This window comes from Tiliqua scincoides, chromosome 6, assembly GCF_035046505.1.
Source record: "Tiliqua scincoides isolate rTilSci1 chromosome 6, rTilSci1.hap2, whole genome shotgun sequence".
Lineage (NCBI taxonomy): Eukaryota > Metazoa > Chordata > Lepidosauria > Squamata > Scincidae > Tiliqua > Tiliqua scincoides.
Genome location: NC_089826.1, coordinates 45,288,354 through 45,432,532, shown reverse-complemented (window position 1 = coordinate 45,432,532; position 144,179 = coordinate 45,288,354). Strand labels below are relative to the sequence as shown.

General features: G+C 43.0%; 2 protein-coding genes and 1 non-coding gene across 7 annotated transcripts; all 3 read right to left on the bottom strand.

Annotated features, from left to right (window-relative positions):
• Positions 1-18,612: 18,612 nt before the first annotated feature.
• TLR2 (toll like receptor 2) lies at positions 18,613-27,357 on the bottom strand. Its single transcript, XM_066632063.1, has 2 exons — positions 27,286-27,357; positions 18,613-21,160 (listed from the first exon to the last, which is right to left on the bottom strand). Exon 2 carries the CDS (start codon positions 21,152-21,154, stop codon positions 18,851-18,853), a length of 2,304 nt encoding a protein of 767 aa, XP_066488160.1. The 5' UTR covers positions 21,155-21,160; positions 27,286-27,357; the 3' UTR covers positions 18,613-18,850.
• An 8,633-nt stretch (positions 27,358-35,990) lies between these two features.
• Positions 35,991-122,396, bottom strand: TMEM131L (transmembrane 131 like). Of its 5 annotated transcripts, none has more exons than XM_066632587.1 (35): positions 122,273-122,396; positions 120,746-120,816; positions 109,483-109,526; positions 81,316-81,384; positions 76,574-76,697; positions 74,650-74,766; positions 71,741-71,851; positions 70,423-70,500; positions 68,749-68,902; positions 68,553-68,611; positions 67,253-67,361; positions 66,287-66,392; positions 62,364-62,517; positions 61,765-61,935; positions 61,539-61,608; positions 60,499-60,616; positions 59,461-59,599; positions 58,297-58,406; positions 57,892-57,964; positions 57,385-57,527; positions 55,624-55,766; positions 54,253-54,439; positions 50,964-51,149; positions 49,974-50,120; positions 48,717-49,333; positions 45,441-45,601; positions 44,182-44,306; positions 43,813-43,967; positions 42,541-42,726; positions 41,964-42,042; positions 41,028-41,113; positions 40,052-40,172; positions 39,832-39,920; positions 37,787-37,929; positions 35,991-36,405 (listed from the first exon to the last, which is right to left on the bottom strand). In XM_066632587.1, the coding sequence occupies exons 1-35, from the start codon at positions 122,394-122,396 to the stop codon at positions 36,127-36,129; spliced, it is 4,848 nt and encodes a 1,615-aa protein (XP_066488684.1). In that variant the 3' UTR covers positions 35,991-36,126. The 5 variants fall into 5 exon arrangements, with proteins under 5 accessions (XP_066488684.1, XP_066488686.1, XP_066488688.1 ...); XM_066632589.1 differs by having other exon boundaries at positions 41,028-41,110; XM_066632591.1 differs by having other exon boundaries at positions 45,447-45,601.
• On the bottom strand, positions 71,166-71,301 carry LOC136656470 (small nucleolar RNA SNORA66). Its single transcript, XR_010794711.1, has one exon. It is a non-coding gene; the product is annotated as a small nucleolar RNA SNORA66 (small nucleolar RNA).
• Positions 122,397-144,179: the final 21,783 nt, after the last annotated feature.

Sequence of the window (144,179 nt, the reverse complement as noted above, 5' to 3'; positions counted from 1 at the left end):
CAGACTTGAGAAGTTCTATGTTAGGCTTTTCAGCCTGGCTCAGAGCATAGGATCTGGCAGAGCAGGGCTCTGCCAGTCCTACCCCCCTCCTGCCCCAGTCTGTCTGCTCTCCCCTTCTCAGAACACCTCCCCCCGCCTCCAGTGTCCTCACTGCTAACCAGAGCTCTTACCATGCTCCAGGTGGCATTGGCTAGTGCTGACCTCAGCACCAACTGGCACTGGTGCTTTACGGCACATTTACAACACCCTGGAGATCAGTCCTGGCTCTAGGACAGTTAGGATTGGGTCTTTGGTTGATTTCAGTGGGCTTTAGCATGCTTATGTCTGTATTGGATCATGGCCATTCTGTTAGGTTTGAGCCGAAGTGTATCTAACATGAAGTTCCAAACCATCTATGTTTATACAGTATAGAGAAATTGCCACTATCGCATGTGCTGCTTATCCGGGAACTGCATCAGCAAAGGCATATTAACCATTTGCACACCAGTATTTTATACAGACCTGTCAATAGTGATAGTTTTAAACTGACTGAATGCACGTTTGAGGAGAGGTCTTTGTCGTGTGATTTTTGATACTTTTGCCATCACAAATTAAATCTTTCTTTAGCCTAACTGTAATATAACTTGTGGTTATTCTGAAAGTGTTGTAAAATATTGCTTTAACAAACTTGTAAATATTCCAGATAAACCTTATATTCTTGTACATAAAGTTGACATCCTAGTTTACCTTTTCTTCGTTATTTTTTTGTGGTCTTCAAAGGTGGCTGTGAGGAAGCAATAACTGTTTTGGAAACTGCTTTTGCCTCCATGGTTATCTAGCCATTTTTTGATCCAAAATCTTTGTTTATATTCCCTGCTGCCTTCCAAGTATTTGCATTTTAAATGTTTGTATCCTTGGGTACAGCTTTCAGGTCCAGCCTCTTTGGGTGCTCCATAGCTCTTCTGGTCTGCTGTGGTAAGTGTCACAGTGGCGTCAAAAAGAGCACCTCTGCTGTCTGTTTTGGGGCTGTTGGTGCAACCAGCTGTTGGCCCCACATGTTAGCAGCTTCTGAACACTTCACTGGAGCAGGTAAGATGGCAGAGGGGGCGGTTCAAGTACAGCAGTGAGAGTAGCAGGGTTGGTGTTTTGTGTGCGGGAAGGTGTGGATCGTGGTGGTGGCAGCACATCCAGGGATGCTATCCCTGTTTTCCCAGCCCAAAACACCTGCCTTTCCTTCCTACTTCTTCCTGGTCATCTGATCGCCCCACCACCACCACTGCATGTAGCGCATGCTCCAGCTGCATGGTGGAAGATGATGAAGGGAGTAGGATGGGCTCTTACTACAATACAGTTTGTCTCACTCCAATTAACCAATTTTTGCCAAGTCCACAAGTGTACACATTTGGTCCCTGTTGTGCATTTACAACGTTGGCCAGAAATGGCTTTAGATTTCTAAGGGACAAAAATCTGTAACAATCCAATTAGTCATACTGGGTACAGTCCTTCATTACTCTATAAAGTTGCTGGTGCCTGAGGTGGCATGCCAAATACTGCATGTACAACTCCCACATGTTGGTCCCCTTACCTGGCAGCATGCCAGCCTCCTGCTACACCTCTCTCACCTCCTGCTACACCTGGATTTAAAAAGGAAGAGGAGAACATGAGAGACTTCTATGATAAAGCGGGTTGAGAAATGATGCCCTGACAATCACCTTTTTTTTTAGTTTGTTTTAGATTTCCAGGATTTTTCAAATAAAGCCTTGAACATTCTTCTAGAGAATAAGAAAGAGCTGACAGACCATGTCAAGACTGACATGCATGTTCTTTTTTTGCACTTTCAGTGTAACATCTGAAACCACTTACCCCAATACACCTGCTGTGAGATGCCTGTGTTCAACATCCTCATGCAACAGAGATGTTCAACTCATTGCTTTAGGTATCACACACGAAACACTGATGAGTCACAGACTTTGTTTTTTCACTTAAAGTTCAAAGCTTTTGCACCCCGTAACCATTGTTCTCAATGTTGAGAATAACTTCAATCACCTCAATTTGCACTTGCTTCAGTTTAAAATAAAATTGGCAGATAGATCCATAGCAGGCACTAGCCCACTCACCCTTGCCTCAGGGGAGACCTAAAAAGGAACCAATATTTAAAAGATTTCCCTGTCTGGTTGCTTGGAAATAATTTATACTCCGAGCAAATGGCTCTTTTCACACTTGATTAATCTTGCTTCGAAGTGGGTGACCAAGACTTTCCACTTAATGAGGAGGGATCAGAGTATGTCAATCTGACAGGATACAGCAAGATGGTCTCCACATTATTTTGTCAAAATGAAGATGACAGAAGTCACACTGGATTCTAAGGGAACAATTTTCCCACGTAAATCAATCTTATAAAAAAAAAACAAATTTACACTACCTATCCTAAGTACCAACCCAAGGCTTTCTCATCCACGAGGTCAGTAACTTAGCTATGGCAGGGTGGGCACAGTAAGTATTGCAGGCACCACATGGTGATGTGTTAAGTTGTCCATTTGCCATCAGAGCCATTCTGGGCAGCAACATTGCCACTGCCCAGAATGACTCTGATGGTGAGTGGCAGGGACCACTTATGCAGCACATTGTGGTGCCTGTAATACTTACCACACCTCACCTCATGCTACTGCATGAGGTCAACTGAGGCAGATTGTAAATAGGTAGGGGGAATGCTTGCCTTCAACACCCCATCCATCTCCAGCACTCCTCTCCCTCTTGCAACCTTGATTCAAAGAGAGAGAGAGATGGAGCAGGTAGGTGAAGAGAGCGGTTGGAATAGGTTTAGCTCTGTTTAGTGAGAGCTAAACTCCTAGTGAGACAATTCAGACAAACTCACCACACACATCGCACACTTGAAGGAACCGGCAGGGAAGTGAGGGGAGGAGGAGGGACGTGCATGCCATGGCTATGCATGTCTTTAATCACAAATCCAATATGGTTCAAGTTATCTCAGTACCTTTCACTGTTTAACATGTAGCACTGATTGGTCCAGTATAAGGGGGTGCAGCTGACTGGTAGAATTTCTGCTTTGTATGCAGGTAGGCATGAATCCTCCACAACCCTGTCTTGCCAAATTCCTGTTCAAAGCTTTGCCTAAAGAACTTATGCCGAAAACCAATAAGTTCCCCCAGCTTAACCACAGCTAGATCTAGCAGACTGCACAAACTACCACTGTACCCCAGCACCAGCAGGAAGGAGACTAGTAGGTGGCTGGCTTGCCTGTAAGTCTGCAGGGTTTCTCCTTCAAGCAGCAGTCCTTTGGGGTACAGCAGAACCACCTCAGCTCTCCACCACTCAGCAGTCTCTGTTGGATTAGTCAGTGCACCAGTTTGTGGTTTGTCCTCCAGTCTGTCAGGGTGCCAGTTAGTTGTTTGTTTGTCAGTCCATGAATTAGGGTGCCAGAAAGTCAGTTTGCCAGAGAGTCAGTCTGACAAGTAGAGTCATGAGTCAACAAGCCAGTAGGTCAGTTTTGCCAAAAAGTCATTCCATTTTGCCAGCAAGTCTCCTTTCCCTGCTCCACTCTCACTCCAACTACAACCCACAAAACTCTCCCCCTTCTCCTTAGAAGAAGCTGGATAGTATCCCTGTCTGAAAACCTGGACAGCCACTGCCAGTCAGTGGACCATGGTGAGATAGACCAAGGATCTCATTCCATAGAGGTCGGCTTTCTATGTTAATTTTTTTAAGGGTTAAATATATGCATCCAATTTAAAAAAAAAAAATCAAAGAATTAGATAATCACAAATGTGTTGTCTAGAGACATGACCCCTGCTGTAAGACAGGATATCCTTCCTTAAAACATGCCATCCCCAGCAGACACCTATCCAATCCTTTTATTTGAAACCCCCCCTAAAGAAGATTCCACAAAACTGTAAGAAGTGCGACAGCCCAAAGGGTGGCGAGATCATGGGAGGTTTGCTAGTCTGTCAGAAGTGAGTGTACAGATAACAAAGCTTCACAAGGAGTGAATCAATGGGTGGTTCCACATCACGTGGGGGAAAGCATCAATGGGTTCTCAGCAAAGATAAAATACTATCACTTCTCCCCCCCCCCCCTTTATAAAGTTTGGGAATCCCTAGATTAAGATGTCCACTATCAGTTTGTTACAGAATACAACTATCAAACCAGATGCAAGAATGTTGCATTTGGCCACACAGCTCAATTACCTCAGAGCCATGTTGGCAGGCAGACATGGAGGCTGCTCTTGTGAAACCTCTAATTAATATCAAAACATTGCACTCAAGTCCCAAAATATAATAACCCTGCAACACAGTTAATCTGCATAACAGGATAAGTGCATTGTGCTCACCAGCAGTTTGTGAAATTACAGCCTGCTGTCTGCGCCTTAGATCCACTCTTTTAGCTAGTAAGCTTTTGAAGTCGGGGAGCAGCCAGATGTGTATGAACTCTTTCAAGTTTCAGTTTAGTTACGGGTAAAGAGTTAAACAATGTCCTCTCAATTAGATCTTCAAGTGGCCAGATTAACCATCATTTGTCCCTACACTAGGCCTGTGCACCCTGCTGGTTGCAACTGTCCAATGCCAAGTCATTTATTTCCCTGCTACTGCCTGCCAGGAGCTGCTCCATTCACTTCCCAGACAGCCTCCTTTCATGTGAGCCTTACAAGCACAACAGACCTCATTGTTGAATCTTTTTTCTATTTACACCACCATTTTTTTTTCTTATAAGGTTGTGAAAGGAAACAATGAAGGATGGAAAGTAATGGACTGCTAACACACAAGACCAGAAGTCATCAACTGCTGGCTCTTTGAAGTGACACAGATAACAACAACACACATAGGAAAAGATGAAATATAATTTGATGGTCTTCTGCCAGTTCCCTGTGGATGCATGTGTTCCTCCCCTCCCTGCCAAATCTTTATTGTCACAGTTCAATTTAGTGGCCACCTGTTACAACTGTAGGAATGAGTCGGGCAAGCAATATTTGTAAATAAAACCTGAACTACGGCCCAAGCCTAACAAGGGCCTGAGCCAGTGGAACACACATTCTACCAGCATGTGCTGTCATAAAAGCACCACAAAGATGATCAGGCCCAGGAAGGTGCGGGATTAGCAGTGTCAGTGCACGCTGTATCCAAATCCCCTTCCCAGGTCTGATCTGCCTGCATGGATCTTTGCAGGCTAGTGCTAGCAATACATCATTACAGCTCCCCCAACATGTAAACAACAGGGTTGCAAGACTGTGAGATGCCAATTACACTAGGGACAGTTGCAAGCATTTAGTGCAGGGCACCTGAAAATGCGGGGCCCGTACCATGTGCTATTGTTGCTATTAGGTAAATCCAGCACTGACAGGAAAGCTAATTTATTCATTTCATATATATTCACACAGAGATATACACGTGTGTGTGTAAACCAAAGCTCAAGAAAGACATGAAGCTCATATACGTATGTGTGTTTATATTCATATGAATAACATAAGAACATAAGAAGAGCCCTGCTGGATCAGGCCAAAGGACCATCTAGTCCAGCTTCCTGTATTTCACAGTGGCCCACCAAATGCTTCAGGGAGCACACACACAACAGACACAACCTGCGTCCTGGTGCCCTCCCCTGCATCTGGTAATCAGAAGCAGCCTGCCTCTAAAACCAAGAGCTTGCACATACCTACTATGACTTATAACCCGTTATGAACTTTTCCTCCAGAAATTTGTCCAATCTCCTCTTAAAGGTATGCAGGCAAGATGCCATCACTACTTCCTGTGGCAAAGGTTCCACAGACTAATTACACGCTGGGTAAAGAAATATTTTCTTCTGTCTGTCTTAACTCTCCCAACACTCAACTTTTCAAAGCAAACACTGGACAACATCATGCTGTGCCTTTAATGACGCAAACAGAGCTTTGATTGTATTCTATGAATTATCCTTTTATTTCCATTTATCATGAATTATCCATTAATTTCCTGGAGTGTATTCTATGAATCATCCAGCAGGGTGCACTCCAAGAGCTAAAGTCTTACATACTGGTGAGAAAAGTGAAATGACTCAATTTATCTAAAGCAGAAATTATGGTAGTCTTAATAACAAATAATGGCAAAAATTAGCTTTAGTACTAGAAGCTGTGTTTTCTTTGTCAAAAGCAAACGATAACAACTATATAACTATATTCACACAAAAATTACTTTGTACTAACAATGTTCATTACAAAGCATACAAATGCACTTTCTGAATCTGGGCCTTAGCCAACCTTCGGTGCTAGATGAGGCAACTACATTTCTTGGAGGGTCTTCAAATACATGCAGGGGCAGCCCACTCGTGAGGCTGACTGAAATGGTTGTTTTGAGCAACAAGTTGGAAGAGGCAGCAAGCTCCCAGTGGGATGTTGTACACCCCCACGCCTTCCTCCCACTTTGCCCAGCTGCTCCTGAGGGTGCCCCATCCTCACTAGGTCTCCTTGGAGAGTGTGTGAGAGGAAGATGCTCTCACTGGGAACAGTTGTTTAAACATCTTCCAATAGTAGCGGCTAGGACCACATTCTACATTTTGCAAGGATATCAAAGTCTATGAAGACTGTGAAATGTTTTGTTGAAATCTAGGCATGCTAGATCCATGGCATTCCATGAGCTACTAGATTAGTCACTTTATAAAAGAGAAGAGAAAAGAAAAGGAGTTGAAATTATTCTGGCATGACTTGTTCCTGACAAACCCATGCTGGCTCCTAGAAATCACCCCATTATTTACTAAGTGCTCAAAGAATTGTATTTAACAACTGGTCAGCTTTATGTCAACAATGGAATAGATTATTCCGGTGTTGACATAAAGCTGACCAGTTGTTCGTTTCTTAGATCTGACTTTTTCCCTCTTTTAAAGATAGGCATGGCATTTGCTAGTCTCCAGTCCTCTCCAGAGACTGTTCTGGAGAACAGATAAAGTTCTTAGAAATTCTCAAAGATTAAAGACAGCAGCTCTCAAGTAACTAATGGCACAGTCCTGCTCTTTGCCAGCATGCACCAGTACAAAAGCCTCTGAACCAGTGCCAGCCATTGTAAAAGTGCTGTAAAGTGTTTTTTTACAACTTGCGGGTAAACAACGCCAATGGAAAGACCTGTGCCATCCTGCCAATGCGGTATCCCAACCTGTGGCTGCTGATGGAAGTAAGTGCTGTACTGAGTGGACCAGGGGCAGGAGGGCAGAATGGAGGTGGGGACAGGGCATTTGTGGGCAGCAGGAGAGTGGAATGGTGGTGGTGGGGAAATCAGGCCCAGGGGGGAGTGGGAGCAGCAGAAGTCCCTCCTGGACATGAAAACCCTACACAAGGCTGCTCGGATTTGCACCGGTAATTTAGCTGGGGCAGATCCAAGTAGTCCCACTGGGCTGGCTGCAGTGTTACTCGGGGTGAAGGGGAAATATCCCCTTACCCCAAGAAGATCTCCAGCCTGCTCCTTACCTGTGCTGGATACAATGTGGGCCAAGTGGCTTAGCTGCACCAGCGCAGATTAGGCTTGAGCTGTAAATCGGCTAAAATGGGAAAAAAAGTTACTTGTTCCAAACTTTTGCCTTTAACAGTAGCTTTCTCTGCAGCAAGTTTAACTTTCATGGCATAAAAAGTTAGTCATGACTAAATACCAGTGAAATCAATTACCCATACAATTGGGGCTAATTAATATCCCATGCATTGCAATGAGATTTATAGTTCAATCCTATGCATGTCTATTCTGAAGTAAGTTCAATTGAACTCAACTGGATCCTACATTTACCAAGCAAATGTGTAGGGTTGCATCCTTAGGAATCTTAACTTTCTTAGGATACAGCCTATTGGAGACAAGTGGCTTCACTGGTTAATACCTGAACTTCAAGCTGATGTTAGCATCGGTTAAAGGAGCAGGCACAAGTGAAAGCACTGCACTGGGTCTCAAATACAGCTGGCAACTCTGTTGGAGACACAGTGCAATGCTTTTAAATGTTCCTCCTCTGTAACTGCTACCTCTGTCTTCCGTAAGAGCAGAAATGCAAACCGAGCTCTGCTTGTATCTATTTGTGGACATCCTTTTCATGCTCCGCTTCACCAACATCATGGGGAAAAGAAGGTAGCCTAGTTTCACCAAGAGTAGCCTAGTTTCCCATGCTTGGTTGCTGTGCTTTTTTCCACTGCTTCTAAACGAAGTCAAAGTTGTCAGAGAACTGTAGAAAGCAATTAAGACCACTAAGCAATTACTATCTACTAATATATTTAACATCCCCTGTTATCAATGAGTCTTTGATTAACGTAACCAGTTGATACTTTTTGCATTAGGCAACATTCAGACATCCTGGATCGCACTCTTGCCCTAACACAAAGTGCTCAGTTCCCCATTGCACAAATCGGTTCACAAGCAGACAATACTGTTTTTGCAAATTGCTGCATTGGTTCATTAGAAGAACCTGAAAGTAGCAGCAAGGCAATAAAACCTACCATTTTTAGGACCAACTGAAATGGTTCTAATAAGCAAGCTTTCAAGTGCATCCAAGACTATCCTTTAGGCAGAACCAGGGCTGCTGCACCCGTGGGGCTGCTAGAGACAGTTATCTCAGGTGACATATCAGCAGAGGCCGCAATCACCGTTCACCTGCCTGCTTCCACTCTTCATTCTCCAGCACCCTTGCCAAACTCTCTTCTCCTTCATAGTTTCTCTTCTGCTTTTCTAAACTAGGGAGCAGAAGTGGGAAAGATGGCAGCCAGTATACCATGGAATAAGGGAGGCAGAATTGAGTGCTGCTTCTCATGTGTTGCAAGATCTTGGACCAGTTGTGGACTGAATGATAAGGCAAGAACAAAGGGGGGGGGGAGATGTTCCTGGAAATGGCTGTGATGATTGCCCTATTTCCCCTTATTTTTGGACACTTAAATCCCTTCCACTGAAGCTTCTGTGTTGACTCACCCAATCCAATGCATGCCTACTCAGATGCAAGTTCCATTACATTCAATAGGGCTTACACCCAGGTAAGTCTAGATAGGATTGCAGCCTCAATGTTTAAAAGCTGCTGAGACATCTTCCTGCCCTGTGATGAAACACCTTTATCAACCAGCCATGTGTGTTTGTGGATTTGAATCATTTCTCCTGTCTGGAGAAGCTAAGCATCCTGAAGATTGGCCTGTGCTTAATCTTCATCTTACAGACTTCACACTGTGGTTTGTTTTTTTTTACCATGCCCACTACATCTTTTTACCCTGCTTTTCTTTGTTTCACATCTAGCTGAAGAAGAATTCTGAGAAAAGTTTATTTACTACTTTTGTGCCATTTCAGTTGGTCTTCTTCAGCTCCCATTAACGAGTTACTAGGACAGACATCAGAAAATAAGAATGATGTTCCTGTCTAGTCTGTGCCCTAGTCCAGTTCTCACTATATGCATCTGCCCTATAATTTCAAATGATTTTGAATGAGCATAGCATTGCAAACATGGATGCGCAGCTAGATGACCATCCACACCTGCTTTCAGCTGCAGCTGCGAAAGGCACCTCCTCCACAAAGCTCTCTCTTACTGGTCTTTTTGCTTGTGTCCCATTGAACCAGCGATTTTCAACCTTTTCATTTCAGGGCAAGATACTAAAATCGTCAAGGCACACCACCAGCTTTTTGATAATTGAGGGCCCAAACCTTTCCAATTTTCCAGTGCGGGTGCAACTGTATCAATGGAGCATGCACTGCATCCTGTGGTGGAGGGGCAGTCACTGAGGTCTCCTCAAGGTATGGGAACCTGTGTTCCTTTACCTTGGGGCTGCATTGTGGCTGCACCTGTGCTGGAAAGTTGGAAAGGATTGGGCTCTGACAAGCCACACCATGCTGCTGGTGGTGAGCTAACATTCCCCAATGGCCCTAATAATAAATGATCCACCCCCAAATTCCAGAGGCACACCTGCAAACCATTCGCGGCACATGGCACACTGGTTGAAAATTGCTGCCGTTGAACCTACTGGCATTTTCATTTCTGGAATGAGATCTGGACTGCACATAGAGAAGAGGTATACTAATACAAAAGGAGAATCTCTTGACCATTTTCTCCTCTGATTTCATCAGTCCAGTGAACACTGTCGTCTGTTGTCTCTAAGGACTGATGCATATATTCTCCAACACAAAAGCACCATTATGCATGATAGGGCAGTGGAGCTACATGAGTCTCTCTTGTGACTATGCATAAATATAACTACACAATATCACCTATGACACAGGGACACTGGCTCAGGGTGACCACATGTCATAACCCCAAAAGAGGACAAGGCACCCCAAAATGTAGGGCATTCAAGAAAAATGTAGGACATGATAACATAACAGCTAAAAACACTCACGTACAGGTTGAGTCTTGTTATTCAAGGGTTCTGTTCCCAGAACTCATCTGGATGGCAAAAAATCACATTAAAGCAAATCCATTTAAAAAACAATGCCTAGGTGATTTAAAAACAGCCTTGCTGACCTTTGTGATGTAAGACAATCAGGCAGACTATCCGTCAATCAGTCTCCCTCCAGGTGCTTAGAAAGGCTTCACTCCGAGCCAGTGACTCCCCCTTCCCCAAGAGCTCAGCACTGGGGAAAAAATGCTTGTGAGTATCATTTTTTTACATTTATTTATTTATTGGATTTGTATTCCGCCTTTCTCCCCGAAGGGCACCCAAGGCGGCTAACATGCTCTGGGGGAAGAGAGGGGTCGCTTACCTTGGAGTGAAGCTGTTCTAAGTACCTGGAGAGAGAATGAATGATGGATTGTCCACAGGCTGGCCTGTCTCACATTAACAAGGTTATTGTTGAACGACTTTTTTCCTTTAATTTAAAGAGTCCTTCTCATTGCGTTGAGATAAAACTACGGGTGAAAAATCCGTGGATAATTAGGTTATACCTGTATATTGATTTAATGTGGTTAATTTAAACACTATATTGCTTATTATTAAATTTAAATCTATATTACATATAATTTATTATTTCCAAAAAGGCTATGCACTGACTGCAGGGGCCACTTATAGGGAAAAGTAGGACAAGAGGACAAAAATTCTTAAAAAGAGAATTTTAAGTTCTTTTCCAGGAAATGAGGTTAAAAAAGAGGACATCTGGTCACCCTGCACAGGCTCACATTTAAATCCCTGATCCACTTCAAAATACAGGTAGAAGGATCATGTGTGTATAATTACAGGCAAACCTCTGCATCAGATATTACATTGCATGTGCTGGGAGATTTTTTTTATGCATGTCCAAGGCCCTACCATATATTCAGTATTCCCGCTTTGAAGATGGGGGTTGGATCCAAAGATTCCCTTTCTCTTGAGGAAGTGTCCTTTGTCAGAGGTAAAATAAGACAACCTTGTCATAAAAGCAACTGGCTTAGCTGTCTCGGAAAAAAAAAAATGCATAAATTCATTGAGGATTGCTGGGTCAACAGCTATTGGCCATCATAGCTGATTGGAACCTCCAGGTTGAGAGGTTCCTCGGAATACAAGTTGACTGGAGGGCAAACCATGGAAGAGAACTGTTGCCTTCATGCCCTGTTTGTGAGCAGAGTAGCATCTGTTGGAAGAGGAAACAGGATGCTGCAGACCATCTGGTCCCTCTAATCTGGAGCATCAGGATTACAGGCATATTCCTGCATCAGATAAGAACATAAGAACAGCCCCACTGGATCAGGCCATAGGCCCATCTAGTCCAGCTTCCTGTATCTCACAGCGGCCCACCAAATGCCCCAGGGAGCACACCAGATAACAAGAGTCCTCATTCTGGTGCCCTCCCTTGCACCTGGCATTCTGACATAGCCCATCCATGTGTAGTGGGTTGTTATGGATCTTATTTTCTTGCGCTATTAGATATCCGAGTACCATAAACAAAGTAAAAAATAATCTAAACACTGGTTGACAAAGCTAACTACAAGCAAAACCATAAGGGCTGCTTTTATAAATTTATAAATTATGTCTTTTACTGTGTGTTTTTAATCTGCTGCTATGTATTTTATCTTGTTTTAATTGTTTTTAAGTGTTTTGTATTTTTAATACAGTCGGAATACAAATCTAATAAATAAAAATAAATAAATAAAACCTGAAACCACAGCATTCTGTTTGTGGTTTCTCTTTTTTCAGATGAAAAAGTTCATATCAATGTGATTCCTATGGTTGATTCACTGGGGACTATTCTCAATGTTGGAATGCTGGTTTTACAAGAATATTTAAAGTCAGTTTCATTGTTTTAAGTGGAGCTGTGCCAGCAAACATTTTGGCCCCAGGAGTTTAATATATAAGGATATGATTTCACTTATAGTTTACACCAGTCACCATTGTTGCCTCTTTGCTCCTGATTTATACTGATGTCAACCTCTACGTAATTGTCATCATTATTATGGTTTGCTACACAGGGCAACTTTTAAAGTATTAACTGGCATCTGGGGTGTATTGTGATCGCTTCTGTGTAAAACAGTCCGTGATGTATTTTAAAATGTAGTTTTTACACAGGATTGTAAATGCAATGCCAATCCTTGTTTAATTAACTTAGCACCGCAAAAGCAAAGATAGGCAGCTCAATAGTTTCAGACAACTTCCTACATTTTTCTAACAGCTGGTTCTCCTACAGATGTGAGCTGTACCTTTATTATGTACTCGCCACCATAATGGTTTATTGGATGGTATAAGGAATGTGATTAAAGTTGCATAGTAGAGCCCTTCTCTTAAAAGCAGGCAAAGGGAGACTGCAGGTGGGAGAGAAGCTGCAGTAATTTACTCACCAACACTTTCCAAAATTTGAGACATGGCCACAAACATTATTGAAGAGCTTTCTACATGCACAGGCATTTGAATGACTACTCCATTCGGAAAGCATGCAACTACTGGTGTTGGGGGCAAAAGGTAGGTTTCATATTTCCCATGCAGGTTGGTATGAATCTGTTTGCATTTTCAGCACATCTTTGGGACTTACATGACCTGTTCAGCCAAAATGAAGCATTTGAAAAATCTCGTTGTGATAGCTGCCCTGAGCTTCCTGGAGGAAGGGTGGGATAGAAATGTCCATAATAATCAGCATTAAATTTGCTTTAATGCTTCGGTCTATGCTTAATTAATGCTTCAGTCTAATGGGTTGCTAAGGCAGAGGGAAGCTGGGCTCCAGAAACAAGAAAAAAAAAGAGCAGCAGGTCCAGATTTCAAGGTACATGTCTATACACCTAGGCTGCAGCTGGTGGTTCTACTCAGTTTGTGGGGGATCAGGTAGCTCATTAATCCTGTTGTAGTGTTAACAAACCACTTCCCAGATGGGGCTTTGATTCCATAATCCTAAAAGAATTGTGATCAAGAAAAGAGTTAAGCTCAGGTTCATTTGAGGGAGGAAATATTGCAGAACAGCTCCAACATAAATACAGGTACCCAGAAATACAGATACATTCTTATTTAACTATATTGCTCAGCTGTGAGCAATTGTTTAGAATACTTTACAGATAAAATATTATCTTCTGCCTCCAGAAGTAAAAGGGCTAGAGCCTGACTTAAATAAATAAAAATAAATCAGTTGCTAGCTAGCTGAACATTCAGGCCTGAGAGTCATGCTCTGAGAGTGAGAATCTGATATTTCTGCTGCAGGTGCTAGTGATGTCACAAGACTGCCACCCTTGAAGAAAAGGGGTGGAAGAAATCAGCAGCTGGGCAGAGCCTAGCAGGAACCTCCAAACTGCCTGAGATCAACCTTTGTCATCTGAAAGAAAAGAAAAAAAAAAACAGAATGGTGGAGAAACAGGATAATTTTTGACAAGAGGAGATACCTACCTCCAGCACAAATTAAGCCTTCTTCAACCCATTACCTCTTCCCCAATGCCATCACTTCCTTGGGTAACTGAATGATGAATAAGGGTTACAGAAGGGCTTAGATCAAAATCCAAGCATACTTACTTAGGAGTAAGCCTCACTGAACTCAGTGGATGGTTACTTACTTATGAGTAAACCACTGACAGCCCATTCTTAACCCCTTATATGGGATAAAGCCCCAGCCTACACAATGGGGCTACTCGAATTTGTGCCAGGAAAATTACTAGGGCAAGTCTGAGAAGCCCTGTGTTGGACTTCCAGGTCCTGGGAGGGGGAATAGGATATGACATGCACTGCTACCACTCCTCCTCTTCCCCTCCTGGGCCCAATCCATTGTCAAGGCACACCATCCGTTTTTTGACAACTGACAAGGCACACGTTGCCAGCTGGGAGCTCACATCCCCCATGCCTCTGCTAATAAATGACCCTTCCCCAAGCACACCTGCAGACCGTTTGTGGCACACCAATGTGCCTTGGTACTGTGGTTGAAATTCACTGTTGTAGTTCTAGCTTAACTGGGTCAGATCAGCCTCTGCTAATGCCAGTTGAAAATGAATGACTCAGGTACATATCGATCTGATACATTTAATAAGAGCAACTCTTTGAAAAAACTAAATGCAGAGTTTTGTCAGTAAACATGCTTCAGTAAATACTTCACTCTGTGATAGATAGATAGATAGATAGATAGATAGATAGATAGATAGATAGATAGATAGATAGATAGATAGATAGATAGATAGATAGATAGATGGCATACATAACAAACACAAACACAACATAAGAAAGAGAACAACAGTAGTGAATACAAACCTATGAGATTGATTTGATTTGATTTGTAATATGCCTTTTTCCTTGGGGGGGGGGTACGCAAGGCGGCTAACAACATTAAAAAGTCATAAAGTACATTAAAACAACACTAAGAAAAAGGTAAAAAACAAACAGCAGCAATAAAATCAGCAGTAAAAACAGATTAAAAGCAGCCATCAAACATCAAAAGCTTGCTGGAATAAAAACATTGTTAGGCCTCGCAGGAAGGTTAACAATGAAGGAGCTGTTCTCAACTCAAAGGGGAGGGAATTCCACAATACAGGCACCACCATCAAGAAGGCCCTATTTCTGGCCGCCATCCCCTAACCTCTCTTGATGACAGCACAATCAACAGGGCCCCCTATGATGATTGAAGCGAGCAGGCTGGAATATATGGTAGAAGGCAGTCTCTCAAATACTCTGGTCCCAAGCTGTTTAGGGCTTTAAAAGTCAAAACCAGCATCTTGAATTGGGCCCAGAAACAAATGGGCAGCCAGTGCAGTCGCCAGAGCAGCAGTGTGACAGAGTCAAACCGTTGACCTCCAGCAACCACAGAGCCGATGCATTCTGCACTAGCTGCAACTTCCAGATTGTCTTCAAGGGCAGCCCCACGTAGAGCATGTTGCAATTGTCTAATCTTGATGTCACCAAGGCATGGACCACCGTGGCCAGCTCCGACTGAGGCAGGTATGGCTGCAGCTGGCGCACCAACTGAAGTTGGGCAAAGGCGCTCCTGGCCACAGCCGACACCTGGGCATCCAGGAGCAGCTGTGAGTCCAGGATAACCCCCAAGCTGCGAACCTGCTCTTTCAGGGGGAGTGCAACCCCATTCAGAGCAGGGCGATAGTCCAGCACCCGCATCCTGGATTTCTGCACCAGGAGGACCTCTGTCTTGTCCGGATTTAATTTCAGCTTGTTCACCCTCATCCAGATCCCTGCTGCCTCCAGGTAGCGCTCCAGGACAGAGACAACCACTCTGAAATCTGGTGGAAAGGAGAGATAGAGCTAAGTTTCATCAGCATACTGATGACACCCAACTCCAAATCCCCAGATGACTTCTCCCAGCGGTTTCATATAGATGTTAAATAACATGGAGGACAGAATAGAACCCTGCAGCACCCCACACTCTAAAGGCCAAGGTGCCGAACAGGAGTCCCCCAGGACCACCATCTGGGATCTGTCAGCCAAGAAGGAGCGGAACCACCACAAAACGGTGCCTCCAATCCCCAGCTCAGCCAACCATGCCAGAAAGATGCCATGGTTGATAGTGTCAAAAGCCACTGAAAGGTCCAAAAGGACCGGCATGGATGCACTCCCACCATCCAGCCCTCGGTGTAGGTCATCCACCAAGGCGACAAAAGCCATCTCCATTCCAAAGCCCGGCCTAAAGCCAGACTGAAAGGGATCCAGATAATCAGCTTCATCCAAGGCACTCTGGAGTTGAGACACCACCATCCGCTTGACCACTTTGCCCAGAAATGGGAGGTTTGATACTGGCCAATAATTGTCTAACATAGAAGGGTCCAGAGAGGGCTCTTTCAGGAGGCGGTGAACCACAGCCTGCTTTAAAGCCAGTGGCAACACCCCCTCCCTCAAGGATGAATTCACTACCCTCTCTGTCCACTTGGCCAGTCCTGCCTGGGCAGATCTAATCAGCCATGCTGGACACAGGTCAATCAGGCAAGCAGACAGCCTCACACTCCAAAGGATCCTGTCCACATCCTCAGGTTCCACAAGCTGAAAAGAATCCCACAACCCAGGACCAACAGATGCCATGGGGACATCACCAGACATTGCCAATGTGGATTCCAAGTCCTGGCAAATCCGAGCAATTTTATCCGCAAAGTGCCTAGCAAAGGTGTTACAGTGGATTTCCCTGTGGTCCTCCTGATCCACTAGTGGGGCCTGATGGAGGAGACCCCACACCACATGGAACAGTTCCGCTGGCCAGCTTTGTGTGGACGCAACAGTGGCAGAGAAGAAGGAACACTTTGCTACCACTATCCCCACAGTGTAGGCCCTGTAATGGGCACTAGCCTGTGTCCGGTTGGATCTGCCACGTGTCTTCCTCTACCGTCGCTCAAGACGCCTACCTTGCCGCTTCATCATTTGTAGCTCCTTGGTAAACCAAGGAGCCACTTTGATTCTGCTGGCTGGGAGGCGCTGCTCAGGAGCAATCTCATCCACAGCCCTGGCCATCTCCGTGTTCCAGAGATCAACCAGAGCCTCAGATGAGACTGTGGTCTTAGCAGTAGGAAAATTCCCCAGAGCCCTCAGGAAACCATTCAGATCCATCAGTCTCCAGGGGTGAACCATACAATAAGGTCCTCCGGCTCTGCGGAGACAGGAGGCCGCAACAAGTCTAAACCTTACCAGGAAGTGATCAGTCCATGACAACAGAATGATCTTGATCTCCTCCACATCCAGATCACCATCCCTGTGCCCAGATACAAACACCAGGTCTAACATGTGTCCAGCCTCATGGGTTGGGGTTGAGATCTTCTGTGACAGGCCTATGGTTGCCATGGTGGCCATGAAATCCTGAGCTGCACCTACCACTGGAGCCTTGGCGTGCACATTGAAGTCCCCCAACACCAATAGGTAGAGGGCCTTCAATGCAACGTCCGAGATCAACCCAGTCAGCTCAGGCAGGGAGACTGTTGGGCAGCAAGATGGACGGTACACCAACAAGGACATAAGGATACATAACTAAATAAATCAGGTATATTCGTCCCTTATAGAACTTAGTGGCCTAATATATAAAATATACTGGATAGTCTCTCTTGGGTCTACCTGCTACCATTAGCTACAGATAGACTACCAACCCTCTTGGTTATAGGACTGAAAACATCATTCAGTAGTTATGGCTTATCACCACCATGAAGAATTTTGAAGCCTTTTTCAACTCTAAAGGTGAGCAATCATTTAATATTAGCTTAATTTTTACCATATCTGAAAGACCCACTCTGTGAAACATGAGTGCAGTAGACAATGTGTGAACAGCCCACACAGAATAAAGAAACAGCATTCTGGCCATAATACCTTTCCTTCCGATATATACATGGAAAATTAAATGAGTGGGCTACGCACATGCTGAAATACTGAAGAGAACGGAGCAGCTCCTGCTTGTGCTGAATCTCTACACATGCACCAGAGCTTATGCATCTTCTGTGGGAGAGCCAGATCATGCGTGTTTAGTACTTTTATTTATTTATTTTTTAAAATAATACAGGGCCCAATCCTATCCAATTTTCCATTGCTGGTGCAGTTGCACCAGTGGGGTGTGTGCTGCATCCTGTGGTGGAGGGGCAGTCACTGGGGTCTTCTTGAGGTATGGGAATATTTGTTCCCTTACCATGGGGCTGCATTGTGGCTACACCAAAGCTGGAAAGTTGGATAGGGCTGGGCCCACAGTGTATTGCTCAATTCAACTGAGTAACAACATTTCAACAGAAGTTGTATATTGAACTGTGCAAGGCTGAAGGGTTGGCAACATTGGTTCCCCCCACTTCCTTGCTAGCAAAGACTCACATAGGTCTTTAACCCCCTCCTCCCCAGTGTGAACAGGAACAGAGACCCTGATAGCATGTTCTCCCTGCCTGCTCCTCAGCTGCTTATTCCCATCAGCCTGTTGCTTGGCTCACACACAATTGTGAACCACTGAGGTGGCGTTGCCAGGTAAGATGCATCCAAAACATGTGTTTTCTGAAACGGTGCCTGGAGATGTCACAGGATTATCAACCCTTGAAAACAACGAGAAAATATTATTCTGGGCCACAGCGTGGTGATAAAGGGGTAGAAGACAGCAACAGCCCCAACGTGGACCTATGCCACCATTTGGCCTGAGAAAAGGACAAGAGCTGGAGAATCAGAATATTTTTCTGGCAAACTGGAAATTCTAAACTAACAACAATCCTATGCAGGTCTACTCAGAAGTAAATCCCACTGGGTTTAATTGAGTTATTCCCTAGAAAGTTATGTATACGATTGCAACCTTAGGTGCAAAAGGAGAACACTTGGGCAAGAGTCTTTATTGCTGTTTACACTGACACACTTTGCATTGGCCGCGGCTTAGTTGCCTCGGCACTCAAGGAGGGGGGCTGCTTGGGCACAATGGTCATACTGGGGGGGGGGGGGTCAGGAGGAAGTCAGGGTGGGCCTGGACTGCCAGCTGTCTTTTTCTATTGTCTGCTTTTCATTATAGTGGACCACGGAGCTTTCCAAACTGGCGCTGTTGAAACGGTCAGATATCCTTCCTGCCTTCTAGGATTTCAATGCTGTCTTCAAATTAAACCAAAATATTTGCTGCAGGTCTTCATCTCGTGGCCATTCAAGGTAGGTTTTTGTATTCATCAGTTTCCTGAGCTTGCAAAACCTTTTGGGAATTGTTTTCTCCGGAAGGGGCTCCAGAAGGATCAAAATGGCAGCATCATTATTCTCATCAAAAAGCCGGAAGTGAGAGAAATCCAGTTCATACTTACACCATTCGCTCTGCACAAAGTGTTCTGACAGCACAAACAAAGTTTTGTAGCTCTTTTCCATGGAGTCGATGATGTTATCTACAATCCATTTGCCAGGCAAAAAATCCCTTTTGTGAAGGCAGAGTTTAAAAGGGGGGTTTGACAGCTCCAGCTCCTGCACCATTATGTTTTCTACCCATTCAGAGTCATGCTCGCTATATGAAACAAATGCATCATAGCAGATTTCTTTCTGATGGGCTCTTTGGGGCTTACGTTTTGCTCGAAGCCAGGCCCAAGTCATTTGCAGGTACCAGATGGTATGAAACTTGTAGCAAAGCATCACTCCTGCCAAGATGGTCCCTAAGATTAGAACACAAGTTAAGGACACAACCAAAGTCCTGTGACACTCAGTCACTGTTAACTGGGCAACTTTTACTTGCTCCCCTCGTACAGAAGATGGAGAGTCACAGATGTGGTACTCTGGCCAGCCAACCAGGACATCAGAAATTCCTTGATGAGACTGAATGAAAGACAGAAATGCACACGAGCAGGCGAAACTGTTGTTACGAACATCTAGCATCTCCAGTTGAACAAACTGTGCAAGCTGCTGCTCAGAAAACTCCATGACTTTGTTTTCTTGCATCTTCAGGACTCTAACGAAAGGTATAAGGACAGCATCTGGTAGGGTCTTTAAACTGTTGCTTGTGATGTAAAGCTCTTGGAGATGTGGCAGACTCAGCTGAAACTCTTTGATGTTATTGTTGCTAACATCCAGAACTTCAAGGCTTTGAGGGATGCAGGTCGTCAGTTCCTTTATTTTACACCCAGAGATATTTAAATATTTCAGATTTGCCGGCCACACACATGAGTCCGGCATGTGACCAAAGTTATTTTGGCTAATGTCCAGGTTAGCAAGATCTGCAATGTTAGCAATGCTTTGTGCGACTCTTTCAACGTGACTCAAAGAATTTTGACTAACATTTAAGGTTTCCAGCTTTGGCCAGGCTGAATCACACAATGAATAAGCCAAAGTTGAATCCTGCAACAAATTCACACTGAGATCAAGATATACTAGTGACCTAAAGTTTCGTGCAAGTCGGCAGGGGACCATATAAACCTGTGCGTTTTCAAGTGTAAGTCTGACAATATTCGTTACAAGTGGCATTGCATTAGAAAGATCGGAAAATGTATAAAACAAAGAATTGGTCAAATTTCTGACTGTTAATACTTTTAGGACTAGTGGATGGTCCTGCATACCATGCATAAACCCACGACCCTGAAATATGCAATCAACCACTTCTGTCTCATCCAGTTGGCTCATAATGTTTACAATGGCTGCCAAGTGAACAGTGGCATCATCTGAAAGTACAACATTTCTAAGGATAAGTTTTCGTGCAGACAGAGGCTTCAGTTGGCCAGGTAGAATGTCAAGGGTTTGTAGATTCCGCAATTCCAAACACATCACAGAATCTCTGACATCATTTATCATCAGAGATACACTAGCAGCCGAGCGGACATCAAAAATAATGTGGTTTATATGCTGAAATGAGTGTAGACTTCTGTCTTCATATTGTCTGAAGTCTCGTCCTTTAATCTCCAGTTGTTCGAGAACTGAAATTCCTTCCATGTCATGCTTCCGTATGGCAGAGAAATAATCACTTCCTAAGTGCAAAAATCTTAACTTTTGCAGACCAAGGAATAGAGGAGTGTCACCAAGTTCTGTGTAGTAGTTATCTTTTACATTTAAGTGTTGTAAAGAAGAAAGGTTCCTGAACCAAGAGGGTGACAAGTGAGTCAGATTGTTGTTGGATAAATCCAAACGTTCCAATTTTGCAAGGAAAAGAAAGGCATTTTTGTCAATTGCCTGAATTTGATTAGACTGGAGCAAAAGAGTCACAAGATTGACAGCAAACTTCAGATCCATTTCCCGGATTTGTTCAATCCTGTTGGAGGCCAGGTCTAGTCCTGTGATATCATCCGTTAGACCAGCAGGTATTGCGAGCAAAGCCATTGAAGAATAATTTCGAAATGGAGTTATCTTTGATGCAGAAAGACTCACAGCTGCAACAGCAGGGACAAGCCAAAAATTCCAGATTGGCTTTAGCATGATTATCTAAAAAATAACAACAAAGTTCAAAAGAAGCAGAAACATTACACACCTATAGCTTAAGATGCAAATGCTGTTTCTTAAAAAAAAAAATTAGCTGCATGAGTTTTACTAGCTAAACAATTATCACAGCATTAATATTATGAACAACTTTTGTGCAAAGTTCTTGAAATAGTTCTGCTGTTAGAGGTTTTCTCCATTGTTTTAGCGCATTTACCCCTAACAGACACACTAACAGGCTGCTTTGGGGGAACCCACTCTATCTTTGGAAAAGCTGCCTCCATGGGTACCACTTTCAACTGGATAGCACAGATGTGCAGGTACATCCAAAATCTTACATTCAGTATCTGAAAGCCAGTCCTCTATTTTGCACAAGCTGTACTACACACGCACAAGAAAATTGAAGTCGACATCAACACTTAGTACTTGAGCTTCACCACTGTGGACTATAGTGCACTCAGATATCAGGTATACTGTGCATGGGCTGATTTCAAAGGTCAGCTACCATCTCTGCTTATTTTGCTCTCCATCACTGGCATAGCTGGGGGGGGGTGGCACACTAAGTTTTGCAGGAGCCTCCCTGCAGCATGCAAGCAGCTCCACCCCCTCTCCTTGGGAGCCATTCGCCTCCCCCCCCCCGCCCACATTCGTCATCCCCCCACCCACATGGCTCCAAAGGGGAGGGGAGGAGCCGCTTGCACACTGCAGGGAGGCTCACTGCAAAACTTAGTGCACCCCCACCTATAGCTACGCCAGTGATCCCCATCATAGCAGGTGAAGCTGATCCTCTTACCAAATCATCTTCTGCATTTGCAGTGCTCTTCCCTCAACTAAAATTCAGATCTCATTCATTTTCACACTGAACATATGAAGCAGCCTCCTATTGAGTTAGCCCATTGGTTCATCTAGCTCAATACTGTCTCCAGTGGCGGTCCCTATTTGGTGCCCGACCATCTGCTGCTATGTGCATGGTCAAGCTGCCACTACATCCATTTTGTGGGCTTGTATCATGAAAAGAAAGAGTTGAAAGCAGAGAAGTGCATCTCCCTCTTCTCTCATCCACATTTCGTCTTCCACTCTCTCCCCTGTGAAACACACACTGATGGAGTGGATGTTCAAAGAGCAGCACAAGCAGAGGTGGTGGTGATGCAACAGCAGGGGCTGTGGAGGATGAACAGAAAGAAGGAAGGCATATGTGTGTGTGCCTAGAATGTGTATGCATAGTGGGCAGGTGGAAGGTGCATGATTGTATATGGATGGCAGGGTGTGTGGAAGGTTTGTGTGGATGGATGGAAGATGAGTGCATGTGTGCGAGATATCATTTTGTGCCTGGCCCAACCCTCTTCAGCAACCATTTTGCAGTGGTTCCCAAGATCCCTTTTCAGAATTCCTGTGGTGCCCTAAAGGCTTCACAGTGTTGGGGACCCCAGTCTACACTGACTGGCAGTGCAACCTTAGGGTTTTAAACAAGGAGTCTCTTCTACCCCTACCTAGAGATGTCAAGGATTGAACCTGGGACCTTCTGCACATATGGGCGTCTGAACTCAGCCCTCTAAACCCCAAGCCTGACAAACACAGGAGTAATATCTGAGCAATTTGGGATTAGCCGTGCCCTTTCAGTTTGTTTGGCTGCTGTCCAAATAACTCTCACTTGGCTGAACACTGTGGCAAATAGAAGGGAAATTCCCACTCCTTTGTTTTCTGCTGCTGCTTCCACTTTTGCTTGCCTGTCACCCAGGCCAAGTCCTTAATTTGTTTCAGATGCTTATGCTGGAAATGTCCCAGACACTTTTTATCTTGCAACCAAGTGTACAGCAATAGTTCCTTGAGATCAGGCTTTTCAAGTTGGCTATTATCAAGTAGCAACTGGGAAATAAACATTTTTTGGCAACTTCTAAGGACTTCCACACCAGTGCCCCATTAAAAAGCCTCATTACAGACTTGGGCTGAATAGGATGGGAAACACAGTACTGAGTATGTAATGGATATCGTGTTTATCTTTCAGTTGCGACTGTTGAGTGGACACAAGAGCTGATGGCTTACTCCAAGGACTGGCTAAAGCCTGGGACCTCAAACCATGGCACTGTGAAATAGTAGATGGTGTTGGGCTACAACTGTGAATGCTGACTGTTTTCTCATCAGCTGCTTCCTTATGCAGAGAGCTGGCCGGCACCTTAAGAAATCACAAGCAGAGATGTGAACAGTCCAGGAAGCTGCTTAGTGGGAAAGCTGCAAGGAGACTGAGAAGCATCATGGAGCTTGGTGTGACCTCAGGTAAACTCCACCCAAGAGGAGGGTGCCCAATGTTGAGAGTATCAGATGTGACAGTTCCCCTTCCTTCCTTAGTGTGTTCAGAGTGGGAGAAGACCAGAGGCAGTTAGGCAGTGTTTGTTTTCCCCGACACAGAGACACATAGAGGCTAGAACTGGAACCTAAAAGGGTCTAAGCTCAGAGCTGCTAGTCCCTGGAAATACAAGTGGCTGATGTTGCTTGCAGTAGTGTTCTGCCACTTACCCCCATCCTATGCTCAGTGTGTATGTTTGAAAGTAAAACAAAGATTACAAAGATGTCCTCAGATTCCTGTACTCTCTCTTCCAAAGGAAGCCAGAATCCTGGTAGTGCTACAGCCCCTGGAATGTCTCATTGCTTGCGGGACCGAAGCACAAGCATGTCTCAGTAGGACTAGGTTCCTCTCACCCCTAAAAGGGGAAAATAAGATGTCTGAGAAGGGGAAATACAGGGACTGAGAAGAGAAAATATAAAAGAATAGCAAATCGTGCAATTCAGTGAGCAAAGGAGAATGGGAATTGGCTTGGTGAGAGAGGGAGGATGATGGGAAGGGAAGGCGTACTCCTGCTTATAGGATCCTTCTGGCCCACACCTGTTCATATATATCTGGGGACTGTATACATACAACTACACATGGGATTGGCAAGGTCAAGCCACTGAAAACTTGAATACCTAGGCTCTGGAAGCTGCAGTAAATTTTGAAGGAGGGCTGCAATGAGTTCAAAAAAGTTTGAGAACTATTTTTAAAGGCAGATCATGCAGTAGGTCTGTTTGAAAGAAGGAAAATATATTGTCTGATCTTAAATATGGTAATGCAATAAATAAATCAATAAAATGTAAGAAATGAGAATACTCTACATTAAATAGGATTTCTCACTTTCTCAAATTTTCCATTAGCAAGTTGGAAAGGTATCAAGTGTTAGCAGTTCCATGGATTAACTGGGGCTCAAATTATGGGGGGGGGGGGAATAAAGGATTCCTTAATGGAAGGTAACGAACCTTGACTCTCCCCAGTATTAGCAAATCATGCCCCTCCCCTGCACCCTTTGAAAAGCAGTTGCCTAGAGGGGCAGCACAAAAGGCCCTGCAATTTAGCACGAAGTTTAACCTTCTGTCCTTCCAATACAAGCTCTGAAATAAACTGCAGGGATTGGAAGAGAGGGTTTAATTTCAACTACAGCCCATTTGGACTTAGCCTCATAACCCTTGTTAATGTCAGGTGGCAGCCTTGGAATATAGGATGTATGAATAAACAAAAGTGCTCCTGGGTATCTGTAGAGTATTTGTCGCTAACCACCAGACCACTATAAGCAGCCCCATCCACACAAACATGTTTAGAATTCTGGACAAAGGTGTCCAAGTTCGAGGCTGTAACAGATGAGGTAGAAACAGAGGAGTAACCGGGTTTTACTCAAAACTTTACATCTGGATTCTCTGAACATGTAGTATTCCGATCAGGCTACATGGCAAGCCAAACCTAGTCCTGATGTTTTCTGGGTGTCTGCTGCAGCATTATAAGGAATGCCTGGAGCCCAGAGAGACACACGCAGCCTAGAGCAGTGGTTCTCACACATTTAGCACCGGGACCCTTTTTTTACAATGAGAATCTGTCAGGACCCACCAGAAGTGATGTCATGACTGGAAGTGACATCATCAAGCAGGAACATTTTTAGCAATCCTAGGCTGCAACCCTACCCAGTAGTAAGTCCCACTTATTGTCATTGTTAAACGAATATACATAGTAGCTTGTTCAAAGTACAGGTCTGTAACATTTACCCCAATGCAGTCGCATACCATGCATCAAGTCTCACATATTAAAAATAAAATATTGAAATGAATGGGGACCCACCTGAAACTGGCTCATGACCCACCTAGAGGGTCCCGACCCATAGTTTGAGAAATACTGGCCTAGGGACAACCTGCTCTCCATGTGGTCAGAGCAGCCATAAGGTAAAAGGCGAAGCACTGCATCATTCTTTCTTTTGTGGCATGAGCACTATCACCCCTACAAATCAGGAGATGGTGTGAAGAGCATCCCTCTATCACAGTTTCAAGGCAGAGGCCTTCAAGTGTCCTGCACACTGGTTCTGATTCTGCATGTCTCCACACTGTTGGCAACCTTCAGTCTCGAAAGACTATGGTATCGCGCTCTGAATGGTGGTTCTGGAACAGCATCTAGTGTGGCTGAAAAGGCCGATTCAGGAGTGACAATGCCTTCCACACCGGGAGCAAGTGCAGTCTGTCCCTGGTCTGTCTCCCTGGCTATGGGCCTTCCTTCTTTGCCTCTTTGCCTCAGTCTGTTGGCCAAGTGTCTCTGCAAACTGGGAAAGGCCATGCTGCACAGCCTGCCTTCAAGCGGGCCGCTCAGAGGCCAGGGTTTCCCACTTGTTGAGGTCCACTCCTAAGGCCTTCAGATCCCTCTTGCAGATGTCCTTGTATCGCAGCTGTGGTCTACCTGTAGGGCGCTTTCCTTGCACGAGTTCTCCATAGAGGAGATCCTTTGGGATCCGGCCATCATCCATTCTCACGACATGACCGAGTCATAAGGGAAACATACAAGTTCAAGTAGCACATGTACTAGGAAATCTGTAGGGCCCAGTCAGGGCACATGGCAGGTTCCAAAACAGAATTAAGTAAAAGCACTATGCTAAGTCTTCCCATACGCACACTCTCCGGGTTCAGTGCTGCACTAGAAAAGAATTCAAGAGCTATTACTGGGGGAATGGGGTGGGTAATTTCAAGGTACGTACTGATGCATGCCAAGGAATGTAAACAAAGGTAGCAAACTCCACTTATGAGAAGATGTGCTACTGTTGGTGTACAGTTCCCCTGGGGAAGCTTCTGCCTTTCAACTTGGGATTGCTTCTTGTGCATGCCCCATTTTTGCCCCCAAATGCAGGAAGTATATCTGTGAGCAATTTCACAGGAAACACATTTGCCAGTAGTGCACAGTCAGCAGGAAAGTGGCAGAGGGAAGTCTTTAAAACAAAACTAAATGCACACTCTAGCCCAGTGATTTTCAACCTTTTTTATCTCACTGCACACTGACAAGGCACTAAAATGGTCAAAGCACACCACCAGGTTTTTGACAATTGACAAGGCACACCATGCTGCCAGTGGGGGCTCACATTTCCCATTGGCCCTATTAATAAATGACCTTCCCCCAAATTCCTGTGGCACACCTGGGGACCACTTGGGGCACACCAGTGTGCTACAGCACAGTGGTTGAAAATGGCTACTCTAGCCAATGCACTTTTTTGCACTCAGATCTCAAGCACAGGAAGGTAGGGGATGCCTTTGGACACATTAATAAAATGGCAGAGATCGAAAGTGGTGGTGTGCTGCTTGTGAAAACACAAGCAGATCCAAAAGAAACCCACAGTCCAATCTTAGGCATGTCTACCCAAAAGTTTCATTGGATCCAACGGGACTTGCTCCCAGAAAAATGTGGGACTGTAGCCTAACAGCACATTCCTAGCAGGGATGTGTGGTGGATGGGGAGACAGGTGAGGCAGAGCCTCCCCACCCTTCGAAAAGCACCACCGCCATGTGAGGTGAGGCAGAGCCTCCCCAGGGGAGTCCTTTGAAAAGCGCCGCTGCCCTGGGAGGCACCCATGCAGCCACAACCCACACGCGGGGGGAGGAGGGGGGAGTGCAGAGCCCGCGGCTTGTGGGTGCGTGGGCGCCTCACACAGCAGCGGTGCTTTTCAAAGGACTCCAGAGGGGAGGCTCTGCCTCACCTGCCTCCCCACCCACCGCACGTCCCCTGGACAGGGTTCCTCGAAGCCCCCTATGTAAGCGTGCGCAGGACTGCAGCCTGGCAGCGGAGCCAATATACCCACCGTCCGCCAGGGGTCCGGCTGCGGAGTCTCTCCAAGGGAACCCGATTGCCTGGCCAGTGCCGCTTTGGAAAGGCTGGGCGGCGAGCGAGGCTGCCGCGTCTCTTGTGTCTGCCACAGCAGTCGCGCGGCCGAGAAGCCCCAGTGGGAGGTGCCGGGCGGGTCCCCGCAGCTCCGCTCCGCTGTCGCTTCGCCAAACGGAAGGCGGACCGCCAGCGCGGGGAATCCCCTCGGAAAGACCAGCGCAGCCCGCCAGGTGAAGAGGAGGCGCGCAGCTGGACCAGGGCCGGCCTTCCACAGCCCATCCGAGGCATCTCAGCAGTAGGTCCCATCAGAGGTAATGGGGCTGACGCCCAGGAAAGTGTGGCCAGGACTGCAACCTTAGAGACCAGTCCCAGGCACGTCTACTCAGAAGTAAGTCCCATCAGAGTCAATGAGGCTTACTCCCGGGAAAGTGTGGCCAGGACTGCAACCTTAGAGACCAGTCCCAGGCACGTCTACTCAGAAGTAAGTCCCATCAGAGTCAATGAGGCTTACTCCCGGGAAAGTGTGGCCAGGACTGCAACCTTAGAGACCAGTCTCAGGCACGTCTACTCAGAAGTAAGTCCCATCAGAGTCAATGAGGCTTACTCCCGGGAAAGTGTGGCTAGGACTGCAACCTTAGAGACCAGTCTCAGGCACGTCTACTCAGAAGTAAATCCCATCAGAGTCAATGAGGCTTACTCCCGGGAAAGTGTGGCTAGGACTGCAACCTCACCACACTCCCAAGCTCAAGCCTATGCGTGTCTACTCAGAAGTAAGTCCCATCAGAGTCAATGGGGCTTACTCCCAGGAAAGTGTGGCTAGGACTGGGCTGCCAGTTCGCTTGCCTGCCTCCAGCCCGGCTTGTCATCTGTGGAAATGGGCATTTTGGATAGATTGCAGAGATGTCCTGTGGCTTCCCTTGACTTGCGTCATTTCTTTTTGTTGTATAGGTCAGGGATGCCTGGTGGGTGGAGAGGCAAGTGAGGCAGAGCCTCCCCACTGGAGTCCTTCAGAAAGCACTGCAGCCCTACGAGGCACCCAGGCACCCACAACCCATGCATTCTGCACTCCCTCCTTCCTCATAATGTGGGTGGGTTGTGGGTGCTGGGCACCTCACACAGCTGAAGTGCTTTTCAAAGAACTCCAATGGGGAGGCTCTGCCTCACCTACCTCCCCATTCACCACACATTCCACTTTTAAACAGAAAGATTTCCCAAGTGGCTTACATCGAAAAGAGCTTGTATTTAAAAAATAGTTCCCTGTCATCATCGTCTCCCCAAAAAGGTGGGGGTCTGTGTGTCAGCCCAATCCTATGCACATGTACTCAGAAATAAGTGCCATTGAGTTCAGTGAGGCTTACCAGTGGCGTCACCAAGGTTTGTATCATCCAGTGTGGGAGGCCAGTGCGTCACCCCCATGATGGGCCTCCTCCCATGCAGTGGGTGGGGCATTGCCCCGGGCAGTGGACAACCATTGCCCCAGCCCAACCATAAAGTTTATGGCTATTTTATTTATTTTATTTATTTATTTTTCACATTTTTGGACCGCCCTTCCTCCAAAGAGCTCAGGGCGGTGTATACAACTGCTCCCCTCCTTCTTGTCCTCACAACAACCCTGTGAGGTAGGTGAGGCTGAGAGAAAGTGACTGGCCCAAGGTCACCCAGGAAGCTTCATGGCTAAGGGGGGATTTGAACCCAGATCGTCCAGGTCTAAGGCCACCACCCAAACCACTACACCACCCTGGCTCTCTTTTGATAGAGCCACCCTGGCTATAACTTTTGATAGAATGGAGATATTTCAACATGGTTTATTTCATTGCACTCTGCATGAAATTACGCATCAAATGATGTATAGCATGATGGTATTATTCAAAAATACCAAGACTGAAAAATTTTTGACCAGTAGTGGTGTTACCAGTCTGTGCGCATCACCCAGTGTGGCTTGCACTCCCCGCAGCCCCCTAATGGCACCACTGAGGCTTACTCTGTACCGTGAAAAATGTGCATAGGATTGCAGTTATACGTACTTTGTCCAGGTTAGATTTCTGAAAGAAGCCTAATGGTGCATTAGGTGCATTTAACATTAACACCTCCCATGCGCCACACAAACCCGACTGACTCTTTTAAAGTGCTGCCTCTCATATTTAACATGGGGAGAGCAGCTCTCTCTACCAAGGTTTAGAATCCCATTCAACAGCTGTTTGCTAGTGTGAGTTGCCCCTTCCTTCTGCTCCCCTTAGTTAGTCCTTCCCCCCCCCCCGGGCCATCGCTGGGTGGCATCTCTTTCAGTTTGTCTGACTTTTTCTGTGTCCTTTTGTACCTCTCCAAAATTGGTCCAGCAGGACAATCATTCAAAAGTGATTCCACCCTCAAGTCAACGAAGATAGAACTGTGAGTTTACATCACTGGTGTTGGTTTCTGAGACAGTACTTGTTCTGGATTTATTATGCCAGAATACCTATCACATTTCATGCTTTTGCACTCTCATGAAAACCAGTCATTACGCAATGCAGAAAAATAGGGCAACACCAACCCAGCCCCAATCTCCCGTAATGCAGTTCTTTACATCTCCAGTCCTATATACCCTCAGAGAGAAATCGTGCAGAATTCAATGCAATTTGCTCTTGAGAAAGTGTGCATACAATTGCAGTCAATGTGCTTGCTCCCTTTCCTGTTGATGCACAGACTGGTTTTGATGTAAAGAATCAAAAGTCTAGCACAGCTTTTCCGGTCCAGCATTGGCAGTTTGCCAGATGAGATGTCACATTCATGTCATTAGCAAGGGGCTTAGAGAAGTATTGCAGAATGACTGGGCTGCAGAAGGTTCCCCTCAGTGGAAATGCAACTGAGGGAAGTTGGGGAATGCTGAGGCTTCACTCTGTCATGGTTTCTTCCCTGAATCATGCCCTTCTGTGCTGTTTTTAACAGGAAGGGGATTTTGCTGTTGGAAATATCATGTGGGGAGAGGTGATCCATGCTTAAGGCAAAGACCTAAAACTCTCCTCACAGATTTCTGCTCTTTATGCAGCCTGCCCCACCACTATTTAAAAAATAAACCACTCACCTAATCAGACCATGTTGTGTGCTTAGAAGCACATCAGACTAGGCCAGCATTTCCCAAACATACCCTGGTCACGATGCCCTTAATACCATGGGAGGACAAGGCGGATATTAACACCAAGATTGTATGACATCTTGTGAGCTTGCATGATATCTTGTGAGATCTCACTCTGTCTCATGTGATTTCATGCAATCTCAGTCCAGCCAAGATGGTGGCATCCAGGAAAGGTGTCACTGGAAGATAATAGATCAGAGTTTCTCAACCAGTGGTACTTGTACTGATGGTACTTGCGGGACCCCCTAGACCCCTGCTTAGCAGGCAGAGCTCCAGTGAGTGTTTTTCACATGCTCAAAAAAGCCCTGCCCTGAGCCCTGCCTGAGCCTCGGTGTGTGTTGTGGTGCATCTGGCCTCTCAATCTGGAAGTAATTGGCGATGACATCATCACCAGTTACTTCTGGTGATGCTTCCAATAGGTGGACAATGCCAAGTGGCATATTGGGGAACAAACGGTGAGAAACACTAATAGATAGTTTGGGCCCTTCCAGATAGAGTATTTATTCAGGTATTGTCACACTTGGTTCACTCTTTAGATGGGGTTCATATGATATCACCCATCCATTGTCCCACTGTATTTTCCCTGCACTTAAATGTTAAATGAATATAAGAAATCAGATTTTTTGAGAACAGTGGTTCAGCAGTAAAGCAACCACTGATGTGGACTATTGTCAGCAAAAACTGCCACATAACTTTTTGGAAGGCACATGCCCAGATTTACTGGATTACAACAGAAGCAGGAAGTATAAAAGAGGAAGAGTCTGTCTACCCTCAGCCTGACACCAACCATGCTATATCTACTGCATTGTGGAAGGAATACTGCAAGTCTTCATGTGACTGTAAGTGATAAAGTATTGACTGGCTGTTGCAATGAGGAGCATGCCCAAGAGTGAAACTGGCCTTGAAAGAGCCAGTTTGAAGACTGGTGTGACACTTGCTTCCTCATTTCCTCCACTACCCTGGAAATATTTGATCCCAGATCATTACATAGGAAGGCTGAGGACTAGATCTAGGTAATGTTGTCATGACAAGTAGGTCTAGGTTTCATCTAGAATGTCAGATTTATTCCTTGGGGCTAAATCATCTGTGATGTGACGACTTTGGCACAATGGACTGTGGATCAGATTGTGCATAAAATTATCAAAATGTGGCATTAAAGTTTGCTTTAAAGATTACTCAGCACCAACTACTTGCAAAACCAGTCCTCCAACTGTTCTCCAGTGAGGGTGTTAGCTTATAAGGATGACATTCTTTTCTTTTTACAGAATTAAAAATAAACATGAAAGCAAAACTTGGGTGATCCACATTTGCAAAAACTGTACATTTCCTCTAGCAATGACCAGTTCCTGGAGAAGTGACTGGCCTTGCCAGAATGTTTCGGGAGTGCTACATAATAACCCCATTTTGTAATTTAAAAGGTGCCAGGTGTGAATAAATGGAATCATTCTTCTTTTTGTACTTAGTGACTTTACAATTGTTTGGATGGAGGGGAGTTTTAGGGCCCAATCCTATTCAGTATTCCAGTGCTAGTGCTGCTATGCCTATGGGGTTTGCACTGCTTCCTGTGTTGAGGAGGCAATCACAGAGGCCTCCTCAAGGTATAGGATCATTTGTTCCCTTACCTTGAGGTTGCACTGTGGCTGCACTGGTGCTGGAAAGTTGAATTGCAACCTTAGAGTAACAACTCTATCCAATGAATCTCATCTTTCACAGGAACTGTACCTTCTCTGCCACCATTGTATCTTCTCAGTGGAACTTTTCTGAGTGGTCTTTTCTGGCCTGGTTCTCAAATGGATGGAAAGGAATCTTCAGTAGCTTGCTGTAACTTATTTGTAAGAGGCTTAGGATGACAAAGTTGCTCTCATCCACATTAACCCTGTTGCTACTAATTCTGCAGTTCCAGTTATAAATGTGTCCATTTCTTTGCATGACACAGGGTTGTAGATAAGATGCGCTTCTTGGAGTGCGGCCAGTCATTGGTGCACTTAGCCCTTGCCCTTCATGACTTATAACAGTGGCTGCCACCCTTTTTCACTTTTGTCCCCCTTGTTAGCCTATTTCCATAAATGGTACCTTTCATATTAGCAAAGTATTTATAATTAATATAGCTACTGTTATTTTGAATTTATATTCAAAAATATATTCAAAAAAATGTGAAAATATATGTTTTAACTGTAAATAAATGACCCAATAATGGAATTTAAAAAGCAATGGAATGATTTTTATAAAACAAATATTTTATACACAACAGATGTTCAGTGCGATCCTTGAACTCGTTTTGAAGCACATCGTTTTTTGAAATCAGATTCAACTTTTAAGTCTGGAAGACTTAAGACTTTACAGTCTTAAATCTGGAACTGCATTCAGCTTGCTTCAGTATTTTTTTTATGAAGGCATAAGAAAAGAAAGCCCTCTCCACCAGCTCTGTATCCTCTTTGTATAGCTGGCATGTCTTGTTTGTAAATGCCTCAAGAGTAAAGAAGTCATGTTTCTATCCCAAGCTTGCTCAATAGGTCCCATGGATTACAATGCACTTCCTTCAAAAATATACTGTGTAAATATTCCATTAGCCAATGACAGCAAGGATCAGATTGCTTTAAGACATTTCATGGTTGGGCCAGCAATTGTGGCTTGTGTTAGAGGTAAATGACAATAGGAGGAAAGATTTGGGGGGGGGGGTCCTTCCTGAGTCTGCTGCTGCCACCCCTCTGCAGCCTGCCATGCACACAAACCACATTAATCCACTTCTCATCCACTTATGGTGCTCTTCATGTGGCTCTCTCAAACCTGGAACTGCAGGTCTTATGGCTTTATTTACATGGAATACGCAAACATGGAGCTTCTTTATTTGCATGGTCCTTGTAAATAAAGAAAAGAATCTCTGTAGTTCCAGGCTTGAGAGGTTACCACAAGGAGCACTGTAAGGGGCCTTTTTTCCAAGTGCACTAGCAATGGGGTGGCAACATCCCAGGTTGCAGAATTTCTAGTGGGGCATGAAATGGGTTATAATCCATGGAGAGAAGAAAAACAACACCTTTGAGGCTAACCTGTTTATCTAAGAAGTATCTAAGAAGCAAACTTGAAAGTTAAGGGCTAAAACCCCTTAGAGGTAAGTGGTATTTGCACCATTTTCTCACTGATATTTAGAGGCCCAACCATGACACAGCTTGTCATGGTTGCAAAGTGATACCCTTAGATACATGGCAGACAGAGAAGTCCCCTACTCATTGTCCCTTTGATCAAGTCACAAGAGCAGCCAAGAGGAAGAAAGAAGCAAGTTGCCAAGGCACCAAATCACTTCTCCCTGCCTACATGGTGCTTTTTTGAAGCAAACGGGCAGGGGCAGACTATTTGGAACCTGCCCCCTTCACTTACAGAGGCAGCATCACATAGCTTCCTCAGTCTGTACCTCTTCTGCGTGCAATGAGCACAAGCAGGGGTGCTGGATTCTCAGTATCTCCTTTTCCCTGTTTGTTTCAAGCTGAAGAGAACAGGAAGTGCAGGAAAGGGAGGCATTAGGAAGGTCTTCATAAGTAAAGGGGGATGGGAAAAATGCCTTCTTGCCCTTCATGGGGAGGTTGTGCCCCCCAAGACAGCCATGGGGAAGGGACTCAGGTGGTGTGGGTCATGCACCACCTCTATCTCAGTGGATAATTCTCTTACCACAATAGTTAATAGATGAGCAGTGTTCACATCCACAGGTTAACATCTGCAAAGCCAACAGTGTGTGATGTTAAACATGTGAAATTGACAGTCATGTGCCATCTAACAGTGGCTCTTCTGGGTGTCAGGCAGACGTCTTTTCCAACACTGCTGAAAACTTTTTACTCATGTCTTAGCTCTGATAGATTCACAATCCTGGTTTCAAGAAACCACTATTTTTCCAAGTCTTTATCAGCATCCTACCACAGCATGACTTTGTGGTTGGAAAATTAATTTCTCTTCCTCCAACAACATACTGCTTTCTGGAAAGGGCTCCTATGATGAAAGACAATAGAGCTCTCAGAAATTGGCGGAAATGTGCCACATCTTTACTAAGCAGCCTCAAGTTTGCTTCTTGTAGCAACTCTGCTACAAACCTACTAGTAAATGGCTATGTAATACTAGCCAACACACAATTTGCTTCAGAAATGAAAATACCTAATCTTTAACTAATTTCAATGCGCTCAACACGAAAATGATAATGAAATCTGTTGAGGTCTCTAGTTTAGCAGAAACTAAATGCATTGTGTACATAAGTGGTGGGAAGGATGCAAACATTTACCAGTACAGGTCTGACCTTGTTATACATGGATTTTTTATACACAGATCTGACTCAACACAAATGGCCACTGCAAATGAGAAGGAATGTGCTGATTCCTGGAGAAGGGGAAAAATGCCTCCCTTTAAAACCACAGTTTTAAAAACTGCTTTTCTTACTGTTGTAGAGAGACAGTCACACAAGTGATTACAGGTATAACCTAATTATCCACAGATTTTTCTATCTCAATGCAATGAGAAGGGCCCTTTAAATTAAAGGAAAACAGTCCTTTAACAATAGGTTATTGCAAGAGAGAGCAGCCAGCTGACAATCCATCAATCATTTTCTTTCTAGGCACAGTAGGCAAGCAACCCCTCCCTTCCTCCTGTACACGTGAAAGAAAGATAATCACTTTGCTCTGGGTAAAGGAAGGGATCACTGTCAAGTGAAGCCTTTCTAAGCACCTGGAGACTGATTGATGGATTGTCTGCTTAATGACTCTATGTTACATTACAAAGGTCAGCAAGGCTGTTTTTATATCACCTAGCAAAAGGACTTTTTTTTTTAATGGATTTGCTTTATCGCAATTTTTGTCATCCACATGAGTTCTCGGAACAGAACCCTTGCAAATAACAAGACTCAACCTGTACATGTCTTTGGAACTACCTACTGCAGATCTCTCACAAACCATAGCCAATTTTGCATTTTCATTGTCATCTTCGTGTACAGCACCTCAAAATCTAAAAGAAATGACTTAATCTGGGGAGCATGACCTTTGTAAAAGATTATATATATATATATATATATATATATATATATATATATATATATATATATATATATAAAGCAAAAGCAAATCCTTTGAACAAGGGTTCAAATGATGGTCCACACAAACCCAAAATAATTTGTAATACATTTTCAACAAGTGATTACCACACCAAATCACTGGCACCCAAGAAATTCTACACACTCAGCACTCAGAGTCCTGTTTGAAAAAAAAAAGTAAATGAAAGGCACAGTGCTTTGATTCAGTAAGCCAATTCAAATGTTTGTAAAGGAGTTGCTTACCCATGCTTCTAATGCAGCACCTCAAGGGGCCTCACAGGTCTATCAGAGCCACCGAAGCCTGCACTGCCCAGATGCTGCTGCTTTCAAGAGGAAGTTTTCCTAATGAGGATTGCAGAGCCAAAAAGCTCTTGCTCATCTACCAGACACCTATAGTAATGTTCTCACCAAAGACTGCTTACCAGATGCCAGCTGCTTTTTAAAACCTTCACTTTCACCAACAACGGGATCTTGATTTTCAGAAAGTCAGAAGTCCAGACTTCAGTAAAAAAAAATGTTTATTTTCCATACAAAAGTGCCAAAATATCCACCAACATTGAAGTCTAGTTCAACCACCAGCTTATTCTAGTAATCAAAACTGAAAGCATCTTTATTTCACATTTTAAAAACCAAATTTGTTTTCACATGTTTCCACAATAGCCCGAGTCCCTTGAAAGAGGGAAGTTTGCATTCCGATTGGCTGCTGAAGTCCATATGTCCAAGTTCATATAGGCACGGAATGGGTTAAATCTCGGGTAGTATTCCTGTTTACATATAACAGCCTGGTTTTCAACCTGAGTTGAATGCTGAGTGGTGGCACTGACAGGACAGCAGCTTTCATAAACATCACTTTGAGGGGCCCAGATGGAACCAAACAGTCCGGACATGGGTGACAAACTTCTGGTACTTGAGAGGTAGGGCTGAAAGACAAAAGAAAACATGATGAAGAGTGTAGTGGAAGCAAACACATCCACACCAGTAGAAATAGCACACAAGTGGGGGAAAAAACAAGATCTGTCCACATTTGAACAATGATATCAACAAGCATCTTCCATTAACAAAATAAATCCATGTCTGTAATAAGCTGATTCAAGATTCTTCTGAATGACTGATATCCATTCATCTCTTTTGTAAATAATGAGTCATTACTTAAATGTTTTCCTGAAAGTAATTTGGATCAAATTTGATTACAGTGTTGCAGTATGTAATTGAGTACTAAATGAAACCCCATTATATTACTACACTAATTATGCATCTTGTTTACTTAATATAGTTATGTTTCTTTTCTTATAAAAACTAAATGAAAATGTTTCTTTTTAGTAAGAAACTTTAGTAAGTTACTTTTATTCTTTTCTTAAAAAGATAGAAACTCAAATACTGTTTGGAAAAGAAGCTTAGAAAAAAAAACACGAGAGACTGAAACAGAAAAGCAAATTAGAGACAAGCTGTTAACAGCCCTACTCAGACATTCTGAATTGCATACAAATGTCCATGCATTGAAGGTGCAAAAAAATCACTGGCAGGTCCCACCCTAACCTCATTCTAGTCAATGCAGACAAATGCTGTATGCACAGAGCAGCATGTCAACACATTGCAGAACATCTGAATAAGGTTAATGATAGCATTTAAATTAAAAAGAAAGTGTACCAATGTTGTCAATAAAGTGTACTTAAAATCTGATGCTGCACAGTGCTTATGTAACCAGTGATGAAACAGTCACTATATTTACAAATTAAATGGCAGGCATAAGCCAAAGGATCTTTGGGCCCCATGGGCATAAACACAGGATCCTGAGACTAAACTCATAGTAGTAGTCTATGTAGGAAGTTCATAGTAGTCCCAGATGCTGTACTAAGGGACTGAAGGGAAAGAGATTGAACACCACACATGTCATGAAGTCCAGTGCAGCTGCATATGGGCATCTGACAGATTAGTTTTGTACAAATTTTACTATCCTTCTGTGATCAGTATAAATAAATTTCTATTTATGCCTGGAGAAAGAGTTTAAAACGACCTTTTACCACAGTCCCAGAAAAAATACCTGCTGAATTATATAACTGATGCTCAAACACACACACACACACACACACACACACACACACAGGATAAACTCTTGATGCTGCATGCATCAAGACTGGCATGTGGATGAGAGACTTAAGTGGTCCTGGGTAGGTATTGAAAAATGTGATAGTATATAAGGGGCCCAGAAACAAACAGCAAAAACATGTAAGGAACAATCACAAATTAATATACAGTATCATATAATAACTTATTAATAAGTTAGCAGGTTGTGATACTCACTGTTGAATTGACATAACTGGTGGGCTCCCAAGTCGGAGGGAGGTTAGGTGGAGCGCTCCAAGTAGACTGACAGTTGTGATCAATGCAGGTGGGATTCTGAACTTCTGCAGTGCCTGGGAAGGCACTGTGGTAGTTCATATTTTCTACAGTTGAGGAGAAAAGAGGATTTCTGCATGAGAGTGACCCTTGATCCAAGGCTGAATACTCTTAAGCCAGTGGTTCTCAAGCTTCTCTTTCCAGGCTAACTGTAATTTTTTTCATGGTGCCCCTTGCTGTATTTCCCTAAAAATATCCTGTGGCGCCTTTAAATGCTGCAGCTCCTCTCTTGAGTGTGCTGTGGCACCCTGGGGTGCTGTGGTGCAGAGTTTAGGAACTGTGATCCTAAGCAATAATCAGAATTGCTAGATTATTGCTCTGGTTTATTCCATTAATTAGCGATTTTCAACCTTTTTCATTTCATGGCACACTGACAAGGCACTTAAATTGTCAAGGCACACCATTAGTTGTTTTTTTTTTACCATTGACAAGGCACTCTGCACTGACAGCAGGGGTTCGCATCCCCCAGTGGTCTTACTAACAAATGATCCTCCCCCAAACTCCCGCAGCATACTTCTAGACCAGAGGTTCTCAAACTTTGAGGGAGCTTTACTCCCTCAGTAAGTTCTTGCAGGGGAGAAGCTAGAGCAGCGACGCAATCCCCACGATCACGTTGCTAAGGGGGGGTGCTTGTGTCTTCCTTGGACAGATGTAGGGCTGCAGCAGGCTGCAGGAGGTGTGGGGAGCCCTCCGCAGCACTCCCCAAGGTTTGGAACTTTCACTGAAAGCGGGCGCAATGCAAAACGGAAGTGCTTTGCGCCCGCTTACAGGGAAAGTTCCAAGCCTCCGGGAGCGCTGCAGAGGGCTGCACAGGGCTCTCCACACCTCCTGCAGCCTGCTGCAGCCCTACATCTGTCCAAGTAAGAAACAAGCACCCCCCCTCACCCCCCTTATCGACACGATCCTTGGGATCGCATCGCTGCCTCCCCCCCTTTCCCCTGCCCCTTAAAGGGACAGGGTAAGCGTTAAACGAACTGGTGGGTCACGACCCACCAGTTTGAGAACCACTGCTCTAGACCACTCGAGGCACACCAGTGTGACATGGCAGAGTGGTTGTAAATGGCTGCCATTAATCTTTAAAAGTACATAGAACAGTATTTGCCTATAAGTCTTCCAGTCCTTGCCTATCCCTCTCTATTCATTCAATTTCTGATGGCAAACACCTTTGGAGTACAGACCTGTCTATATTGTCTGTGTAATACGGTTACATCTCAATGGCACAGTATAAACAACATTTGAAGTGATCAAGGATTGTGTTGTCTCAATTGTCAGTGCCCTCCAGAGAGGGTCATTGCTGCCAGGAAAAGCTACAACATGGCCCAAATTATGACAGGTTTTGAAACTTTACCAAAGGAATCTGAACTCTTCATTCAAAGGAATCTGAACTCTTCAGATATTGAACTGAAAAGTACTGGAAGCCGTCGTTTGATGGTTTTATTGCAATAAAAAGTGAACTATTTGTTAATAATGCATGCATTCATATTGCACTGTGGAGCCAAACCTCTCAACAGTTGTTGTGAGCGTTTTAAGTTGGACCCTATAATCTGTTGTTTCATCACTTCCTGCAGGATGGGGGTACTCAGGTTGCAATCCTATACACACTTCCTTGGAAGCAAGCCCCTCTGAACACAATGTGACTTACTTCTGAGGAGACATGCCTGTGATGGTTTGTGATGAAAGGGGCTGTGCTGAGTAAAGTTGTAGATAGACCCACAGGGACATAGACCCACAGGGCATATCATCCATCATCTGTCTGGGCCAGCGCAGACAGGAAGACTGGGTGGGTGGGGGAGAAGACTGCTAGGCTGCAAACAGTGAACAAAAGTTCCTGCCACTGTAAAAAATATATATATTTATCTCCGATGGAGATAGAAGGGGACTGTTTATTAGGCCCTTGTACAAGTATGCCCATTGCATAAAAATGGCTCATTGTTTGGTAAGAGACTTACCTTCTGGAAACGCACTGTACTCATTCACTTCTACTGGGCAGTACATGTTGGCAAACTGGCCATCACATGGTGCATTCCAATCAATGAAGCTATTACAAGACAAAGCAATACCAAGTTTTAGGAGTGTTGTAACAAGAAAAGTTAGGTTATAAAAAAAAAACATTTGCAAAGCTATAGCATGACACCAGTTCTAGCAAAATAAGTAAGAAAAAAAACTTGCCCGTTGTGCACAGAAGGGTTTTCCTGGACCATGCATGGTACGTTGTTCTCAAGGTTGTAGTTCACGCTGTTTGCCAGACATACAGGTGAAGGTGGCCACACATCTCCTGCTGGATAAAGACCTAGGAAGGCAAGTAAGATCTATAGCACAATCTTAGAAACCAGCAAGAATTAGCATTATAATGTAATGACAGTATATACTTGCTCTTAGAACAACAACATGGAGAGGCAAAAACATGCAACAAGTCAAAGGTGACTGTTACCATGTGCCATACCCTGTCTTAATTTGGTATAAAACTACTTACAAAAAAAAGAGATATCATTTTAACTTAAGACATAAGACCATGGTATACAATCTAAAATCAAGGGCCTCTCACATTTTCAGATGAAATGTGAGCAGGAAATTAACCCCAAAACTTGGGAGGAAATCTCATCTCAAAAAAAGAAAGAGCAACATTAGAAGGGTAAAACAATTAGTTCTGTGAAATTAATCAAAGTAGTATGGATCATTATCTAGGGATGTTTGGAAACATACAAATTAGATAATTTACTCAATTTGGATAAGATATAGGGCACAATCATTATCTAGGGATGTTTGGAAACATACAAATTAGATAATTTACTCAATTTGGATAAGATATAGGGCAAATCCTAACCTAACAGGTCTACTCAGAAGTAAGTCTTATTTTGTTCAATGGGGCTTACTCTCAGGAAAGTGTGGTTAGGATTGTAGCCATAGTCACTGAAACAATATTCAGCATAGACTGGGTAGTGAGTACATTAAGTGGAAAACATTACAAGGACAACTGACAATACAGTCTTTTGTCAACACCTCTGTATAATTCAGACACAACCTGTGCATAGCTATAGGTAATACAAGGTGGCTGGAAAAAGAACATAGTAAAAAATTGACCGATACCATGATATAGCATAAAGACTAATTCCAACAGCAATAGATATTATTTGGATTAACTGACCTTTATTTTTATCTGGTTCTGCAGTTATGTCAGTGAAACTGGGACACAGATTCTCTGGATATGGTGAAACACCTGTCACATCTCTACTAGAGACAAGTTAGAACACATTATCTTATATTCTGATCAAATATGGTTTTCCCAATTCAATTTCTTGCACACATGAAGAGGAGGGGAAAAATCTCTATTCATCTCAGTGGAGAGACCCAATTCACACATACAGAAATGCATAAACGAGCGGGTTCTATAAAGCTCCTTGTTTTGCAAGAGGAAAAATTTCCTTTGAATATCATTATCATCAGAAAGGCCACAATTATGCCAATTATGAGCACAAGCCTATCCCCTGCCCCACTGGACCTTAGCAAGCAGTGATGCCAAAGGAGGCTACCCAACATACTACAGGGGGGCATGCGGCCAGGATGCAAACTGGAGGTAAGTAAAATCATTTTACTTATCTCCATGCTTGCCTTTTGCACACATATGAAACTCCTCAGGCCTATGTGTTTCTTACAGAGTTGTATCTCAGTGGCATGGTAAACAAACAACATTTGAAGTGATCAAGGATTAAGTGGCAAGTCTCATTGCCAGTGTCCTCCAGGGAAGTTCAGCCAGGAACACCTACCACATGGTCCAAACCTTGACTACTTCCAAAAACCTGGTAAAATGCTCTGAAGTTATTTGTTGTAATTTTGTCCACCACCCTGAATTTGCTCCCACTTCATTTGCAAGTTAAATCTCCAGCTGATGGTCTTTTATTGTTTTACAGACAAGAAGGGTTAATAGCCTTTACTATGTCAGATGCAAGGAAGGGCATCAGGATGCAGGTCTCCTGTTATCTGGTGTGCTCCCTGGGGCATTTGGTGGGCTGCTGTGAGACACAGGAAGCTGGACTAGATGGCCCTATGGCCTGATCCAGTGGGGCTGTTCTTATGTTCTTACCTGGTGTTGCAGATGTTGTGAGAGAGATTTAAAGTGATGGGAGTTTCAGTTGGAAAATCACTGCAGGAAATATTTTCCCCTACACAAAACAATAAATGTGAATCAAACATTTTGATAATATTAAAGTTCACTAACCATTATGACTACATGGATTTACTAAGTAAAGAATACACCAGGACAGAAATTATGAACACTTCTAATATATTTTTCTAGAGATTATGGGAGTATAGAATGAGCGAGGATTAGACAAGCAGCATCCTGAATCAATGGATGACTAAGAATTAAGTTCGATCAATGAGTCTGAACTTTAAAATGAGTTTCTTTGATCTTCACTCCCTCTCCACCCCTCCCCTTATCTTTGGGGGTGTTCTTATTCAAGTATACTCAAATGCAGTAATACTACAATACATCAGGAGCCTTTACTGAAAAATATTCTGTAATAGCTGGCAGTTTAATTCTTGGAATTTCAAACTTTAAACCTTTCCATAAATAATTTACACATGCAAGCATAGGCAAGCTAGCTTTCCAGATAAAGCAGAAATACAGAACATACTAACATTATGTTTACAGTACTTACTAGCAGAAAGGAAGTGCCTGCTGGGAATTGGTGGCTTTTTATCTCCATCAGAGCTACTAGTGCTGCTCCAGCTTCCCCAGCTGCCCCGGCTAGCACGCACACTTCCTGAAGAACTTCCACAGTCTGAGCTCGAATCTGAGCAAAACCTTTCCATGCACTTCTTCTTCGGCCACTGATAGAAACCTTCTGGAAGATTTGGAAAATAGATTGCAAAATCAAGTCTCACGACTCAACTCATTCTCACTAACAAGCAAACATGCTATCGACAACAGTCAGGAGTATGAATGGAACCTAAATGGGACACAGTAAGTCACGGTTTCATTCCTTCCAAAATGAATGGCCCAGGGAAAAGCTGGAAGTCCAGATTTGGAACGTCCATTCATTTTCAGGTTTTTAAAGCCATACTTTTAAATGCAGTTTTTACCACTACCTGTGTTAGTGGCACCAGGAACTCCAATGCACACATGTCTCTTGGCAAATGCCATCTTCAATGACTCAGGATGCAGTATCATCCCAGTGCAGTGTGGGTTACAAAAAAAAAAAAGCCGTATCTGTAGTGGACATCAGTTTTCCATGTCAGTGGGAATTTTTTACCACACTGCCTAAGGACAACATTACATTCAGAAGAAAAAGGATATTCAAGAGTAGAATGGAACTAGATCCAATGGGTACAAACAGCAAGATAAGAGATTTCAACTGGACACCAGAAGAAATTATTGACAATAAGGGAGGTTTGGCAGTGGAACAGATTGACAAGTAAGGTGGTGGATTCTCCCTAACTAGAGATCTTCAAGCAGAGGCTTGACAGACACCTGCTGAAGATGTTCTGGGAGGATTTCCTGTGACAGGCAGGAGGTTGGACTAGATGACCTTGTAGGTGCCTTCCCACTGTATGATTCTAAGACAGCTTCTGTCAGGAGGTGGCTGCACAATGGAAGTGCTGCCAAGGCAGTTAGCAATAAAACAACTGATAGAAGTCTAAACAGAAAAAAATTATTGAAATGAGTCATTTTCACAAAAACAAATCCAGACCCTCCAACTGTACTTATTGCTGTCTTGCATTCCCTAATTCTTCCTCTAACTGCATGGAATAATTATACACAAAAGATAGTATCAGAGGGCAGCAAAACACTAGTGGGTTCACCACCTTGTAGCATCTGCTGTGTAGCACATATCCTTTGGCTTGAGGATAAATTACCAAGGAGAAGGTTCAAGACAAAGAATGAAAACTGTTACATCTCACTTGTTATGTCTTTGATTTTGACTACATACCTGCATCTCTCTGTGTAGACAAGCCGGCTTTCTCATCTGCTTTACACGTTTCCCCATTGCTTTGAGTACACCAGTTCCTTATATTAATGTTAGTTCGAAGTTCAGGTCTGTCAAAGTCACTGCATATGTGCTTCAACTCTGTCTGTTCAGAAACCCTACAACAGTCCCAAACAAAAACAGGCTATTCTCCCTTCCAAGCAAAGTTTGATTAATTTGTGAGTATGGGAAGAATCTGTTGATATGTATTAGAAGACAAGGGACCTAATATTCTCACATGCAGCCGTAAGCTCACAAGGTTCTTAGATCACTGTAATACCATGCTGGATTCTTTACAGAAAGGGCAGGATTCAAATTAGTACCAATGCATACCGTGCAGATATATTCAGATGCTTCTTCTTATTTTTTCTATTTGTCCGATTCCTATTCCAATTTGCATTTTGTAAATGTCCTTCTCTTTTATCCTGAGACCCAATTTTCCGATTAGCATCTTCTTGCTGAAAAGTAAAAACAGAATCTAGTAAGAAGAAACATAACTGAAGACCACAAGGCTGTATGAACTGCTTCAGAACTGCAGTTAGAGTTTAACACTGCAGGTTTTTAATTTGCAACTAATAAGCCTGCAAAAATTCAGTCATCAATATCACTGCTGAAGCCAAGAAAGAGGTCAGACTCATGTTAGCACACACCTTTCTCCTCCTCCCCTCACACCCCTTGATTCTTTCTGCAGCCACAGAGGCATAAAAGGGCTAAACCTGGGAACAATGGTCTATACAGGGTTTGCTGGATTAAAACCAGAACCAGCTGTCAGATTTATGAGCAGCCTGGTTACAAATTCAGCCCCTATAAATCCTCCCTTTCCTCACTTTTTTTTTGGCCCATAAAGGTACAAAGTTGCCCAAAACATTATTTCAGCTTAGGTTCCACACCTAACCTACAGAAAAACCAGCTATTTATAGACTCATGGAAACAGAAGGTGCCAATTTTAACTATAACAGTGTTTTCTATTTAAACATTTGGCTACAAAAACAAATCTAAGCTGCAAACCTGCATATATAGGTTGCTTAAACCCCACTGAGTCAACGAGACATAAGCAACAAACGCTGGGTAGTAACGTAGCAAGTGTCAGTATGCCCTGAAAATGCAGTTCTATAACTCTACCTGAAAAGTATCTTTTACTACAGAACAAACAAACAAATCATGCTGCCATTTCTGGAGCAGGGGGATGATGACCACGAAAAGCAACTTTTGTCATGAAAGCGACATTGAAAATGCTCCACATAGGAAAAAGTCACCCTTGTCACATCCTCTGATCTCTTGTTTTTCTTTTTAAAGCAATGCTGGAGATTAGGGTGACAGATGATTTTACCAGTTGCGAGCACTTTCAGTCTCACTGTTATGGAAACCTGGATTGAGAACTTTGTGGTAATTCTTTCACGTCAAAGGTCAAAACATGAATCTTGCCAGTAAAGACACTTATGAGTCAACACGAGCAGGCATTTGAGGTTGCGTCAAACAAACTCCTCTCATGGCTATGAAGTGAACTATACATTTCCCCCCAATCATCATCACTTCACTTTTTAAAAACTGTCTTCAAATGTCTAAAATTAGTAAATGGAGAAGCACAGAACTGAAACCTCAGCAGAAGGAAGTTCCTGTTTTCCACAACACAGTGATTCATCTTTAGGCCCTTTGTTGATCATCTTCTCTGTGGAAGACTTTATATTAACCTGCTTTTTCAATGTTTCACAGTTTTCCATTTCATTCCTGAGAGGCACTTGCTGATTATTCCCTGCAAAACACACACAATACAGTTATTTCACCTTGCAAGAGTAAGAGGCAGCCATGTACTTTCCCACTACTTCCACCCAAATTTTAGACAAGGCTTTCAAGGAGATGATTTTCTATAATACCCCAAATTTACATTTTTGTTTTCACATCCACAGAAATCTAAGATAATAAATCCACAATGTAACATGGTGTAACTGTTTTAGATCCATTTTGTATTACACTACATATACAGTATACAGTATCCATATACAGTATAACATTAATGTTAGTACAGAGGCCTAGTTACATCATGAGCTGTTCAGACAAGAAACACACACAGTCACTCTTTGACAGTCCTTAGTACATTCACAGAAGTTCTAATCTGTCCATGGGAAAATGCAACATGACACCTGAATGAATCTTCCATTCCCTGGAATTAATGAAGCTCAAGGTGAAAGTGCACAATCAGGGTCCAATCCTATCCAACTTTCCAGCACTGAAGCAGCCACAATTATGTTGGCAACCTTCAGTCTCGAAAGACTATGGTATCGCGCTCTGAATGGTGGTTCTGGCACAGCGTCTAGTGTGGCTGAAAAGGCTGATTTGGGAATGACAATCCCTTCCACACTGGGAGCAAGTATAGCGTGTCCCTGGTCTGTCTCCCTGGCTATGGGACTTCCTTCTTTGCTTCAGTGTGTTGGCAAAGTGTCTCTTCAAACTGGGAAAGGCCGTGCTGTACAGCCTGCCTCCAAGCAGAATGGTCAGAGGCCAAAGTTTCCCATCTGTTGAGGTTCATTCCTAAGGCTTTCAGATCCCTCTTGCAGATATCCTTGTAGCGCAGCTGTGGTCTACCCGTAGGGCGCTTTCCATGCACAAGTTCTCCATAGAGGAGATCCTTTGGGATCCGACCATCACCCATTCTCATGACATCACCAAGCCAACGCAGGCATCTGTTTCAGCAGTGTATACACGCTGGGGATTCCAGCTTGTTCCAGGACTGTGTTGTTTGGAACTTTGTCCTGCCAGGTGATACTGAGGATGCGTTGGAGAAAGCGCATGTGGAAAGCATTCAGCTTCTTCTCCTGTTGTGAGCGAAGAGTCCATGACTCGCTGCAGTACAGAAGTGTACTCAAGCTCTGAAGCTCTGTAGACCTGAATCTTGGTATGTTCCGTCAGCTTCTTGTTGGACCAGACTCTCTTTGTGAGTCTGGAAAACAATACAGCCACAATACAGCCCTGAGATAAGGGAACAAACTTTCCCTTACCTTGAGGAGGCCTCCATGACTGCCCTCCCCACTGCATAATGTAGCACACACCTGCAGTGATGCTGACACAGCTGCAATGATGCTGGAAAGCTGGATAGGATTGGGCCCTCAGAAGCTTGTGATCTTACAAACACCAATTCTGACAAGAGAACTAAAAACTGAGGAACATAAGTAGTTGCCTTAAACTGAGTCATACCATTGGCTAATTTAACCTCAGTAGGTAAACACTGTCTGAAAGCCGCTTTCCAGGGTTTCGGGCAAGAAATTTTCTCTGCTCTAACTGGGAATGCCAGGGAATGAACCTGGGATCATCTGCATGCAAAGTATGTGCCCTATCGCTGGCCTATGGTTTCTCATACACTACATGAGTTTATTCAAGGATTCACTAGGATACAACAGGATATTATTATTATTATTATTATTATTATTATTATTAACAGTATTTATATACCGCTTTTCAACTAAAGTTCACAAAGCGGTTTACAGAGAAAAATCAAATAACTAATGGCTCCCTGTCCCAAAAGGGCTCACAATCTAAAAAGATGCAAAAGAATACCAGCAGACAGCCACTAGAACAGACAGTACTGGGGTGAGGTGGGCCAGTTACTCTTCCTCTGCTAACTCAAATAATCCAATAAAAATTTATTACCACTCCTTTACACTGTAAAGACTATTTTCTGAACATGTAAAGCATGAAGTCATTTCATTTCTACATATTTCTGAGGCCTACAACCCACTTCTAAACAGAGGTGATATCTTCCTTTTTTTAAATTACAATGTTAACAGTTCAAAAATATTTTATCAAAATTTAAGTCAAAAATAGGGCATCATAAGGAGCAGCACTTCCAATTCCATCTATAACAGTGGGTAAATCTGTAATTATTACTTCAAATAAAACTAAGGGCACATGTGCACCCTGGGCCAGCGCAAGGCCTGGGAGCATCACAAACATGCCGTAAAGCACATTTGCACCTCCCTCCAAGTAAGCCATGCCAGTGCACGGAACTGTACCAGCCCATGGAGACCAGATCCAGCCTCCGCAGCAGCGGCAGTATGTGAGTTCACAATGGCCAAGTTCAGCCGATGCAGGGGTTTTAGGGGGGTGGGCGGCAAGGAGGCATTTCGGGGTGGGGGGAGGGTAGGTGGTGGGCAGGCCCATGGGTGGACAGGGAGGGAGCGGGAGATGGGGCCAGGACCCAACAGTTATGCTGGATCCTAGCCCCCATTCCTGGGCAGCATGAGCAGCTCCTGGTTGCTCTGTTCTGTGCCACATCATCAGGACCCATTGGGGCCAATGCAACTTTCCCTGGGGCAAGGGGAAAAGTTTCCCCTCGCCTCGGGCCAAGCCTCAGCCAGACTCAAACTTGCGGTGGATACAGCATAGGCTCACCAGCCTGCCTGTTCCTGCGCAAATTAGGATTGTGCAGCTTGGCATCTATACATCTAAACATAAAATACAGTACAATTTTGTACTAAATTATGCTTAATACAGCTCAACTTCATACTGCTCAGAGACATACATCTCAGCATAATACATATATAATACAGCTCAGAGACATATTGCCCACTTCAATTTTTCTCAAAACCACACACTTTTCCCCTTCCAAATTCCTAGAAAATTTGCCATCTCAATTAAGTGATCCTCATGATGCATGTGTGCCTAGACTGCATCCACCATCTTGCCATATCATAGCCAGGCCCATCTAGGCAAGCTTTCTTGGCAAGCAATTCACACCTACATAGATCACCAGAATTTGGTCAGCATTCAACAAGCATGCCATAGCCAACTTCCTGCCTACCCCTTTTCAACAAGCCTATGCATCTCTCCGCTGAGGCTACTCAAAATGCTGAATCTTATTAAAGAAACATTACCATTATTTTTCCTGGACACTTCTTGAAACTCTGATCGTTGCTGAAGTGAATGTCTTGAGAATCGACTTTCAGACAGCTTCTTTGATGACTTCAAAGGACACAGCTCAGGTTCCTTGAGCTCAGTTATATTTTCTGAAGTCTTAAAGTTTGTTTCCTTAGGAAACATACTGGTTCGAAGACCCTCCTTCAAACTGCACTCTGAAGAAGTATTTTTCATAAGTGTTGCATTTTTCAATGCACTTTCTTCTTTATCTAGAAAGTTCCCTGGATGTGTTAAGTTCTTTTGCATGTTTACGTTGATGCTATTTGCATATTTCAGGTCTAGCCAGCTCTCGCCAACAGTGCAAATGTCCTCTTTCGGCACTGAGGTTTGATTTTCAACAGTCTGGTTCTGTTTGTCATCAGTAGTTAGAATGGCGCTACTAGTTGGTGTGTTTGACTTTTGTTTACCATAGTACACAGAGCACTTGTGCTTCTTCTGAGAATGACTGTAGGTTGCTGGACTTCTTTTGGCAGCATTCTGGCTACGGCTGGTTGCTGTGCCCACAGAAAGGGAACCTTTTCCTTTGCCTTTATCAGAAGAGCTGTAAGTGTCTACAAAGGCTTTGCAGCTCCCCCTGAATTTGAGATAAATAATGAGATTTACTGATTATATAAAGACAATATTGTAAAAAGTTGTTTAAAGCTTGAAATAAAGCAGAAAGTAGCTATAACACTGAATACTTGATTTTTATCTTGAAAAAAACTTGATACTACTTTTGTCTATTTGGCAAAAAGTGTCCTTGATTACAATACCTTGACTTTTATCCACCTGACTTTGCTCATCACTTCACTCTTTCAACTGTTTTTAATTATAACCACACTTCAAATTTTGTCCATGTTCAATAAAGGTGTTTATTTTTATCTTATTTCTATTTATTTAGGTTTTGCATACATTCACATGTGTTATATAGTTAGTTATTTACATTTTTTGCCAGCCAAAATAAATTTGCAAGCTGAACAAGGCAATAATAAGTCATCCATTTTTGACTTTCATCGATGCTCTGTTCCTTAACCAGACAAAAGTGCAAGGTATTGCTGTACAAGTTTTTTATTTATTTTAGTCAATGCTTTCAATCAACTTCAGTTCTGATGGTGCCAAGAAGGAACATGAAGTATAAATATCCTGTACCATCACTTATCTACTATCAGAATACCACAGCATCAGAAAAAGGTTTTCCCTTCAAAAGTCTTCCACAGAATGGAAAAATGTATTACTTGTAAGTCTCAGAACTGATTATGTCCACAGAATTGTTCTGCAATGGAGAAGAGCTGGGATTTGGCCTTTGTCTTGACTTCATGAATTCTGTTAGAATGTATTGTGCTTGCTGGAAAGCTATCAGAATCACACCCAGCAGAGACAAACTGTAAAAGAAAGAAATGCTTACTGAAAAAGTGAAATGGTAAAGGAAACAGAGTCTGCATTTAGCCTGTTAGAAGAAGGAGAAACATCCCACCAACAGGCCACTGTGGTGCTCATTAAACTGGATGGGGACATATGAGGGACCATAAACAACCCAGCCAACTTTTTCTCCATACACTTTCAAGCCTTTATGGAGCTTGGTATGGTTCAGACAGCCGGGTGTCATGTCATGATGATTGGTCTCAACAGATAAAATTTATATACCTGAGTAAGAATGCTTCCCAACCACACCATGCCATCTATAAGGAGCTGGGATCTAAAGCACCCTTCTTATTTGCAGCCAGGCTAAACCTGCCCCCTGGTGCTTCCAGCTTTTGTTTATCTGCCTTGGGCCTGCTTTTATCATCACTGATGTGGGAAGATGCCTATTCAGAGACTTCTCCCCATGGCTGCTGCTTTTAAAACAATTAGTTCATATTCAATTACTAAGTAAGCAAGAAAACTGCAAAGATTCTTGCTATGGAACTTCAAATATAAAGGAATATATATAAACTTCTCAGGAACACTAGCATAATTTTTCAGTTATAGTGTACTGACTGCTGTCTCTTATAACCATCATTCTCTACAGTAATGTTAAGAAACATAGAAACTACACAGAACCTTGGTTTTTACTGCTGTTTTAAAAGAGTGTTACCAATGACTTATACTGTAATGGCATTTTATAAGAGACAGCAGTCATTACACTATAACTGAAAAATTATGCTAGTGTTCCTGAGAAGTTAATACATTCACTTAAGATCTTGGTTTGTACCTGACTGAAAGTAACCAGGAATGAGATGCTTTACCTGACAAAGAGCACTGTGAGTCTCCAGAAGGACTCTTCCCAGCTGGGTCCTGGCACCACATCTGCACACAGTGGCAACAGATGGTGAGGAAGGGTCACGTTGAGAGTGAAGTGGAACTCTACACTGCCAGCTGTCACCAGAGTCAGCTCACGAATCACCCAAGAAGAAGTAAAATCTGGAGTAAACCTGCACCAGAAAAAAACAACATATGGATGTCTGTGAACTTTCCCTCCTTTTTCAATGTTGGTTCTTCCTCACTGTGCTAGACTCTCTGTGCCTTGCCCCAAAACATCGCCTAATGAGAAATCCTTCTTTATAAAATGACCTAGAGTAACAAACATTACTAATGACTAATGAGTGACAATCTTAAGAAACAAATACTAAACAGTATTTGCTGAATCATTTGCTCCCTCCTCATACAAGGCACACAGGATCACAATCGCAGCAGCACTGTATGGAGGACAATTTAGAAATACTAAACAATACCAGTACATAGTTTCACAATGAAGAAGAGAAGAAGAGATGCAACAGCAGTTTGGTACAGAATGTCCTTTATCTAAAGCAGGGTGCTTCAAACTGTGGTCTGTGGGCCACTTCCAATGCCCTTGCTAATCCCTCCCCCCCCCCATGTGAACAGAGCTTACTGTTCCAAGGGGGAGGCTTCCATTGTTACCGCTGATCACCCCCATGTTCACTCCACCCCACCACTTCCATATCCTGCTGCCCCAGCAGGCATGCAACTGGTCTAGGATTTCCTGGAAGAAGCAGCGGGGCAGAGATAACATGAGAGATAACACGGGAGATCGACGGTGACAATGGAAGCTTCCTCGACAGGATAGTAAGCTCCAGTTGTGCCAGGGAGGCTGTTTGTGGCAAACTGGAGACCACAGGTCTAAAACAAATAACTCATATTAGTTGGCAACCTTCAGTCTCGAAAGACTATGGTATCGCGCTCTGAAAGGTGGTTCTGGAACAGCGTCTAGTGTGGCTGAAAAGGCCGATTCGGGAGTGACAATCCCTTCCACACTGGGAGCAAGTGCAGTCTGTCCCTGGCCTGTCTCCCTGGCTATGGGCCTTCCTTCTTTGCCTCTTAGCCTCAGACTGTTGGCCAAGTGTCTCTTCAAACTGGGAAAGGCCATGTTGCACAGCCTGCCTCCAAGCGGGCCGCTCAGAGGCCAGGGTTTCCCACTTGTTGAGATCAACTCCTAAGGCCTTCAGATCCCTCTTGCAGATGTCCTTGTATCGCAGCTGTGGTCTACCTGTAGGGCGCTTTCCTTGCACGAGTTCTCCATAGAGGAGATCCTTTGGGATCCGGCCAATATGTGTTAACTCATATTAACACACTATAAATCTACTTTGAAGTACAAACAGATCCCCCCTTTGGAGAAATTAATCTTAATTTATGCTGGATGTTCACTATAATGCAATTATAATTCTTCATCTGAATACAATAAGAAAACATTTTTCCTTCAGTCCTGTAATCTCCCTTACTGAAGAGTATGACCCTGACTTGAAAATAACTGCCAACCACGAAAAAAATAATGAGTTCTACAGTGAATACTGCATATAGAATGTAGCTAACAGCTCAATTTTATATCAGCAGTATATGCAGCAGTAGTATATATGCTACAGAGCAACAGTATATAGGTACAAAACACACAGTCATCCAAAGAAAGTCCATCATGACTAAGCTCCACTGAAGTCAGTGAGTTAGGTTAGTTGTAATAAACTTAAGAACAGGTATGTACCAGTTAACAGGGATACGTTCTCCAACCCCAGTTGTTAACCCATACACTACTGAAAGCGTGTTTGCGCAACACTGCCAACAGTGTGTTTTTGCGACAGTTTCAGGTTACCTTGAGAGGTAAATGCCTGTAGAAAAAATTTAAGGTGTTTCCGCATACCTGAAACAGCTGTGTTGTGTTACCACATCTAACATAAACCACATACAATTTTTTTAGTACTGTCCATGGTGCTAACCTATAGATCCTTATGTAAATCATACTAGAAAATTGGTCCCATGCAAGAAAATCCCCCCAAACAATTTTTTATTGAACTCACAGGTCTAGCTCTTTCAGATTTTGCAAACTGGGGGTGCCTCTTTGACCCCTGAATACTCTGTGAACGTTGGCTCACCCTGTGGTTAGCTAGCCACCTATTGCTTCATCAACACCAGCCTCAAGGAGTGGGTGCCTCTTTGACCTCTGAGTACCCTTTACATAGCTTGAGGGGAGAAGAAACCTGGTAATTCACATTGAGCTGTCTGCTGCAACAGGTACCTCACCTGCTTTGCAGCCTTGGAACAGAAGCAGCAAAGAACCCATCATCACCATGTCACTTGCTGGAAAGACAAGTCTTCAGTAAGAAAGTAACTCAGGCTGCAATTCTATGCCTGTTTATATAGAAGTAAGTTCCAATCAACTGAATGGGGCTTACTTTTGAGTAGGCATACCTCAGATTGTATTGTAGGTTTAGCAGTGTTGAGAAGGAAGGCAGCCTGAAACTTTGAATAGCTATTTTTTTCCATTTGAATGACAACAGAGGTGGGAATCTCCACCTGACTAACTCAAGCCGATGCCCGAAACTTCAGCTGTGTTAGGATTATGTTCCACAGAGTGATATATGAATAAAACCCAGCTGAATCCCCCCAATGTGAGGAAGTTACGAAAAGTGATTGTAAAGTGAAAAATATTCAAATTAGGCCTATGTTAGATGCATTGGCACATGAGTGTGTTCCACAACTGATTACAGGTATTACCTGTAACTGAGGGGCTGCAAACCAAGTGATTCCTAAGACTAGTCCCTCACCATAAACCATACACATAAGTTTCACTTTTATCACCATGGGGGGGGGGGGGAGATACCTTGCAAACAACTCCAGTGCTTCACTTACCCTTAAACAATTATGTCTGTCCTATGCGGGCATAAAATGGGGTGACCCTAACACTCTGGAAACGGTGCAGAACAATCCTTTACCTCTCCACTTTCAACAGAAAATTTTTTTCAGAAAAAGTGGTGGGACGGGTTTTTTTTGGTATCCCACCTTATACCAGCATTGCACCCCTTATGGTTGGATATTGGTTTCAATGAGATTTAAATAATGAGCAACTTTCTTTGAATACACAACCCATAGAAATGAGAACTTCAAGCATTTAACCAGAGAGAATCTCAAATAGAAACAGCCAATTTGTCTGCTTTTGCTAAAAATGTTAGCAGGCGTGGTTGCTAACTAGTGGTCTGAAATTTACATGCAACCCTAAAATGAATTAGCTTGTCAATAAATGCTTACACAATGCTGATCTCCCGTGAAGAGTTCTTCGCCAGAAAAAAATCCTGACAATCAAGTACTTCAAATCCATAACCTTGACAACTGTATCCATTAATCTTCATAGAGGTTATTGTGATAGGAAGATGACCGACATTCTCAACTTTAAAGTTCTTTGTGATAGATAATATTTGTTTGCCATCTTTCAGTTCTGAAGAAAACAAGATATTTTTACAGTAGTTATTAAACGTCACCTTGAGGCACTGCCATCCTACCAACAAGAATTTTATTTTTCTGCAACTGTTCTACACTACATTCAAATTTGGATTTATAGTTGGAGAAAGAGGGAAAACATGTAACAGGCAGGGATGGGAACTTGAGTCAAGTGACTCAGACTCTAGTCATGAAAATGCACATTTTTCGGTGACTGGTTGACTTGTGTGTCATGCACATTGAAGACACATGGAAGAAAGCACTTGAGTCAGGGCCCCCGACTCCGCACTCATCCCCATGCATGCTGACTTGAGTCTCCCTGTGTCTGGTTGTGCTCGCTTACTGTTTTCAAAGCATGAAAAGCCTCATGGGATCATCATTTAGACCAGACGAGCAGCAAGGAGTGCCAGTCACAAGGCAGGGAAGCATTAATATTTTCCTCTTGCAATGAATAGGAGGGAGGAGTGGGTTTTTCTCCCATCTCTGATAGGAAAGAATATCATTGGACTCAAGAGGAGAAGACCAAGAGTGTTCTTGCCTTAGGATTGGCTGCAGAAATCCAGGGAGAGAAAGGAAGCAGGGAAGTTAGAGGGGAGGGAAGCAGATTGTAGCAACTATGCTTTCCTCCGCATGGCTGTTTTTTGGGGGGAGGAACCCTCATTGAAATGCACAAATGATACTACTTCTGAGTAGAGCTGCAAAGGATCAGGTCATCCTAGTAAGCCTTGCACCTGCTGCACATGACCCTCCTCCCTCTTGCTGCTTCTGTCACACAATCCCTCCCACCCCCGCTCACCCTCTTTACAGATTGGAGGGAAGCAGGGGAGTCTTTAAAGTGAATGCTCTCTCCCTCTCCCTCTCCCTCTCCCTCTCCCTCTCTCTCTCTCACACACACACACACAGTCTGGCAGGAGCCCCATTTTTTCCATGGTGGGCTTTTTAAAGGGGGGGGCGACTCAACTTGAGTCCTTTAGGGTGGCTAAAGGGTGACTTGGTGACTTAGAAAGTGTCCCCATTATGACTTTTTTTGTGCAAAGGTATGCAGTGAGAACCACGGTTATTCATGGCAAAACACACTCTGATGTGATTTTGGCTGTACCATGAATGTACAGTTGCCTTTCCACCATGTACTCCTATGTAGTTAACCTAAAGGGAGGCCAGTGGGATTGCTTTGTCACTCACGTCTCCTGCAGTCCATGAGAGTAGATTCTGGAACCTTAAATCGAAGAGATCCTCCTGCCCCTGGAAGTCTTCCACCTACTTTCAATAATTCTCTGGCTCCAATACCTTCTACGTAAACCACATCCAGAACAGTCAAATTATTTCTGCAACACAATATTGCGAGAAAGTAGTGAAGCCTTTCCAACTACTTTAAATTTAAAAGGAAAAGACAGGCCAGGTTCCCACCAGATTATTCCAATCAACACATGAGAATCTTCCATTTCTAGGTACTGCAGAAGCCAAAACCATTTCCATTACTGCAAAAGTAATCTTTGTACAGAGCAAAGCCAAGCTTTATGGAAGCAAGAAGGATCAGCTGTTTGAACAAAGTTTAGCAACTAGTTTTACTAGAAGCAGCTTTGATGAGGTCATGGAAGAGAAAGGGGTCATCTTGATCCCTATATCTCACCCAACCCAATGTGAATTGTCAGAAGTCTCACTGTCACAGCCATCAGCTGTGCAGCGTCTCCCTTCTCTAGGTTGGCAAGAACCTGCAAGACTAGATTTCAGGCTTCCAGTTGCTGAAATGTAGATTAAGACAACTGTCAGAGAAAGTGGTGCTCCTTTTCTGTGCTCCTTTTCTGATTCTTCTCAATGCTACCTATGTGAGCTTCAACTGAATAACCAATAAAGGTTTTATAAATACAAAAGACTGTACCAAGGCTAGGTTGTCAAGATTTTACATTGGGTACCAGCAAAATCCTGAGATCTAGCCTTGGCGCTGGCTTTTGAATTTATTTATAAAACATTTATTAGTTATTCAGTTGAAGCTCACAGAGGCAGTATACAATACAAATACACATGAAAATTATAAAAGAGAAGCAGGAAGTCCAGATTAAATTATACGAGTACATAGATAACTGAAGCCAAACCAACACTTTCTTTGAGGTATGTTCAGCTGGTGAAAGATGCTCAATGTCACAGACTCAACTTGGTCTTCTAAAGACAAGGGCAAATCTAAAGGCAAACCCAAGCCTGATCTGTGAAGGGGAGCCCAGCACCACCCAGAACAAACTGAATGCCACTTTGCAACCTTCTGCATTCCAAAAATACAAAAGTCATGGTTCATGACTTTATATACTCCAGTGCCTTTCTGTACACCCTGATGCTCATTTTTCAATTCTATGATTCAAATGGAAAGGAAAAGCTACTGGAAGAATGTTACTACCAATGTAGCTATTAGAGTGGGAAAAACTGTTATTAATAGCCATAAAAATTGAAGCCTTTTTTTTTTTTGCATCTTTGAAGTATCTTTGCAGCCCTGCCTGTCAAATGTATTATATGAAGTACTCTTTTGTAATTATTTGACTAGCTAGCTCTCAACTATTCAGTAAACAGTAAAACACAACTATGTTCATTCATTGAACTGAAGAGAATAAGAGATCTGTCTAGCACTCCTTGTTTTTAATATATTTAGGAAGCAGTTAATTATAATATATAGGTACTGTAAAATATATATCCTATACTTTGCACAGTATTTCTCCTTTTCTAAGAAAAAGATCACTCTTTTTCCATTCAGCATCATTTATTCTCAAGCATGCACATAGCAAAACATTTTTATAACAAAGCTTCTTTAAATTCAAATCACAAATCATATTTTGAAGGCAGTCTCCGAAATGAACGCAACGCCTTCCAATGGAAATCCAACATATACATTAATTCGTAAAATACTGGAGAAATGTTTTTCCATGCATTACACAGAACTTCAGAAAAAAGACATACCTGATCAGTATAAGGGAAGTTACCCTTTTGTAATCAATAGGGGTAAAGACAACGCCAACTTGTTTAGTTTCTAAAGGCTGCAATTTTAAGTGAAGTACCTCAGAACTAGATTTGAGGTAATTATGGCCCTCCTGTAAGTCACCCTGTCAATCACAAAAAACCCCACTGTTATAATATCCATCTTCAAATATCACTTAAATAACTGTACCATACTAAGCGATGCATGAGTTTTAATAATGAATGGCAACAATTCTTAGATGACACTACATGTGCAAAGCACTTCATCCGTATTATTTTTATTTAATCCTTAAAACAAGCCTGTAAGATAAGCATTACTATCCCATACTGTAGCTGGAAGGCTAAGACGAAGAGGCTTCCTTAAGGCCCCCTAGTGGAAACTAGTAACAGAGGCAAGATTTGAAATGCAAGATATTTAATGCGGATAAATACATAAGTTCCATTCTGATAAAAGAAACTACCAAAAGGCTAACATAATACATGGCTTACCCTCTGAGCATATTCTTCTGTCAACCTGAATTCAGTGGTTGTGAAGTTAATAGACTGTACATTTGCACTAAACCTACATAAACAAAGATTTTAAAAATAAACATTTCAGTTTGTACTTTATATTGTATACATTAGAGATTGAGTCAACTCTTTTTACACACTTGTTTTTAGGGTTATAGTTAATTATATTGACTTATGGTTGAAGGAGATTTCTTTACAAGTGTCATATTTTTCCTGTGAATATATTTTACATACATAATCAAACTGTACTCCAGTAATCATGACAATGCATATGCTACCAAATCAAAATGGCAATGAAGAAAAAAAATCAAAAATCTAGTGGTTTCTTTAAATATATTTTTGAGAACAACAGGTTATGGAAGTGGCATTCTTAAAGAGAATTACCATTTGCCAAGCAGATTCAATGGAGCTTGGGGATCAGGATAATACGAAAGTGGCAGAAGTTGCAACATCACAGGGAAAGATGAAGGATTTCGTAGTGTGAAATATTTTACCTGAGCAGAAAAAAAAATACTTTAATACTTTGTGTTTTGCTCCTTTTTAAATTCAAGTCAATGAAACACACACACCACAACATCTTATAGCACTAGACATTTCAAATATACAAAACAGTAAGAGGCTTTTGGAAATCTTTATCAATGTGCAAAATAGACAATTATGCATAACGATTATAATATGCAAATATTATACATAAACATAATTATACATTCATACGTATATAACAAAATATTACACAAATAATATACATAATATGAATTAGTGAACTGGAAATGATACAAATGTTCATTTTCTTTGAATTTAGAAAAATACATTTTGTAACATAAAAGTAGACATAAGCTAAAGGATTTTCTTTGAACAAGTTAACTGAGGCCCCATCCTATTCAACTTCCCAGTGCTGATGCAGTCAAGGCAATGGGGTGCATACTACACTCTGCAGTGGGGCAGCAGTCAGTCACCTCCTTCCTTTCCTCAGGGCTGCATTGTGACTGCATAGGGACTGGAAAGTTGGATAGGACTGAGCCCTCAATGTGTTACTCTATAAATACAGGATGGGCCACATCCACAGATCCTGTATCTGCAGTTTTAGGTATCCATGGATGTGGAGACACCCCTCCCCCCACACGCCTATTAAATCATTTTTAAATGTTATCAGGGCAGAAATTGGCTTGCTTAAACAAACCGATTTTCATCCCAGTAACATTTAAAAATTATTTAATGGGTGCACTGGGGGGGGGAATGAATGGATAGTGCCTCCAGCTGATTCTTCAACTGATAGATGTGACCCCAAATGGCCTCTTAAAGCAAATTCTCTTTGAAATATATGCAAATTATGAGCAAAATGGAGGCTACAGTTCTCAGTCCATTTAACTCCAACCTCAGAAAGAGTAACTGTTGGCAATAACATTAATTCTGGCATTTCCAGTATTATTAAAGGCACACCTTTGTACATAAACATAAATGACTTTTTCAAAATCTGCATTAATATACAAGAGTATATATACAATATTAACAAGAACTGCAATATAACCAATCTAAAAATGGTGTTACCATGCTATTCAATGGCGCAGCTGCACTGAAATTCAAGGTAAGACCCAGCTCTGTAACCAAATGGGGCAAAGGGAATGCAAACGATTCTTCTTCAAGATTTTTCAGATGAGACACCTGAATAATTTCCCCAAAACTTCTCCTGTTTGAAATGGTAACAAATATTTTAAACACAAAATCTTACAGCCTGCAGTGCTTCAATAAATCATCTTTTCTAGAAAAAGGAGCTTTGAGTCATACAACTATACCTTCATATTTGCAGTATTTTTAGAATTTTCACTTTGTTCCTTACATATTTAAATCTTGCGCTATAACACAGGCTTGAACAACTACATTCTAAATAATTCTTTTAGAATTTAAATAATCATTATATTATCAGCAGTTCCATAGGCTGGTAGCACTGTAATGCTCCCAATATTTTTTACCTACGGTTAAGTGATCACGAGCTCTTAGAGCTTTTTCCCACCCCTGTGCAAATTCTACTACCAGCTTGAACCATTAGTCGGGAATATGTTGACAACAGCTTTAATCATGATAAATGCTAACCACGGTTCATATTATCCAGGAAAACTCTGTTAATGTTAACCAGAATTCAAGATCAATGCTAACAGAACTATTAACAATGATTAATGCCAGCAGTAGGAAGATGAAAAAATTCAGAGGGAGAAGAGTGGCTGAAAGAAACAAGCAAAATGGTTTTTATGCAAGTGTACCTTTATCTACGTCACTCCTCCTTCATGTTATTATTTGGTGCATTTTGTTTTTACTTTATATTGTTTTTGTTTTATTGTGCATCGCTGTGCATTTATGCATCATTACACATGACTGAAAAGCAAGGTCAGCCTGAGGAATCCAGGCAGCCCCTCCGCTCAGGAAGATTTTCAACCTGACCTGCCTACCTGAGAGGGAGCAGTACCCAGATTCCAAGGACTGACCCCTGCTGTGGAGATCCCACCAGTGAAGATACACCCATCAGAATCCCCACTTGAGACAACATGCTACATTGCTGAACTTAAAAACATAAACAGCCTTTATACAGACCTACAAGTTTTGCTGTTTTTGATTTTTTGCCATTTTTCATGGAGTTCATATGCAAGATCAGAATCAACATTCCACGTAGAACTGCCCAGAGAAAGGCTCTTTTCCCAAAGAAGGTTTGCTAAAATGATAACAATGTTCAATTTTACTGATGCATAACATTTATATATCCTTGTTGAAGATTACTCTGATGTAGTCTATCAGTTCAAACATCTGATTTCAAGAAGGCACCCTGAGAACCCACTTAAAACATGCTAAATGATACACAAGCCCAGCTGTTCACCAATGCAAAACCCAGATTATGTTTTTTATTATCTATGCCAGCCAGTTTCAATCAATGTGTTATGGCACATTGCTGTGCCACAAGTGGTCCACAGGTGTGCCACAGGAATTTGGGATCATTTATTAGTAGGGCCAATGGGGGATGTGAGCCCCCCCCCCCACTGGCAGCATGATGTGCCTTGTCAATTGTCAAAAATCTGATGATGTGCCTTGACAATTTCAGTGCCTTGTCAATGTGACGTGAGATAAAAAGGTTGAAAATCACTGATCTATGCACACAAAATTTCCTTCCAAGCCAATACAGCCCTTTCTCCTTACAGTTGCATTGTTTTCTGACTCACATCCACTTACAAACTTAGCATTCCTTCTACAGGGCTGCCCCCTAAATTTAACTGGCCATGGTTAAGGAAGTTAATGACTAATACTACAATCCTATTCACACTTACATGGGAGCAAATCCCACAGGCAACCTTTGGGTTTAGTCCTGATTAGACATGCAGAGGCTTCTACTGTAAGTCCCACTGAAATTGGCAGAACTGAGCAACGATATACTAAATTTAGGATATACCTCATACACTTAAATCTGTAGTGCCCTCATATTTCATTTTAATACTTTAAAAATTTATACTCCCCATTTAAACTTCAAAATAAAATATCTACATATTCTGTGGGAGAAAATCAAATTGAGATATAAATATGCAACATGGTATGCACCGAAGGCATGCGCAGAAGTTAGTGTTCAGATAAAGGGATGCATTTACCTGCATCTGACATCCTCAAGGAGCAGTACATATCATAATGTACAATGGCTTCAAAATAAAGATCTCCCTGCTGAAAAAAAGAACAATTGACAATTTGAAAAGCCAGCACTAGACATGTTCATGAAGGAAAAATAATATAAATGTGAACTTGCTCTATGGCCCCCCAGAACTAATGCTCCTCAACAAATATCTACATACATATATGCAATTCAGGCCAATAAAGTACCTGGGATAAAGTAGCACCAATTTGTATTGGTATCTCAAATGTCACTCCAACATTTGTGGTCACAAACACATTTGTAAACAAACTTTTTACAGATTCTTTCATGTAGCATTTCAAAGAAAATACATTCCAACAGCCTGGAGGTAGAGTCAAAGGATTCGTGAAGTTCAGGACCTAATGGTGAAAACATCAGATCAAGCCGACTACACAGAAAACACACATACGACAATTTCATCATATTTTACATCTTTTTCTAGTCTATTATAAATTAAATGCTAATTGGAAACATTTCAGGGGCCCACAATGAGGAGCAGCTAAGCAGGCCTTATGGAGCTTTAATGTCCTGAGCAGCTCTCTTTGTCTCCCATAGCTAGTAAAAGTAAAAAATAAATTGTAAAAAAAAAAAAATCAGAAGACACACACAAGTGTTCATATTTATACTGTTCACAGAATGTAAGCTTTCTTCGAACAGAACTGACTTTTTTTTTTAATGCAGTGAACAGAAAAACCCCACATAAAAAGGAGATATTTTAAAAGAACTGCAATAGCTTGCTGCCATTCATTTAAGGAAAAGTATATAGAGAGACTTAAAACAAACTCACCTTTACAACATCCTTAGTTTCTCTTGCAACATAGACATCAGTTAACACAACACTAAAATCAAAATTGTTTGTAAACCAGATAGACCAAGAAGCTGAAATACTATGATGTGGTTCTATATGAAATACTGTTGCCAATGGATCAATGCCAAAGTACCTATAGACAAAGAATGTTTAAATGTACATATAAACTACTACCATTGATAACTTTTATTGTATTAATAAAGAAAAAACCACCAACACACAAGACCATTAATTTTAACAAAATTTCTTTTTTCTGAAAACAACTGATGATCAGGTAAGATCTTGTAGCTAAAGCAAAAAACATGATGAAAATATATGCCTAAATATAGATAAATGACTGCATAGTACAAAAGAGTATTTTCTCAATTAAAGTATCATCTGTGACATCTGTAGGCAGGAGAACTACACTAAACAGGCTGGTTGGTTATACCTGGTCAGGAAATTCTCAATGCAGGTACTGATACTCTGAACAAGGCTGCACTCCCCCTACAACTGAGGTATTCAATCTGTGCGTCCCGCCTCCCTATTGAGGCGTGGCTAGCCTCCAGGGTTGTCACCAGGCATCTGGGGAGAGAGGTGGCTGAAGCTGCTCTGCTCTGCTGCAGGTGCTGCCTCCTGACTTGCTGCTTTTCTGAGGCTGAGAATGAGGTGGGTGGGGCAGCATGAGGTGGGGTGGTCATGTGAAGCGTGGTGGGGGGAGGTGGGAGAGAAGGCTGGCTGGGCAGCTCAGAGGTGCTGCATCTCATCAGCACAGGGCTCACTCCTGGCAGGCTTCAAACTGGGAGGGAAGCTGGACCTAGAGAGAGCAGCAAAGAGATTCCGTCTGCTTGGGAAAGAGGGAGCCCAGCGTGCTCTTGGGGGTGGGGTGTCCAAATGCCCAGCCTGCATTCCTCTGTCTTGCCTGGGGGGAATAGGGGTGGCATCTGCATGTTGGGGTATATGTGTGTGAGCTGCCCCCATCTACCTTGGTGGTGAGTTGTCATCTTGCTGGGTGTGGCTGCAATCCTAACCACACTTTCCTGGGAGTAAGCCCCATTGACTCAAATGGGACTTACCTCTACATAGGCTTGGGGTCTGTGTCAGCTTAGCCAAGAATCCTCACCTTTCTCTTTTTCCTCCCACTTCAAAAAAGAAAAAAAGCCACCTTCATCAAAAAACACCTTCATCCCCATTTTGGGGATAACTGAGGTGAGGTAATGGGGAGCAGTGGCCAATGGCTACAAGGATCAGGGAAGGCGCGAGCCTGAAAAATTCAAGAACCACTGCCCTACAAGAACAGGTACATAATCAGGGAAGTGCTCCTAGACTCAGAGCTCTCTCTGTAGAACCAAATGACAGAAGTGGCTGGGAGCATGTTTGCCCAATTGCAGCTGGCTCGACAATTTCTACCATACTTGAGCCAACTGAAAATTAGCCACAGTGGTCCATGCCTTTGTGACCTCAAGACAGGATTACTGTAATGCACTGAACATGGAGTTACCCTTGAAGGCAACTTGGAAGCTGATTAGAAATATTTTTACATTTAGGTTTTTTTTCTAAATATAGTACTAAAATATAAGTATAGTACTAAAATTTTTCCTAAGTAATCAAGCTCCAATTATCACTTCGCTTTATCTTCAGGTCAATTAAAGGACAGAGCCTTTCAACTCTGAAAGGTTTCTTTTTTTTTCTCAGCTAAGGCAGGCACCTCATTAGTTGCTATAGTAATTTTCCTGGGACATTCCAGCCAAAGTTAACCTTTTATTCTCCTTCCTTCTGCTGCAGCCTGCTTCTGCTTTGCAAATGCTTGCAAAGCAGGTCTGTTTTTTGAAACACCAGGATGGGATCCTCCTTCCCGGGCTATTCAGTGCAATTCAGTGCACCCTTACTTAAGAATAACACCCATGAAAAGCAGTGGGTCTACTTCTGAGTAAAAAGGGTTGCAACTATATGCAGCTCATCTCTCTGCTGTGAACTGAATTGCACACTCTCAGTTATGTGTTATGGGTTGTATGTTATATGTAGAGCTTTGGGCTTAAAGGTGGATTTGATTCATGGATCTCCTGCAGTGGTTCCTAACCTTTTTCACTTGCATATCCCTTGGCATCCCATTTCCATAAATTGTACCCTTCCTATTAGCAAAGTGTTTGTAATTAATAATACAAGCCCTCATCTCCTCTATATGAAAGCCCAGACTTCATGTTTTCTCTTTTAATCTGTTTGAAGAACAGAAGGCTCTGCCTTTGCACTGTTTTGCACCAGAAGTGTGCTGAGAAATTCCAGGTGATTGATCACTTTCCATATTATGTTTCAGCTTTTTTACTGTGCTGGTTTTCAATCACTGGTTCATACATGAATTGATGACCAAAAACTAGCTATTAGTGGGGCTTTCACAGCCAACTAGCTACCTCCCTTCCTGCCTTGCTGGTCCTACATTATGGAGCACAGCCTGCCTCTTTCTGCCATTATTCCATTCTTTTTCAAGTACCCCTAAAGGTCCTGTTGAGTGTCCCTGGGAGTACATGAATACCAGGTTGGGAACCACTGTTTTACTGGTATGTAGTTTACAGTGCACTTACTCTGATAGTGTTTACAAAAAGGTGGTGAAGACCAAAATTTTAAAAAGAATAAAAATGTATCTTATGATCTTTTACTATGTTTTTAATAAATTAGAAACTACAGTTCTTAGGTAACAATTAGTGGTAGGTTATTTTTCAGGATCTGGCCTCGGGTAAAATCAGACAAAACTATAGTCAGACACCCCCCCTAAGTTTAACCCCCAACTTATCCAAGGGTCATAGAAAATTCCATGATTGTTGGCTCAAAACCTGCCCTCAACTTATCTGTGGGGTCGACTTATAGACGAGTATCTGCGGTAGATTTTTGGGGTTGGAATATATTTTTGTTTATGAAGTCCATACTCATTGGAGAAAGCTTAAAATAAAATATAACATCAAACAAACTGCTATTGTACTGATATTCATAGTACAAACTTGTACAAAACCTGCCTAACTTGTACAAAACCATAAATTCCAGGTATTCTCCTACCATTGACTTTTGGTGTGTTGAAAGGCTGTTTCCTAAAATACAAATCTTGGCATCTCCATAGAACCATCACAGTAATGACCTATGGATCACCATTAGCAAAAATAGTAATATGAACTGCCTCCACTGAGAAGCACTGTGTAAGAGGCACTATGAAATCTCTATCTGTGGGGTTTGAAACAAGATGGTTCTTTTCACATCGATAATATAATCATGTGATGTTTCATCCATGAACATGCACATGATAAAGGCACGATGAAATAAGGAAAGAAACACAACTATATAAAGTAATGTTCTATTTTCCCACTTTGGAAGTTGATTTTCTTTCACAATGGGATCCATCTGTCCCCAGTTGACCCAGGAGCTCTCAAACCTCACCACAGGGAGATTTGCAAATCCAAATTCCACATTACAGGTAAAGAAGTTGTATGCAACTTACAGATGCTATATATTGTTGTAACAAGAATTACCGGTCGTCCCAAATTAGAAAATCCATATTCTAGGCCAGGGGTCTCCAAACCCCAGCCCAGAGGCCAAATGCGGCCCACGGCCAGCCTTTATCCGGCCCACAGCCAGCCTCTGATGCCCTGAGAGAGGCAATGGGGTGGGGGAATGGGGGTCCATTTAAGTGTGTGCTTTATTTCTTGGGCTGTGTTTGTGCTTGGAGAAGTCCTGGATATTTGGGCCCATTCATTTATTCATTCATCTAAGTTCCATCTCTAATGTATTATTTAAATTTTATATTTAAATTTTTTTCCAACCCTCAACACTGTGCTAGATATTTGATGCAGCCCTTTGGCCAAAAAGTTTAGAGACCCCTGTTCTAGGCATATGCAACTCAATAGATATTTGGTGCATTTCGTGTCGTTAAAACTCACCCTTCTATCACAGGATGGGAAAGCTGTGCTTTTAGCAAGGTTGTACTGTCTAATAGATTCATCATCTCATTAACAGCATGATCGGTTTGACAGCCACATGATGTACCTGTATTAAAGAAGAGGACTTTTTTTTTATTTCAGCACTCATGTAACATAGTTTGATGATTCTAAGAAATGTTTTTAAAAGAGAAATTAGCCTTGGCTCCAATTTATCCAAATATTCATTTTTTTATTATATGATCTAGCTGTTCTAATACTGATCACGAAACAAAAACATGCTTTGTTGACCAGCACACTTGGTTACCTGAAATCTTTGCCTGTTCCTTCAGGCAGATGCCAGTTAACAAAGTTTGCTGGTTAACAAAATCAGCCATCCACCTACCAGTCCTCTTCCTTGCTTTAACAGACAGGACTTGGCTCCACAGAAATGCTCTGTGCCCTCCATCCCAGGGCCCACTAGAAATGGAGACTTTCCACTTCCTCCTTCATAAGGGACCTTCTTAGAAAGCAGGGAGTCTCTATTCCCAAATTGGAAGGAAGAAGGGTGAAGCAGCATCACAGAGTCAAGCCCTGTCTAGTATGAGAGCGTGGGGGTTGGCAGGATAGCTTTGTTAAGTGAAATCTTTGTTTATCGCCAGTAACCCCCATTCTTTATTGATTCCAGTTAACAAAGTTTTTATTGTACTTACAGTTATGAGTGGGAGAAGACCCAAAAGAAAAAAAATCCTGGGAAAAAATCTGTACACCACAATAAATCTATCAAGTACTACAAGAATTCCCCTTTATTTCAGAAACAGTCTTAAAAATTGACATTTTTTCTGGCCCACTATTCTAGGCGGAAAGTGACTGCCAATTTCAGACAGTCTCTACTTCGCTGCTCATGATAAGATATAGTATACAAAAGTACAGGTATGGTCAGACTAAACTGCACTGTATTTTTAAAAAAGACACCACCAAATACTGTACCTTTACAAATAATGGAAGCAACTTTTGTGAAATTTGTGGTTGATGATGGCAACAACATTGGCTCAAACAGTACAGTAAATGTTCCTTTTTGTGACAAATGCTTTATATCCTGCCCAAACAAAAAACACACACACCTCAATACAAATTACTATCTTATTATTACAGTTTTCACAGCTGTAAAGTCCATTTTCATGACAATTTCAATTGCAAGGTATACTTTATTCTATCAGTTATCTTTATTCACAGCAATAGTAAATACAGTATAGTAGTTTAATACCAGCTTTACAAGTTTCTTTTATACGCTATCGAACAGAAATACACAGCCCAATCCTAATCAACTTTCCAGCACCAATGCAGCCCTGAGGCAAAAAGGACCAAATGCTCCCTTACTTGGGGAGGCCTCCATGACTGCCTCCCCACCGCAGGATGCAGCACATGCTCTGCAGGGCCACCTCTCACACAATACCAGAACCAGGGGACATCCACTAAAATTGAGTGTTGGGAGAGTTAGGCTAGGCAAAAGAAAATATTTCTTTACTTGGCATGTGGTTAGTCTGTGGAACTCCTTGCCACAGGATGTGGTGATGGCATCTGCCCTGGATGCATTTAAAAGGGGATTGGACAAGTTTCTGGAGGAAAAATCCATTATGGGTTACAAGCCATGATGTGTATGTGCAACATCCTGATTTTAGATTTTAGAAATGGGCTACGTCAGATGCAAGGGAGGGTACCAGGATGCAGTTCTCTTGTTGTCTTGTGTGCTTCCTGTGGCATTTGGTGGGCCACTGTGAGATACAGGAAGCTAGACTAAATGGGCCTATGGCCTGATCCAGCGGGGCTCTTCTTATATTCTCTGTTGGCACACCTGCATTGACACTAGAAAGTTAGGACTGAGCTTCCAGTATTTTAAAACTAAGCAGAACAAGTAAAAAATCCAGAAAGTGTTGCTGAATAAAAGCCATCACCATTGTCCACACAGCCTATTTAGTCATACACTTAAAACAGAGGGTATTTCTATGCTCCTCAGTCCCTAACCCTCACTGGAAACATCAGGGAAACTCTCTCATGGACAAGAATGGAGACAGGTTGCCAGAATTTCTAACAGGCACAGGAGAGACGAGGTACCTCTTTTCACAGATATGTCCCATCTGACTCAGCATCTGATGTAATAATTCAGTGTAGAATAATAATTCAGCAAACTTCTAGACCAACCAACTATCAAATCATCCTTATTTGCAGTCTGTGACTATTCTAATCAAAACATACTCTTCAAAATAGTGTAACAAAAAATGTAAATCACCTGTATGTATAAATGATTGCTCCCCGAATGCAACACGTATAAGATTACTGGGGAATCATCTGTCCAAAAAGAATAAACACAAATCAAAGTTCAACTACATTTCTGAGCATTCATGCAAACACACATACACACACACACACACACACACAATCAAATAAACTGGAAATGAAACAAGCAAAACACAACTTGGACCTACCTGAGATCTGTGTTTTGTCCATTGCTACATAAACTACAAACAGATTTTCCAATAAGTACTGTCTAAGGTCCACAAATTCATGCTGCATATTCTCCATTCTGACCATTAAGCTTATTTCTAGCAGCATCAGACCATCAGATGCAAAGCAGCAACTCTAATGTAAAATAGAAAGGAAATTGCATAAATTCTAGAGATAATCAGAATATTTCATTTCAGAAATGCAAAGTTGTAACCCGTTATTATTCGTAACAGCAATTATCTCCAAAGAAGACTCCAAACGAATTTCTGTGCTTGGCACTATGGTTAAGAGTGTGATTTCCTGGAATTCCCACAGCAGGGGGACAGCACAGTATATACAGCACTCTTCTGTTAGTGATCACTACCCTCTCTCCAATTCAAAGGTTGGAAATACTTTGGCTGCTGAGTTGCTGAAGTGATCAGAGAGCCTCAGTGACATAGGTTCAAACCAGCAAAGCCTCCACCGCAGCCACCTGATCCTGCTCCAAAGTAGGAAATGGAGATGGGACACTTCCTTGGTCCCTGCTCAGTGCAGCATCCAGAGTAGGATGGAGCAGGTGACGAAATTTTTGGCTAGGCAACCAAGGTAAGACTGAAACTGTGGATCTCCATTGATACACTGATGAAGCAAGAAACCACATTAAGGTGATATCCACTCTCAGAGGAGGTTGTGTTATGTTTGAAGTTGAAGGAGAACTAAGCAAGTTGGAATAAATTATTATCCATAAAGAAGCAATTCTTGTTAATAAACTGAACCCGAATCACAGTTGAGCAACAGAATTGTACAGTAGTATGCAATTGTGGGTCAATGCATTAAACGTGTTTAAAAGAAAGACACATACACAGAGACACAGACTTCTCTGCATGGAGAAATCCATTAGTCTTCATTTGGAATGGTCCCAATGGGTGTCATGTGACAACTGAGAACTGCCAGTCAATGATCAATTCCATAACAGGTTTGTTCCATTATGAGACAAATCTATATTTCTCTTTCCTCTATGGTCCATAATAGATTCGGCATAAACTAGGAAAAACTGTATTAATGGTTAAAGCCAGGTTATTATAAAAGAGCCCAGGCACATCATAATTGTCTAGGTCAATGGAAAATGAAGATCTAGAGCAGCGGTGTCAAACATAAGGCTGCAGGCCAGATTTGGCTTGCGGAAGCTCTTTATTCAGCTCTTGGGCTCTCCCAGCTCCACCATCAGCTGCTCTCAGCTGCTGAGCTGAAAAGGCAGCTTACATGATAATTAGTCTCTCCCATATCTTGAAAATATGATCAAGACTTGCATATTTTCTCTCATTTGCAGCTAATGAGTTCCTAAGTGAGAAAAATGCATTTATTTCTCCTCATGACCCACTTAATTACATCACTTCTGGACCTCAGCAGGAGCCATGAATGCTATTCGGCCCACTGTATGAAATGAGTTTGACACCCCTAATCTAGACAAAGTCATGGAGGCCAAAATATTCTGAGCCACTCTTCAAGAGACAGCCATGGTGCCCATGTTGAAGCCCCTCAGAATAAGGAGTCAGTCGTAGATCATAGCTGAAGCCAACCCCCTAGGGGAGTGTACTTCTTAAGCAAAATGTGGAAGTGAAAACTCTTCAAAATGTGGAAGTGAAAAAATGTGGTTTAAAGTATATCTATCATACCTTAAAATGTTGATACAACTTGTTATGTAAACTGCAGTCAAGACGAACTTTTAAGTGACTGACATTCCTCGCTTCTGCCTGAAAAGAGTTAAAAAACACAACCAGAAAACAGCTGAACATCTTTAGCTGAAATGAGGAAAGGATAATATTTTTAATGTATTTCAAACAAGAGAAACCACATACCACAAATGAAGAAATATATCTGATATGCAATTTTTAGTTACTACTTTTAAATGTACAGGATGTCTTACAGTCCAAGATTAGACCCCAACAAGGCCCACCAAAAAGTTTCTACAGCGCTCTCACTCCCTCAAACAAAATAGCATAACAAACTATTTCTTAAGCACAGCACTGTCAAAGTCTGCCTAGCACAACAAATACTTGTCTAAAAATAGAAAAAGATTTTCACCATTATATCATATTTTAAACTTCCAAAACTCCACAAGGTGGAGCTGCAGCATATCTAATCATTACATTTAATTGTTTCTGCATCATTTCTCAAGAGAGGATCTCAATTTCTTTTCTTATCGCCAACACATTTTGCAGCAAAAGTTACACTAAGTCACAATGCACATCAATAAATGTTGATGTCACGCTTATAATACAAAGAGCACTAGCAATACATTCACACCAGCAACACGTACACATCAAAAAGAGGATGCTTTAACATATCACTCTCATGAGACTGTAACACTTCAGGAAATCAAACCTTCACTGCAAACTCTAATGAAAAGAGCATGTTATGATGTTATGGTACAGAATGAATAGCCCTAGCATTATTGTCCCTAAGGCCAGTATCTTCTGTTACCATGTTTAATTTAGCAAACCTGTTCCCCTTGCTACTGCCACATCATGCAGAGCTAGTGATCGAGTTTGCCATAGCTTTAATGTTATTTAAAGTGTTTTAAAGAATTGTTCTCTTTGCCCATTTAGAAAGTGCTTGGGGAAATAAGGGAAGTAAGGGGAAATAAATCCCCTTACTCTGAGCTGCATGACAGCCACCTCCTATCCTGTGCTGGATACAGCGCAGGCCAGTTGGCCTGTCTGTTCCAGTGAAGGATAGGATTAGGTCATCACTCATCTAGGAAAGACAATCCATGTGCAAAGATTACTTCTCCAACTGTGCTACTTCAAACAATCTTTTGTAAATGTTGCTACAGTTCCAGCTGCCATTTCCCCAAGAATTAGCAATAATTTCACATAAGATCCCTTAGTATCAAATTACTTACCATAGTAAGTTGGAAGTACAGTTCTTTCAAAAGAACAAAAAACATACACAGTTTCTAAATATAATGTTTATGTTAAATGCATACCATACCAGTGTTTGAGAGATCTGGATGCTGTTGATATGCGGAAGCAGTAAATAAGTATTTTCTAGTTGCTTTCTAAAGTCTTCTGAAATAGTCCTTGAAGTTCCTGTTCCAAAAACCTAGTGCAAAAACAGGACACTACATTCACTAAATTCAAACAATTGCAATGTACTTTAAAATAGCTAGTAAATATAAAGGAGAAACAGATTAAATTACTTTGAGCTATGCCTACACCAGAGGTTTGTGTGGAAGCATGTTTCTCAGGTAACTACACATTTAAAATCTCTTGTGTCAGCTAACTGCTTTTTCAACACTTTTTTTTTTAATTTGGACTCTCCTCCCCCAACTATAGTATCACAAATTTAGTTGGTCACCACTGAAGAAGTTGATTACGAACTAGATCAGTGATTTTCAACCTTTTTTTGTCTCACGGCACACTGACAAGGTACTGCAATGGTCAAGGCACATCATCACTTTTTTGACAACTGACAAGGCACACCATGCTGGTGGTAGGGGACTCACATCCCCCAATAGTCCTACTAATAAATGACCCTCCCCCAAATTTCCGCGGTACACCTGCAGATCACTCATGGCATACCAGTGTGCCACAAGAAGTGGCTGAAAATGGCTAAACTACACTTAGGCTACACCTACACATGGTCCCAACCAATCAGAGATAAGAGTCAACATGATGATGCAACAATACCAATTTAAAGAGAGCAATGCTTTTTGGTATCGCTCTTAATGGGCATATCAGACACCCCTTTGCAGACTCTGTGAAAAATGCTAAAAGAAAGGGCACCTAATAGGGGCAAATTTTTCACAAAAGGTCATTTTGGTTGAATGTCATTCAGGACATCTGTTATAATAGCATGCAGAACACAACTGGATCATCAACAAGGTATTATTACGTCAGATACTTTACTAAAGTGTGATATATGTAGTTCTTCGAGGAAAAAGAGATAGTTCTTATCATGCACATGCATGTTTACAGGGTGCCTCAAAAGAATGTACACACATTTTAATGAGCTCTAATTCATATATACTTTGTTGTCCAAAAACCTGCAACACTTGAAAATCCAATGGAAGCAACTGAAGAGATGTTGTGGAACCATGTTGGTGGATGTCTACCAACCCTTAGTCTTTGGTGTTTAGATGCCAATTTTGAGCACTCGGTCTAATTCATTCACTAATTAATCAATTTACTGGGTCAATAAACTGCTCCTGTGTACACGATATGCACTGTAGGAGCAAATCTTAGTATTATAGTCTTTGTGTGAATTATAGCATAATGAATTTGACACTATAAAGTGTGAGTACATTATCTCAAGATAACCTGCACATTAAGGCCTTTTGCACATCAAGTAATAAGCAACCTATTAAAATGTGCAGAGGAATTTCAAAATGATTGACATGGTTCTGAAACCTCAAGATAGATTGCTCAGAAATTTAAATGAAAGAAATATATTCACACTTCTGCTCTTTTGATGGATATATCATATCTTGCATTTGGATCAGTAACTCTCCCAAATGTAACCATTTAAAAAGGCTACAAACGTGATCACCCTTAGGAGAGGAAAGGAAAGAGGACAGAATAGCCTGGTAAGTGGGCCCTCTCATCCAGCTTCTAGTGGATGGGCTCCTTATTGGAGTTGGCTCCTCCCCCAGCAAACTGACATCTCAAGGCTATTTAAGAACCAATTTGCTGGGAGGGAGGTGGAGAAGGAAACAAGGAACATTCTGTCATCAAAGATGATCAGGGTTTCAAAAATCATTGCTTGCTCTCCAAAGGTGACCACCCTCTCCCACATTGTATTCTCTACTTCTATCACAAAGGATTCTCTGCTCCTATTCTAGCTGCTCCTATCCTATCACTCCTTTTGGATCATAAAGATCGCCTATTGAGTTCTGCAAAGAATTTGACAGAAGGCAGAACAAGGACAGGTAAAATATCTGCCTTCTGCTATGCAAGGTTTCAATTCCAGTTACATGAACAACTTCTCCTTCCCCCTTAAGAACTGTACTACTATCTGTTTCGTTCCTGAAGCAACTGAACACTGCATGACACCACACTCAGCCAGCATGACAGGCTTTACCACTTCAGATATAATGCAGTATAGATTACTATGTCACAAGGAAATATATATATAATTTAATATATATAATAAAAAATATAATATATATTATATAAAATACATATATTTTTAAAATACAAAATTAAAACGTAAATGCATGGGATCCCTACCAGGGCAAGATCAAGATTTTTTTTAAAAAATAACTATGGCATCCATGAATCCTACCATACACCCTGACTCCAATAGCATCTCACATGGTTGTAAAGCTCAGAAGTCACTGCAAATGCAACAGCAGCAACCCACTCCTCTATCTCATCCTTTGTGAATCACACACTCCAGTAAGTCCAAGGCCCACAGGTATAACTGAGACATTATTACACTGTAGCACCTGCCTAATAAGCTTCCTTTCAGTCTCCCTACTGTGCCCTCACACCTTGCGGGGCAAATCATGCCAAAACAGTACTCTTTGTAAGCTATGCCTCTTTTTAAGCTATTTAAGATTTTCAAACCTTAAACAATTAAGCTAAATACAAATGCAAACAAATTATTTTTAAAAAATCTCATTTACAAATGCATCTTTGAAATGCATATAGATTACAGGCTTCAACCACCAGAGACAGAAGTCACTCACTTGATCCTTCTCCAACATAAATGCAGAATACCACTAATAGGAACAGAGGCCAGAGGGACAAACACATTTATGCTACAGTCCCTCGAAACCACAATGAGTCTGCAAGTCTTGTTTAATTCACCATCGAGAACCACCAGCAGCATTTCCTTTTTTGTGATGTCATTTGAGAACAATTATCTTCTAAATCTCAAGGCACTAAATAAAATATTACCTGATATGAAAATACTCCATGAGATGAGGTATTTATAAATAATGAACTTTCAAAACTGCCTTCTTCTATTGGAAGAAACAGTACTCTGAAATAAATTTTTCCCATTGCTGGAATCACCTACAGATAAAATAAAGGCGTCCAATGTTCAATATACTTAATTGCAATGTTTTTATCACAGCCTGGTAAATTATAAAAAAAATAAAGGCTCACCACCTTACCCCATTGACCTGAACCTAGTTGCCCCTCCCCCAATATTCCATCTGTTTCTTCTTGCAGCCAGAACACAAGCATGACGCTAGGGTGGACAGCTATCATCTGCACTGTACTGGGTTTCTAGAACATAAAGTTAAATCATGGTTTCTCTTTCACAGATGGAAGAAAGAGATAGCAGCAACTTCCAAGTTCACTGGGGTCACCTCTACGGGTCATTCAGAAGCCCGCAGAGGCAGCAGGTGGATGCATGCTGCCTCTGTGTGCTTCAGAAAGCCCTCCAGTCCCCTTTGAAGGGCAAAAGGGGTCAAAAATTGTGGATTCGCTTATCAGATCCCCCACAGATCTGAGGCCCCACCTGTATTTTATTATGACACTTAAACAGTAAGGCTAGGATGCAAACTCCAGGCGAATAGCTTCATATGCAAGTGGCACTTTGGACTTGTGTTTCTCAAACAGCAACACTTGATGTCACACAGAAATTTGCTTTTGAAACTCATGAGAGGGTCCATGAAGCTTGTGATGCAGTAGGAGTGTCTTATGCCTAAAGAAAATAAATGCATCCTGGGATGACTTTAAGGATTCTGTGGGTGTCTAAAGTACACCTCTTGCATCACACTCCCTTCTGGTTTCAAAAGCTTGCCATGTTACTTAGAGGCAGATGTTCAGTAAACTTAAGTACAAACCCCTTGGGAAAGAAACTCTTTGCATTCAATCTACACTCATATAGAAATCACAGACTGGTATCAGCAAAAAAGATGGAATTTGGACACTGGAATATTCTTAACATAAAAAATTAAGTCTATGAACCAAAAAGACAAAGCAGTACTATAATAGTGCTTCTCCTTTATAATTACATCTCTATAGTTCAGTGGTTCTCATTTATAAATACAAATATGCATGACAATAATTCAAGATTATAAAATACACTTGATTGTTGACATCCTCTAATAATAGAAAGATGCTGTCATTCTGAACTTTTTAATGTGGTATCTCACAGTGGAAAAACACTTAAGAGCCTTATTTCCTTTCTAATTTTCTTCATCTTACTCACATACTTTCACATGAATATTAGCGGTAAATTAGAACTGAGCCAAAACATTTTCTTCTCCTTTCAGTGATCTTTTAGGAATCTTTTCCTGGTAATTTTGTTTTTCAGTGAGAGCTCAGCAGAGAAGACATTAAGTATGCCCCCCCCCATACATTTTTCTTCCAGCTGCATATTCCTTCCACCATCCAGATGGTGGCAATGCTCCATTGTCAGTCTCTTTAAATCCTGACTGAATACAGCTTCAGCACCATTGTTTTGTTCTTTCCTAGTAACAATGGCATCATCATCTTCAAGCCAAATGTGATGGTTCCAAGACAACATCACTATTATCAGGAGGAAGGATTGCAATGCCTCAAACAGAAAATGGCACAGAAACTAAAGGCATTCAGTGCTATGAACATCACAGAGCTGGCATGAAAACAGGTAAGCTGTTGGTCTTTTGGGAAACATTTTGAAACATCTTGAACTACGAACCCTGTCGCAAATAAAATGTCCCAGGAAGAAATTTCAGCTAAGACCTATTACAAACATGTTAGAAGATCAAGAACAAGCTGCCTGGGAAAGCAAGGAAGGAAGACTGTAAAACTAAAGCTTTAGGTAAGGAAAACACAAAATTCTGGCACTCTGCCACAGCATAGTTTCCAAAAGTACACCAGCACTCACCCTGCTATGAACAGGAGACACATGAAAATGCCTAGTAGCTGTAAACACTGAATTCACAATAACATCTCTATCCTTACTAGGATTGTAAGCGTATAGCATTTTAGCTTTAGGCAGTCCCAGTAACCTAGGGGAAGAAAAAAGAAAGAAGTAGTATTATTGATAATGGATTGTTGATCACACTTCCTAGTCCAGTGGTTTCCAAACTTTAGGACCAGGACCCACTTTATTAAATGGCACTCTACTGGGACCCACCTAGGTTTACCAGACTTTTAAAAAAGGAGATCCAGAAAGAACTATTATTCCATAATTATATGGAATAATAACCAGAAAAAAGACCCTCAAACATTTATCTGCCTATATTTATGCATGCTTGCAAACTTCAGGAGCTGTGCTTTTGGCAGGGTCATTAGCAGCTACAGCAGTGGTTCTCACCGTTCAGCACTGGGACCCACTTTTTAGAATGAGAATCTGTTGGGACCCACTAGAAGTGATGTCATGACAAGAAGTGGCATCATCAAGCAGGAAAATTTTTTAACAATCCTAGGCTGTAATCCTACCCACACTTACCCTGGATTAAGTCCCATTTACTAGCATTGTTAAAAACATATACATAGTAGCTTGTTAAAAGTACAGGTCTGTAACATTTTCCCAAATGCAGTCACATCCCATGTCACATCAAGGCTAACAGATTAAAAATAAAATATTGACATGAATGGGGATCCACCTGAAATTGGCTTGCGACCCACCTAGTGACTCCTGACCCACAGTTTGAGAAACACTGACATACAGGATCTGATTTTTGAATAGCCTCAGGGCTTGAGGCAATTTGTTATCTGATCTTCCCACCGCTCTTTGGTGACCCACCAAGAATTGTGACCCACAATTTCGGAACCACTGTCCTAGTCCAGTGCTTCTCAAACAGTGGGTCGGAACCCATTAGGTGGGTTCTGAGCCAATTTCAGGTGAGTCCCCATTCAGTTCAAGGTGTATTTTATTTTTGATCTATTAGACTTGAAGCTACCATGTATGTGACTGCCTCTGGGGAAATGTTACAGATCTGTAACAGGCTACTTTGTTACATGCTTTTAACAACAATAGTCAATGGGGCTTACTCCTGGGTAAGTATGAATAGCTTCGCAGCCTTCAGGATGTTTGGGGAACTTTTTTTAAACAGATCAGCAACTGCTTGGGAGCATTAAGAGGGTTCTTAAATTTTTAAATAAATTTTAAATGAACTTATTGTAAACTTTTAATTTACATACTTGCTTGATTTGATTTGATTTTGTCATATGGGGGGTGTTAACATATTTCCTGCTTGATGATGTTACTTCTGGCCATGACATCACTTCTGGTGGGTCCTGACAGATAGCCACTCTAAAAAGTGAGTCCCGGTGCTAAAAAGTTTGAGAACCACTGTCCTAGTCTATACACAAACACACAATGTAAAAAAATACCACAAACTTACAATTTAGTCCTGTTAAAATGTACGTAAAAAACAACTTGCAGGTAATGGCTTGGTATTATGTGAGAAAGACCCAGGTTCATGTGCTTCCCTTTCCTCTCTCACTTGCTCAAGGCAAACCATAATTTGCTATTAACATTCAAATCAGCAAGCTATGCAGTTCACATTTATTGCCCAAATCAAACTGCAGAAAACACAATTAAATAGTGCTGCAATTCTGGTTTGGAGAGCAAGCGCAAATACAAGTTGCTGGTCTGGATCTAATGGTATGCTACAGTTTGCCATGAAAGAGGAAGCACAAGTGTGTGCAGAAGGAGGAAGACATCTGAGTCCAAGATGATATCATGTAATGCCAAAGCACAGTTTGCCATTATATATGAACTAAGCCTTTGTGACTTGTGAAGTAAGTGAATGACCAAAGTGTAATAAGTCACTTTTTTTTTTTGCTTGCTGTGTTCAGGACTACAATTAAATTCAGATATAAGTATTTAAAACTGTTTCATTATTAAAAATCATTTATTTATCCGATCCATATTTCACATACAAATCATGTTCTCATTTTTTTATAGCCAGTCTAAAGGAAAATATTCTTACTTATTACCATTACTACCAAGGAATATCAGTGGTTCTCAAACATTTTAGCACTGGGGAAAAAACTTTTTAAAATGACACTCTTTTGGAACCCTACTAACTGTATGAGACTTTTTTTAAAAAGTCATCTAGAAAGAATATTTTTATTTGCAAAAAAAACTCAATCCATTTCTCATAATGAGGCAGCCCTAATGAATAGACTAAAGCAGCGGTTCTCAAACATTTCTAGCTCGCGCCTCCCCTGATCCTTGTAGCCATTGGCCATGGCTCCCCATTACAACACCTCACCTCAGTTACCCCCAAAATGGGGATGAAGGTTTATAATTATACACTAGAAACAAGGCTGCTAGCACTCTGAGGCTGCAGTCCTAACCACACTTACCTGAGAGTAAGTCCCATTGAACAAAATAGGACTTACTTCTGAGTAGACCTGGTTAGGATTCTGCCCGGAATTTATTAGTAGCACACTTGGAGGGTTTTGGAAAGGGAGGGGGAAGTGATGAATTTGCAGGAGGGGAAGACTTTGTTTGTGTGTATCTGCTAAGTGCAAACTGAGACCCAGAGACTGTTCGGCTAGAATCCTAACCCCACTTTCCTGGAAGTAAGTCCCATTGAACACAATAGGACTTACTTCTGAGTAGACCTAGCTAGGCTTGTGCCTTTTGTCTTACAATAGCAGCCAACAGAGTACCCCCCCCCCCCCAAAAGGAGGCAGGAGGAAAAAGGGATGGCTGAAAAGGAATGGGGATTTTTTTATTTTTAATCAATTTTTGGAGACAAAGCCATCAACAGTGGCTTTTTTCTTTTTTGAAGGGGGAAGAAAAAGAGAAAGGTGAGGATCCTTGGTTAAACTGACACAGACCCCAGGCCTATGTAGGTCTACTCAGAAGAAAGCCCCATTTGAGTCAGTGGGGCTTACTCCCAGGAAAGTGTGGAAAGGATTGCAGCCACACCCAGCAAGCTTACAACTCACTCCAAAGTAGATGGGGGCAGCTCACACACACACACCCAACATGCAGATGCCACCCCTGTTCCAACCCAGGCAAGACAGAAGGATGCAGGCTGGGGCATTTGGACACCCCCCCCCCACCACTAGGAGCAGGCTGGTTCCTTCCTTCCCAAGCAGCCTTGACCAATCCCAGGATGCCCAGGGCAAGGGGCACACTGGGAAATGTAGTCCTTGGGGCGAGGTTGCACATGGAGAGACTCCTTGCTGAGATGCGGCACCTCTGCCTGCCCAGCCAGCCTTCTCTCCCATCTCCCCCATGTTTCACATGCCCTCCCAGCCTCACGCTGCCCCATCCACCTCGTTCACAGCTGCAGAAAAGCAGCAAGTCAGCAGGCAGCACGTGGAGCTAAGCAGAGCAGCCTCTCTCCCTGAGATGCCTGGTGACGCCCCTGGAGGCTAGCCACGCCTCACTAGGGAGGCGGGACGCACAGATTGAATACCTCAGGACTAAAGGCTTGAGGGGTTTAGTTATGTGACCCAGCCTTCACTTGCTCACACTACCTGTCATTGACAGACTTGGAAAAAGACAGAAAAAATAGCTCAAACATTTATCTCCTTATATTCACACAAGCTTGCAAACTGTGGGAGCTCATCTCTTTGCAAGGCAGTTAGCAGCTCTCTGACTTTTGAAAAGCCTCAGGACTTGAAGTAACTAGTTATCTGATCTTTCCATCACTCATGTTTTCATTGGAGGCTCTGTGAGATTAATCAGAAATCGGGTCACAAACCACCAAGTGCGTCCCGACCCAGTTTGAGAAACACTGGAATAATCAATTTAATGAAATCAGAATTATAGATATTAGGAACTAATTTACAGTATTACTGTCCAGTCATAATTAAAGATCTATAAAGAAAAAACCTTTTCTGTACAATTCTCCCTGTTGTTCAAAGTAGGGCAACTGACAGAAAAACAAAACATTTGGGGACACAGTATGGATGAACATAAATAATGAATTGTTTCAGATGCCAAGCAGAGCAATTGTTTAACATAATTATGGTTTAATCAATCTGAACCTTCAACTAATCATAGTTTATTTCAGGAGAACACACCAAGATTAAACCATGATCCAAACCTACACTTTGGCTTGGTAAACAGTGATTGCCCTAACTATAGTCCACATTATGTCTGAACCAAGAACCCTGCTTAATCTTGGTTTCAGCAGTTCCATCCTTGCAGCACTGGGATCTACAGGAGATGTCAGTCTAGAGATAATCAGAGAAAGGGATCCTCTAGCTCAGTGACTTTCAACCTTTTTCGTCTCATGGCACACTGCAGAGATAAGAGGGCTAGGGTGGTTGGACAGGCTGTTCCCAGTGCACTAAAACCATGTGCTGGACCTCATCCCGCTGTGCCAAGCCTCCAACCACTGTTTGGAGCGTCACAGTCTCCCTGTCAGGTGACAGGCATCCCACAATGCCTCAGCAAGTGCCTTGTGATGCCCTGGGGCATCAAGACACACAGTTTGAGAACAGCTGGGATAAACCATGGCTCTGTGTGATGCCTAAAGTAGCCCAGTGCATATACCATACCATCAAGCAACAATGCAGGGAAAAGATGAAAAGTGTATGCAATGATGCCCATACAAAGACAGCAAGGAATAAAGAACTTCTTTACAGAAGGAACTTGCCCTCATGTGGTGACAGTCATTCCTTTATTCCGCAAGTATACAAGATACTCACTGCAATCCAAAATGAAGAATTGAAGGATGAAAATGGAGAACCCTCCCACTAGGCATTTTTGCTGAGAAGCTGAAACAGAAAGAGAGTAGTAATTATTTTTCCCCATGATAAAACTTCTAGAAAACTAGCATATCTATGAAAATATATGACATAACATCTTATTTTGTATCAAACTCTGCTCTGTCTTACAGAGCAGTTATGGAACTCAATAATAATAATAATAATAATAATAATAATAATAATAATAATAATAATAATAATAATAATATGCTTTTCCATAGAATTATTTAAGAACCATAGTGCTACTGCTTCCATTTAAAAAACACCACTCAACATGTGTCCTCTTCCATTAGAATCTATAATTAAAGAATGATTAAAACAACAGTCAGGCAGGGAATGTGAAGGTCACCTAGAACTGCAATGACCAAACCACCATCCAAAACCAACTCTGGCAAAAAGTTATTATTGCTTCCAGCAGCAGCACCTTAAAATAATATTACATAATAAAAAATAAAGCATTGTTTACACACATATACACATTAGAAATCATGGACAATAGTTTGGAAAGCAACAATAGGTTCAAGCAAAACACTGATATAATCATAAAAAAAATCATACAAGTAAATAGAACACACATACCCCAAGGTTATCAGTATAGGTGGTGCTGCATTATTCGCTAAACTCAACCTGTAAGTAAGTAAGGCTCAGGCTGTACTACAATATCACAAACACATTTGATTTTACAAAACTGCAACTGACCTCAGCAGTTACTGTGGCAAAGAGTGACTTAGTAAGTAAAAGGAGATAAATTTGGCCCTTGATTTTTTTATAAACTGCTTAAAATAAACTCTAGACAGGAGTATAGCTCTTTTCCAACTCTCAAAAAGAACAGATTAAGGCAATGAACAACACAGAGGAACTTCTGATCACCCATACAAGGTCTTGCCTAATAAGCAGTCTATAACCATCATGGACACCATCTGAAATCAGAGAAAGCCTTCCAAAATGCTTCCTTAGGTTAGCAGGAACTGAACTCAGATAAATTACCTCCTGAAAAGTATAACTTTTATACAGATTGAAACTGATAACATCAAAATCTGGCAACTGCTGACTAGGTATTTGTAACTTTGACTCCAACACTTAATTCAGGCTTTCGTAGAAAAAGGACCGAACTCACAAATCTGAAACCTACATACTTGAAAAAATTGTTTAAACAATTCAGAACACTTGAATTTTACAGTAACTCCCAATTTCAGCTCCAAAGAGTGATTTGTTTGTATCCTAAGTAACCCTTCTGCAGCATAAGAAGTGCTTGTGCACAGAGAAATCTGAATTGAATCCTAACTTGGGTGCTCAACACCTTGCACAATCCATCACATGAGAACACTGTCAATATCTCACTGTTGTACCATTCCTTCTCTATGGGCAACTACATGTGGATCACCATGAAATGTCATATTTTGGTATGCACTCCTTTACCCTAAGGAGTAGGATATATGAGTAGATTGTTGCTTGCATACTTTTAAAGTAAAAGAAATCCTATTGATCTCTTTTTCTCTCAATAGAACAGAAAAAGTACCAGGTGACTGAAGCATACTGAGAAATAGATGGGTGCTCCACTTTGTGTTGGAGGAAAAACGGGGAGATTTGTACTTACCATGAATCCCCCTTCTCAGTGGTCTCCATGTCCAGATTAGTCCCTACAAGTGAGTAGCTCCTCCCTCTCAGGTAGGCAGGCCAGAGTCTTCCTGAGGGGAGGGGCTGCCTGGACTCCCCAGATTGTCCAAGCTTGAAGAGCCCATCCCAAGTGAGATGCCAGATGTCTCGTGTCCCTCCATACAGTACTGTAGTGGAGGTCGTCTGCTGTAGCATACTGCATTGCATGTCAGCTTCAGGGATGAGCACAGAATGGGTCCAGGTGGCCCGAGGCCCTGTCCTAGTTCCATTGTTACTCTGCGTTGCTCTACGCCCCCCTGACCTTACTGCTCTAGTTATGACTACTTCTTTTGGGGGGGGGGTACGGCTGCGAGGGCGGACTAATCCAGACAGGGAGACCACTGAGAAGGGAGATTCATGGTAAGTACAAATCTCCCTGTCCCTGTCCTCTGGGCTTGTGGACTGGGCGTCTAGGGTGCCAGACGGGTCTTTGGCTTCTGAAAGGGGCCAGAGAAGTTGAAGTGCCGAACTGAGAGTTTCTTGGGGGACGAAAGGACCGGTGTTGGGGCCACTGGGCGGGCCTTGGGTTTCTCTCTCTGGTGGGTAGGACCCTCTTTTTGCCCCCCAGATTCCACAAGGAGTGGATCCAGGGCATCCCCGAACAACTTGGCTCCCTGGAAGGGGAGGCTAGAGACCCTGGCGTGTGATGCTGCATCCACGTCCCAGTTGCACAGCCAGGTGCTGTGGGGCATGGTGACTCCGGCGGCCCTGGCCGAGAACTGCATGGCATTTGCTACGAAGACGGCAGCTAAGGCCATCTTTCTGATATCCGATCAGGCCCTGGAGCACAGCTTGTGGGTCTCGCTGAACTGCTGAAGCCACAGCACCAATGCCATGGCACAGAGGGAGGCAGAGGCGGAGGCTCGCAGCACATTAGAGGAAGCCTCGAATCCCCTCCTGGTGGCCAGCTTGACCTACTTGTACGTGCGGTCCCCTGGAAGGCCGTCGCTGTCCTTTGGAAGGATGGCTGGGGATCCCAGTGCTGCAACTGGAGTGTCTACCAGGGGTGAGTTGAGGTGGACCATGACCTCTGGGGGCAGGTTATAGAACCTGGTGGAGAGCTTGCTGGAGTCCCTGCCCCTATTTGGTTTATTCCACTCATTGTCCACCAGTTGTTGGAAGAAAGGAGGGAAGGGAAACCATTGGTGGGTTTGGGAAGACTGTTGGGGACCCCCACTTGGTCTTGGGCCCTGTATCCTTGGGGCGCTCAGACTGCAGGTCTAGCACCTGAACCACCCCTGAGATTAGCTTGTTAAACTCCTCAGCGTAGAAGAGGTGGGGCTTGTGTGCCTCAACCTCGTCCCCCGCCGATATTTCTCCCTCCCCCGCCGATGAGGCGTGGGAGCTCCCATTGCCCTGATCCTGCTCCTGGAGGTGGGTGTGTTCGGAGGTGGCACTGCGCACGGATGACGCCCAGCACCTCTTGGAGGGGGGGAGTGTGGGTTCATCTTCGTCCTCCTCCTCTGGGGTGGAAGCTGGGAACCCCGGGGGTGGATGCTCTGGGGTGCCCCCCCCTCCGCGGTTGCTGGTGTGCCTCCATGGCAGCAGTGACGCTGGCCTGGACCATGTCCTGGATGGCCCTGAAGAGCTCTCCCCAGTCTAAGGCACTGAGCCCCGCATGGGGAGTGTGTGCATCAGAGGCCTCGTTGGGGGTGGCCATAGGTGGGAGGGGGTGTCCGCCAGTTTGGAGGGGCTTACCACTTCTCCAAAGTCCGGTCCGGTCCCACGCTGGTGCGTGGCCAAGATGGCGCCTGCGCAGGTGGTCCTCTCTTCCACTGCTCTCCTGCTGCAGCTGGAGGCGGCTCAAGCAGCTGGACAGCCCCCACTGCCACCACAAGCCTGCCTCTGCTGCCCCTGCCCCGCTTGGGGGGCTGATCTTCGCGCTCTTTGGGCGCTAATCCAAGATGGTGGCTGCTGACCATGTGGTGCCCTAGAACAATGGGGAGGGGAGGAGGAAGCTCCACACCCCCGCTGCTGCTGGGGGAAAGTGGCTCCGGTGGCTGGCTGTGGCCAGAGCGCTTGTGGGCGAGCCTGCCTCGCCCCTGCCAGGTGCAGGGGGCGAGCGGCTGGAGATGCAGGAGCACCTGCTGGGTATGCGGCTGCTGCCACTTAAAGGGGGGCTGCTCTGGTGCCAATTTGAGGACAGCCCAGGTGCTCCCGCGTTGCGCAGCTGCTGCCTCTTAAAGGGGCTGCCCTGGGTTAAGCGAGGGCAGCCCAGAACGCTCCTGCCGCACACGGTTGTAGTCGGCTAAGGGGGGGGGCTGCCCAGGGGTCAGATGAGGGCAGCCCGGGTGCTCCTACGTTGCGCGGCTGCCCTGGGTCAAGCGAGGGCAGCCCAAAATGCTCCTGCTGTGTGCGGCTGTTGCCAGCTAAGGGGAGGGCTGCCCTGGGCCCAGATGAGGACAGCCCCTGAGCCTGGGTTGCTGGGCGCGTGCAAGCGGGCCTGGTTAGTTGCTGCCTCTCAGCAGAGGCACAGAGCTCAGGCGCGGAAGTGCGTGAAATTCAAAAATAGATTTGGCTGCCTTGCTCTAAAGCAGGCAGTCACGCAGGAGCCTCCAGGCAGGCAGTAGCCTGCTGGTAAGACAAAGGAAAAATTTCTTAAAGGGACAGCAACCAGTATTGCCTGCTGGAAGGCTGGAGAGTTAGGGAAAAGGTAAAAAGAAACATAAAATACCCTTTTAGCTTCTCCGGTTGGGTGGTTCAGCAGAGCTGAACCCAGGTCTGTCCTGCTTCGCCAAAAGGCTAGGCCAGTCTGGGGAGTCCAGGCAGCCCCTCACCTCAGGAAGTCCAAAAGACTCTGGTCTGCCTACCTGAGAGGGAGGAGCTACCCATTTGTAAGGACTAAGACGGACATGGAGATCCCACTAGAGAACGAAGGTGTTTAAGGGACATCACAAATCTGTTCAACAGCTACTTGAGTTTTGGTGGCTTACGACCCATAAAGTCTCAAAAATATAGACATTGTAAAAGAATTCAAAAATTAGACAAATCCTGTTCACAGGCTTACAATCCTTAATAACTTATCACTCTGCATTGTTTAAAAGATGGTGTTTTCACTCAAAGTCCAGTATATACTCACACAAGGCAAAGATATTTATGTTTGTTTATTATAGTTTTGTATCCTAATAGCCAAGAAACAAGATAACGAACAACAGAAACGTGTTTCAAGATGGCTTAGGACCGCTATTCCCAAGCAGCCATGCATCTCAAAGCCAAGCTCGGCACAGCTTAGGGCTTGGCTGAACTGGAAGTCTGTGATGACACAGAACACTGAAAGACACCTCCCACCCACCCCCCGCAAACACAGAAACAATAGGGTTCTTTCTGGCTTCCTACTGAATGTCAGACAAACTGCAGGACCCAAACCGTTACCCTTCTGCAGCATCACACAAGTACTACAGGTTACAACACTCGAGCATTACAGCAGTACCTTGCACTTTCATCTGGTTAGGGACCAGAGCATGGATGAAAGTCAAAAATGGATGAATATCAAAGCATAGCCTTATTTAGTTTGCAAATTTACTTTGGCCAGTGAAAAACATAAATAACTACAGTAACAATGCATGCAAATGTGTGTGGAACCTAAATAAACAGAAATAAAAGGAAAACACATAATATCAACAAATATCATGGAACTTTGAATGAAATCAGACAAAAGAGGAAAGTATGGAGACAAAACGTGAAACGTAGTTAATTGAAAGTGATGGAAAGAAAGCTATGAAAGTCAAGGTATCCCTGTATATATGCATCTTCCTGTTTACTAAGTATTTAGAGGGCTTACATAACTGATCTCCTTTTCATTCTGCACACAGTTTTCTCAACATGGTATACCTGCTTACATTTCCTCTACTTTGGCTGTTCAGTGTTATGTTATTAAAATACAACTGTTGTAAAAGATACTTTACAGAGTGACAGAAGTATATACTTGCCCTACCAATAAGGTCCGTACAGGTCCATACGGCACATATAACAGGGTCTTGATTTGTAAAATGCCGATAAATACTGTAATTATTTAAAAAAAATAAAATAAAATAAAAGCAAACCTACTGGTCAGCAGATTTCTATCTGCACTAGGGAAATCTTTCTTGCCAAGTTCGCAGAGGTTTTATGTTTCAGGTAAAGAAAGTAGACCCTTTTATAGCACAGAACCTATCCAGAAATGTACACAGGAGCCTGGATCTAGTTTTAATCACAACAGGCAGAATGCCAAAGACAGCACATGTCACCAGGCACTCACTTGGGTTTGCACAGTTTTCCCAGTAATCTCCCATTTACTGAGTTACGTAAGTCCTTCACACACGAGACTTTATCTGCATATGGAGCGGTTTTCCAGGACAGTGGCCTACAGCTGCACTGATTTCAAAGAGTGCAAATGCCAGCACTGCCGAGTCACAATTCTCTATTTTTTAATTGGTACTATTCAGGTTTAGGTACTGCATATGCTCTACTGTCAAGATAAGCAGATCACATGAAAATTTAGATTCCATGAAGCCTTTCCTATCAGGAAGTTTTCATAAATTATGAAAAATATGTACAGGCATGTGTTGTTTAACAACAGGCCGCTTAACGATGGATGAACTGCATATACTACCATGGTCAAAGCACAACAAAGAGGGTCTTAGTGAAGCAATCAGGTCTCCAATAGCCTGCAGCAGAGTATCTGTTTACACAACAAAGGCACTAGATTGGGCTGAATGTTTACTTAACAACCTAATCACATAGCAATGATGTATCCCATCATTAAGTGGCGCACACCTGTACAGGCATGCACTGCTTAACAACCATTCGCTTAACAATGGATCACATATATGAAGCACAATAAAGATGCTCTTAATGAGGCAATCGCATTTCCCATAACAGAGAGGCTCTTATCTGTCTCCAGTAGCCTGTGCAGCCAGCTAGTGTCTGTTTACCCAACAAAGGCAATAGATTGGACTGAATGTTCAGCTAATGACCTAATCGCATAATGACGGGGATAGGAGAATGTATCCCCATTAAGTGATGCACACCTGTACTGCTTTTTGACCAAAAGAGTGTTTACAACACAATCTACCTAGCACACGAAATGAAAACAGTTCCCTGTCCCAGAGGGCTTGCAATCTAAAGGGATGCCAATAACAGTTACTGGGAAGGGTGCTATACTAGGATGAAGAGGGACAGTGGCTCTCCTTCCCACCTAAAAACTAGAGAACTACCTCTACACCTCTTAATCCAGTTAGCAGGAGAGTTGGTTTTCCATTTTTCTGAAAAGACTAATTGCATACCTAGCAAGGAAATGCTAGTCCAACTTCAGGTAAATGAACTAGTTCCTTGCAGCCCACATCATGCAGTATGGAAAGTAGCAGATCCAGTCACTCCTCATGTGCCTGCCTTGGTAGCAAAACACTACAGACAGATAAGGCAGTGAATAGGCACCATTATGGTAACAAAACTCAGAAACAGAACATCTGGCCTCTGCAAATTAGCTTAGGCAGACACACACTTTAGCTCCAGTCTCCAAAGGGACAACAATTCATTAAACCTACAGCAAAAGTCTGTACATGTTTACTCAGAAACAGGTCTCACTGTTTTAAATGAGGCCCACTTCCCAGGAAAGTGTGCAGGATTGCAGTCCTAAGAATGGAACAAGGGTAAGTAGAATTCTGACTATGAATTTCAGTTCTTACATATTCTAGGACAACAATCATAAATCTTTACACTTCGGCATGTTCCAGAGCAGTACTAAACCATGGTGGGCTTCCTGGAATCTCTACCTATGATTCCAGTACCTGTCAAAACAGCCTGAACAACAAGCCAAGATCTGCCAGATTTGGACCCAAAAGCAAACCATGGTTTATTTCAACTCAGAACCAGAAGCTGCAAGTGTCCTTCCCTCATGCATGTAGGGAAAAGGTGGGAAACATGAGCCTGAAGGTCAGGATAATAGTATTATTAAACCGTTGTTTAAAGAAAGGTATGAAGTGCCTTTTTTAAAAACATAGGAGCACTGTAAGATTACAAGGAAAGAGTCCAATTTAGTTACAGATTTGTATCTCACTTTATTTCCCAAATGGGCATTCAAAGAGGCTTACAGGAGCCAATACAAATATTATAAAAATATAAACATTAAAATTCTCTAGAAACAGTATGCAACCTAAAGAAAACCTGTTAAAAGCCAGGCTGCAAAATAAAAAAGAACGAAAACCATAAAACTTTAAAAATCAGAAGAAAAACTTAATTATCCATATTAAAAGCCTGAAACTCAGAAGAGTAGTTTAAAAAGAAATGCCTTTATGCCCCATGGAAAGCCTCCAAAGAGGGAGCGGTTCGTAAACTAAGAGGAAGGGAATTCCACAGAGTAGGTGCCACCATGGAAAAGGCCCTACTGCTTGTTGCCGCCGCCGCCGCCGCCACCACCACCACCACCACCACCCCACCTCCATAGGTGGCGACACCCATAAAAGGGCCCTCTCTGAAGACTGGAGAGGATGGGTCAGATTATATGGAAGAAGGCGGGCTCTCAGTTACTCAAATAGTACTTTTATGAGTGCATAAGTGAAATTACTTTCCTTGTCAATTTTGTTTCTTACAGAACTGGAATCAATGTAAAGTAAGAAGAACGAAGCAACAAGTTAGAATCAGGAAAAAACAGTTAAGAGAAAAGATTTCATGCATAAAATACTGGAGTGGACAATACCACCTGATAAATCATGCAAGGAGAAGTATGTCTGTGCAAACTTCCCCACAAAGTATACTGTGCTGTTCTGCCCCACTCAGTCATGTGGGGAGGGAAGAATGACAACATCTAAGCTACAACTAATTGTACAATTTAGCTACTACTTCAATCACTCCCACACAACCCTGGGGCATATACCAAGGGGGAGAAGATGTGTGTACACAAGCTTGTTGCATGATTGGGAAGCAGATATCATCCAAACTATGTACTTTGACAGCGCTATACAAAATAATTCACTTTAAGCACTGATGCAACACATTACGTTTAAATAAATATTTTCAAAAGCTTGAAGTTAGGAGCCAATGCTAGCAATACAAATTAGACTTTGTATTCACCTTCATGCAAGTGTCACTGCTTTTCTTCTGCACAGACATCCACACACACACAAAGTCAGTTCATCTCTTGACAGAAATTGTTAGACGGAAAGGAAGTACCAATGCAATACTCCGCAAACAAAGTAATAGGAAATTACCACACTTGCTAAATGTCATTGCATCCAACCACATTCTTGTTTTGTCTACTACTGAAATCCAATTTCCATCTTTGCAGAAGAAAATTAAGCTAGACCATTTACAATATATAGCTTTTAGGAGTCTGCAACTACAAAGTAAAGCAAAAAAAAAAAAAAATACCGTACAGTACTATTATACTGTATCTCCTGAAAATTGTGCTTCCTGCTGTCAACTTAAAAAGGCAACCAGGGCTCATCAGCCTCTTTTTAAGTGAAAGAATTCACACTCAGGAAACACTGAAATACAGCTTCGCATTGACAGACTGTAATGGTTCTTGTGTAGCCTTCTACAGTATCTGGTATATGCTCACATGAAGTAAGCCCTCGCCTTCCCCTGAAACTATCCTAAAAAGTAGCAGAGATTAGATGGAAATCTAAACAAAGGAAAACATAGTGCTGGGGCTTACAAATTTGAACTCTGACTTCAGCTAATTCTCATAGGGGTCTAGACATTTCGTCAGATATGGCTCATCCCTGTCCTTAAACAAAAAGCCATTTAAATGTTCTGCAAACTTCAATCACAACTGCTCTGTGAAGAATCAAAGAAAACACAACAGCAATTGTTAAGCTCAATAATAGCAGTGTGGAGTTCCCTCAAAAGGATTCCATGTATTTCTTAAACAAGGAATAGAGTTTAGGAAGATCAGAAGCGTGAGCGGGTAGTGGCTTAGAACACCATCATTACTCCATGCTTCAAATCATCCATGAACTCACTGGGAGGTACCTTAAGCAAGCAACTCTTTTTCAGCCTCAGGATCCTGTCTGTGATATGAGTATAATGCAGTGTTTCCTAACCTGGGTTTATGGCCCCTCAAGGCAGTAGGAAACTCTGAATCACCCCTTAAGGGAAGTGACGACTGGGGGTGACAATAGGATGGCAGCAATGGCACTTCTGGGTTTGCACTGCTGCCAACTGAGTGAAAACGGGGATTTTGGACTCATCCAGTGGCAGATGGAGACACCACAAAACCTGTGTTCTTGCCACCACTTACCACCAGGTAAGTCCAAAAAGCTCCCTTTTTTCCACTCAGGCAGCAGTATGAATCCATAAGTACTGTTGCAGCTGTTGCCGCCACCCCTGTAACAGCCCACCAAGCACTAAGTGGTTCCCTTACCTTTGCATAAACATTGGGAACTATTGGTACAATGCCACCTACCTTACATTTGTTAAATGTTTTATAGCTTAACTCCTATTATTATTAAGAATATATGCTGTTTTTCAACAAAAAGTTGTTCACAAAGTGGTGTTAACACAGTTAAGGGCACAATCCTAACCCCTTATGTCAGTGCTTTCCAGCACTGACATAAGGGCAATGCAGCTCTGTGGTAAGTGAACAAACATTCCCTTACTTTGAGGAGGCCTCCGTGAGTGACACCCAACTGCAAGATGCAGCACACGTCCCATTGACACTGCTATGCCAGTGGTGGAAAGCACTGACATAAGGGGTTAGGATTGCACCCTAAAATCAATCAATCAATTGTTCCTTGTCACCAAAAGGGTTTACAAAGATAATTTTGAAAAAGGTGCAGAAGAGATACCAGCAAAGCCTTTGGACACCATTCTGGGGTGAAAAGGGACAGTTGCTCTTCCTCTGCTAAATACAAGGCGCACCACTTAAAAGGTGCCTCTTTGCTGAGTTAGTAGGGGTATTAATTGGGTAATTCTGTTTTTGTTCCGAAATCACCTGAGTTACAAAACAGATTAAGCACAAATGACAGTATTATAGGCTTCTGTACTGTAATATACCAAACAAGTTACATACAGCAGTATTTCCAAATTGCCAGAGGTCACCATGCACAAAATTTAAGGAAATTACCTACATGGGAGAGTTGGCTCTAAATCAAGCTAGCATCTGATAGGACATGTTTCTGATGTATCTGTTGAATGCTGCTTGTAGTTCAGGCTGCCAGAAATTGAAGGTCTGGGCCAGCATTGGAGAAAAAGCTGTCATGTGATTTAATATTATGAAGGAACTTAGGTTTCAGTTTAGCAAGTCCTCACTTTTAGTAGTTGATAGATTCTTGGAAATGGCAACTTTAAGAGAAACAACTTACAAGACCAATTTTACTGTTGGCTAATTGATATAAGTAAGCAGAGTTATGTTCCAACAGTATATTTCTGGTCACAAAAATATCACCAAACTTTTCAAGACCCAAAACACTTCTAACAGTGGCATCACTAGGGGGGTGTGGGCCTCATTGAGTGATGCGCACAGGGGGCAAGACACCACTACTCGCTAAAATTTTTAAGATCTTGTTATTTTTGAATACCATCATGTTATATATCAATCAATGTGCGATTTCATGCAGAATGCAAAGAAACAAACCAATATGTCTACTCCATCAAAACTTATAGCCAAAAACCAGCAGGGATGTGGCGAAGGTACATCACCACACCCACCGTCTGGGGCGCTGCCCTGCCCACTGCATGGGAGAAGGTTTGTCATGGAGTGATGTGCTGGCCTTCTGCACCGAGTGATGCCACTGATTTTAAATATTAAACATTGAAAAGTGAGTTTTCAGAGATTGAAAAATCCACACAGACATGTGGGGAACATGCAAACTCCACAAAGACAGTGGCCCTGATCAGGTACTGGTTTTTTTTATCTTCATCAACTTTATGACTTTAAGTGACGACTTGAAATACTCTGTTAGGAACAATAAGGGGAACTATTTTTTTTTTTATAAGCTAAAATGTGAGTGAGTTCTCTATCCCAATGAGAATTCCCCAAAAATGTTTTCCTATTTAACATAAAGATTTATTGTTTCAGGGTATTTAATAGTAGAGCCTTTTACATTGGATGGATAAATGACTTAGATGAAGTTGCTCTTGGGGAGATTACCCAACATGTGCACTGTGCCTAGGATTTCAACAAGCCCCAGATGTTGAGTAAGAACTGTGTTGATTTCTCCATGTACCCACAGCTTACATGCTAACAATAATACTATCGCTTGGTTTGAAGTGTTGCGTACTTGCTTAGGTAACGTTTTATTATTTTAATGCCTGTTAAATTCAGCTGTGCTTTCAGTTGACTGTAAGGATCCTAGAAAACTTCTTGGCCTCTCTATTATCAGTAAATGGTGGTATTTTTCTTAGCATACCATGGAAAGGAGTGCTGAGAGATGTGAAACATACTTTCAAACTTTCTTTAGAAGAAACTAGAAAAATTCTGTACCATATCTCCATGTCCTGGTATGAAAATGGTTGGCTTTTTCTAATCCATATTAAATAGATCACTATATCATGGGAGTAATTAGGCTTTCTTCTTTCCAGAACTTGCAAAATGGTGCCCTGTAACATTAATAAATCGTGTATTGATTGAGCCTGTGGACAAGAGTTGAGGTATCGCTATGTACTAATAAGAATAAGGCCACAATCCAGCTTTCAGTTGAACGTGTATAAATGGTCTCATCCTTAACTGCATTTGTGTCTTTTTCACATACACACACCTAGAATGGAAAGCATATATTATTATTGTTGGCAACCTTCAGTCTCGGAAGACTATGGTATCGCGCTCTGGATGGTGGTTCTGGAACAGCGTCTAGTCTGGCTGAAAAGGCCAATTCGGGAGTGACAATCCCTTCCACACTGGGAGCAAGTGTAGTGTGCCCCTGGTCTGTCTCCCTGGCTGTGGGCCTTCCTTCTTTGCCTCTTTGCCTCAGTCTGTTGGCCAAGTGTCTCTTCAAACTGGGAAAGGCCATGCTGCTCAGCCTGCCTCCAAGCGGGCCGCTCAGAGGCCAGGGTTTCCCACCTGTTGAGGTCCACTCCTAAGGCCTTCAGATCCCTCTTGCAGATGTCCTTGTATCGCAGCTGTGGTCTACCTGTAGGGCGCTTTCCTTGCACGAGTTCTCCATAGAGGAGATCCTTTGGGATCCGGCCATCATCCATTCTCACGACATGACCGAGCCAACGCAGGCATCTCTGTTTCAGCAGTGCATACATGCTAGGGATTCCAGCTCGTTCCACGACTGTGTTGTTTGGAACTTTGTCCTGCCAGGTGATGCCGAGGATGCGTCAGAGGCAGCGCATGTGGAAAGCGTTCAGTTTCCTCTCCTGTTGTGAGCGAAGAGTCCATGACTCACTGCAGTACAGAAGTGTACTCAGGACGCAAGCTCTGTAGACCTGGATCTTGGTATGTTCCGTCAGCTTCTTGTTGGACCAGACTTGTTGGAAAGCATATATGGTATACCATATTGACTGTTTGATAATGCACAATGACACTATTTTAGAGGCTGAGTGCAAGATGCTCAAGCATTCAGTACTTGCTCCAGGTTTTGAGGACCCATGGTGGCTTTCACTGGACCTTTTCCCCTGAGGCTCACCTTATACTGCTATCACCACTGCTTACTTTGTCTCCCACCCTCCAACATTTTGACCCCTTGCACTGCTGCCCAAAAAGCAGTTCAACAGCTCCCTTTCTTTGCTCCTACCACTGCTTGCTCAGGCAGGTAGTGCCAGCAGGATGGAGCAGCAAGGAAGATGGAATCTCCAGGGATTGGCAATGGGCTTTGTGGCAAGGTGTTGACCTCACCAAAGATGCTGATCCCCATTGTCAACTCTGTACGCAAACATAGTACAAATGTTTCAGTGAAATGTATTGACAATCCATAACATTAATCCAGAGCCCATGGACACTGCCATGTACATATGGGTGCTCCTGCAAGTGAGAATCTCTTATTCATCTCAGTGGAAATGGGCAGACCTGCATGTGCAAAGAAATGCATAACCAGATGTACTCCTACATTAAAATTGACTGTGAAGCCCTGTGTGCCCTCTGAAGCTTCCCACATAATTCTCAAGAGTTAAATTTGCCTGAGGCTAGTAAAGGATCAGGGTTGAAAGATTTGAAAGAAGCTCTCCCTGCTGTTGTTGGCATCCTTCAGTCTCGGAAGACTATGATATCACGCTCTGAATGGTGGTTCTGGAACAGAGCGTCCTCTCCAGTGCACGAAGCCTGGGTAAAGTAGATATGGAGAATAGACTGTTTCCCATGCAGCAAATCCCCCCTCTCCACGTCGCTGAAATGGTCCAATGGAAAGACAGAGGCCAATATGGTTGGTTCCAGCGGCGTCGCAGGAGTTGCCAGAACGTGACTGTGTTCAGCCATGAACTGCCTCAGGGACTCCGGCTCCAGATTTTGCCTCGAGGTTGACTCCTGAAGCTTTTCCATAACTGGATGTAGCCACAAGGCAGTGGAGGTTTGGGATCAGAGTTTTCCTTATCTCAGATGAGCTGCCTTCCCAGGCTAACGAGTTCCATCTACCCGGTGGCTGTTTAGTCACCTCCTACGACAAGTACAGCCAAACTGAGGGCCTATTCTTATCCCCAGGCCCCAGGGGATAAAGCTCTACCCAGATGTCACAAACTGATGGATGATGGCTGCAGCATGAATTATAGTAAAGGATCTAAAGGACAGATTATTGCGTTTCATAAAAACTAGAAGAATGAAGCAGTACCTCATGCCGGGAAAAACTTCTAAAACAAATTTGTACAAAGGCAATTTCTGGGACTATTATCAGGATAACAGTGACTTTAATCATAAGTGACAGGCCTCTTTAAGAGATAAAACAATTTTGAGAACGGTACTGGGGGCAAGCCAAAATCTATTAATTACAGTGGTATCACTAGGGTTTGCTACACCTGACGCAGGAGGCCAGTGCATCATCCCTACAATGGACCTCCTCCCATGCAGTTCAGCCTAGCCAGCCCCACATAACACACACAAAGTGGTTTTCCTAGTAAATGGATGGTCCCCATTTATCACAGGTGCATCAGGCAGAAATTCAACAGTTGAATCTGATTATTCAAGTGATGAATTCCTGCTTTGATGCATCTCAGTGTTGAGTTAAAAGACTAAGGCAAAGCATGGGTGCATAGAGCCAAATCTGTAAGACTGGCATATAGGTGCAACCTTGTTGTCTGTGGGGGATCCATTCCAGGACCCCCACAGATATGCGCATCCAAATGGGAAATCCTCCATGGGCCTCAGAAGGCCACTTCTGGTTTGATCAAACCAGAAGAGGATTTCCCCCAATATTCGTGGCATCTGCAGTAAGTCAAATCCGCATATATCAGGGATATACTGCAATATACAAACTCTTTAATGCTTATGTGTTGTGGAAGTTAAAGGAACCACTTCAACTTGCGAAGTTCATGCATTTGAAAACCATGAGTGAAACCTGTAAATATCTTAACTCTCAAACAGAAGATATTTTCTTTTTTTGAAAAACAGTAACTGTACGTTTTGTTTAAACATGTGGACAAGCCTATTGGTGATCCCCTTTTGTGAAAATTCTACAGGCTTCACTATGCTAAAATTATATGTATTGAAAACAGATATTATAGGGAAGAACTGGGCATTCACCAAGGTAAGAAGACACCTTTTAAAACAAACACCCACTTTAAAAAAAAACAAACCACTGTTGCATATTCCTGTCATCTTTAAGATGTCGCAGAGCAGACACATCCAGAGAAACTGTGAAATGACAGGCACTAGACATGCACCTTAAAAACTAAAATCTGCACTCATATGGTAAAATTTTATGACACCTGTATTTGTTCTCCTTTATTGTAAACTGGCATGTTGACATATTAGATACAGCTGTTATTGGACTATAAAGACTTAAGAATTTTTTTTTACAAGAAATATCTGATTAAAAGTTCTGATCTTTAAATACTATAAAAGAGGCAACAAGAAGTAATCTCAGTGGCCACTAATCCTCATATACAACAAGCAAAAAGCAAAGTTTTTTGCATTGGAAACACCATTAAAGAAATGTTATTGGCACCAAAAAAGCAATTAACATCCACTTTAGGCCACAGGTCAAGGAGCCGGTCAAGTAGAGGCTCTTCAAGCCATTCTGTCATTACTTGCCAGAACAAGGTTTTAAATGACAGATAGCCAAGCACTGTGGAGGAGCCTGTTGACAGTCCAATCCATTCAAAAAGACATATTTTTTGTGTTTGCTACAAGCAAAAACAAAACAATTTTTTAAAACCAGACACTCAATAACAAGTTTATCTAAATATAATGTTAGACTAGGTCTACTGCCCAAATAAAAAAATCACAAGGTAACTGAAACCACATACTATGATTTTTCTTCTCCCTGACCGTGACAACAGATGGCTTAGAACAGTTGAGAATCTAACCAACTGATCTAACCCAAGATCAATCTAACTTGATCTTCTCATTCTGTTGCTTTCTCTCATGCTGCTTTAGCTTTTTCCACTTTGCAGCGTGTCTTCTTCAGTTCTGCAAGAGCCTGTGTTCCTTATGCACTTTTATTATTCCTTAAAACATTTCAAGATCAGCATTTTCTTTCACTGCTATCTTTCTAATGCGAACCATTCTTTTCCAAGCTGAGGATTCCCCCCACATCGTAATGAGATATTCTGATCTTAAACAGCTTGACATATCACAGTTATCTTTATGCCTCACTTTATGCCTCACTTCCTGACAAGAGTGACAAGTATTTCTGCTTACAGTGCTTTCATAAAGCATTTTGGTGTAATATTTTGAGGATAAACTCAATTAAAATCCATAGAAAATTTTAAAAAACACATTTAGGAAAATAAGAGAAGTATCAGCAATGGGTATGAAATGACAACAGTTCAGGATGGGGTGGGGGATTATTCTGACACTTGGCTGCCCTTCCACAAATACCCAGACAAAGCAACTGTCACTGTCTATAAACCTAAGAGACTACATTTTCTTTTCTCCTGGAATGCTATTTTGTCCCGGCTTCCCTTAAGATAATCTCCAAAATAAACTAGATCAATTAATTTGAACCAAGAACAGGTTTAATTCTCCTGCAACCCTTGATAAAAATGTTAATGTGAGCATCTTAATGCTTACTGTTTGTCTACTACATGAGTTACAAGAATTAAAATGTAAAGGTTACAAGAATTACTGTTTACCTTATCAAAAAAGTATGGAATCATAGAAAACACACACTAGGGAACAGACTACAGTTTCCATAGCAGCTCTGAACAATCTGCCAGGCAAAGCAAAGCCTCAGTTCAAAAATGTGCACTTCAGAAGCCTTTGCTCATACTGCATCTCATAATGGATTTTTAAAAATCTCCAATTTTTGCATGACAGCATGAGTGTTGGAGAGAGGAATCAAAAGAACATTCACCATCATATTTCTAGGATTATCAGGAAACAAATCCCACTGTGTTCAACTGTGCATACTTCAAGCAAGCATAAACACTCATAAATAAGGTACACATAAAAAGAGGACTAGGGAAATGTAACATTAAACTTTATATTCCCACTTGACTGTCTTTGCAGCAAGGCAAAATTCATTACAAGTGCTGAACAACAGTTCCATGTACTTGACCCAGCAAAAAACAATTTCTTTACATTTGAAGCACCCTAACAAAATGGTCAAAGGAAGAACCAGACTCCATCCACTACTAGCAAAGTCAAAATAGTTTATAACGTATTTTTCCCCAACACAGAAAACTCAAGAATTCTCTAAAAACTCAAGACAGCTCAGCAAAAGCCAGGATGGGCTTCTGTGCAACTCCTGGTCATCTCAAGACATCTTAGGCAGGACATGGATTTTGCAAACTGTGCCCACATCTGGAACCACTGTAGCACGTACCCATTGTATTCCTATTGTATATCCATTCAATAACCCTGATATTTTTATAATTTCATTTAATTCCACAACTAGGAAGCTTCACAAGACAAGTGCTGAGTAAATGGGCAGTAAGTTCTAAACTCAGTATTGCTGGCAAAGTGCAGTAGCAGAACATCTAGGAACCAGACGGACACCACAATCCTTATGCATGAGTTTTCAGAAATCCCACTGTATTCCTATTGTATTCAATCAATGGGCTTACTCTTCCAAGTAAACGTGCATATGAAACACTGTTTCCATATCAGTGGAATAATGTTCCATATTCCCAGGAATGCTGGGAACACTACCACGAGTGTGCGGCTGCGGCTATTGCAGCTGCCAATCCACACAGGTGGGTAGACTTGGGCTCCAAAGACTTTTCCAGCTGTCTCCACCCTCCCCCCATCCTTTTTGCCCCTCTCTGCCCCATTCCGCTTGCCCGTCACCACCCTCCCCCCATTGTTTCACCCATCCCCCTTTGCAAAGGGGCCCAAAATAAACTTTTGTACCTCCTGATAAAATTCCTCTCAGAAGCACTGCTTCTTAGTAAACATGTACACAACTGTGCTGAAAAACATGATTTAAAACCTCTAGCTTGCATCTCAAATGTCTATCTGTAGAGCTCATTTTAACACACTCCTTTCTTGTTAATATTTCTTTAAAAGGGGGACCTAAGATGGCCGCCCAGGTGCAGGCTTCTTCAAAGAGCTCTACGTGATTTTAGCTTTTAGTTCACTAATTTGGGGCTTTTTCCTTCCCCAAATTAGCTGGTTTTGATCCTGGACCTACTTTTTATATTTTACATATGAGAGCTTTTTATATGTTTCCTCCTGAGGCTTGGATTGTTGTGGATTGCTAATTGGGAAAACAGAGCTGTTTTGCGTCCCAGACTGTTCATTATGTCTACGCTCGCTAGGAGTGCTCTCCCACAAAGAGGTAAGAAGAGATATCAGAAAAGTCCTACCAAGTTGGAGGAGGGTGTTTATAAAAGGTTGAAGCAATTAAGGATTGAAAAATTTCTTTCAACAACTCACAAGCAAATTACATCATGTAGCCCGTCAGTTAACATGGCCTCTTCTAATCCAGGTGGAACCTCATTCCCTGTCGCGACGAAGGAGGTAACACAAAATGTGTTGTTTAAGTCAACTTCCAACTGTAATCCCCCCGAAACGATGTTCCAAGTCAATTTGGAACCTTCATCACAGCCTACTTTATCTCAATTTAATCCCCTTGTAGAGGTGGAGTCTGACCTACAATGACTTTCTGTTTTATCTTGGAATATTGCAGGTTGGCAGAATAAGATTTTGATCAGGATCTTTTGAAATTTCTTTCATCTTTTTACATCCTCTCTCTGCAGGAGACTTGGCTGACTGATGCTGTTCCCATGCTGTTGCAAGGGTACAGTTCTTTTTTGCTTCCTGCTCTTAAGTCGAATGTAAAAGGAAGAGCGAGAGGAGGCCTAGCCATCATGGTTTCTGTCAAACTGGATGTGGTTGCAGAAGTTATCTATCGATCTAAAAGTAACTGTATCTTATCTGTTTTGTTGAAAGGCAACTGGGGTTTTGGGTCAAATGCATTGATTTGTCTTAATGTATATTGTTCACCAAACAATACTGGAAGTGTTACCTCCTTCTGGGAAGAACTGGAGGAGGTTATATATTACTGCGAATCTCAATATCCGAATGCTGTCATAATTTTATGTGGTGATTTTAATTCTAGAGTAGGTTCGGGTACTAGTAGAAAGATATTTGATCACAATGAAGTCTTTTTATCTGACCACTCCTTAGATAAGGTGATTAATACACAGAAAGTTAGTTGAGTTAATGTCATCTTTTCAGTTAACATGCCTTCATGGCAATTTTTTGGATAACTCAAAAGGTTATTTTACTTTTTTTAAAAACAGTAGGGCAGCAAGTGTTATTGATTATATTTTTTGGTTCCGCAAGGTTATTATTATTAATTATTATTAACAGTATTTATATACCGCTTTTCAACTAAAAGTTCACAAAGCGGTTTACAGAGAAAAATCAAATAACTAAATGGCTCCCTGTCCCAAAAGGGCTCACAATCTAAAAAGATGCAAAAGAATACCAGCAGTCAGCCACTAGAACAGACACTGCTGGGGTGAGATGGGCCAGTTACTCTCCCCCTGCTAAAAAAAAGGAGCACCCACTTGAAAAAGTGCCTCTTACCCAATTAGCAGGGGATTACTTTCTTTTAAGTTGAATTACGACATTTTAGATCGTCCTGAAATGATCATTTACCTGTATGTCTCTCTATATCCACAGAAATCCCTCAGCTGCTGTCCACTTCCACCAATTGGGCTGAGGGGACTATTGTTGTGGGGAAACATTTGAAATGGTCCCCCACTATGGATTTATCATTCCGGGAATTATTAAACAGCCCTAATCTTGTGGATTTGCATAGATATAGTTAAAGGATATATGGATCCTATAGAAGGCCTTAATTATATTACTTCATTTTAAGGCCTTTTTTAGTTTTAGTTAAGAAGATACAGGAACCTGGTTCTGCCCCCCATCAGGGTAACTGGTTTGATAAGGAATGTAGGCTAGCCAAAAAACATCTGGTTCGATTGATCAGGAAGACAAGACAAACTCGGCTAGCTTCAGATTTAGATGTTTTGACTCAATGTCGTTCAACTTATAAAGAGCTTCTTAAACAAAAAAAGAGTGCATATATGTCAGCCCAGTGGAAGGAACTGGGGAAGGCCATTATGGAAAAGAATGAAAAAAAATTTTGGTCTTTAATCTCACTCCCCAATTCGGGTCTTAGTTGTAGACTGAATGACTGTATTGCTGCATTTGGTGTTCCTATTTCAGTAATATGTTTGGTAGTGACGCCAATGTCAGGCAAATTAATGTTAGTAACATCCAGTCGCTTTTGACTTTAACACCAGAATGGCCTCCAGTCACTGAACAGGAAGTGGGTGAACTTATAGATGCTCTAGCAACAGAAAAAGCACCTGGAGAGGATATGATCCCACCTGAGGTGTATAAGACCAATATTGAATGGTGGACCCCTCTTCTAGCCAAATTATTTACCCACATTAATGCTACAGGACTTTTCCCGGAAGTCGCATGTAAAAGGAAGAGCGAGAGGAGGCCTAGCCATCATGGTTGGCAGAGTATCTGGAGGCAGAGTATTATTTTTCCAGTTTATAAAAAAGGGGATAATTCTAACCCTCAGAATTATCACCCAATTAGTTTACTGGATATTAGTTCTAAGATCTATTGTCATTACCTCCTTCAGAAGTTGGTAAAGTGGGTTGAGGAAAATAATATTTTACATCAAGAACAAGCTGGGTTTAGGAAAGGCCATAGTATGGTGGATCAAATCTTTGTTTTTCACCATTTAATTTGTAAATATACAAGCAAGCCATTTAAATGGCTATTTGCAGCATTTATAGACTTCTGCATTTGATACAGTCCCCAGGGATCACCTATGGGATAAGCTTGCTGAGACTAACATTGATAGGAGGTTGCTGTTCCTTATGCAGGAATTATATACCAATACCACCTTGAGGGTAAGGATTAGTGCTGATGGAAGATTGACGGAGGAAATTTGTTCTACCAAAGGTGTTAGACAAGGGTGTTTGTTGGCCCCACTTCTTTTTACTTTTACATTAATAACATAGTAAATGTTCTAACACATGCAGATCACTTCCCTCCCTCAACTGGAAAATATAAGATTGCAACCCTTAACCCTCAACTCTTTTCTCTGGATTTTATTTTTATTAAACATAAAGCAAAGCTAAATTAGTTTCCTCCTTTAAAAAATAAAATAAACTGCCTATCCAAGTGTAAAAAGTTCTTTAGACAGTCATATATCATTTCTGAAAGGATCAAGGATATAGAGTCGGAGCAGAGCTCCAGGGCTTCTCCTACAACATGAGCAGCTGATGTCATCAGCAAGAGTACTCAGATGCTGCCTTTGAAATACTTTTCAATGGACCTTAGCTCAGCAAGAGACAAACTGAGAAATGTGCCTGGGGGCATATGTTAATTTCTAGGCTATCATCTTTCCTAGGGGTTGCCTAAGAGTGTGTGTAGCTCATGTTACATTAAGGATACAATCCTATGCAAAAATCTATACCTGAATGCAAGTACTATTGAACACAGTAGAATTCACTTGAGTAGACATACCTAGCATTCTGGGACACTTTTAAATTCCCTTTTTCAATTTTTATAACCTTGTTTTAAAACTATTGCAACCCTAAGAATTTGGGCTGATATGACCTAGATCAGTGGAGCTAGAACATAAGGCCCGGGGGCCAAATGCAGCCCCTGGAACCTTTTAATCCGGCCCTCAGGCTCTCAGCTGCTAAGCAGTGCCGAAGTGTTACCACTGAAACAGCAGCCCACATGAAATTTGGACTTTCCCATACCTTGAAATACAATCAAGATTTGCATATTTTCTCTTCTACCATTTGCAGTTAATGAGCTTCTGTACGAAAACAAAGTGCTGATTTCTGGCCATCAGTTGCTTGATGTCACTTTCTGCTTAAGGACATAACTTCTGGCCCTCAGCTGTTATCCTGAATGCTAACTTTGGCCTTCTGTATGAAATGAGTTTGATACCCCTGAGCTAGATCTTTAAATGAAGTGTCAAAGAATGACTAAGTGGCAAGAAAACACACTAATCAAGAAACCTGAGTTAAATTGGGGGATGGGAATATAATCCTAGTGGGCCATGGCTATGCAGGTGGGACTACAGGTGTGCAGGTGCAGGTGTCACGATGTGCTCCTGAACTTCAAAATTTATCACTACAAAGAATAATTTCTGAAGAAAGCCAATTTGGTGAAATGCATTCAGTGCTTCTAACCAGATATGTTTCTTACCTGAAAACAAGATACAGTATGTACAAACTATTTCCACTCTAAAAAAGCTAAGCACAGTTGGGGGTGGGGTGGGGGGAGGCTAAATATGTCCTTCAAAACCAATAACCAGACAACAATGCTACAAAAATGCCTGAGAAAGATTTTTCTTCTAAGAGTCCAAGAGGCCTTACTACAACAACTTTCAAAGACACCGGGGTAGAAAGAGAACAGATTCTTATCTTCCCTGCATATCACATTAAAATGACCTTATATAGATTTTCTGAGGAACACAGAGAAACACATACACACACAGGAAATCAGCTGTCTGTGTGTTTCTGATTATTGCTAAAGTTAGCCTAAAGATTCTAAACGAAAACAGAATGAGCTACCTCAGTGATGTTTTGAAAATTTACTAGATTAGGTTTTTAATCACTTTATATTTTATCAGTAATTTTAGGAACTGCTATACATTGATTGTTGGCATTAATCATTGGCATTAATCTTTACCCACTTGGCATGGAAATTCTAATACAGTGTATTTACTGACTGTTTAGGAACTCTCTTGGATCTGACCTGCTGCATGAATATATCTAAGTATACGAAAATAAATTCCTGTAGGAGAGAACCAACTTCTAGGTTCTTCTTCAGTACTACAGCATGTCCTCACTTAAAATTGTTGATACGTTCTTGAAAGCGGCAATTTTAAGCGAAACAACTCATAACGAAACCAATTTCACCATTCCTAATCAATATACATAAACAAGAGTTACATTTCTACAGCATATTTCTGGTCACAAAAATATCACCAAACTTTCACATTAAAAACTCAAAACACATCTAATATTAAACACTGAAATAAACAAGTTTTTCAAGCTAGAGAAAACCCATTCAGACGTGGGGGGAACATGCAAAGCCCTCACAAAAAGTGGCTCTGGCCAGAAATCAATTTTTTTCCTCATCATGTTTATAACAAAATGACTTAAAACTAAACAACTTTAGGGAGAACTTGCTGTATAGGAATAAGGCACATTCCCAAATGTTACAGCAAAAGTAGTAAGTGAAACTGAGAAGAAAAAAAGTATATACATAAGCTTACTCCAGATCTTCAGTTAAGAGTCTGGAAGCATTGCACATATACTGGACCCAACTGGTACACATACATGTCAGATTCAGATATAATAGGAAATCATAATTTCTTATGACAATAATGAATTTAGGAGAGCAGAAAAAAGTAGAAATTTAGCTGAAACAGTTAGGTAGCAAACCAGTTTCTGAAAACACAATTTTATCCAGGCTTCTTCTATGTTAACATCATGGGAGCATCTGCTCCCTTGAAGCCTTGGTTGCCAACCTGGAGCAGCAGAGGCAGGCAGAGAAGGACCATAGGGAGACGTCCAGGGATGATCAGATTTCGTCCCAACCTCAGGTGTGCAGCCCCTCAGCTGCCCAGGTGGGAAGTCTCAGGGCTGGACAACATCATCCTGGAGAGGAGGGAAACAATCCCCTAAGGGGGGACCCCTTCTTCAGGGGATGGGCCTGTATCCAAACACACTCAGGATACTCCTCAGCAGGAGGGGGATCGGGGGCTTCTTGTAGTGGGGGATTCAATTATTAGAAACAAACAGAGGGGGGTTTGCAATGGATGCGAGGACTACATGACAACTTGCCTGCCTGGTACGAAGGTTGCAGACATCACTTCTCGTTTAGACAGGCTGGTAGATAGTGCTGGAGAGGAGGTAGTGGTTGTGGTGCATGTCAGCACCAATGACATGGGCAAGTGTAGCTGGGAGGTCCTGGAGGCCAAACTTAGGCTATTGGGTAGGAAGCTGAAAGCCAGGACCCCAAAGGTAGCATTCTCTGAAGTGCTACCTGTTCCATGTTCAGGGCCAGCTAGGCAGGCGGAGATCAGGGATCTCAATGCATGGATGAGACAGTGGTGTAGGGAGGAGGGGTTTAGATTCGTTAGGCACTGGGGAACGTTTTGGGACAAGCAGGGCCTGTACAAGAGGGATGGGCTTCTCTTGAACCAGAATGGAACCAGACTGCTGGCGCGTAACATTAAAAAGGTGGCAGAGCAGCTTTTAAACTGACCCCTGGTGGAAAGCCGACAGCAGCAGAGGGGCATCTGGTTCAGGACTCCTTATCCCTATGGGACGAGGACAGGGAGGTTAGAGAACAACAAGGTAAAGACAGAGTAGGAGAAGAAATTGTGAATGGTAGCATGATGGGATGTGATAAATGGTTTGGCAAAATGAGAGGTTGCAGGGATAAAGGAGCTAACAAGTAGCCCATCCTGGGGTGTTCAAAAGCATGTTCAAAAGAATGCTTTTATGCAAATGCCCGAAGTCTCCGAGCGAAGATGGGAGAACTGGAACATTTGGTTACTAGAGAAAACTTTGATATAGTGGGCATAACGGAAACCTGGTAGAATGCGGAGAAACAGTAGGATACCGCAATCCCGGGCTATAAACTCTACAGGAGGGACAGGGAGGGGTGTGTTGGAGGTGGGGTGGCCATTTATGTTAAGGAAGGGATAGAATCCAGCAAAGCAGAGATTGAAGGCGGGTCCGACTCCACCGTAGAATCTCTGAGGGTTAAATTATCAGGCCTGAGGAGTGATGTAATACTGGGGGCGGACTATAGTCCTCCAGACCAGAAACCGGAAGGGGACCTTGAAATGAGGAAACAGATCAGGGAGATGTCAAGGAGGGACAGGGTTGTAATCATGGGGGACTTCAATTATCCTCATATCAACTGGGTCAATTTGTGTTCTGGTCACAAAAGAGAGACCGGATTCCTTGACATGCTAAATAACTGTGCCTTAGAACAGCTAGTCATGGAGCCCTCCAGAGGACAGGTGACTTTGGATTTAATATTATGCTGTACTCAGGAATTAGAGGGCAGGTCCTCTCCTGGATTGAGACCTGGTTGAAGACCAGGAAACAGAGAGTGGGTGTCAATGGACAATTTTCACAATGGAGAGTGGTGAAAAGCGGTGTGCCACAAGGATCTGTAGTGGGACCGGTGCTCTTCAACCTCTTCATAAATGACCTGGAGACAGGGTTGAGCAGTGAGGTGGCTAAGTTAGCAGAAGACACCAAGCTTTTCCGAGTGGTGAAGACCAGAAGTGACTATGAGGCGCTCCAGAAGGATCTCTCCAAACTGGCAGAATGGGCAGCAAAATGGCAGATGTGTTTCAATGTAAGTGTAAAGTCATGCACGTTGGGGCAAAAAATCAAAACTTCACATATAGGCTGATGGGTTCTGAGCTGTCTGTGACAGATCAGGAGAGGGATCTTAGGGTGGTGGTGGACAGCCCGATGAAAGTGTCGACCCCATGTGCGGCAGCAGTGAAGAAGGCCAATTCTATGCTGGAGATCATTAGAAAAGGTATTGAGAACAAAACAGCTAATATTATAATGCCGTTGTACATATTGATGGTAAGGCCACACCTGGAGTATTGTGTCCAGTTCTGGACACCACATCTCAAAAAGGACATAGTGGAAATGGAAAAGGTGGACTAGTTGGGCCTATGGCCTGATCCAGCAGGGCTGTTCTTATGTTTTGAACTGAACCACAATTCGCTTGATTTCATATGCAATACACTTGTAATTCAAAACCTGTTTCACTCAAAAGAGGAGAAAAGGGCATGTGTAAGCCTGCAGTTCCCCAAGGCTTATTCTTGAAGTAAAAAAACCATTGTTTTCTTGACATCTGAACCTAGACAGAAGGTGAAAGAGTAACAAGAATCAAAAGAAAAGTGAGATGCTGGTCAACTGACCTATAAACTTTTGTGACAAGCTGAGATCGCACCACATTCTCAAAGCTGCCCAGGTATCAGTACATTATTCAACCTCAGGAATAGTCAAACAGTTTTACAAAGAACCTTAGCTACAGAGGATGAGGTCTGTGACTGTACTGCCAGACTGCAGAAACATGGTGACTACTTGTCATAATGGCTATATGCTACCTCCAAATTCAAAGGCAGTATGCCTCCTAACAACCAGTTACAGGGAAGTAATAGTGGGTGAAGGGTATGTCTTCCATCTCTTGCCTCTGTTACAGCACGATTGGCCAGTATGAGACAGCACATAGACCATAAGACACGTCTGTGGGAGTCATTTCCTAGCCCCGTCTAGATGTATAAAGAAAGAAAACAGGCTGGGAGGAAGGCGCTTAGATTGACCACCAGCAATTATATTTTCAGAAGTCTGGCATATTTTGAGAATGAACCAAACCGCCCCCTCCCCAGCAGCTGCAAGGAAGCACAGCATCAGAAATATGAACGAAGGGCTACCGGGATCATTCAAGTGTGCACTGGTTGACTGTGGATTTCACCCACATAATCACTGAATATTCTCTGTTATGACTGAAACACATTTCAGATTGAGCTGTAAATTAACTTTTTGTATATAGTAACTTTAGATTTGACTTAGCAGGGTCAAAATTTGTTTCTGTTGCCTGCTGTAATACTAACTACTAGCTTATGTAAAAATCTATTCTTGGACCAGAACGCATTGTTCTGAAAAGACCAATCATAAGGATAACATGCAACTTAAATAATTACACTTATTTAAGTTATCAGGAAACCTGAAAATAGGCAGTGCAATGTCAAGTGAGTTCCACTGTTGGGATACGACACTCAGAAATTAATGAATCAATGCACATCTTAAGACAGCCTCCACTGACAAAATCCCACTTTACCCTGGCAAAAATATAAGGAACAGTGCAAATACCATCTGCTTCAGGAATTAATTGCTTTCTGGCAAGGGAAGGGTTAAAGTAATTTGGTCCCACTTTAGACAGCAGGACTGAAACAAATAATGCATCCAAAGTTCAGTTTTAAAGAAATAAGCACCAACTGCACTGCACAAAAGTAACTGAACTGATTTTCATCATTGTTTTCTTTTCTGAGTATCCAAACAACCAGAAGCAATCTTATTCATAGATATTCTGATAGTTTAATATTTAGAAGAAAACATTAAAAATGAATTAAATACTCCTCAACAAGGCATATTTCCTAGAAATGCTACTCAATTGTAAGGTGACCATTTTATTACATTTTGAAAAGCTCTTCAGGGCCTCTGAGAGGAATTTTATCAGGGGGTACAAAGTTTCTTTTGGGCTCCTTTGCAAAGGGGGAGGGGTGAAAGAGAGTGGGGGAGGGTGGTGACGGGTGAGCAGATTGGGGGCAGTAAGGGGCAAAACAGGGTGGGGGAGGGTAGAGACAGCTGGAGAAGTCTACTAACCCATGAGGCATCAGTAAGGTCCCCAGCACCCCCAGTCGTGGTAGTGTCCCCAACATGCCATGTGGACAAACAGTCTGAGTAGATAGGAAAAAGTAAGATCTCAGGAAATTTCTGGGCCCCCTCCTTTGGCTCCTGGGTCCCCTTTTGATCCTGGACCAGGGGTCAAATTACCCCCTTTAACCTCCCCCCCAGGACCTGAAGCTCTTCATAGCAATTTTTCTAGAGGACTGCCTCTCGAACAGCATCTAAGCCACAATCCTATTTACATTTACTTGAGACCATGTCTCATTGAAATCAGAGGATCTAAACATACAAGCGACTGAACTGCATGTTTGTAACACTAGAAGTGACAAGAGGCCAATATGAACTCATAATCTGGGTCTTGATTTGAAGATTTCTCTCCCTTCCCACATCATGTATCAAAACTGATTTCAGTTTTGCTGGAGCACAGTAAAAAAAACAGAGTCTACTATTTCATGATTTAAGATGCTGCTTTTAATCTTAACTCACCTTTGCTCTTGTGGATGTTCCTCTACATCCTCTTCTGCTTCAGCCTAGTAAACAGAGAAAATGTCATGAAAGTTTTTCAGCCACAAATACAAGTTTCCAGCATACATTTGTGTGCTAATAGCCCTGGATAAAGAAACGGTGTTCACTGGGACTTTAGTATTGTAAGATGTCTGAGTCAAGCTTCCTACATTTTGCAAGCAATGAAATAAAGCAAACAGTACAGAAAAAAAATGTAGTGAGCACAGAACCTGAAGAAATTGCATACTGGCTAATCAACAGGGTTAATCTAATTAATATGGCAAATGACTGCAACAGCTGTGTATTCTAAATATACAAATACACCTTCCAAAGTACAAGCAACAGCCTTAAAGTAGATAAGTTAAGGCAAACACATAATACTATTGTGAGTAATAAAAGCACTCCAGATATTTTCAAATGGTGACCGCTAACAATGCCTCACTTCTTTCAGACAGAGTTCCAAATACTATCTTCAGAGAACCCTTCAAGTCAGCAATCAATTAAGGGAACAGTATATTTTTTCTCCCTATGCAACCATCACTCAGATCTGGAACCCAAGTAAAACCGAGTCATATGACTCTTCTCAAAGTACAGTTCTACAAAGTAGGGCCAAATAAGTGGTATGAACATCTAAGCACTTTCTTCTAAGGAGAATGGCTTATTTTTCTGTGGAACTAGTCAACCCTAAGGCCACCTTAAGAGTAAAGATGACATGTTTCTAGTTCATAATTGTCCACTGTTAATCAGACCTTTTAATGCGTGCTCTTGGCCAAAGTGAATCCCAGAGAAACACTTCATGCTCTTCTCCCACTTCAATGATACAAATACTCCTCCATAAGTTACCTTCCCTCATTGTTAACATTTAACCACAGTATAAGACATGTTTTAAAAATCATAATATGACAAATGACATATTTGATAATATATCAATATGATATGACAAAGGACATGTACATACACTGCTCTTCTGCGTTGGTCTAACAGCACCATCCCATACACGTCCCTCAGAGATAGGTCCTACTGTATTCAATGGGCCTTACTCTTAGGTGACTACAGGATTGCATCCTACATCTCCACAAAAAGCTAGCTCACATCAATCACCAATACAAAAAATAGACTTGTGTTCCTATCTTAGGTCCACTTATAAAACAATGCCAAATTTCATGGGTTATGTATATAGCTTGTTTTCCAAGAAAGTAAATTCTGACTAAGTCCATTTGAAATCAGTTGTGGCTAACCATAAGTTTTGATTTTTTGCCCCAACATGCATGACTTTACACTTACTTACATTGAAACACATCTGCCACTTTGCTGCCCATTCTGCCAGTTTGGAGAGATACTTTTGGAGCTGCTCACAATCACTTCTGATCTTCACCAGTAGGAAAGGTTTGGTGTCGTCTGCAAACTTAGTCACCTCATTGCTCAACCCTGTCTCCAGGTCATTTATGAAGAGGCTGAAGAGCACCGGACCCAGGACAGATCCTTGGGGCACACTGCTTTTCACTTCTCTCCATTGTGAAAATTGCCCATTGACACCCACTCTCTGTTTCCTGGTCTTCAACCAGGTCTCAATCCAGGAGAGGACCTGTCCTCTAATTCCCTGACTGTGGAGTTTTCTCAGTAGCCTTTGGTGAGGGACGGTGTCGAAGGCCTTCTGAAAGTCCAGATATATAATGTCCACGGGTTCTCCCGCATCCACATGCCTGTTGACCTTTTCAAAGAATTCTAAAAGGTTTGTGAGGCAAGACTTACCCTTACAAAAGCCATGCTGATTCTCCCTCAACAAGGCTTGTTCGTCTATGTGTTTTGAGATTCTATCTTTGATGAGGCATTCCACCATCTTACCCAGTACAGATGTTAGGCTGACTGGCCTATAGTTTCCCGGGTCCCCACCTTTCCCTTTTTAAAGGTCGGCGTGACATTTTCTATCCTCCAATCCTATCAGATCTCAGGGATGCACGAAAACATCTATGAAAACATCCCAGCTAACAATTCTTTGAAAGTTATTATCATGGCAAATGAAGATATTGCTGAGCAGTCAAAGCAAACTGGAAGAAACACTTCTAAACTAACATTAACCACTCAGTGTGGAGTTACAGACACGCAAATTAAAATTAATTCCTGTTAACTGAGAGTAAAACAGCAGAAGTGAAAAAGCACTATCCAGGACCAAAAACACCAAGCATAACGGCCAATGTATCAGCAGAATTCATAGCTGACTGGGGACTCTTGGGAGTGTCCCAAAAGCACTGAAGGTTCATAGAAGAGATGAGTGACAACATTCCATTCAAGTGTTGAAGTCCCGGGAAAACTATGTTCCCAAAGTCAATTTCTGGAAGGCCAATGACTCAATTGCAAAAGCTTTCTCTGGAGGATGCTAGCTCACAATTTTGGAACAGAGGTGGGTACTCTCAAGTCATCCTTACACTCTTCGATTCACTCTTGAAGACCCTCTGCTGACAGACTTCGACTTCTTAATGACAGTTCTGCTTAAGGTGGTGATGACTTTCCTGTCATTACTGACCAGTAAGTAAAAACAAGTTTAATTTAGCACTCCAGGCTGTCAAAACTGTAGCCTCCATCCACCCACACTAACAGATGATCCTAACCCCAGAGGTTGCAATAGCTTGAACTATAGTGTTGCAGCACAAATTTGTGTTCTGAGCATACATTTCTGTGAGTCACACAGACGCATTGCATATAGATAGTTCTAAACTTTCCCTCAGATTTCTTCTAGGCATGTGATTCTATAAAACTGATCCAGATTCAGTTACAAAAGTTTCATATTTGGGGTTATTTTCAACCAATACCACATCTTCAAGAGCAATTCTTCAATTCTGTAGCAATAAATAACCACAATCCAAAACAGAGCAATGCTTTATTTAGAACCAACCAAAAGTATCAAAATATGAAGCAGAAGCTTTCAAGTTCTGCAGACTTCTTCATTAGGCAGATGGTGAACAAAAAGAAAAGAGAAGGGAGGCATGTTATAAGAGCCCACTTTCCTCCTCTGTCCTTTTGTTTATCATGTGCCTGGAGAGGAATTTCATAGAACTCAAAAATTTGCTGTTAAATCTTTTATTGCACTACTTAGGATACCCAATTCTGCCTTTAAAAAAAAAAGAAAAGCATGGCCACCTACTACTCAGCAATAAATGTTACACCTTCCAAGTTGAGATACTGGAAATCTATCCAACTAGACCTCAATCACACAAGTAGCGCATGACCAAAATACAAACAAAGGTAGGTTTCAGTTCATTAGGCAGTGGCACTCCTATACAAGTTGGAGATTAACCTTATCAGACAGGCAGGCTCTTCCCGAAACAAGAAAGAAAAACCTCTAATCAACTACTGCCTTCTGCACCGATTTCTTCCCTGACAGCACCTGCTTTGAATTTCCACGTTTGTTGCTAACCAAATCACAGCGCAATCCTCCTCTGTACTCAACAGGACTTACTCTCTAGCAAATATACTCAAGTGTCCTTATGTGTGCTCCTTTTATAGTTAGCGACCTAATTTTAATTACAGTTTTATGTCAATCTCATCTCAAGACTTCCAAACGCTTTGGAAAAATCTTGAATTGCAACTTAAAACGTGGAAATCTTCTGACAATTATACAAGACCATAATTAACAGCTTCTCAACTACCCCCCCTCTTATTCAGCCTCCGCCACAAGCACCAATAAAGGAAATAGCACAAGCACTACTTCAAAGGCAGCCTAGCCAAAGCTCCTGCAAAGAAAAGTGCAAAAGAAACCACCTATTTGTGGTTATTTTCGTATGCGCTTGGATTGCTTATTTCATATGCATTTGGATTGTTTATATTCACAAGCAGCAAATACCATCAAAGCAATGTGTGAAAGTAATGAGATTGTTTAAAGCACACTAGCCCAAACAGGTTCTCTTAAGATGCCATGAGACATAGTTGACTGGAGTAGGCAACATTAAGTATGAAGTAGTTGCCCCTACAATGTCATTCCTAGCACAAATTCAGATGGGGTGTTTAGTCCAGAATTGTCACAATTTTCATATGGTTTTGCCATTCATCTGTTGTCTGCATATATTTTGCCTGTGGTTAAATCACCACATACATTAATGGGGAAAATCAAAAGTGGTGCAAGGTGTGGGCTACTGTTAGCACCCCTTTTCTGTCTTTTTTTGACACATGCCCAGACCACAAGAGAAATAGGGAAAGGTCTACTGCAGTGCTTCCCAAACTCCTACAAGGGAGTTGGGAGCACTGTAAGTTGTTGCAGGGCAGAGATTTTTCAAACTCACCTGCAGCTAGTTCTGCAGTCCTGGGGGCCCTCCAAAGGGCTCCCCATGCCTGCAAAAGTCTAAAAAAAAAAGAAAGGAACAGGCACTTCTAGTTTTGTCCAGAATTGCCCATTTCTTTTTAGACTTTCACATGCACGGGGAACCCTGCAGAGGGCCTCCCAGACTCCAGGACTGCAGTGCTGACTGCAGGTAAGTAAAAAAAAAAAACCTCCCATCCCTAGCAGCAGTGTGAACCTGGGCATCGAATTTCTGCCTTCTCCCCTCCTTGCCCCTTAAAAGCGCAGGGACAAGTGCTTGCCTGGCTGGTAGGTCATGACCCACCAGTTTGGGAACCATTGGTCTAGTGTGTCTGCCACATGGAAAGAAATGTTGCATTTCCACAAGTGGCTGCAAGCAAAAATACCATATTTTTTGCTCCATAAGAAGCACTTTTTCCCCCCAAAAAAGGGGGGAAAGTATGTGCGTCTTATGGAGCGAATACTGCAAAAAACAGTGCACGTTATGTTATACTTCATGCCAGTTTATGCTCACATTCACCCTAAGAAGGGGGAGGATCTTTATGCCAGTTTATGATCACATTCACCCTAAGAAGGGGGAGGATCTTCATGCCAGTTTATGTTCACATTCACCCTAAGAAGGGGGAGGATCTTCATGCCAGTTTATGATCACATTCACCCTAAGAAGGGGGGGATCTTCATGCCAGTTTATGCTCACATTCACCCTAAGAAGGGGGGGGGGGGAATCTTCATGCCAGGATGGAAGGATGAAAATGGAATGAGAATATGGGTTGAAAAGGTGTGGTCCAAACATCCTGGAGGACTTCTGAAAAAATGGGTGAAAACATCATGGGACTCAGTAAAGGAGGAGATCCTTGTACAGTCATTCAAAAAATGTGGCATTAGCAATGCCTTAGATGGAAGTGAAGACGGTATCTTATATGAAGACAGCGAAGAAAGTGATGTCAGTGATTGTGAGCAAATGAGCTTCATAAATTCTGACTCTAGCGATGATGAGTTCTTGGGATTTCCAGAAAACTAGAGTACTCAAACCTTTAAGTCTCTCCATTTGTTAATGACAGTGATAATAGTTCTTAATGCCACTGTTGACTGCTGTTCACTTTACATGGTTCAAATGTTATTCTGTTATAGTTTATTAAATATTTTATTACACTATTTATTTGGTTCAGAATATTTTTTTTCCTGTTTTCCAACCAAAACCATGCTCAGAAACATTCAAGATTTCTAGGCAAATTCATAGCAGATATGGGGACTGATCCTGACCACCATTATTAGTACTCTTATGGCCCAATCTTATCCCTCCCTCAGGTGCAGCAGCACCAAAATGGTGACCACTGCATCCTATGGTGGGGGACAGTTGCAAAAGTCTTCTCTGGGTAAGGGAACAATTGTTCCCTCACCTGGAGGTAAGCCTTCACAGCAAGGGGGTATACTCGGACCTGTGCGAGCCACATGGAGCTGCGCAGTGGGACCAGGTCCAGAAAGGGGGTTAGAACTCAGTGGCAGCCACTACTGCTAAACCTGCCTCCTTCCCAAACACAATTTGGCCATACACCACCTCTCTATGTCCCGTTCCACCCCCACCCCTCCTGCTGACTTACCTATTCCAGCAAACCATGGAAGACATGACAAAGCGGGCAGGAAAGCCTACCAGCCCAACCAGCAGTGCATGGAGTAGTGCGCTGTTGGAGCACCTTTTACGACTGGTGCCTACTGCTTTACCGCAGTCAACGCCAGTGGAGGAGGGAAAGTGACAACAGCCAGTAAATCTAAGATTGGGCTCTAAAGTAGCAATCTGAGAGTAAGCCCACTGAAGACAATGGGGCTTACTTCTGAGTAGCCAAGCATAGGCTTGGACTCTAGCAGAGGCCTGAAATGTCACCCATATAAGTTGCACATGCAAATTAAGAACAATCTTCAGGTGATTAGTAGACAAACTTTAGAGCAGATTCTTTTCCTCTTGGGTCAGAAATGACTATCCTAGATCCATTGAGGGCAAAAACAACAATACTGTATTCTCTCAACAAAGCGATTCTGCAAACTGCCTCATCCTGAATGTATTATATTCAACTTCTTTGCACTCCTGCAAATGTACGTAAATGCATTTTGCTATCCATTTTCTCCCCACTTCTAATATATACAAGAAAGTTTCTCTTCTGTCTTTTTATTGGCATTCCAAAGTTATCAACGATGTTTGAAGTCCTGCCAGTCCTTAAATAAGAACTTTAGAGGCTAAGTATTTTACAAACCAAAAAAAGCCTTAACCTTTCATTCTCTTCTTAAAATGACTAAAATATTTTGTTACTCTCCCGACACCAGAACTGCATACATACTAAACAAGAACTTCACATGCCACTGGGAAGGGAATGTCAAACTGCTGGACTTCTTCCTTTAAGAGACATTTTAAGAAATAGTCATATATGAATCAACTGAGCTTGCCGGTTTGGAATCCACTTCTAAGTCTCCCTCTAGCAGCTACAGCACAGAACTAAGATGATCTGTCATCAATTCACTGCTGCCTTTTAAGAATGGTCAGCACTGGAGCTGCCAAAATAAGTTTGATGCTATTTTGATACTAGTATGTCTGCAAGAAAGTATGAGGAAGACAAGCTACTGAAACTTTTCCTAGTGAAGGAATACAAGAGACAGAGGAGAGAGGAAAAAAGGAGCCTGCCCACAGCAATTCAGGTCCCAATGGCATGATATTTGCCTTCTCATCAGGCTACATATGCTCAGCTCTGACTACGCTTGCTCTCCCTTCTCCATTTTACTAATCACAGAGATGAGAATTCTGCACCCAGGCAATAAAAATTCTGAAACCTATACAAATACAAACTGAATAATTTGCATGATTATCTTATTTTGCAAAAAATTATTCTGCTTTTTTCTCCATTAACAGGAGAAATGGGTCAAGAAGCTAGAAGCATTACTTGCCACTTTGTTGGCTTCTGTAATTTCAATAGGGATCACCCACACTGTTTCAAGCACATTTTTTTTAACCCACCATGAAGGCTAGAAACTTTCTTTTAAAAGAAAGCTAAGAGTACCATGAAGCTGAATTCTGCACCTAAATGCCATGTTCTGCACTTTTCCTGTGCACTCTGTAGAATTGCAGAGTACATACATCTTCCACATAGTTATATGTAGACTATTCAAGCATCAAACGTAGCATCAAATATACCCTCAGAATAGTTAATAGTGCTAACACTTTCCCCTGTCATTAACCACCCAAGGTCAGAAAAAGTACCATCTTTACAAGCAGAAACTGAACTTTCCCACATACTGAAAGGTTTGGTACTTCTCTAAAACTTTCCAAACAGCTGCATGACATTTATTTGTTCATTAAACCATTACATGAAACTCAGTATACCTGCTCCTCTTTTTTTGGAAAAAGCCAATCTCGTGAGCCATAAAGCCAACAAATAGATGCAAGATCTGGATCAATAACAACTTTACTGCAGCATCAATATTACTGGCAATGCACACATCCAAAGCCAGTGTAAGATATCTCATCAGTCCAGAAGCATAAGGAAATGCTGCTATAACAGCAACTGCTGCTGCTATCAGATGCAAAACAGTGTCACAGAAAACAGTTGCCTGACAAAGAAGTGAAAGAATCGAGTGAAAGTGTTGGGCCAAAGATCATTCAGCTACATAACATTTAGAGGTGGCTTATCCAGCACAGAGCCAGCTACCTCTATATAATTCTATGCAGCCGTGATACTGCGTCAAAACATTTAAGCAGGATGATAATTGATATACAGTTTACTTGGACAGACTTGCCCTCACTGCCAACACCACATACAAACAGCCTTGAGTGCCATCGCAGCTATATACAACTAAAGGGTCAGAGTGTAATCTAATGTAAATATCCTTGAAAGCAGGCTCTGCTGAAACTAATGGGATTTCCTTACTAATAATTTATTTTAAGTGTTATTAGAGATCAGGACTGAAGTTAATTTCCTTGCTCAGGGGCAAACTACATACAAATGCGCCTACTGCATCTGAAAAGCAGCTTGAAGATAGGAAACTGTCCAGCAGTTAACTGCCTAACCTAAGTACTACCTATGCTGACTGGCAGGCTCCCTCCAGGGCTTCAGGCAGAGGTCTTTCCCAGTCATTCATAGAGATGCCAGGGATAAAGCTGGACTTTTTACATGTAAAATGCAAGCACTACCACTGTACCATGGACCTCTCCTCTAGCTTCATTCCAAGTAGAGAAGTGGGGGGTAGGTGGGGGAGCTGAAGTCTTTCCCTAACAGTAGTTTTCAACTTCCATTTGGCTCCACAAGCTGCATTTCCTTCACACACAGTGTTCCAAATACAAATAAACACTCAGAAAGCAGCTGAGGGATAATTTGGAGCAAACAAAAATGGCCAGTGGCAGAAGGGTAAAGGACCTCACCCAGGGCTTTTCAAACTGGGGCGTCGCAATGCCCCAGCCTGCGGGCCCTGGCCCCTGCCCCCTTAAGGGGCGGGAGCAGCCTGGGGGCAGGGAGGAGGTAGAGACACGGATCGCATCGCTCAGGGGGGCTGCAGGGGCTTGGGTACAAGTACCAAAGCCCCTGCAGCCTCCCGGGGGGGGGGGGAACCTGGCACGACCTGCAGCAGGGCTCCCCGCAGCAGTGAAAATAGATGCTGAGCAATTTAGCGAGGTGGGGCACGGGGCTGCCTTCCCCCACCCCTGCTGCCTCCCCCCTCCCACCCACGCAAGAACTTAGTGGATTCCACCCATGCAAGAACTCTCCCAGAGAGTTTGACCTCACTTATCACTTCTCTGCTCCAAATCTCCCCCTTTGAAGCTGCATTTCTTCAGAAGAAGTGGCCATCAAATTTGTATTTTTAGGATAGGGTTTAATGAAAAATTCTTACTCAATATATCACACTTTAAATCTATACATGAACATGCACAACATAAATTGTGAATTTTGCTACTTAAAACTTGAGGATTTGACTTTTTTTACATCAGAATATTTCGGCCAAGGAAATTTTCAGTTTTTGGAGTGGATTGTCACATCAATATGTATTCTGACATTTACAAAAGCTTTGTATTTCATCCACCTACCTCCACCTAACACTGACATTAGCCAAATTTTCCTGTTCTTAAATCTTTTTCTGCTATACAAAATGGAGTGGTGTCATAACAGTAGGAAGATAAATTTCACACTGAAACTCATAACATTTCACCAGATTTAACAAATACTTAAGAAAAATGTGGTTTTAGCATAACCACAAGATAAAGTAAACTGCCATTATGTAAACAGGTACTGGACACACAGAAAATACTTTGAATAGTTCTCAGAAACAGAGGCTCCCCTCCCCCTTTCCTGGTGCATCACTGATCAGACCCCAAGCAGGAAATCATTTGCAGCACAATCTATGCATGCTCAGTAAGAAGAAAGTCCTTTTAAGCTCAATGGCACTTAGTATAACAAGTCTTCAGTTTTATTATACTCATCTACTACTACATTTAGAAAATGTCAGTTCATCAAATGCCATATTATAAATCCTTCCCAAATTTACACATACTAGAACATTCTTATGAATGACAAATAGCTTATGAAATATATATAATACAAGTGGATAACCATTTACAGAAATTAGTATTTTTTGTGTGTAATCAAGGCTGCAATCCTTATGAGGGAGTAAGACCCACTGAACTAAACAGAGTTTACTTTACAATAGACATGGATTAGTTTGCACAGTATAACATTTAAAAACTCACCTTATCTTCCACCCCCCCAAACTCTCCCAGTTCATTTTAAATAGTTAAAATTTTTATTCAGAAATATTACGTGTATTAATAAAGAGAGTTATTCACTAAACATATGTCATCTTAAGAAAAAAATTTAACTTAAAATTGCTATTAGCTTATTTAGTATATTGCATGTAGATTCAGTCTGAAATTGCTGTATTTTACCACTCTGCCAAGAATATTTAAAGAAAAACTCAGTATTACTGTGTGAAGAAAAACAAAACCTGATGCAATGCACCTTTTAAAAAGACAAAACACTCAAAAATAAAATAGATTAAAAACTGAACTGGCAGACTAATTCTATGTATACTCACTCCACGAAAATCAATGAGATTTGTTCTCAGGTAGACATAAATAAGATTACAGTTTAGGGAATCGTTCCCATTTCCTGGAGAAGCTAAGCTGCAATATGTTGACCATGCCTGTCCTGGCATCAGATACAGCTAGACTTAGAGCCCAATCCTATGTGTGTTTACTCAGAAGTAAATCCCTCTATAGTTAATGGATCTTACTTCCAGGAAAGTGTGGCTAGGATTGCACACTTAGATCTCCTAGCATCACATGACATTTGAGGGTATCTGCATCGTGTTCCTGTCATGGGCTTAATTAAAATGTTAAGTGTCTGCTGCCAAAATCCTGGCATAGTAATGTAGAAACACTGCTGCTTGACACCAGCCGCTACCCACTATTCCCGAATCTGTAGCCACCGTGACCACAAAACATCACATGGAGTAAAGCCAACGCACAGACTGCGGGCATGATGTGCAGTCAGGCTAAGGACAGAATGATTTCTCCCTTGGCGAGCCTGCCCAGTACCTGGCTATCTCCCTAAATCAGTGTTTTTCAAACTGTGGGTTGGGACCCACTAGGTGGGTTGAGAGCCAATTTCAGGTGGGTCCCCATTCATTTCAATATTTTATTTTTAATATATTACACTTGATGCTAGCAAGGTAAGTGACTGCATTTGGGGAAATGTTACAGACCTGTACTTTTAACAAGCTATTGTGTATATTTTTTTTTAACAACAAAAGTCAATGGGACTTACTCCTGGGTAAGTGCAGGTAGGATTGCAGCCTAGGATTGTTAAAAATTTTCCTGCTTGATGGTGGCACTTCCAGTGGGTCCTGACAGATTCTCATCCTAAAAAGGGGTCCCGGTGCTAAACGTGTGAGAACCACTGGACTAGATTGCCTTACCTGAGCAGGCATCAGGAGCTCCCCTTCCTCAGCTTGCCACAGCTCCACCACATTGGGAATAGGGTCAATAGCTAGGGGAGAGGGCAAAGATTCAAGTCACAATTGCAATCTGAGGAGCAAAATCCAGTGCAAGGGCCCAGGCTTCCTACCACCACTGCTCACCGAGGAAGCCCTTCCCACAAAGCGTGGGGGTCTCTCCCTCCCACCTCCTCGCCTCCGCACGCTCCGAGGCTGCCCTTTGTTTTCTTTCCTTGCAATGCAAACGAGAGGCGCTTCCATGTTCCACGCAGCAGCAGCCAGCGGCTGGTCACATGCGGGAGGGAGGCAAACCTGGCACACAAAAGGTGTGCGGGGAGCCAGTTTGTAGCAGAAGGCTGAAGAGCACAACGGGGCTGGAGCAAGGGGGTCTCGCCCCTCGCGGGGCCTCCCTGGGCAAGAGAAAGGGGGTGGAGTGAGATGGACGGGGGGGGGCAGAGAAAGAGGCGCAGTGGCGTAGCCAGAGGGGGGGCAAAGCACTATGTTGTGCAGGGAGCCTCTCTGGGGCGGTAGCCAGAGTGGGGGCACAGCACTAATGTCGTCCTCCAGAAGGGGAGGCAGCGAAAACAGGGGCAGTGGCGTAGCTAGAGGGGGCAAAGTACTACGTTGTCCTCCAGAGGGGGAGGCAGCGAAAACAGGGGCAGTGGCGTAGCCAGAGGGGGGGCAGAGCACTATGTCGTCCTCCAGAGGGGGAGGCAGCCAAAACGGAGTAGTGGCATAGCCAGAGGGGGGGCAAAGCACTATGTTGTGCAGGGAACCTCCCCGGGGCGCTGGCCAGAGTGGGAGCCGAGCACTATGTCGTCCTGCAGAGGGGGAGGAGGCAGTGGAAACAGGGGCAGTGGCGTAGCCAGAGGGGGGCAAAGCACCAGGTTGGGCAGGCAGCCTCCCCGGGGCGTGCAAGCGGCCCCTCCACTTCGGAGGCACCCCCCCCCCCAGCCTGTGCCACGGGGAAGGGAGAAGCCCCAGCGCCCAGAGAGCGGAGGAAGGAAAAGCACCACGCACTGTGCAAGCGCCGCCACCCCTTCCTCCTCCAGGGGTCTGCCACAAGGTTGCAACTGCCTCGCCTCACGCGCCACCATGTATCCCCCCCAGCCCGAAAGCGTGGCACGAGGCAGAGCCATGAGGCCAGCCAGGCAGGCAGCGCAGGCAGAGGAACGCTCTCCCACACAGCCACCCCACACGCACGCACTGCCTGGCCTCAGGGCTGGGAAGCAGGCAGAGCCACCTCGCGCTGCACAAAGGGCTCCGCTCGCTGCTGCTGCTGCTGCTGCAAGCTGGCTGTGCTCGGAGGCCCCCAGCCCAGCCCAGGGCCGGTGCCAGTGGGCTGTGCCCTGCGGAGGGGCGGGCAGCCACCTGGGCCCTCTGCAGGCGGGGGGCACGTGCCCCCCGCCCGGAGGCTGCAGCGCAGCGGGCAAGACGCAGAGAACTGGGCCCTGGGGCTCCTCCTGCTTGGCCCTCTTCCGTGCCGGCCTCGCCTGCCCCCGCCTTTACCTTGTCCCTGCGCCTCCCCCGGGCGAAAGCAGGGCAGGAGGACCTGAAAGACGCCCAGCAGGAGGTTCATGGCCGTGGCTGTGCGGCAGTAGCTGCCTTGCTGCGGGTAGCGCAGCCCCGCCATGCTGCCTCTGCTGCTGCTGCTGCTCTGTCGCGGCTGCTCGAGCTCCGAGCTGGCTGGGCTACAGCTGTTGCTGTGGCGGCCGCCGCCTCCCTCCCTCCGCTCTGCGCGTGTGTGCGACAGAGATAGGGAGGAAGGGCAGGCTGCAAGGCAGCTCAGGGTGGAACATTGTCAATGAGACGGGGAGGCTGCCTCCCTCCGCGCTGGGCTCCGCCCGCACGCTGCTGCTGCCGCCGCCACTCTCCAGAGCGCTCGCAGAGCACATGGAAGGGCGGACGGGCAGGCCGGGGCGAGAAGGGACGGAGTCCTGCAGAGGGGGAGGCAGCGAAAACAGGCGCAGTGGCGTAGCCAGAGGGGGGCGAAGCACTGTGTTGTGCAGGGAGCCTCACCCCGCTGGGAACGGCTCCGAAGGGGAGGGGCCGGTTGCACTCCGCGGTGAGGCTCGCTGCACAACACAGTGCTTTGCTCCCCCTCTGGCTCCGCCACTGCGCCTGTTTTCGCAGCCTCTCCCTCTGGAGGACGACATAGTGCTTTGCCCCCCACCCTGGCTACACCACTGAACAGGAAGACTGGACAAAGTGTTGTAAGCTTGTGCTCAGAGGGGCTGGGGGCCCTCATAAGAGACAATGGGAAATGCAAACCTCACCACTGCTTGTTTAGGTTGCAATCCTATCCACACTTACTTGGGAGTAAGCCCTATTGACTATAATGGGACTTCTGAGTAGACAGGCATAGGATTGGGCTCTCAGACCTTAAAGGCTTCGGTGTAAGAGCCAACTCCTATGTCTGTCTATTCAGAAATAAGTCCCATTATAGGCAATGGGACTTACTCCCAAGTAAGTGTTGATAGGATTGCAGCCTGAATGCAGGCTGCTGCCGAGGCATCTGGCTGCCCACTTTAGAAAGCCCCCTCAGGTTCACCCAGCTGTGTTCCTCCCATGTAGGAATATGCAGACACAGGAAGAGTGTCTGGTGCCTTCTAAAGAAATGCACTGTGTAACAGTAAGGTCCCATGGACTGCTGCAGAAGGCATCTGATGGAAGGGGGTTCTGACCCATGGAAGTTGATAAAGCCTTGAGTCTTCAAGGAGCAACCCCATCAGCCTCTTGTGGGGTCTTGCTACTCCAGATTAACACAAAACAATGTATCCAGATTATAACCACCTGCAGACAACGTGTTAAGGCTCTAATCCAGGGGTGTCAAACTCATTTCATACAGAGGGCCGAAGTTAGCATTCATGGCTCCAGCTGAGGGCCAGAAGTGATGTCATTAAGCAGAAAGTGATATCATTGAGAAGCTAATGGCCAGAAATCAGACCCTGTTCACATATAGAAACTCATTAACTGCACATGACAGAAGGGAACGTACACAAACCTTGATCATATTTCAAGATTTGGGAAAGCCCAATTTTCATGTGGGCTGCCATTTCAGCTGTAACTCCTCAGTAGCTGAAAGCCTGAGGGCTGGATATAAAGCTTGGGGGGGGGCGCATCCGGCCCCTGGGCCTTATGTTTGACATCCCTATGCAAACTCTTCTGAGATTAAGCCCCACTGAAAGCCCCATTTTAATCTATTGAAAACAATAGGACTTACTTCTGAGTAGACATGTATAGGATTGTGCCAAAAACCCCACTAAAGACAATGGGACTTACTTCTGGATAGCATAGGACAAGCATAGGTTTGTGCTCTAAATCTGTGTCTTTGGGCAAGGGAACGGTACATGCACACACAAGCATTTTTGTGGATGGAACACTTGTGGCATGCATACAAAAACCTTCTTCCCTTGTTTATCAATAAATGATCAACCCTCAAACTGCATATTTATGCAGAGTCCAAAAGACTTGAACTGATATGTTTAGGACTTCAGCCCTAAAATGCAGCTACTGTACAGTATGTATACTGTGTGCACAAGCATCACATTAGAGGCAGTGCATTAGTGTCATGCATTAGTGTCACATTAGAGGTGACAGCCGTTTTGTAGTAAAAGCTTACCTGGGTATCCATTATTCCCAGTTTTACATGGAATTAAAAAGTAAAGGACCCTTTGGACCATGTGTAAATGTCTATGCAATAGACAGAACTTCAGCCTTCTAAAGCAGGGGTGCCCAAACCCCGGCCTTGGGGCCACTTGCAGCCCTCAAGGCCTCTCAATGCGGCCCTCAGGGAGCCCACAGTCTCCAACGAGACTCTGGCCCTCCAGAGATTTGTTGGAGCCCTCACTGGCCTGACACAACTGCTCTCAGCATGAGTGTGACTGTTTGATCTCTCACGTGAGCTGTGGGATGAGGGCTGCTTCCACTGATTCTTGTTTCACATCTGTGATGCAGTAGCAGCAGCAAAGGAAAGGTCAGCCTTGCTTTGTGCAAGGCCTTGAGCTATTGCAAGACCTTCATTCATTCATATAAGTTCATCTTTAATATATTCATTTAGGTAAACTTATGTAATTTATTCAAACTTTAAATGTGAATTAATTCTTTTTTCCCCGGCCCCCAACACACTGTCAGAGAGATAATGTGGCCCTCCTGCCAAAAACTTTGGACACCCCTGTACTAAAGTAAGAAAACATATCCAGGGATAACCTGTAAATACAACATAATGCCTTGTTAGATGTATCCAGAAAGAGTTTGGATGCAATTCTCTACATGTGTTCTTCAGCCTTGGGGTCTGGACCTCAATAGGGTCACGAAGCCTCAGTTGTGTGAGGTCACAGCAACTTACAGGAATGGAAAAGTTTGAAGACCATTGGACTAGATTAAAACACTACCAGGTAAAGGGAGAGGTATCTAGAGGACCCCGTCAGGTACCAGGAGGTTGTGTCCCAGTCCTGCTCAGGTTCTTAGCAATTGTGTTAAAATAGTTTTTGCTAGTGCCAGACAGGCTTCATGGTAACTTTTTTTGCTCTCTCATAAGAATATTTGGTTACAGTGAATAGTGCTGAGAGGACATTACAGGGGCAGGGAGTGGGCGCCAATGGGGCCGGATGGGTAGATAGGGTCCTGGGATCAATAGTGGGCTCCCCAGTTTGTTTGAGGTTACATAAGAACATAAGAACAGCCCCACTGGATCAGGCCATAGGCCCATCTAGTCCAGCTTCCTGTATCTCACAGCGGCCCACCAAATGCCCCAGGGAGCACCCCAGATAACAAGAGACCTCATCCTGGTGCCCTCCCTTGCATCTGGCATTCTGACATAACCCATTTCTAAAATCAGGAGGTTGCGCATCATGGCTTGTACCCCATAATGGATTTTTCCTCCAGGAACTTGTCCAATCCCCTTTTAAAGGCGTCTAGGCTAGATGCCAGCACCACATCCTGTGGCAAGGAGTTCCACAGACCGACCACATGCTGAGTAAATAAATTTTTTTTTGTCTGTCCTAACCCGCCCAACACTCAATTTTAGTGGATGTCCCCTGGTTCTGGTATTATGTGAGAGTGTAAAGAGCATCTCCCTATCCACTCTGTCCATCCCCTGCATAATTTTGTATGTCTCAATCATGTCCCCCCTCAGGCGTCTCTTTTCTAGGCTGAAGAGGCCCAAACGCCATAGCCTTTCCTCATAAGGAAGGTGCCCCAGCCCCGTAATCATCTTAGTCGCTCTCTTTTGCACCTTTTCCATTTCCACTATGTCTTTTTTGAGATGCGGTGACCAGAACTGGACACAATACTCCAGGTGTGGCCTTACCATCGATTTGTACAACGGCATTATAATACTAGCCGTTTTGTTCTCAATACGCTTCCTAATGATCCCAAGCATAGAATTGGCCTTCTTCACTGCCGCCGCACATTGGGTCGACACTTTCACCGACCTGTCCACCACCACCCCAAGATCTCTCTCCTGATCTGTCACAGACAGCTCAGAACCCATCAGCCTATATCTAAAGTTTTGATTTTTTGCCCCAATGTGCATGACTTTACACTTACTGACATTGAAGCGCATCTGCCATTTTGCTGCCCATTCTGCCAGTCTGGAGAGATCCTTCTGGAGCTCCTCACAATCACTTCTGGTCTTCACCACTCGGAAAAGTTTGGTGTCATCTGCAAACTTAGCCACTTCACTGCTCAACCCTGTCTCCAGGTCATTTATGAAGAGGTTGAAAAGCACCGGTCCCAGGACAGATCCTTGGGGCACACCGCTTTTCACCTCTCTCCATTGTGAAAATTGCCCATTGACACCCACTCTCTGCTTCCTGGCCTCCAACCAGTTCTCAATCCATGAGAGGACCTGTCCTCTAATTCCCTGACTGTGGAGTTTTTTCAGTAGCCTTTGGTGAGGGACCATGTCAAACGCCTTCTGAAAGTCCAGATATATAATGTCCATGGGTTCTCCCAAATCCACATGCCTATTGACCTTTTCATAGAATTCTATAAGGTTCTTGAGGCAAGACTTACCCTTACAGAAGCCATGCTGACTCTCCCTCAGCAAGGCCTGTTCATCTATGTGTTTTGAGATCCTATCTTTGATGAGGCATTCCACCATCTTACCTGGTATGGATGTTAGGCTGACCGGCCTATAGTTTCCTGGGTCCCCCCTCTTTCCCTTTTTAAAAATAGGCGTGACATTTGCTATCTGCCAATCTTCTGGCACCGTGGCCATTTTGAGGGACAAGTTGCATACCTTAGTCAAGAGATCTGCAACTTCATTCTTCAATTCCTTAATAACTCTTGGGTGGATGCCATCAGGGCCCAGTGACTTATTGATCTTTAATTTATCAATGAGGTCTGAAACATCTTCTCTTTTAACCTCTATCTGACTTAACTCCTCAGTCAGGAGGGGCCATTCGGGCAGCGGTATCTGCCCGAGGTCTTCTGCCATGAAGACAGATGCAAAGAACTCATTTAATTTCTCTGCCATCTCTAAGTCTCCTTTTATCTCCCCTTTCCCTCCCTCACCATCCAGAGGGCCAACCGCTTCTCTGGCGGGTTTCCTGCTTCTAACATATTTGAAGAAGCTTTTATTATTCCCCTTAATGTTGCTGGCCATGCATTCCTCATAGTCTCGCTTGGCCTCCTGTATCACCTTCTTACATTTCTTTTGCCACAGTTTATGTTCCTTTTTATTCTCCTCATTAGGGCAAGACTTCCATTTACGGAAGGAAGCTTCCTTGCCCTTCACAGTCTCTCTAACTTGGCTGGTTAGCCATGTGGGCACTCTCCTGGATTTAGTGGAACCCTTCTTTCTTTGTGGTATACACCTCTGCTGGGCCTCTTACTGTTGTTTTAAGCAGCCTCCATGCACTCTGGAGAGATTGGACTCTTTTTACCCTCCCTTTCCACCTCCTTCTAACCAGCCTCCTCATTTGGGGGAAGTCTGCCCATCGGAAGTCAAGGGTTTTTGTTAGAGATTTGCCTGGTATTCTTCCCCCAACGTGCATGTCAAAATGGATCGCAGCATGATCACTGTTCCCCAATGGCTCAGTAACGTTTACATCTCTAACCAGGTCTTGCATACCGCACAATATTAAATCCAGAGTCACCTGTCCTCTGGTGGGCTCCGTGACTAGCTGCTCTAAGCCACAGTCATTTAGCACGTCAAGAAATCCGGTTTCCTTATCGTGACCAGAACACAAATTGACCCAGTCGATATGAGGATAATTGAAGTCCCCCATTATTACAACCCTGTCCCTCCTTGTCACCTCCCTGATCTGTTTCCTCATTTCAAGGTCCCCATACGATTTCTGGTCTGGAGGACGATAGCACGCCCCCAGTATTACATCGCTGCACAAGCCTGGTAATTTAACCCACAGAGATTCTACAGTGGAGTCGGACCCACCTTCAATCTCTACTTTGCTGGATTCTATCCCTTCCTTAACATAAAGGGCCACCCCACCTCCAACACGCCCCTGCCTATCCCTCCTGTAGAGTTTATAGCCTGGGATTGCGGTATCCCACTGATTCTCCGCATTCCACCAGGTTTCCGTTATGCCCACTATGTCAATGTTTTCCCTTGTCACCAGACATTCCAGTTCTCCCACCTTTGCTCGTAGACTTCGGGCATTCGCATAAAAGCATTTGTACACGGAATGCCCTAGGATGGGCTGCTTATTCGCTCCTTTGTCCCCGCATCCTCTCAGTGTGCCAAACCGTCTATCACATCCCATCACGCTACCTTTCCCAATTTCATCTCCTACTCTGCCTTTGTCTTGTTGTTCTCTATCCTCCCCATCCTCATCCCATAGGGATGAGGAGTCCCGAACCGGATGCCCCTTGGCTCCTGTCGGCCTTCCCCCAGGGATCAGTTTAAAAGCTGCTCTGCCACCTTTTTAATGTTATGCGCCAGCAGTCTGGTTCCATTCTGGTTCAAGTGGAGCCCATCCCTCTTGTACAGGCCCCGCTTGTCCCAAAACGTTCCCCAGAGCCTAACGAATTAAACCCCTCCTCCCTACACCACCGTCTCATCCACGCATTGAGACCCCTGATCTCCACCTGCCTAGCTGGCCCTGCGCGTGGAACAGGTAGCACTTCAGAGAACGCTACCTTTGAGGTCCTGGCTTTCAGCTTCCTGCCTAAAAGCCTAAATTTGGCCTCCAGGACCTCCCAGCTACACTTGCCCACGTCGTTGGTGCCGACATGCACCACAGCCGCTACCTCTCCCCCAGCACTGTCTACTAGCCTGTCTAGACGAGAAGTGATGTCTGCAACCTTCGCACCAGGCAGGCAAGTCACCTGCCTGGCACAAGAAAGGTTGAAGTCCACTGGTTATGGCACAAGAAAGGTTGAAGTCCACTGCTATACATACTTTCCCAGAGTAAGCTGCATTCAACTCAGTGGGACTTGCTTCTGCATAGACACACAGGATTGAACTGTTAATTAAGTCTTACTGGAGACTAGCAGGACAGGTCCCCCCTCTGCAATTTGTCTTGAAAAGTGCTGCAACAAGTTTTACTTGATTCACTTGTGGGTGGCTAACCTGCAATATAGGTGCCATGCTACAAAAGCGGCAAAGGCAGGTGGACTTCGTGGAATGCCTTGATGTGAATTGGAGGGCCTGGCAGCAGTCTTTGCTGCCCATCCTTTCTCTTTAATGGAGGAAACTACCTCAAGCCATGGACCTGCACATGTATTCTTGTCTCTTCTAGGCATGCAGGCATTAACCCTGCTTTACCTCTGGGATTGGATACTAGGTGGGTCACCTCAGCCACCTGAAGTTCCCACTCCTGGAAGCCAGATTCTCATTCTAAAAAGTGGGTCCTGGTGCTAAATGTGTGAGAACCACAGTTCTAGAGTGTAGAGCAGAGATGTCAAACAGAAGGCCTCTTTATCTGGCCCTTGTGATAATTGGGCTCTCCCAATACCGCCATCAGCAGCATGGAAACACACCAGAGGGAAGTAGGTCCCACACAGCATTTGAATGTTGTGCAGTGGAATTCTGTGCATGCTTATTTGGAAGCAACTCCTGTTGTGTTCAGTGATACTTGCTTCCTATGAGATGTGTTTAGGATTGCAGCCTTCATTACACTAATTTTTTTTAATATATGCTTTTTAGATACTCTTTTCAAGATAAAGTCATGTCCAATTTTTTAGCTTCATACCCCAATACAGCCTGTCTTGTAAGATCTAATGAGAATAGAAACAAAGACAAGAAGGAAGAAAGTAGGAGATACTTTTCTTTTTGCAAGAACAAACAACCAGTAAAACTGTTTACTTGGCATATATATATATATCTCCTTTTCTTTGTTTGGCCTGTGCATTTTTAAGACAGGAAATCATAATGATTTCAGAAGCCAGGTTTTTAATAGGTGCAATAAATCATATTGTATATGGAATGATGAGGTATCCATTTTAACAATTCTAAGGCTGCAATCCCTCACATTCTTACCTGGGAGTAAATCCCATTGAATCCAAGGGGGTTATATCTGAGTAGACATGCATAGGATTGAGCTGAGTAATTCAACTCAGGACCCAAGCCTATTCAATTTTCCAGCACTGATGCAGCCATGCCAATAGGATATCAGACGGGCAATCACAAATGCCTCCCCAAGGCAAAGAAATGTTTATGTTCCCTTACCTTGTGGCTGCATTGAGGCTGCATCAACACTGGAAAACTGGATAGGATTGGGCCCTCAGTGGAACATCTACTGAATATGTGTATAGCAGTGGTTCTCACACATTTAGCACCAGGACCTACTTTTTAGAATGAGAATCTGTCAGGACCCACCAGAAGTGATGTCAGGACCCAAAGTGACATCATCAAGCAGGAAAAATTTTTAACAATCCTAGACTGCAATCCTGCCCACACTTACCCAGGAGTAAGTTCCATTTACTATCATTGTTAAAAGCATATACATAGTAGCTTGTTAGAAGTACAGGTCTATATCATTTCCTCTAATGCAGTCCCATATCAGGGTAGCATCAAGTCTAATATATTAAAAATAAAATACTGAAATGAATGGGGACCCACCTGAAAATTGCTTGTGACTCACCTAGTGGATCCCAACCCACAGTTTGAGAAACACTGGATAGGATTACACTGCACATGATGTGCTATCTCAACTCCCAGAAGTCCTTTCTGCTCTTTCCATTAGTCTTCAGAGTAATGTGCCCAAACTATTTGGCCAAAAAAAGCAATGGATTGGTTCATATACAATGCAAAAGCATGGACTGTGGTAAGAACTATATTAAGAATTCACATACAGCTGATCTTTATGGATATCACTGCTATCCTTTCCTTCCACCAGATCTGTTTTTTACTCTGATTCTGCATTTTCTTAGATAGGATTCATTCACTCCAGTTGTCAGGGACCATCATCTTAGATCAGGGGTGGGCAAACTTTCAACTTTAGGGATCCTGGACCTTTAACTATTGTACAGAAGCAGGAAATTTCAGCTGGTGCAGCTTGTCATCTCAGAGGTGACAAGCTGCACCTGCTGAAATTTCCTGCTTCTGTACAATAGTTAAAGGTCCAGGATCCCTAAAGTTGAAAGTTTGCCCACCCCTGATCTAAAACTATCCTTCATTTTAGAAATGGCCTAGTGTCAGTTGTATAACTGGGTAAGGGTGGAACAAAACCATCAGTAGTTACCCCATAAAAGGCACTCCTTTGCTAGGATGAGTTTCTGTTCTGAAAAGGTATAAACTGGCTCTGTAAGTTGAGCAGGCCAGGCTTCTGTGGCCCACTTACACAGAATGGGGTAGGGTCTGCTTAGTTTGCATCTGTAAAGTCTTGGGCTGACCATGCATGAACTTCATCAGCTTGAGGACTGAGCAGCAATGCCCATCCCTCGCTAGCTGAGCAGGAGAGGGCGTCCACCACATTTCCATGTTGTATGCAAAATTACAAAACTGTGTTTTGTTGCATGCTCTGTTCTAGTTGCAGTTTGTATGCTGTGTGCAAAATGCCACAAATCATAGGAAGTCTAGAGTCAGAGCCTTGCACAGAAGCTTAGTGGCTCTCAGGATGTTGATCATTTTCTTCTTCCTCAATGCATTGATAAGCAGAGAACTTGGCCTTCAGTGAAATCATTGGACTGTGAAGCCTACCTGATTCCCCAGAGTGGGCTGTTCTGATCTCAAGCATCCAATGCCACAGGTGAATACTCACAAGGTTGTTAAAAGTAGGTTCGTGTACCACCTCCCTTGCTCATTTGTCCTTGTCTCTTGGATAATATGGATATATCAGCAGGGTCACCTAACTGTTGGGCTACATTTGGATGTAAGGACAAAATTCCTGGACTAGCATGAGTACTTTGGATAGAGCAGATGAACCTTGCATTACCTGTCAACATAGCCAAAAATGAATGCAGTTATGAATCATTTAGCAGTACTCTCTATGACTGTCTAGCAGTACTTCCCACCTGGAAAGAAGTTCTCCTCTGGTTGATTCTTTAATCTAGATTTGGAAAAGGAAACAAATGCTGCCCATTCAGCAGCCACAAAAGAACCACTTCCAAAGTCGTCCAATGTTTTGGCAAATCTTTGCCAGTAACCAGCATGTCATCTAAATAGCATGTCATGCCTGGCAGCTCTTGCAACCACTGATCCATGATATACTGAAAGATGGTCAGTGGCCACGCCACATGGTAAATGTTTATCTAGAAACAGATCTCTGTGGGTGTTAATAGGTACTGATGAGTTGGGGTCTTGACAGCTACCTGTTGACAGGCCTGTGAAAAGTCTGAGGAAATGGTTGACCACCAGCCAGCTTGGAATCTCAGGGTTTGGGAAGAGAATTCAGAATAGAATAGTGAATGCCCTGCAATAGTGAATGCCCTGATCTCCAGTGAGGACTGTACCACCTTGCTTAGTTACATTCACAGGAAGGGCTACCCACTTATTAAAAGGCAATGGAGAAATGATACTGCCTGCCTGCAGAGCTTACTGCTCGTCTTGCACCTCCCTGAAAGCATACAGCACTTGGCAAGGCTTAAAAAACTTAGGCGCGCCTCCCTGTTGAACAGCCACCTCTTAAGTAACCCCTTTCTTGATTAAATACTGACTCATACTTGGTACACAACTGTTGCATTGCAAGATTTATCAATTGTTGATCAAGTCAGCTGAATATATTTGAGCCAATCATTCTTCAAAAGGATATAATGAGTACCCTTCGAAATTAATAATGAAAGCTTGCTTATTTGTCTTCAGTATATATCAATATCCAATTTGGCAGCATGTTTCTAGCAGGGTATGCAAGCACCAGTGAATCAGAAGGTAATATGGTTCAGTTGCCTGCTTGCTGTTCAGCCTCCAAGGGTAAACTGATCTAACAGGTCACATCCCCTGTGAAGGTCTAGTCTACACTTTGCCAAGTAGTGGTTTGTCCATGCACAACAGGAGAGGAAACTGAGCGCTTTCCACATGCGCTGCCTCCGACGCATCCTCGGCATCACCTGGCAGGACAAAGTTCCAAACAACACAATCCTGGAACGTGCTGGAATCCCTAGCATGTATTCACTGCTGAAACAGAGACGCCTGCATTGGCTTGGTCAGGTCGTGAGAATGGATGATGGCCGGATCCCAAAGGATCTCCTCTATGGAGAACTCGTGCAAGGAAAGCGCCCTACAGGTAGACCACAGCTGCGATACAAGGACATCTGCAAGAGGGATCTGAAGGCCTTAGGGACGGACCTCAACAAGTGGGAAACCCTGGCCTCTGAGCGGCCCGCTTGGAGGCAGGCTGTGCAGCATGGCCTTTCCCAGTTTGAAGAGACACTTTGCCAACAGTCTGAGGCTAAGAGGCAAAGAAGGAAGGCCCATAGCCAGGGAGACAGACCAGGGACAGACTGCACTTGCTCCCGGTGTGGAAGGGATTGTCACTCCCAGATTGGCCTTTTCAGCCACACTAGACGCTGTGCCAGAACCACCTTTCAGAGCGCGATACCATAGTCTTTCAAGACTGAAGGTTGCCAATACAGTATACGGTTTGTCCATGAGAGGAGAACTATATCAAGTTCCAGTGTTGGTAATGGATTGCTGGGCCAAAGCTCTGCAGTGGGGTTCCCACGGCAACCTAGCCTCCTCCCAGTTAGCACACTGAACACAATCACTGCCACCAGTACTGAAGGCTCAAGGGTCAGCCTGGCCAGGTGGGCCCTTGGCCAGTGTCTAACCCTGTCAACCCCTGATGCCACCTCTCGACTGAGTTCCTCCATACACAGACCATAATCAATCTTCACACTACAAAATACCAAATCAAGGGTTAGACCTGCTCAGTGTTTGTTAGTTTGTTTCAAAAGAGATTCAAGACAGTTACCATAAGCAACAAAGCAATTTATCTCCTGACCCCCTTAGCTTTGCCGCTGGGTTCAGGGGATGATCCAGCCAGCTGAGCCCTCTGATGGGCATGGGCCTCTAGCCAGTGTTCCACCTGACCAAGCAGTGATACCACCTCTGGACTAGGCCTCAAGCTTCCATGGAAACCAAACACAGAAATCTCTTCAGACATTGAAGTCTCATTTCTGATTCTAGTTATGTAGGAACCATTTGTGATCATTTCATGGTGAGGGAGAAGTTCTCTCCTTGCAGTTAATGCACCTTTTCCTATATAATTACTTTGTATGTTGTGGTGATTGGTAATGACACTCCAAACAGGTTGTAGTCTGGTGAGCCCTGAGTCACTTTAAACTATGAGAAAGCACCATTGTTAAATCTCTTTAGGTGGTGCAGATCCGAGTAGCCCCATTGAGGCCTCTGCAGCTTTCCCCAGGGTAAGGGGAAGCAAGTCCCCTTGCCCTGGGCTATTCCGCTTTGGGTCCCAATCTCATACTGGATATAGGGCAGGCGAGCCGGCCTCCCCACTCCAGCACAAGTTAGGATTGGGCTGCCCATATAGTAGTAATAGAAGGAAATGCCATTACAAACACATTAGGGGAGCAATCCTAATCCCTTATGTCAGTGCTTTCCAGCTTTCCAGCACTGACATAAGGGAAATGCAGCTCTGAGGTAAGGGAACAAACATTCCCTTACTTTGATAAGGCCTCCGTGAGTGACACCCAACTGCAGGATGCAGCACACGTCCCATTGGCACTGCTATGCCAGTGCTGGAAAGTACTGACATAAGGGGTTAGGACTGCACCCTAGGTGGATTTTCCTACATATGTTGTTCATATGAAACAACAGCCCTCTTCTGAAGCAGGGCAGAAACTTATCCACAGCATAGTTTTGGAGTCTCCTGCCTGTTTTAACAGCATCCCAAGCTTTGTAAGCTTCATTTAGTCTTGGAAAGCCTATTTGATCATTGTTTGTGCTTAAAAAGGCATTGAAATGAATGCAAAATTTTGAGCACTTCCATGGTAAGGACGCTAGATCCTGTCAAGTCATGAGCTCACCACACTTTCAAAGGTAGTGGCAGTAAGCAGAAATCAGTGCCAAGGTGTGCATCCGAGCCTGAACAATGCAATACATGAGTCCAAAGAGACTATCAAGAATTGACAGGTCACAGTGGATATTGTTTCTGCTTAGAATGAACAAGAATTCTGTTTTCATTTAGAAGTTCAGCAAAGCTGCCTTTGAATTGTCTTCTTTCTCCAATTCCTCCCTAATGATAAACTCCAGAAGCTGTGTTAATCTGTTGCAAAGAATCCTGTGACAGTTTTAAGACAAATTCATTGTGGAATGAGCTTTCTAGGAGACATCTGCTTCGTCAGATATATGATGTGATCTAGGAACATAGCAATTCTATATAGTGGGACAACTCTCCTCCACTCCATAATAATATTAGTTCTCTCTCTCTCTCTCTCTCTCTCTCTCTCTCTCTCTCTCTCTCTCTCTCTCTCTCTCTCTCTGAGTTTATGTGTATTCCACTGTATAAAAAAGCTTACCAAGACTTGAGATCACTTCATGCTTTCTTTTGGTGATCCCCAAACACTCATAGTTTTACAAATTGTGGCCTCACACCTTGTTTATTTACTACATTGTCATCTTGCCCTTTGCTCAAGGAGCTGGAAGTGGTATATATGGTATACAGGTAAGTCATATATAGCTTTATACAGATAGTCCCCCTATTTAAATACAGGTTAGGTTCCTGAGGTCTGTACTTAAGCTGAAATGCACTTAAATTGAAACACTATTTATGTATGAAACATAAAATTGTGAAGAACAGTCTGTAGTGGTAGAAAAACATTACAGAAATACGTATTTCTATACATAAATTATTTTCTATAAAATAGATAATAATTCACTTCACAGTGAACGTACACTGTTTGGTAACCCTCCTTTTTTGATGCGCAATGTACAAAATGTGCCTTAGAGCATTTGCATTAGTTGCATTTTACAACTTGCATTTTACAAGTTACAATTTGGATTCTGTTAAGTACTGTTAATTAATTCTGTTAAGTACTGTCCTGGCTCTACTTTACCTATCACTTCTACATCTCCAAAATGCAGCATCTTTCTGCCCCTCACAAACCAGCATATCTCTCCATCCCCAAAACCAGCATTATTGTGTCTGCATGAAAACATCAGAGCAGATGGACTGCGACTGTGCAAAAGTGCAAAGTGGCTGTCCGTGGGTTGGGATGTCTGAAACAGAGGATGTCTGAAACAAACTACCTGTATCAGTAGTGTTCCTGGGGTGGTGGCAGCACAGTGCTACGTTTTGGAGGGCACCTCGACATGCCATGGAAGTGCCCCCCCCCGCCTTTGGAGCCATTTTGGGCATCAAGAGCAACACGGAAAGGGAGAGGCAGCTTACGTGGCACATTGAGGTGCCCTGAAAAGCTTAGCACTGTGCTCCCACTCTGGAAATGCTACTGTATACTTTCTTATTCTCACAACAATCGTGTGAGATAGGTTAGGCCGAGAAATGAAGAGCACCTAGTAAGCAATGTGGCTGACTTGTGTTTTGAAACCAGGTCTTGGCTTGTCAGAGTCCAGCATGCTAACTGTTATACTGGTCCATCTGGCACTTAGCTAAACATGCTGTTAAAGTTTTTGTTGCAATTCATCATCAGGTGGACAGGCAAGCCAGTTTTACATGGAAAAGCAGCCTGCTCATTTTGCCAGTGGTCAAGTGCACTAAAACTTATATAATAACATTTCAGTTTACTATCCAGTAGAAAGGAATTTAGATTGTCATCAGATATTTTGCACAAACTGCCAAATCTGCAATCCACTATTTTAAATTAAAGTGCTTGAGGCCCCAACCCAATTCACGTTAACCTGCAGGTAAGTCCTGCTCTATATATGCATAGCCTTAGGATGCAATCCTGTACACAGTTACCTCTGAGAAAGACTGATTGAAGTAAATGGGACTTATTTTTGAGTAGACATGCATAACTCTGAACTGCCAGGCCTTAATTTGCACTGTCCTTATCTTTAAAAGTGTACTTGTTTTTAAGTGCATTCTCTTTTCCCTTTATTTCAACTGTCTTGGGCTGACATACACTTTAACACACCCCCAGGACTCCTGGGCCTGTGAGCTTGTTCATCAGCATTTTCTTGTCTGCAGTTCAAAATGAACAGCTGGGAAAGAAACAAGCAATTTTTAATATAGGGTTGGAGGATTAGACATGCCCCTTCTATTCATAACAAGAGCCATCTGCATAATGCTGAGCATGTTGCAATTTTACACAGCAGGGAATCTGAAAGTCATTCAGTGGTGCTTTTTTATGCTTTCTTATAAGGTCAGCAGCACAAGAAGAATTAACAGTTGTGATATTGCTATAAATGCTGCAGGCTTTTAAACTAAAAATTCAATATATGCACGGCTTGGCAATCTTGCCCCATCCCGTCCTAAAAATACACACTTGATTGTTGAATAGAGAGTTTAAATCCCACAAATGCTATGGTTTCATGAAAAAGAAACAAAAACAAAGACGATCAGCATTTTTGCTTAGCTACACAATCATAGGCCAGATTCAGACGATGTAAAGGGAAACCATGGTTTGCTGCTATGAGAACAGGCCTGAGAGAGCCATGCTCGCTCGCTCGCTCGCTTTTGCTCTCACTCTCTCTAATGCAAGAGTGGAGGAGTGAAAATGTTCACTTTCATCTAGAAATAAACCACAGCTCCATGGTATGTAGAACTCAGGTGTATTTAGGTGTGGTGTATTGAAACCACACTCAGGTGTGGTGTATTTAAACCACAGTTGGGTTGGGTAAAGATTGAATAGTCAAGTAGTAATCAAGTAGATAAGGATGGAACAAATTAAAACTGGATCCAGACAGGACAGATGTAAGGAAATCCTTGGAAGGAATTGATATACCTGTGATAGGCTTCTAAGGGTGCAATCCTAACCAACTGTCCAGCACTGGCATAGTTGTGCCTGTGGGGCATATGCTGAATCCCAGTGGCGTAGCTAACGATCGTGTAATGATGAGCCCGGTGCAGTCTCAAAATGATGCCCTGGAATTGATGTCACAACCGGAACTGATGACATACCCAGGCTTTTAAAAAAGTGAAAATTGGGGGGAAACCTGCCTCCTCCCCCCAGAAGCTTGCCACCCGCTTGCTCTGCTGCCTCCCACAGCTGGTGACATAGCTAAGGCATCTATCTGCTACCTGGGGTCAAAGAAAATTTTGTAGCCCCCCATGACAAAATCAATTTAATTAATTAAGTAAATAAATGTGTCCCTTATTGGTTAGAGACACTGTGCTGGGATGATAAGGGACGGTTATTCTCCCCCTGCTAAATATAAGAGGAACACCACTTGAAAAAGTGCCTCTTTACCAGTTAGCAGGAGTAGCTGTGTTATGATACATGGAAATGAGAGCTGACTCATATTAACACCTTATTGGTTTCAAGCTGTATCATAACAACATCTCATTCGCTGTCAGAACAATCAGTCTCATAGGATCTGTTTTGCATTTAAGAAATCCATTTTTTGTTCCATAAGACAGTTGTGTTTTCATTTTCTGGTTAATTGGCCATAACTTTTGATAGAATACAGATATTCCAATGAGGTTTGTTCCATTCCATTCTGCATGAAATTACCTTTCTAATGATATATAACATGATGGTATTATTCATTCATACCAATTTTTTCACAATTTTGGCCACTAGTGTCATGCTCAGCTTCTTGCCCCCCTAAAGCTGGTTGCCCGGTGAAACTGCTACCCCCTGCACCCCCTTAGCTACGCCACTGCTGCACCCTGCAATTGGGGAGCAGTCATGGAGGCCTCCCCAAGGTAAGGCAATGTTTGTTCCCTTACCTCAGATTTGCATTGCCCTTGTGTCAGTGCTGGAAAGTTGGTTAGTATTGCGGCCTAATACCCCTATTTGAACAGATTTAGAAGCTAAGAGTACATGTTCCTTGATCCAACTTTGCTCCTGGGTAACCGAGGGTGCATTGTTCAACTGTTTACTCTTGGGAAAAGAGATGATTTCACAATGTCAATTCATATTTTTGTATACTTGAGGACTAATTATTGCTTAGTGTGAAGCTGTCTTTGAAGATGAGTAAAAAGCATCTGTTGTTTTCCGTGTTTCAGTTCACTTCCTAATGGATGTTGAGCATATTTAACTGTACTGTCTACCTGTTCCTTTTTGGTCCAATTTAACCCATTTCTCCCCAACCCACAGGTGTACACATTTGATGCCTGTTGCATATATGCAACATTGGGCAGAAATGGCTTAAGGGGCTGTTTTTAACTCTGTACAACCTGAGGCCCACATTCTTTATGGAGGACTGTCTTTATGTGTATTGATCCATGCAGTGTTGTCTCCAAGTCCCACAGCGCTTGAGGTGGTGACGCTGTGATGTGTCACTTTAGGGTTCTTGCCAAGCATGAAGGAGGAGAAAGCTGTGACTGCCTCATAGTCCAGAAGCCGTAACTCCCCTCCCCACCCTGGGAGGAGAAGGAGGCACAATGGCCAGGTTGAGAGGCTGCCTCACCAAAGAGCTTCATATAAATGTTGAATAGCATTGGTGACAATACTGAGCCCTATGGAATACATCAGTGTTTCTCAAACTATGGGTTGGGACCCACTAGGTGGGTCACAAACCAATTACAGGTAGGTCCCCATTCATTTCAATATTTTATTTTTAATCTATTAGACTTGATGCTAGCATGGTATGTGACTGCATTTGGGGAAATGTTACAGATCTGTACTTTTAACAGGTTACGGGTGCAATCCTAACCCCTTATGTCAGTGCTTTCCAGCACTGGCATAGCAGTTCCAATGGGACATGTACTGAATCCTGCAGTTGGGTGTCACTCATGGAGGCCTCCTCAGAGTAAGGGAATGTTTGCTCCCTTACGTCAGAGCTGCATTGCCCTTATGCCTCTGTTGAGAGCCCAGAGAACTGATGCCCATCACAGACACTATCAGACTAGGAGGATCAGTTGTCTGATTAAATAAATGTAACATGTTCATATATCAATATATATTACCAGCTTCTGAAATATATCATAGTATTGCAGACACACCCAACTAGCGCCATAACACCTATTAAGACTCTAGATCTGCAGCAGACAATCAACTGCAGCAGACATAAGCAGGAGACAACTACTTTAGTGCAAATTACAGAATGTCCATTAAGAAAGATGCTCAAATGCTGCCAGCAATAATGACATATAATCGTAAGCTTGCAAGCAGTTAGGGCTGTCCTTCCTCTGGCCAGTGTGTGACTCCTGTATGAGACATGAACCAATGAGCGTAGGCTCAGATTATCACCAAGAAACCATCCGATCCTTTTTGACCCTGTAATTCACCCATTGGTGTTTTCCTTTTGTATCCAAAATTATCTAGAAGACATAGAAGCTTAAAATGTTCACTTTGAGCCATGTTTTGTAAATGTTGATCAAGTTTTAGACACCAGAAAGATTTATTTCATATTTGAATGTACATGAAGAGCATCCGTAAATCTTTTGGCACTATTACACATGCCTGTCCCTTAGATTATGTACGAAGAATTGTTCAATAGATAAATGAAGGCCCCTAACTCCACTTTTTCACATCCACAGATATATAATGATACTCAGCATTTGAGAAGCATTTAACGTTTATTATCTTGATGCTGTCCTTAAAACAACTTGCAAGGAATGTATTATTTTCTCTGTATTGCAGCTGAAGCTGAGAAGGAGCAACTTGCCCAAGCCTTAGGCCCTAAGGTCACCTTGTGAGCTCATGGTAGACTTGCACCAGAGACTTCTGGATTTGTGCAGTGACGTTGCTGGGGGGGGGGTGCGGGTTGCACCTGGTGACACGCACTGGGGGTGTGACAAGCTAAAATCACAGTGGTTAGGAGTAACCCCATCATATTATATACTGTTGGATGTGGAATTTTGAGCGGAATGCAATGCAAAAAACTAGAATGAAATATCTCCTTTCTATCAAAAGTTATGGCCAAAAACCCGGAGAACAAAAAATGCAGGAATCCCTATGGAACGTGAGTTCCATTGCGTGTTTACTCGTGAGTAGGCGAACATGCCTTAGTCCATTGGAAAGGGTAGGCTGAGAGGAATCCAAAGACACCAGAATGGTCCTGATCCAATGAATGCAGCCCCCAAAAACACCTGAGAAGGAAGTCCCTCCCTCCAAGCAGAGGAATGTATTGAGCCCTATGGAAAGCGAAACTAAGCCTCATGGTCGCGTTTACTCGCGAGTAAGCAATCGTGCCTTGGCAGGTGTGGAAAATTAGGTGAAGGAGAGTGCAAGGCTACCAGAATGGTCCTGATCCTATGCACCTGGAGCTAAACAAGTGCTCCAGAAGGCAGCCTCCCCCCCCCCCACTAAAAAGGATCAAAACAGAGGCTTCAGCTGATAAGGTGAACCTTTTTGAGACTTGCAAAGCCAGGTGGATCCTGACAGTGATCTGGTTTAAACAGAAGCTCTTAAATTGAACTGGGCACTGGGTAGGGCTGAAAACCTTACTGATTTTGGAGGGGGGGTTACTGCATGCAGGCTACAGAGGAAATTCACTTGGTGGAACAGGGCTGGCTTCTGCTTATTAATTATTTGTTTTACTTTAATTATTTATACTTATTTATTTTAATTTGCCTGATGATCTCACTTCCACCATGACAGCACTTCTGGTGGGTCTTGGACAGATTGTCATTCTAAAAAGTGGGTCCCAGTGCTAAAAGTTTGAGAACTGCTGCAATAAGGTGTTAGTAAGTTGACACCTGGGGGGGGGGGAGTGTGACACCACTAGTAACCAAAATCACTAAAAACATAATTTGGAATAATAATACCATTATGTTATATCAATCAATGTGTAAATTCATGCAGAATGTGTTATATCTTTGTTCTATCAAAAGGTGCAGCCAAAAAACCAGTGGGGGCAGAGTGATGGTACATCACCACGCCCACCACCTGGGGTGTTGCCCCGCCTGGAATGCGCTGGCATCCTGCACCGGGTGACACGAACCCTAGTGACGCCACTGATTTGTGGCTCACTATTTTCATCATACAACATGAGCTTGCTGGTGTACGTGTATTTATAAAAATATAATATGAATGTTTTCACATACAATCATTCTTTTCTATATTTAGCCTTTTGGCTTCATCATTATATTCTGCTCATTATCATATACTTGCACCTGGTCCTCCCTCCCTCTCTCTCTCTCTCTCTCTCTCTCCAGAGCCAAAGGAGTTTGGCTTTTCCTTCATTCCTCATTCATTTCCCTCAATCCCAACATCCTATGACCATTATTGTTTCACACTTATATAATTTGCACAGTGGATCATTAGCATGTGTGCTTTTAAATTGCTTTTCATTCCCCCCAGTTATTCCGCATGCTAGTTTTCTCCCCACTCCCTTATTACATTTATTTCCAAATATGAAAAAGGATACATGTAAATATGTCTAGGCTTCTCAGCCTAATTGTGGCTATTACTGTTATTGGTTACCTGCATAGCAATTCATTTCTAATTAGATCTATTTATACCTTTGCCCTGAGGCTAGAATTTCCTATAAATTGATCGTTAGAGGAGGTAGGTAAGCGTCAGTGAAACCATAATACAGCTGCAAGCATTTCCCTACTGCTGACACTTGTTCTCCTCTCATCATGCAAACAGACTCAGAATTCTTGCCAATAGGACAGCTGGCCCCATAGTTGTATGAGCATCATTGTGTAGCGAATGAATGACAGACAGTAAGGTTGTGAGGCTTTTCTGATGAGAGAGACAAGAATCCAGAATTCAGAAGCCATAAACACACACAGACACTGTGGAATCTCGTTCAGTATTTTGTTCAAATGTGAACAGTTTCCATGTCAGCAACAGGTATTCTTGAAATTCACAGAAACATGGTTTCTATTCAACTTTCAGGCTCCTGTAAAGGCTTTGATTTTGTATTTAAGGTTTGTGAAAAAGATGTGGATGTACATGTGGGAAGAAATACTTTGGCTAAGAACCTGGCCTTTACTAATTGGCTGCTTCATTCCAAAAGTCCTCTTTGGCACTGAATACTTTTCCAGCACCATCCTAAATGCAGTTACTTGCAAGATGATCCTACTGAGTCCAATGGGGCATATTCCTGAGTAAGTGTGCATATGGCTACAGTGTCAGTCTCCCTCTAATGTACTCTTTTTATTTATTTAAACTATTTTTTACCCCACATTTAAGTTTCAAAAGCTCTCAAGATCTGACAGACCTCTTCAGGGAGATAATATTCCAGGCATGGCACCACCACAGAAAAGGCCCTGCCCCTTGTTCCTGACAACCAAACTTGCTCTCTGGCCTGCCACTGATGAAAAGTGGTGCAATTGTGACTCCAAATCCTCCTCCTCTCACTGGATCAGAATACAAGCAGTTATTGTCATTCAAATAGTTTTAGTTACATGCTATGTTTCCTTGATCCCTGTCTACCCCCACTCCTAATTCCTGAACTCTTTCATTTTCAGGCTCCAGGCCTTTGCAACATCTTGAGCAAGTACAGACAAGCTGTTTGGTCCCACACAACAAATCGGAACGTTTGTGTCACTCTGTTCCTGTTGGCAACCTTCAGTCTCGAAAGACTATGGTATTGCACTCTGAATGGTGGTTCTGGCACAGTCTAGTGTGGCTGAAAAGGCCGATTCGGGAGTGACAATCCCATCCACACTGGGAGCAAGTATAGTGTGTCTCTGGTCTGTCTCCCTGGCTATGGGCCTTCCTTCTTTGCCTCTTTGCCTCAGTCTGTTGGCAAAGTGTCTCTTCAAACTGGGAAAGGCCATGCTGCACAGCCTGCCTCCAAGCAGAACGCTCAGAGGCCAAGGTTTCCCATCTGTTGAGGTTCATTCCTTAGGCTTTCAGATCCCTCTTGCAGCTATCCTTGTAGCACAGCTGTGGTCTACCCGTAGGGCACTCTCCCTGCACAAGTTCTCCATAGAGGAGATCCTTTGGGATCCGACCATTGCCCATTCTCACGACATCACCAAACCAATGCAGGCTTCTCTGTTTCAGCAGTGTATACACGCTGGAGATT

Coding starts and splice junctions, on each gene's coding strand:
- TMEM131L (XM_066632587.1), bottom strand. CDS start 122,396: ATGGCGGGGCTGCGCTACCCGCAGCAAGGCAGCTACTGCCGCACAGCC. Junction 71,852..74,649: donor ATGGAGTATTTTCATATCAG/GTAATATTTTAT, acceptor TTTTTGCACTAG/GTTTTTGGAACAGGAACTTC. Junction 68,612..68,748: donor GGACAAAACACAGATCTCAG/GTAGGTCCAAGT, acceptor CTTTTTGGACAG/ATGATTCCCCAGTAATCTTA.
- TLR2 (XM_066632063.1), bottom strand. CDS start 21,154: ATGCTAAAGCCAATCTGGAATTTTTGGCTTGTCCCTGCTGTTGCAGCT.